This window comes from Lissotriton helveticus, chromosome 5_1 (genome assembly GCF_964261635.1).
Source record: "Lissotriton helveticus chromosome 5_1, aLisHel1.1, whole genome shotgun sequence".
In the NCBI taxonomy this organism is placed as follows: Eukaryota; Metazoa; Chordata; class Amphibia; order Caudata; family Salamandridae; genus Lissotriton; species Lissotriton helveticus.
In genome coordinates, this window is record NC_136065.1 from 148,480,108 (window position 1) to 148,624,286 (window position 144,179).

The window sequence follows — 144,179 nt, forward strand, 5'->3', positions numbered from 1 at the left end:
TACCGACTCGGTATATTTTCCGATTCGGTAAAATTTCCGATTTGGTACTTTTACCGATTCGGAAATATTTCCGAGCCGGTAATCTACCGATTCGGAATTTTTACCGATTCTGTACATTTTGGGCGACCTACATCTCAATGTCCAAATACCGGTCGGTAACGGCCGAAATTACCGAATTTCGGCCGTTACCGACCGGTATTAGGCTACCTACATCTGGCCCTTTATGCCTTACACTTGTCACACCCTCGGAGCAGTGGCGGAATGCCAAAGGGCGGGGCCACCCTGGGCAGAAGAGCACCTACACCGGTTAGGGTGGAGGCGATGGCCCCGTGGCTCTCGTGTTACCCGGATGAGGATGCGGCGTTGCAGCTTTTCTGGGGTTTCACGGAGGGCTTTAGGGTAGGTTATCAAGGTCCCAGGGTGCGTCGGTGGGTGGACAATTTGTGGTCAGCGAAGGAACTGCCAGGAGTGGTATACCACAAGTTGATGCAGGAGGTGGAAGAAGGAAGGGTAGCCGGCCCGTTTAGTGACTGGCCTTTGGAAGATCTGATCATTTCTCCTCTGGGAGTGGTGCCGAAGAAGGAGGAAGGGGAGTTTCGGATGATTCACCATCTCTCGTGGCCGGAGAGCCAGTCAGTGAACGACTTTATTGCAGAGGAGGATTCAAGGGTACTCTATGCTTCCGTGGATGACGCGATCCATTTGGTGAGGGTGTGCGGGGCGGGGGCTGAATTGGCGAAATGCGACATCAAGTCGGCTTTCCGTCTGATGCCTATACATCCGGCGGATTTCTCGCTCCTGGGAATGCAGTTTGAGGGGGCCATCTACGTGGACAAGGTTTTGCCTATGGGGTGCGCCATCTCTTGTGCCATGTTTGACCTCTTTAGCACTTTTCTGCAATGGGCAATGGTGAGAATTAGTGGGTGCCGCGAGGTCACTCACTATTTGGATGATTTCCTCTTCCCGGGGAGGCCGGATTCTGGTGATTGTGGCAGGGCCCTGTCGCGGTTCCAGGAGATGGGTTTACATTTCGGTGTTCGTTTGGCACCAGAAAAAACGGCTGGTCCCAGCTGTCGCCTGACGTTCCTGGGGATTGAGTTGGACTCTGTACTGTGGCTGGTGCGCCTTCCGGGAGCCAAGGTGGCTGTAATTCTGTCATGTCTACGGTGGGCAATCGAAGAGAAACAAATCCTTTAAGAGCGGTGCAGAAACTGTTGGGGGTTCCTGAACTTTGCGTGTAGAGTGGTGAGAGCAGGGCGGACATTCTGCAGGCGGCTCGGCATGGCCATGTCGGGGGCGGTGCTTCCACACCACAGAGTCAGGATTTCCATGGGGGTGCGGGCTGATTTGAGGACCTGGATAACATTTTTGACTGATTTCAACGGAGTGTCCCTGGATTTTGAGGAGGAAAGGGCTGTTTGGCAATGTCAAATTTTCTCTGATGCAGCTGGGTCAGCGGGGTTTGGCATTTTCTGGGACGGGAGGTGGTGCGCTGAGAATTGGCCTGCTCACTGGTTGAAACAAGGGAGGAGCATTGCTTTTCTGGAATTCTTTCCTTTGCTGGTGGTGCTGGAAATTTGGGGGAGTGAATTTCGGAACAGATCAGTGCTCTTCCACGTCGACAACATGACGGTGGTGGAACTGGTGAACCGCCAGAGAGCCAGGGACCTGAGAGTGCTGCGTTTGTTGTTGAGAGGTTCATGTTGGCTTGCCTGTGGCTGAATGTGGTGTTTCGGGCGAAGCATGTCCCTGGGGCGAATAATGACATTGCGGATGCTTTGTCTCGTTCGCAGTGGCAGCGGTTCCGGCACCTGGCACCGGGAGCGGATATGTGCAAGACCGAGCTGCCGGACGGCATCTGGGCCTTGGGGGAGTGAGGATGATTGGCCTAGTGGAACGTTCAGTTGCAGATACCACGAGGAAGACGTATCGCTGGAATGGTCAGAGTTTGGTGCATTCATGGGGTGGAGTCAGGAAGCAAGTATGGGTGACCGGTCCGAGGTGGAACAATGTGTTAAACGTTTTGTGCTGTGTTGCATTGATAAGGGATTGACTGCGGCTACAATTTCTGGAAAACTGTCAGGGATCTCTTTTTATTGTACTTTGTTTCTGGGGTTTGATACGACGAAAGATGTGATTGTGAGCAGGATGGTCCGAGGATGGGGTAGGGAATGTAGGGGGGTAGACTGTGTGAGGCAGTTACATTTGAGCTGTTGGTTCGGCTGGTTGGGGTGTTGCCGGAATGTTGCTATGATCTTTTTGAAGCGGGGATTTTCCGTTTGTGTATGGTGTGGATATTTTTTGGGGCGTTTCGGGTGTCTGAATTTTTGGGTACCAGGACGACGGCTGGTATGGTGTTTGAGGAGATTCGCATGGAAGGGGGGGCGCCTGGGGATTTGGTTGGGGTGCTTGAAGACTGATCAGATGGGTAGGGGTAAGTGGGTGTGGCTGAATAAGGCGGATGGTGGGGTAGTATGCACGGTGGCCGCGTGGCGGGCTTTCCTGGGGGCTGCGCGAGTGACGCAAGGTGAAATCTTCTGTCATGCATCGGGTGCACAGGTGACTTCTGGCCAGTTGTTGTCAGTGTTGCGCATGGCTTTGCGAAGGCTGGGTTTGGATGCTTCTGGTTTCGGGACCCACTCCTTTCGTATAGGGGCTGCGACAGCTGTGGCCCGCTTGGGGTGGTCCTGGGACAGGATTAGGAGGATTGGAAGATGGAAGTTGCGCTGTTGCGAGCGGTATGTGTGGAAGTAAGGCGGTCGTAGGTAGTCTGGGACGTGGGTTTGTGTTTTGGTGCTAACATATTTTTCTTTTGTAGGTTGCGTGGGTGGACCAGGGTCTAAGACGATGACCTGGATTGTGGGGCACTCCTTCGTGCACTGGGCATCTAAATACATGGAACAGCAGGTGTACGGCCGTAACCTGGGACTGAAAGCACAATTCCATGAGGTACACTGGTGGGGAAAAGGAGGCATGCGATGGGTGGCACTACTGCCCTGGCTCGCTTAAATGGTCCAGCAAAAAGGATGCCCGGACCTGTTGATTATTCATCTGGGAGAGAACGATCTGGTGCAGCTGATGCAGAGGGACCTGGAGGTATTGAAGTCAAGGCTTGCAGGGACTGGCATTGCCTGGACGGAGTTGGTGCCCAGGAAAGTATGGAGGGGGGCAAGGAAGCACGGGGCAATTGAGAAAGCACGGAGAAAACTCAACAGGGCAATGAGACTTTTTTGCAGTGACAAAGACATTAAGGTGATCTCGCACAGAGGCATTCGACTGGAGGAGCCTTTAGTTTTCAGGGACGACGGAGTGCACCTGTCTCGTTTCGGGAATGCGTATTACATGATGGAGATGAGAGATGTGGTGAGCAAGTTGTGGAATGAGGCGATATGGTGTTGCAGGGAGTGAGTGCGGATGGGGAGCTGGTTGCGTGGAACAGCAGACCCGTGAGGGGGGTGGGGCAGGGAACCGCCCTACAGGGGGTTCCCTGGCTGGCGGTACTTTGAAGGGAGAGGGGGGTCAAGAGCGGGCACACCCATCCCTTGGGGGGGGAGTTCGAATGGTAGCTAGAGGCATGACTGGAAGGTCACAAGGACCGGGCACGATGACAGGTGATTGGTGGATATGAATGAGGTACGGTATGGGGTATGGAGTGGTTCATGATGATGTAGAACGGGTGAAGCGTGTGAGGAGTGAAATGTTGATTTGGGGTTTTGAAGTTATTTACTTGTTGATGTTTACTGTTATGTAAGATTACGCAGCCTGGTCTAATAAAATGGCCTTTTACGCTTAGACAATGCGTGGTCTGTTTATTGCGCGAAGCAGTGAGTCGACGCTCCGACTCACTGCTCATTGGAGTGGCCGCCACTGCCAGTGTCCCTTTGTCATGTCTGTTGTTTTTCTGTTTGCTAGCTTTGCACTTCCCACATTTCCAAAGTTTAAACACAGAAGATCTGACGTTGCAAACAGCCCCCACCTCAGTTATGCAAGCAGGGCAATTAACAACCAGACAACACGGTAAACTTCCATCATCGAGATCCCATTATCCACCCAGAGGTGCTCGCCAAAGGCTCAAGCTGCAACAAGTCGCTTATATAATCCCATCAGTCTGCAGCCTGCCACCCTGCATACCCTTTTAAGAAACTTCTACAAGAAATGCTTTACTGCATTCCTTTTGCAATATTAATTCATTAAAGATCATCGGTGGAATTAAACGTTCAACCATCACTTGTATCATATAATAAGACATGACAAAGACATAAAAATTACAATAAATGCATATAATTTCTCTTGTTATGCATGTTTTATTGGTGGTCAATGCAGGGCAGCAGCCCAATAAAGATAAATTTGCGAAGTGTGCTTGATCAATTGCCATGAGTCAAATTCTAATGCATTATTAAAAGGTTTCGTGCAGAATAATAACTTTTGCTGCATTGGAAAATGATAAATTAAAATCATAATACGCAGGCACACGCGGACTCCTCACCATAAATATGAAAGACCAATGCTGTGTGCTTGAACCAGGTTAACCTAGGACGCCTGCTCTGGTATCACCCACCTTCACCAACTGCTTCAGTGATGCCCACCTCAGCCTCAAAATTATTTCAAACACACCTAAATAAACCACAGCCTCCCTATTCTCACCTGAACATCACCTCAGTCCTAAACCTCTTAACGTCAAACTCATTTTTAATTCAGCCTTACCTCTGCATTAATTCAGCCTTGCTTCATCCTCGCCCCATTTTAGCCCCCCTTATCCTAATACAAAGTCATCCCTCCACCCCTCCTCTCCCAGTCAGCCTCACCTTGAATCATCTCAGCCCTAAATCACCTCAAATTAAACACTCTCAAATCACAGTCACTTCACTTCCAATCTATCTCACTCTCAGCATCACCGTATCTCAATCTCATCCTTCCCTAAACTTAACCTCAGCTCACCTTCACTTCAGCCTCACCTCAAACTAAAAGAACAACAATCACCCAGTGCTAAATTTGAGCTGGTGGTTGCCTGTGGGGACCATATGCACTAATTTGTGTGGCCCAGCACTTACTTTTCTTCATTAGACATTAATTAAGAGAGGGAAAACAAACATTGGGGGGAAAAGTGGAAGAGAAAGACGGAAAAAACGTCACAAAGAGAGAAAACAGGAAATTGCAATAGAGAAAGGGGCAGTGAGTGTCTGGTAGTGGATTAAAGATTCATGAGGTGGATTTAAGACTACACAGTCGGTGCGTTGACGTTTAATAGCATTGGCCGCTGGCTTCTGACTAGAGCTTTGGGTACCAGAACTCATTCTTGTACGAATCAAGCACTAGACTTTCCCCCTTCTCACTTCCCCCTCATCCTTACCTCACCTGACCCTCAACCTCATATCTATCAAACCTCACCTTCATCTGAGCCTCACCACAACGTCATCTATTCTCAGCCTCACACCTCCTAAATGTCACCTCCTCCATAGCTCATCCAAAGCAAGCAGTGGCTGGTACGGGACAGCAGTGGTGGGACGTAGGGGGTTTACAAAAAGAAAAAGGGGGGATAAAAGAAAATTAAACATACCTTACCAGCAGCCACCTGTCCTCCATTCTTCTTACCACGATGCAGGAAACAGGAAGCACCCAGGTTCCAAAACTCCCTTAGCTAATTACGATGCTGCTGACAGCACCGTTGTGATTGGTCTGAGCGCCTTGGTTCAGAACTCAGACAGGGACTGGGAGCCTGGGCACGCTCTCCATCCAGGCTGTGCCAAAAATGCCGGCCAAACTGTCATGTGCACTTAGAGAGTGTCTGCCACTCCTCCCCCTGCTGTTTTGGCAGCCCCGCTCCACCCGCCCTTACAGAGCTGCTAGGGAAAGATAAAATGATAATAACATAGTGTTATTAACATTTTATTTTTCTTTTGTGGCAACGCTCCTCTGCATTAGAGGAGGAGCTGCTGCTGTCTAAAACACTTTCATTCTCACCAAGCAGTCGCCTCATCCTTGCCTCCACCTTGTCACTTGACCATCCGCCTCACCTCATGTGCAATCCCTCCTCACCTGATATCTTCCTCCTGACTTCCCATTACCCCACCTCAACCACTCATATTCATTCTTTCTCATCTTTAACAGTTCAGGAAGCTGCTTGATACGAGCATGCATGAAGTATTAATATTCTTGGGAAATTTGGGGGACATAACCATACCATATAAAAACAGCAACTTTAGTTATAGAGTGATTTCCTACTACTTGTAAAGTGTACTATCTGTTGCCTTTTGTTGTAAACCATTTTCTCATGAGTACCAAGACCAAGGCAGCTGGTAAAGCAGAGCCCGATCTACTCTTGCACACGCTGTTATAAACAATGCTTCTCGATACTCTTAATCTAAGTCTACATTTGAGTTGCAGTAACCCTTTTTCATGAGTTTGGAGAACTATCCTAACTCCCCATGAACATTTGATGTTCTTACATATGAATAATAGCTTTGTAACTGATGTCTCCGAAATGGATACAGTACTCCAGATGAGACCTCCTGAATGGGGCTTAGATCTGCAGAGGAAGCAAAAGACACACAAAATGCAGAGGTGGCACCCAGAAATAAACTTCCTGAGATGGTCTCCAGAACTGGACACAACAATCAAGTTAAAGTCTCCAGAACAGGACAAAATACTCTTGAGATGGTCTTTGGGACTGGACTCAACACTGCAGATGTAGTATCCGGAATTGGATGCAATGCTCAAGCGGTGGAAGCAGTGCCCCAGATGTGGGCTGATTTGTGAGACAATATGCACAATATGCCTCCATAGTAGTGGCATACTACAGATATAGCTTCTACACCTGGACTAGCCAGCCATGTGTGTCGCTGCAAGGTATTCCCTCATGAATGTCTCATCCTTTTTGCGGATACAATGATTGCTACCTGTAGCTTGCAAAGTTTTCTGCTGTGACTTTACATGTTCAAATTGTACACTTGAGCCGATTTTGAGGGGGGAAAAAGATCACTTGCATCCATCCAGTATCAAAGTTCAAAGTCACAAGGAACACAGTTTTAAAGTTAAATCAAAAGAAAATGGTACATTGAACTTCTGCGCCATCTTGCACTCACAAGCAAATGTAAGTTTGAGTAGAAAATCCACAACAGGGCACAGACATAAAGAAAAGTTGCAACGTGCACAAACTATGGGTATGTGAATAATCAGGATCAAGATGAGAACTGCTTGCTCAGTAAAATATTTGCACACCCCTACAGTTGGCACATAATGTGAGGTGATATTCTAGATGTGTCGTCCAACCCGAACTGCAGTGCATCGGGTGAGGCCTTAAGAATGAGACAGACAATTCCAGGTGTGGCATTACCTTTGGTTTATTTATTTATTTATTTCACATTTTCGGAATGCATATCACAAATGTGTGGGTCCCAACATACTGTATGTTAGAGCAACATGGGGGCACTTGGCAACCCCTTACCAAGAACATACATGAACATATGATAATAACATTATTAAATAACAGATAATGAAGAACCAGCAGCGTCTGCTGAAACTATAGAGTGGCAAGGCTCTAAGGTTAAAGTTTTGAAGAAAGAAAGCAGGGTATGAGACACTTAACGGGGGACAAGGAACCATAGATTTGAGTATAGTGAAAGAGAGAGGGGAAATACGATACAAAGTTGTGATTGGATTGAAAATAGAAAGAAAACTTATGGAAGGGGATGGGGACTGATACCTGGAGTAGTGAATATCTGGGAGTATTGCAGATGTGACAAGACTCTATAGCTGCTCTGCTTGTCTGAGGAAATGTGCACTATTGCTGCTGTGTGATGTACCTGCTACTATGCATTAGGAAAACATCCCTGCCTCTCTGCCTGAGCCTTTTGTGTTAGTGGCCGAAGTCAAAAATTATTTAACTATGGAAAAAACAAAATAATGTGCTTTATGAATGCCTACTATATGATTGGTGTTGTTTTACATGTATTATAGTACACACATGTATGGGAAAATGGCACACTCTGAAGGGTCACCTGAAACTTTTTTCCTTCATTCTCCTATTTTTCTGGCTTTCCTTTTGTTGGCTTTAGGATTCTGAGCACTTTACCTATACTAATCATCAGTGATAAAGTGCATGTGCTCTCTCCTCTAAACATAGTATAATTGGTTTACATCTTTAATTTACTTGTAAGTCCCTGAAGATGAACTCCTTGAAGATGAATGAAGACAAGCCTAAAGTGCTTTTGTTTGGTGCTCAAAACTCCATCTGGTCATGCACTTGGTGACAAGAGGTCTGTGGACCCATGTCCTCCCCCGTCAGGTCAGCTAAAAACCTTGGGGTCATATTTTGATAATGCTCTGAGCTTTGATGCTCAGGTCAGTCACACTGTCAGCGTGTGTCTCTCTAGCATGAGGATTTTGAAAAAGGTTATTCCTTATGTCCCATCAGAACCGCACCAGTCGGTCATAATTGCCCTAGGTACCTCATGGCTGGATTACTGTAACGCTCTGTAACTGAACATTAACTGTGCATCCCTTAACAAATGGCAGGTGGTACAGAATGTGCCGGCTCATCATCGGGAGTAAAGACTGCTGTGCTACAAGGATTGCCACTCTGCTTGAATGCTGCTCTGGGAGAACTGCTTTTCTGCTTTGCAGTGCTGTTCTGCTGTCTGCTGATCTATAGAGAAACAATTGAGGGGGTTTTTAGAGATTAAGATTATCGAGGCGCGCTACCTCAGTTAAACGTTACAGGGTTTAGATTGACACGTAGGTATGTAGTGCGTGAAGAGCAGGCGGAAAAACACCCTTAACCGTCTAAAAAGTCAAGGGACTAAGCAAGTATATACAGTTATGCTCTCGCTACTACAGTAATTTATCACACACACAGTACAATGACTGATATTTATTCATAGAGACAGAAGCAGATTCTTTGGTGTTTTCTTGGTTACAGCAAGAAGATGTTTATTTTCTCCAGACTCTTGAAATTTCATACAAAGCCAGCCGACACGTGTTTCGTCGTGTGCAGTTGAGTCAACACGACTCTTCAGGGCTTAAAGCTCAGTATAATCTTGGCGATTAGGTCTGGACTGGTATTCAAGTGTTAGATCATTATGTCATAGAGAGACGATGTTTAGAGTATCAGTGACTAAAAATAGCAACTGTGCGTTCTTTACGGGTAGTCACGAAGAAGGTACTAGTTTTTAGGCAGTCTGCCTAGTAGGTTGTCAGGAATCTTCCTTTCTGATTATTGTTGTGCGTTAGGTAGAAACCGGGAGGGGATCCTTCTGGTCGCGAGTGCACTGGAAACGGGTGCGTTTCTAGTTAGGCGGTGCGCCGTAATACGGTCTCCCTCCTCCTTAGGTTCCCGGTCGCCGTCTCTCGGTACGGACTGCTGTCTGCTGATCTATGCCCTACTGTGGACAAGGACTGGACTCATCTCACTTGAATACAGCGTAACTCCAAGGGCTTACTGGCTTGCCACCTGTTCTGCAGTCTCAGGGCCATCAAAGACTTCCTACAATCCTGCAACAGCACCTGGACTCTGCCACCTGTAAGTTCTGCCCTGCTAAGTGGTGCCAATCCAGTCCTGGGCCCTTGAAATTTGATTTCTGCTGTACAGAACCAGCAAACTTGAAGCAGTGACAACTTTCCACTGATAGGAACCGATTCATCGCCCTTCAACGCAGGAGTCGATCGACGACATCACCTCGATGGACTGCGCGTCTCAATGATGACGAAGAGCGCGGCTCGATGATGGCGCAGTGCCAGCAGCGTATAGGGGCTCGTCGACGACGCCTTCATCGACTGCATGGATTGGCACCGATGCTTTGTCTCTATCCCCGGGATGGACGATGACACAGCTCCTACTCGACTCATAACACCGAGTCTTTGACGTAGATGCTTGCTCCATCCAAGGTAGTTTGTCAGCAGGACCTGCATGAGTCCTGTAGCTGGCCTGCCCACCATCACGGTCGGCCTGAACTTTGGATTCATCCCGGTCTAGTGCGACATCAGGTGACCTCTTAGCGATATTGACTTTTAAGAACTATTTTTGTTTTCTTCTTTTAAATTTCATAACTATGTCTCTACTTATTGGATTCTTGTAGTTTGGTCTTGATGTACTCATAAAAAAATCATCTATTTTTCAAAACCTGTGTGGAGTATTTTTGTGGTGTTTTCAATCTGTTACTGCGTGTGTGTGTGCTGCACAAATACTTTACACATTGCCTCGTTAGATAAACCTGACTGCTCTGTGGCAAGCTAACAGAGGGGGAGCACAGGTTATCTTTCAGTGTGTATCTAACTTACCCTAAGTAGGATTGTGGTCCCTACTTGGACAGGGTGCATACCTCTGCCAATTTGATACCCAAGACACTGCATATTAGATTATGTCTGCGCTAAGTCATTTCCACCTTCTGGATTTTGATTGTGTCCCTTCCTTTTCCACTCCTTACCAGTACCTCTTCTTTCCAGCTTTTTAAGTTCAGTCACATATCAGCGTCAGTTTTGGATATATTTGTCAATGATCCTACACATCCTCTATTGATTTCTTTCTTTTCCTCATATCAAGGGTGATCATCGATGAAACCTACATCATGGATCATTTATTTCTTGTTGGTCATTTTCTTTTGGACACGGGGAACAGCGTTTACAACGCAACATTTACAACGCAGTACCTTTACCACGCAACTTTTACAACGCAAGTCGTTACAACGACTTGCGCTGGGGGGCGCTCTAGGATAGGGAATAGTTAATTTACTATCCAAAACCTTCCCTACTATCCACGGGGACTGGAGTTGGAATAGTAAATTAAACTATTCACTATCCAACACCCCCCAACGCAAGTTGTTGTAACGACTTGCGTTGTGAAAGTTGCGTGGTAAAGGCATGAGTTGTAAAAGCATGCGTGGTAATGACATACGTCCGTTGGACACTCCATAAAAATCTGTAAAACGAAAACACATGGCTCTCTTATTATGGCATAACAGCTCAGCTTTCATGATATTAGCCACATCTACGCGTTTTTTCACTTTCAGTTTTTGCATGGATCTGGTTACACGTACACACAAATCCACCGCACAACAAGTTATTGGACATGGGCTTCTATGTTGCAAATGTTGCACTCATACAAAAAATATGACACATCCGTTTGCAAATGGAACAAATAAATTTTGTCCCAGTCCATATCACAGAAAGATTGTGAAAAACCATCTGCAATGCATTTATTTTATATATCATCTTAACCGAATCAGAGATGTTATCAAATCATAATACATCACCATATATCCTATTATAAAAAAAGTAAAGCAAGTGATACTGGGGCACATGCATCAACATTGCAGTTTGCGATTCCTTAATTGTGAAAAATAAGGAATCGCAATTAAGGAATCGCAAACTGCAATGCAACAAGAAATCGCTAAATAAATTGCGATTTCTTAAAATTCCTTAATTGCGATTCTCAATTTGAGAATCGCAATTAGGGAACCCCTTCCCATTCATTCCTATGGGCCTAGAGGCCCAAAGGAATGAATGGGAAGACATTATCATTTTGCGATTCGCAATTAAGGAATCGCAAAATAAGAATGCAATTTCAAGGGTGCAGGGGGGGTCCAAAGGACACCCTGTTGCACCCCTGAAATTTGCCATTAAGTAAATTTTTCACACACACATGCCCCAAGGGCATGAGTGTGTGTAATATTGAACTTTGAAAAATGCACTTTTGTGCATTTTTCAAAGTTTTCGCAAATTACCATGAAGGTCAACTTCATGGTAATTTGCACCCCTTATTTGCGAATTCGCAAATTTTAAAAGTTTGTTGCATTGCATTTAAGGAATCTCAATTTGAGATTCCTTAAATGCAATCGCAATTTAAGAAATCGCAATTTTGTGATTTATTAAATTGCGAAAACATAAAAATGCATAATGCATCCCAAAAATGGTAAATTGCATTCGCAAACGGCCGAATTTTGCGATTCGCACCGTTTGCGAATGCAATTTCCTTTGATGCATGTGCCCGACTGATTCTATTAATTTGTCTTACTTGGTGAATAACACCAGACCAAACTGATTTTGTTTAAAAATATTCTGCATTAGGAATGTGGAGGAATTGTGTTTTATTCACTTCTTACTAAACAAGCAGTAAAAATAGAGCGCAGTTAGTTTACCATTGTATAGATGCCATTGTCTCTAATCTGCATTACAAAAACAACGAAATGTTGCAAAATAATTTGTGCTGTTTTAGATCTCAGCTATAAAGATTTAGGGGCATATTACCAACAACTAGCGATAATTATCGCTATGTTGGCTTAGCGGCAATATTTTTATCGCCGAGCTGCGGCGATTTTTATCGCTTAGAAACCTTGCTATTATCAAGGTTTATCTCCTAAGCGATAAAAATCGGCTGAAATGCATGAATATCGCTGAAAAGTCAGCGATATTCATGCATTACTGAGCTAATGCTCTTAGCCATGCTATCCACCTACCATTGGATAACATGGCTAAGAACTGCTCAGGGGCAGGTGTTAGCTTTTGGAGATATTCGCGCTTAGCGCGAATATCTCTAAAAGTTGATAATAGGAGATAGCGATGTTAGCGACTGTTTCCAGTCGCTAACATCTTGGCACGCCCACTTTGCATGTCATTAGTGATAAATTTCACTGACATGCAAAGCGGGGCCCAAGATGGTCGCTATCTCCTACTAGCTGTCGCTAACTGGTGTTAGCGACAGCTAGGTAATAGGGAGATCATTTTATCTCCGCTTTCTTGGCTTTTAAAGCCAAAAAAGTGGAGATAAACCCCCTTGATAATATGCCCCTTAGTTTTCTGTTGGCAAGAAAAATAAAGCCTGATTCACAAAAGTAAACTTACACTATAGTGTAAGTTTGCGTAGCTGAAGACACTGTGTACTTGTCTGTACTGTGCTAAAATCGCAAAGTAATTGCAAAAAGCTTCCTGTACATGACCAGATACGCGAAAATAAGCTTTTCTATCTTTATATGCTAAAGTGCATATAGTACTTTCACAATGGATGAACAGTAAAATTGTAAGCAGTGGGAGATGTGATGATTTTGGGATCCTCCTTAACCTAGGGAGAGTACCAAACAGATGCCTTGAAAACAAAAAAGCACATCTTATTGAACGATTTAGTTGTGGTCCCATCCTCTTAGGACAAACCCAAACACAGTTATTGGCAAAAAAACATTCCCAACCAAAGGCCCTGCAAAGCATTATGGAATGAAATTAGCAGTGGGCAGTGAATATTATATAGTATACAATATCAAAAGAATTCTACAAAGAGCTGCAGTTCCACTGGTCGTCCCTAGATGTCCCTCACAAGTCAAATGCAAATGCTTGATGAAAGGGTTTCAATGGTTTTGGAATTCACTCGTGAGGGACATCTAGGGACGACCAGTGGAACTGCAGCTTGATGTAAGAATAATTTCAATGCTTTGCATTTGACTTGTGACCCTTAGCCTTTATGTTAAGACTCCTGGGTTGGAGGAAGTGTACTGCATGCCTAACCCAGGGCACTCAGGTCATTTACTCACCTATTGTATTGGTGCTAGACTATGCCTCTCAAGTTTCTTGGTTGGCATGTTGTTGCAGACAACTGCTCAGCCTTGGATGGAATTCACCTTCTTCAGTGGGGCAGCGCTTTGTTTCGTTGTTGAGCATGAGGCCTTTCCCAACCAAAGGGTGCATGCTGGGGGGTCCTGCACCAGGTCCTCCTGCACCGGCGGTCAGCACTGGAGCAGGCCACAATTGGCAATACCTGGTTAATCTTTCTGTAAGGAAAAATGGACCAGAGCCATCAGTGTTTAGAACTCAAACAATGATGGCATACTATACTTACAGACATCAATGAGACAGGCCAGTTAAATGTGGTAGCATGTTTCCTCTGATGCAATTCCCCATCCAGGGGAACAGCGTTTACAACGCAACTTTTACAACACAGTACCTTTACCACGCAACTTTTACAACGCAAGTCGTTACAACGACTTGGGCTGGGGGGCGCTCTAGGATAGGGAATAGTTAATTTACTATCCAAAACCTTCCCTACTATCCACGGGGACTGGAGTTGGAATAGTAAATTAAACTATTCACTATCCAGCACCCCCCAACGCAAGTCGTTGTAACGACTTGCGTTGTGAAAGTTGCGTAGTAAAGGCATGCGTTGTAAAAGCATGTGTGGTAATGACATACATCCCCCCATCCAATTTAAGGTTTTTCCTTTAGAAGCCGTGCAGTGGAACATTGTATTTAAAAGGTTCATCTTCCCTTATCTTAATAATTTTATCTCATTTTGTCAGATTCTGCAAAGATACTGGATTCAGCTATTGATATCCTGTTGCCATGTCCTCTTTTAGCTGTGTATAATGTGTCCAGCATCTGATCTCCATACTGTCTTCACTCCGCTTCCAGCCCCTTCTATTTTTTTTGTCTTAACATCTTTGCTGGGAGGTTTTTGGTCGTCTGGCTTTTTGCTTCTTTGTGACCCTTTCACAGACACATACGCTTCCAGACACTACTGTTTAAAGGCAAACCGGGCTACCTTTACCAGGGAGACTTGCCTATTTCTCCCTTCGCATTAACCTGCCTGCTCCTGCCTTCACCCCAACTTGCCTCAAGACCAGCGGTGTGCAATGCAGATCTTCTCAGGCTACACTAGGCCCTCTCACCTACCCGACCATCTCCATATTCCCCCACTTCCATTCATACTCAACTACCAGCTGTCTCATTCCATTTCAGCCTCTAGTCCTGCCTTCTCCTCAAGTCAAGCTGACTCTCGCCTTACCCCTGCTCTGGGTTATCAACATTGCTTACTTCCAAAATCAATCCCACCTGTGCATCTGGTACCCTTAAAATTCGGCCCCACTTTTGTACGCTCTCCCACTGGAATCTCCTTGTTCGGCCACTCCCACCCTCTCTGCAGTCTCTCCTCAATCACTTTATTTCCCTGCACTTCAGCTTGTCCTCCATTTCTTTGGCACATCAAAGTCTCAGGTGTAGCGCTACCTACTGCCCCCATGGCAGCACAGTACCCTCTACCCATCTCAAACCCTTTCACCTGGACTGCTAATACCAGGCCACATTTGACCCCATGAACTGCTCTACCTCTCCCGGCCCAGCTATTACTCCACTTGATTACCCCCTCAATCCTACCTCGTCCCAGTACTTACTGACAGCAATTGGTCGCACCTCCATCTAGGCACCACTTAAAAAAATGAAACCATCCTCCACTCTCCCCTTTCTCCCATACTGCTCCTACCTCACTGTGGGTCAAAAGAGGAGGGAGAGCACTTGACGTCCTGTTTTGTTTGTCTGCTTCCTTCTGCACCAGGGACTTGGCCGGGCTAGATCTTCTGAGTTCCAATAACATCTGGTAAACATAAAATGCAGCTGGGTCCCGTTTCACAGTTACATTGCCATTTGCTCCTGTCTGCTGGAAGTTAAGCAGAGGGGCTTACAGCAAGTAGGATTCAGGAGTCTTGCTGCCAATCTACCAGGAAATCATATGACCATCATTGGAAATCGTCTTCCTCCTGGTGTTTGGGGAAATATTTGGACCCCTATCCATGTTATACCAAATAGGTTCTACAATTTCTTAAGGTTGGGTTCCATCTAGGATTTACGGTGTCCACCTTTAAAGTTCGGTGGGCGGCGACTAATGTGGTCTGAGATGCTTGAGGTGGTCTTTGTGAGGCGGAATAGCTGAGAATTCATCTGCTTTTAGTACCCCTTTAGCACCACCAGGTGTTCCCCTTTGGGATCTACCTTTAATCCTCAGAGCTTTGCAGCAGCAACTATTTGAGCTCCTTGAGGGAGCACCATAAATGCTTTTAACTATAAGCTTTTATTTTGGTAGCTATTACAAAAGTTCACAGATTAAATGAATTGAGATCCTCGTCTATAAGATATCACTATCTGAATATTGTCACCAACATTTTGTTTTTTAGTATAAGTCTGGATATTAGACCTAAAGTAGCATTTCTTTGCATATTGATCAGGAAGTGTTTTGCCTTACTTATGTTGTATTCCCGTCTCAGAGGAGAAAGGATCATTTTATCTTCTAGATGCAACTTATACAGTCAGAGTCTATCTTTCTCCATCTCCTGATTTCAGAATTTGTGGCAATCTTTTTTGTTAACATTAGCCCTTTAAAACCGGTTTGTAAGCCTTCAGCCTCATCCCTCAGTAGGTGGAGCAAATCAGCCATCTCTCTGTCCTATCAATCTCAGAGACAGTTCAGTGCCATTTTACTGGGAGAATGGCAGCCTCCTGTGCAGAAGCTGGAGGGGCTTCTATTCAAAATACTTGTCGATCAACAACTTGGGCAATTCCTTCGACTTTTGTAAAGTACTGTTGCTTGGACTTGATGAGTCAAAAGGTTTGGACTTTGGAAACAGTATATTGAATTTTGTGTTATAATATTTTCTTTTCACATACAACTATTTTTCTGACTAAATATAGATCGCTTAACATTACCAGAGGAGTTGGATTTTAATTAGGATTGCACTGTATTCTAGTTTTTTTACCCTCCTATCAGTAAGAACAGGCACCAGGTAGGATTGAGGAGGGAATGTGTTGATTACTTACCAGTAATCTTTATTATTTAATTTTTTTTTTCTTTGTCCCAGTACTTACAATGCCAATCAACCTCCTTGACCGCGATCTTGGTTCGTCTTTACTTTATAAGACAGGACATCATATGGCATCCCTTCTCTTTTGAACCAGGGTGAGTAGGAGGAGTCTATGGAGAATGGGGAGAGTTGAAATGAAATGAAATGAAAATGCATTTTATAAAGCGCGAAATAGTTGCCCAGGGGCGTCCAAGCGCTGACATTGCATAAATTGTGAGACAGTGAGACAAATTAGTACAGAGAAGGAAAGGAAGTTATTTATTAAACAGAAAGGTTTTCAGATGCTTTCTGAACGAGGTCAGGTCTGGGTTGGATCTTAGTTGGAGGGGTAAGGCGTTCCACAGCTTAGCTGCGTTCAGAGAAAAGGAACGGCCACCGGCCCTAGCACGGTTAACTTTGGGCACCGTGGCAAGGTACGCACTAGCCGAGCGTAGCTGTCTGCTGGGGAGGTATGGGGTTATTAAGGGGCGATTGATCAAAGGGCCATTTGACCAGAATGACTGGTGGGCGATACATAGGGATTTGAAGGCAATCCTGTCTCTGACAGGGAGCCAGTGTAGTCTTGCTAATCCAGGTTTAGCGGAAGACCTACGGGGGATTTGAAGTAGGGTCCGGGCTGCACAGTTCTGGATCACCTGTAGCTTCCGTAATGTGAACTCAGGAGCTCCCAGGTAAAGTGCATTTCCAAAGTCTAACCTGGAATGGATCAATCCCTGTACCACGATTCGCCTAGCTTGGAAAGGTAACAAGGGGAGAATCTTCCTCAACATTCTAATAATGCCAAAACACGTAGCAGACAACTTGACAGCCTGATGGTCTAGTGTTAAGGCCCTATCCAGCCAAATGCCCAAGCTTTTAATGACATCCTTTGGTACTGGAGGGGGACCCATACAGGCCGGCCAGATGGAACTCAATGAGGATGGGGCCGAACGACCCAGCATCATGACCTCTGTCTTGTCCCCATTGAGTTTGAGGCAAGACAGGGTCATCCAGCTGTTCACTTCGCACAGACATCCAGCCAGATCGACTATGGCCGCAGGGTCCTCAGTCTGCGTCAAGGAGACCACCAGCTGAGTGTCGTCCGCATAGGTAACGATCTTAATACCAAAAGGGCGGACGACACCTGCCAGCGGCCTCATATAAACGTTAAACAACGTCGGACTGAGCGAGGAACCCTGCGGGACTCCACATCCCAGAGGTCTGCTAGTAGAGATGGTACTGCCCTCAAAGACTTGAAATGTTCTATTGGACAGGAATGACCTGATCCATTTTAACGCACCTCCTTGGATCCTGATATCATGAAGACGCTGCAATAAGATCTCATGATTTACAGTATCAAAAGCAGCACTTAGATCGAGGAGGATGACTGCCACCGATCCTCCCCGATCCAAGATGCCTCTTGTTTCTTCCAAGACTGATAACAAAGCCGATTCCGTCCCATGTTTGGGGCGGAAACCGGTTTGTGAGGGATCAAGCAATTGATGGTTTTCGAGGAAGCTGGTTAAAAAGTTGTTAATGTGCTTTTCCAATATCTTACTAATCCAGGGGAGCAACGAAATAGGACGGTAGTTGTTAAAATTGTTCACGTCCATGTTGGGTTTCTTTGCGAGCGCCCTTACCCTTGCCTGTTTCCATACTGGTGGAACCATGTTGGTGGAAATTGATGCATTTAAGACCTTCAACATGACCGGACAGATAATATGATTAACTGCCTTTAAGGCGCTCGGAGGAGCAGGGTCCTCAGGGGAGCCCGATTTGATCTGTTCCATTAATGTAGCCAGAAGATCCAAATGTAACCTAGGAAACTCTTCCAACACAGGTAAAAAGTTATCTCCTGTCCCTTGCTTAGAATGCTCCAGAATTTCACTTAAGGCATTTGGGGGGGTAATTGAGAAAGATGAGTAGATGAGGTCTACTTTATTATAAAAGAAATCGGCTAGACCGTTACATCGGGCTTGTAAGTCGTCGCTATTAGTAAAAGACTGGGGAAGTTGCGTGAGGCCTTTTACTATCTGGTAGATCTCCTTAGAACTCGAGCTGGCTTCAGAGATCTTTTCTGAGTAATAGTGGATCTGTGCTTTCTTTATTTCCATTTTGTAGTCCCTAATAGCTTTCCTATACAAAATTTTGTCTGGGTTAGTGTAGCTCAGACGCCATTTCCTTTCTAACCTTTTGCATTTGCGTTTAATGACCCTTAGTTCCTCCGAATACCAAGGGGCCGAGATCCTAGATCTCTTTGCCTGAATGATCTTAGATGGGAGTACAATGTTCAATGAAGTTGTTATCCAATTATTGAATTCTTCATTGGCTAACAGGGGATCTGAGCTAATTGAAGGAGTAGTAGCTTGTAGCTCGTCGGACCATTTATCAACTGGAAGCTTGGACCAGTTACGAGCAATTCGTGCCCCTGGCTTCAGAGCAGGAGATTTGTACATGTGCCAGATTAGAGGGACTAGGTAATGGTCTGTCCAGGGAAGCACAACAGGATGTTTGACTTCTAAATCGGGGCAATTGCTAAATATTGGGTCCAACAAATGCCCTTTCATATGTGTAGAGGACCTGACAAGCTGCGCCAGCTGTAAAGCAGCCAAATCAGCGATAAACTCTTGAGCCATATGATCACCTGGGTCCTCGAAATGCATGTTTAAGTCGCCCAATAGTGTATAGTTGGCAGAGGCGGAGGCTAGCTCCGCAACAGCTGAGGGTAAGCAGAGTGCAAATTGTTTGGGTGGACCCGGGGGACGATAAATCAATACTCCGGTAAAATTAGTATTAGGAGAAAATTCCAAACTAAAAGCCATACTTTCACAGTCTGGAAAGGGGCTAGGAAGACAGCGACAAGAGTAGCTGTCTTTAAATATTATTGCTAGTCCGCCTCCTTTCCCCGAGGGGCGATCTAGTCTAGCTATTTGATACCCTTGAGGAAGAGCTTGTACTATGTCAGGCTCCGAAGACATAGCAAGCCAGGTCTCGGTCAGAAACACTACATCAGGGGCGAGCTCATCCAATAGCAAAGACAGTTCCGCGTGATGCTTAGGTAGGGATCTACAGTTTAGGAGATACATCTTAAAAGTTTGCTGGGTTCTTAAAAAAGGAGCAGCTTTGAGGTAAGAATGACAATGTGGACAGTGCACAGGCAGCTTCAAGGGGTGAGAAAAGTGGTAACATGTTTCCATAGTAGATGGTCTTAAGTCATGCAATTCAGCAGAGCTATATCTCCTAGTATTTCTCAGTGGAGGGGCAGCGGAGGGGAGTTAGATTATTATGCTTTGTAAATGGTGCGAGGGAGGTGTGACTACCTTTTATCAACATCAGGAAATACTGGGACGATGAAGGCTAATCAGAGTAATTATAATTACCTGTAAGTAACCTTACATAGCAGGTTTGCTGGTTTACCAGCCTCTCCCTCTGACCTCATACATCATCACTTCAGGGCCTTGGGACACATAGGTGGGACCCGACCCATCATCCGCCCTCTGCCTGGCCCATTGATAGGAACACACTCCTGTTTTAAATTCCACCTACCAACCTCCAGTAATGTGAATGCAGACAATTGTCTGACCGTCTTTTCCTGTGCGTCTGCTGTGCTGCCCCATCTCTCTTCCACCGGGGTTACTGCAACTTCCCGGCCTACTTTTCCATTCCTCCAGATCTGCTGCATACAAGGAAATACCGATCCTATCATTCTTCCAACAGCGGTACTCCTAATAGCCTTGCCAAACAGCAAGCCGGCTTCCATGACCCGAAAGCCCTGCCCAGCCTCTTGCAATACCCAGATGGCCTCCTGAACCTGCCGTAATTAATACCCACTCAAATATGGCGAATACTAAACTCAAACCTTTACGCTGTAGCATAATCTAAGGCCCACCTGGCCTACCTTCACTTCTACACATTGAGGATGATTGATGCACCAGGGTAGACAAGAAAAAGGATGCAGGCGCTTGCACACCCCATCCTAAATCACTTGAGATCCCGCCCACCATCCACCAGCCAATGGACATTGACGCCAGCCCTTTTGCCGCCCTGTACCATCTGCCCAAAGAGCCCAGGGGGAGAAAGGGAAAACCCTTACCTCCCCTCTCTCCCATTCAAGACTCCCTTTGCCTGAATGCTTAATGAAAGAAAAAAACACAATGGCAGAGTTAGGAAAATAGATATGTTCTGTTTTCTAGCAGTTTAGCTGCCGAAAGGCAGATCGTTTGTTATGCTCATATCAAATTATGCCCTGCCAAATGGTTCATAACATTTGTAGTAGAGTGCTTTATCATTATGCTCAGGTGGGAGCAGGCTACTGCTCTGTAATTCAGGCGGAAATATGCAGCACAGCTGCAGCACCTGCACCCGCACCGTGGATGTGTTTAACAAGCTTGTCACTCTAACAGTGGCGTGTTCGGAAGAGTGCACATTGCAGCCGCCCTTTGGAAGCAGCACAATCACATCACACTCCAGGGCTGTGACACAACAGGTGGAGATGGCTGCTCACACTGTGCTGTAGAGCAACTAACACTGCATTTAGGCGTGTGCTGTTAAAGGCCAGAGCTGATATTCATCACAGGAGTGCTGCAGGTACACTCCCACCCCCTCCAGCCTTCTGTCCAAATCTACTGCTAAATGCATGAAAACCTGCTCTAATGTTTCTCACATTTCTACAGGAAAACAGGATCTGCAGGGAAGCCTGAACACCTGTACAAACTACTGTGAGCATTTATTTTAACATTAACAAAGTTGAGCTTGAGGCCTTAAATAGCGAAGAAACGATTCGATTGTTTTGCTACAGAACTGAGAAAGAGGCAAACTATATGAAACATCTCTTCTTGGCCTCCTTGTGTTCCCATGACAGATTATTACCCCCCTGTTAGAACCGGGGTCTCGAGTTGGCAGGGGTATGCACCCTAGTCCAAGTAGGGACCACCGCTTCCGACCTGGTAGCTTGGCGCAGAGCAGCAAAGGCGTAACTTCAGAGGCAATGTGTAAAGTATTTGTGCAACACGCAGCAGCAGCGACGCAATAAGAAACACTCCCAAAAGGACACCACACCAGTTTTTATATAAAAATATAAATATCTTTATCTAAGAATTATGGAAGATCAATCATCAGGTAAATGCAGTTGCAGGCAAGATCAATAATTAGCCAAATCTAGCTTCCAGTCCAAATCAATGGTATAAATGAATCCAGTTGCCAGGCAAGATTTATAACAAATTAATTCAGTTCCCAAACAAGATCCATAATCAGGTAAATCCAGTGACATAAAAAGGGTATAAAGTTATCCTCATCTAGGAATTGCGCAATGTGCAAAATTAATAAGATTCCACTTGTAGACCCCAGGTGTCAGTCAGGAGTCTTGGGAGCGGCTGTCCCTCAGGTGTAACACATTAGGGCAAGAACAAGTCCACCAGCACTAATGAGACGTTGTCCCGTGAAAACCAGCCACCCGGGCTGTCACTACCAAAATGCCCCACAAGTCTATGGCAGCCCGCTCCTTCACAGACACTGTCCCGGCTCCTAGATGTGCCCCTAAACCCAATAAGCACAATCCGGAACCGGGCGAGTTCAAGTGAATCCGACCGCACGTCAGGTAAGTGAAGGCAGTCCCCGCCATTCCCAGGATGCAGCCGCGGGGGTTCTGGCTTAACTGTGGCGATCTCTGGCCCCCGGCTTCACTCGCGGCCCACACTCCGGCGAACCTGCAGCCCGCCCCCTTTATCTGAGGCTTTACCTGGGAAGGCGGTCGCGGTGCAGGGGTCTTTTTTGGGGCGATCCTCTGCCCAGCGTCTCCCCTTCGTGTTGGTGATACGCCGGGGGACTCAGAACAGCTTCCAGGGGTCTGGCGAGGCAGGCTCCTTCTCCCGGACTCTCCCCAGCCTCCAGCGCCGATCTTCCAGTCCTGGCCACAGTGTGGAGAAAGCCCTCATAGGCTCGGCCAATTACAGCGTGGTACGCCGGTGACGCGGCGGAACTTCCGGGTAGCTTCAGCCAATCCCAGCGCGGCCCTGCCCTGACATCAGCGGCGCAGGCAGCGGCTTCCCGAGGCTCCCGGGCCGCCGGCGGGGGTCTTAAAAAGTGATTGTGGCACCCTTTCACTCGCGTCCCGGGGCAGTGAAGTTGGTGGGCAATTCCTAGGGCACTTTCCCCCACAGATCAGCCCTGCTGCTGGCCGGAGGCAGGTCAACTCGTGGGTCCCTCGTGCCAGCAGTCGCGGGAGGGAGGTACTGAAGTCCACACAGCGCTTCCTTTGTAACAGCTCCTCAGTCACGGCACAGCGCTTCCCAGCACATTCCTGTTCTGGGCGGCGACGGTGATCTCACGCCCCCACAGCGCGATCGGGTCCCAAAGTAGTGGCAGGGATGGCAGGAGTATAGCGCTTCAGTTCCACCAGGCAGATGAGCACTTTTCCCCACTGACAGTGCTCAAAGTAAAGACCTCGCAGGGGCATCTTCATATAAAAACGTTGGGAGCTTTATTACTTCTGCAGAGGTAGTCTTTAAAAGGGTTGTAGTCCCCAGGCAGGACGATGTGTCCGAAGAAAGGTAGTTCTCTTTAAGTTAAAAAGGGGACAGTCCCAACAAGGCAGTTCTTGTGAATATGGTGAAGACACTCTGGTGGTGTTTTCTTCAGTCTCCTCTTGCAGGGCAGGATCAGCCGACAGTAGGGCAGCTCAGCAGGTTGTGGGGCAGCAGTTCCTTGGAGCTGACTGCCTCCTTCCCAATGGCAATCCTCCTGTGCAGCAGTCCTCACTCCAGCAGGGATTCTTCCAGGTCCAGCAGTGTAACAAGAATGTGAGGCCAGGACCCTCCCTTATATATCTTTTTAGTCTAGGGGCTAGAAAGTGGTGGAAGTCTCTGGAAGGGTCTGGGGGCAGGGGCTTCTGGAAGAGTCCAGGGAGTTCTGGTATGTTCCCTGCCTTCCCTGACCCAGCTGTCACAGTGACGAGAGACAGGCCGTTAAGGCTACAGTGGGCAGCCCATCACAGCTCATCCCAGGGAAGAAGGTGTGAATCACCACTCCCACCTCCCAACCCAGGCAGGCTATCAGTATGCAGAGGGGAGGGGGGAGTCTGCAGCCTAATCTAAGTGTAGGCAGGAAAAGGTCCCCTTTATAAAAGTGGGATCCCTAGCGTAGTAATGCCCAAACCCTACATATCATTGGAAAGGGTTCCCCGCCCCGAGTCCAACAAGACCCAACATAATAGACTTATTAGGTCCCTGTCAGAAGTTATTCCATAAGGGGAGGTTCCCAATGTTAGCCTATGGAGGATTAAACCTTACTGCGGTAGCAGTGGCTTGTGGCAGATATGCCAGCCTCACAAGGTTTTAGGGAAGAGCACCTGCACCTCAGCACTGTTTAGCAGCGGTGAGGCGCCCAGAGTCCTAAGTCCAACAAAAGGTAAGGTAAAAATGGGAGGCAAAAAGGGCAAAAATGTAGGGGAGACCACCCTAAGGCTGACAGGTCTAACACGTGTCCCCCCCAGCTGAAAGTGGGGAGAACTACCCAACCTCCAGGGAGTTCTCATCACTAAGGCTTAAAAACCGAGAGAGACCGTCAGCATTGGCGTGGTCTACTCCGGGTCTGTGTTCCACCCTGAAGTCCATCCCCTTTAGAGAAATGGACCACCTCAACAATGTGGGATTCTCGCCCCTCATTTGCATGAGCCACCTGAGGGGCTGGTGGTCAGTCTGAATCAGGAAGTGGGAGCCAAACAAGTATGGCCTCAGCTTCTTCACAGCCCAGACCACCGCAAAGGCTTCTCTCTCTATCGCACTCCACCGCTGTTCGCGGGGGAGCAGCCTCCTGGAGATGAAGGCTACTGGTTGGTCCCTTCCCTTCTCATTGAGTTGCGAAAGTACCGCCCGTATGCCATGCTCTGATGCGTCCGTTTGGACAATGAACTCTTTGGAGAAGTCAGGGGCCCTGAGCAGAGGAGCGGTGCACATGGCCTGCTTTAGAGAGTCAAAGGCTTTTTGGCAAGCCTCTGTCCAGATCACTTTCCTAGGGTATTTCTTAGAGGTTAGCTCAGTCAAGGGGGCCACGATGGTGCCATAGCCCTTGACAAATCTGCGGTAGTAACCTGTGAGGCCCAGGAATGCCCTGACGTCAGTCTGTGTTTTGGGAGGCTCCCAGGCCAGGATGGTTTCTATCTTGGCCTGTAGGGGCTGCACCTTGCCCCCGCCTACCAAGTGTCCTAGGTAGACTACCGACCCTGCCCTATCTGGCATTTGCTAGCTTTGATAGTCAGGCCTGCCTGCTGCAGAGCCTGAAGCACTTCCTGGAGGTGACCCAAATGGTCCTCCCAGCTGCTACTGAAGACAGCTATGTCGTCCAGGTAGGCAGCAGAGAAGGCCTCTAAACCGGAGAGGACCCGGTTCACCAGCCGCTGGAAGGTGGCAAGAGCATTTTTCAGTCCAAAGGGCATCACTCTAAACTGGTAGTGGCCCTCTGGGGTGGAAAAGGCGGACCTCTCTCTAGCTCCGTCTGTTAGGGCGATCTGCCAGTACCCTGACGTGAGGTCAAAAGTACTCAGGTATCGGGCAGCCCCTAGTCGGTCAATGAGCTCATCCGCCCTAGGGATAGGATGAGCATCAGTCTTGGTCACAGAGTTCAGTCCCCTGTAATCCACACAGAACCTAAGTTCTGGTGTGGTGCCCTGCGGAGCAGCTTTTGGTACCAGAACCACCGGACTGGACCAAGGGTTGTTGGAGGGCTCTATCACCCCCAACTCCAGCATCTTAGCGACTTCACTATGGATGCTGGCCTTCACCTTATCTGACAGCCTGTAAGATTTGGACTTGACAGGGGGGCTGTCTCCTGTGTCCACATCATGGGTACACAGGTGGGTAATCCCAGGGATAAGGGAGAACACTGAGGAGAACTGCCCCAGGACCTGGCAGCAGTCCCTCTGTTGCTCAGGAGTCAAGGATGGGGAGAGGACCACTCCCTCCACCGATCCATCCTTTTCTTTGGAAGCAAAGAGGTCCGGGAGAGGTTCACTTTCCTCTTCCTCGGCCCATCAGTCACCATCAGTAAGGTGAGCTCAGACCTCTCATGGTGGGGTTTGAGGCGGTTGGCGTGTAGCACCCTGTGGGGCTGCCTGGGGGTCTTAAGGTCCACTAGGTAAGTGGCCTTACCCTGCTTCTCCAATATCTCATAAGGGCCAGTCCAGCGATCCTGGAGGGCACTAAGCTCTCCCGGCTCCATGACCCACACCTTTTGTCCAGGTTCTAGCTCCACAGGGTGAGAATTCTGGTCGTACCATTCCTTCATCACCGCCTGGCTGGCCTCTAAGTTGTCAGAAGCTTGCTTCCACAACTTAGCCATTTGGCTGCGGAAGGCCAGCATGTAGCTCACTACATCTTGGGGAAGCCTCCTTGGAGTCTTCTCCCACCCATCCTTCACTAAACTGAGAGGTCCCCTAACAGGGTGACCGTACAAGAGCTCGAAGGGGCTGAAACCCACCCCCTTCTGCGGTACCTCCCTGTAGGAAAACAGCAAACAGGGCAAGAGGATGTCCCACTTTTTCCTCAGGCCCTCAGGCACACTCCTGATCATGCCCTTTAGGGTCTTGTTAAATCTCTCCATGAGACCATTGGTCTGTGGGTGGTAAGGGGTGGAGAACTTATAAGTAACCCCACACTCCTTCCACATGGCTTGCATGTAGGCAGACATAAAATTGGTACCCCTGTCGGACACCACCTCTTTGGGAAAACCCACTCTGGTAAAAATCCCCATCAGGGCCCGTGCCACTGCAGGTGCAGTGATGGTTCTCAGAGGAATAGCCTCTGGGTACCGGGTGGCGTGGCCCACCAGAACCAGGATAAACCTGTGACCAGAAGAAGTCGGTGGATCCATAGGCCCAACAATGTTGATGCCCACCCTCTCAAAGGGGGTGCTAACGACAGGCAGCGGGTCCAGGGGAGCCTTCAGCTTAGTCCCTGTTTTCCCACTAGCTTGGCAGGTCAGACAGGTCCTGCAGAATGTATCTGAGGAGATCCTCATCTGCGGCCAATAAAAATGTGGGACAAGCCTAGCAAAGGTCTTGTCTTGGCCCAAGTGTCCTGCCAAAGGGATCTCATGGGCCAGTTCCAAAAGAAAGGCCCTGTAGCACTGGGGGACCACTAAGGCCCTTGATAACCCATGCACAGGAGCCTTGGGCTCACTGTAAAGGAGCCCATCCTCTCAGTAAATATGATACTTTGCGGAGGCATTGCCTGCTGCTTGGGCTTCGGCCTGTCGCCTCATGCCCTCAAGGGTAGGACACTCCTTCTGTGCCCAGCAAAACGCCTCCCTGGTGGGCCCTCCTTCCACCTGCCACCCTGCAGGGGTAGGTAGGTCCCCCAAGGGAGCACCGTCCCCCTCCATGGACTCCGGTGCGACCTCCTCAGGTGCCCCATCCATCTCACGGGGTGACTGCCCCGGGGCGGGCTTCCCACGCCCTCAGGCTCCTCCCTTCTTAGCAGCTGGCTGGGCCATTTTTCCAGGCTCCAGCCCTGGCTGACTCCCTTTCCGGGCAGCCATAGACCGTGTGGTAGCACAAATCCACTCCGGCAACCCCAGCATCTCCACATGCGCTTTGAGCTCTACCTCCTTCCAGGCAGTATGCTCTAGGTCATTCCCTAACAGACAGTCCACTGGCATGGCAGGGCTCACAGCAACTCTTAAAAGGCCTGAAACCCCTCCCCACTCAAATGGAACCTGTGCTATGGGATAGTGACCCCCCGGTTGTCAGCCATCACAACCAGATGGAATGCATCGGGAATTATTTGCTCTGGGGACAACAGCTGACTCCTTACCATAGTCATGCTGGCACCTGTGTCCCTCAGGGCCTCCACCCCCTGACCATTGAGGGTGACCCACTGCCTATACTTAGTAGTATTGGAGGGCACATGAACCTTAGGAACCATCTCACTGTCTCCCAGAGACACTAGGACAAGCCCTGCCCCCTCACTCCCATCATCTAGGTGAAGTACCGAAAATTATATGATCCCCTCCCAACAATAATCATTACATTACCAAGTCCCCTTACCATTACCAATAAGCAGTCGGTCGGCAGTGTAGAAGGTTCAAGCGTTTATTAGACAAACACAAACTCTGCCAGAGGAGCTCCTTGCGACCTAACCCAAAAGGTCCGCCAAGAAGACTGCTGGCACATTGTCAGCACATCACATATATACAATTGCGTTGGCACCGGCATGGCCTAACATGGAAAAATACAAATTGGTACAAGCTAGTACAGTAATAGGAAAACCCATATAAGGCACACAAAGAGCTCCTGATTTCGCTCAGGCAGCAAGGTCAGACGGGTGACTCCCTTCTGTCTTCTCAGAGACAAACCACCCTGCACCCCTCCCGGAATGTGCTTATCGGCCCTTCCTCGGCTAACTACGACCTTGCCGAGCCTACCGAGCTGAAACAGCAGTTTCTGCAACAGTTGGTTTCTTTCCCAAGAGCAGGGCTTTAGAGCTAAGGGAGAATAAGGCCTGTGCATGTACGATATTAAAGAAGGCCATAATATGGTATTCATATAGCGTAACGTGGTGTGAAGCTAAGTGAAAGTAAATACCGTAAATACTAATTATGCATGTCTACAGTGTGAGTTTAGTGACACCATGCTAATCCTAACATATCGATTATCAATACTACGTGATCAGGAATCGATTCTGGTACCTCATAGGGACAGCTCCTCCCGAAGCTCTACACTAGCCACCCCGGGGTTTTTACCTCCAGTGGGCTGTGGTGCTCTCTTGCGACACTTGGGATCCCCTTGTAGTGTCCAAGTTCACCACACTCATAGCACCGGACAATTCTGGGCTGCTGACCTTTGTCAGGATAAGTGGGCTTCTGGTGGCCAGATTGGGGCTGGGACCCAGACCCTTTCCCTTGTGAATTATTTTGGGGGCCTTTGGAGAAATCTTTCTTTTTATCTCCCCCCTCTTTCCTCTGGTGGGAACCCTGACCTCCCCTTTGGGAGTCCCCCCCAGAACCCTTGTTGGACACCCTGGTACTGACCCAGGTGTCCGCCTCCTCCGCAAGCTTCCTAGGATTGGTCAACTTGCGGTCAACCAGGTGTTGGCGCAGCTCTGGAAAACACTTCTCTAGAAGGTGCTCTCTTAAAAACAAGTCATACAATCCTTCATAGTCATGCACATTGCTGCCCCGCACCCAGCCCTCTAAAGCTTTACTAGCGTAGTCCAGGAAGTCTACCCAGTTCTGTGTGGGAGGTTTGTGGCTATTCCTAAACCTCTCCCTATACCTCTCAGGGGTAAGACCGAACCTCTTAAGCAATGCAGCTTTCATGACAGAATAGTTAGTCTGGTCTTTCTTTTCTAGGTAAAGGAGGGTGTCCCTAACATCTGGAGGTAAGTACTTATACAAACCCCCCCCCCAATAACTCTCTGGGACCCCATGGGCTCTTAAAGACACCTCATAGGCGGCTAACCACTTATCAATATTATCCCCCACCTTAAAACTGGCCATCACATCTTTAGGCATAAAGACCCTGGACTTACGTGAAGCTTCCAAAGGTACGCTGCCACCATTCTTGTTGCTGTTGGCCCCTACTTCTAGGGCCCGGATTTCCAGTTCTTTCAGGCTGAGCTCATGGGCAAGTTCTTTTTCCCGCAGAGCCAGTCGCTTGTTCTCCCGATCCTGCTCCATGGCCCACCTTTCTCTTTCCCGCTCTCTCTCCAGCTTGGCAAGCTCCAACTTGAGCTGTCTCTCCTCCCTCCTGTCCTCCAGGTCCTCTGAGGACAGGCTCTTCACTGACACACTACTGCCTGCCCTGGAAGGTACCCTTGTACCTGGTAACAAATTACCATTTCCCGCCAGGTGCAGTAGGTCAAAGTTTCCTGTGGCGTCGTGCTCTGGTCCTTGCCCGTCCCCATCTCCTTCTGGGTGGGCTCTTACCCATGCTCTCAAGGCTTTCTGAAGCTCGGCCTTCTTGGCGCTTCGCTTGAAGGGCACCCCTTTCTCCTCGCAGAATTCCTTGAGTTGTGCCACTGTGTAAACTTCCAGATTGGCCATCTCGAATTCCATCTTGCTAGGTAGGGGCTCAGACGTTTGTAGAGAAAACCAAATGGGACTTAGGCAAAAGGACTTTTAAAAAGAGCAGCCAGTCAGGGAGAATTTAAAAAAAAATTCAAAATGCCAATTGGAGAGGGTAGACACAAATTCAGTAGAGTCAGGTGTAGGGTTGCAGTGTACACTGCGTCGCTGCGTGGTGTTACACAAGCACAAGTCCTATCCCACCGCTCGATCACCAATGTTAGAACCGGGGTCTCGAGTTGGCAGGGGTATGCACCCTAGTCCAAGTAGGGACCACCGCTTCCGACCTGGTAGCTTGGCGCAGAGCAGCAAAGGCGTAACTTCAGAGGCAATGTGTAAAGTATTTGTGCAACACGCAGCAGCAGCGACGCAATAAGAAACACTCACAAAAGGACACCACACCAGTTTTTATATAAAAATATAAATATCTTTATCTAAGAATTATGGAAGATCAATCATCAAGTAAATGCAGTTGCAGGCAAGATCAATAATTAGCCAAATCTAGCTTCCAGTCCAAATCAATGGTATAAATGAATCCAGTTGCCAGGCAAGATTTATAACAAAATAATTCAGTTCCCAAACAAGATCCATAATCAGGTAAATCCAGTGACATAAAAAGGGTATAAAGTTATCCTCATCTAGGAATTGCGCAATGTGCAAAATTAATAAGATTCCACTTGTAGACCCCAGGTGTCAGTTAGGAGTCTTGGGAGCGGCTGTCCCTCAGGTGTAACACATTAGGGCAAGAACAAGTCCACCAGCACTAATGAGAGGTTGTCCCGTGAAAACCAGCCACCCGGGCTGTCACTACCTAAATGCCCCACAAGTCTATGGCAGCCCGCTCCTTCACAGACACTGTCCCGGCTCCTAGAAGTGCCCCTAAACCCAATAAGCACAATCCGGAGCCGGGCGAGTTCAAGTGAATCCGACCGCACCTCAGGTAAGTGAAGGCAGTCCCCGCCAGTCCCAGGATGCAGCCGCGGGGGTTCTAGCTTAACTGTGGCGATCTCTGGCCCCCGGCTTCACTCGCGGCCCACACTCCGGCGAACCTGCAGCCCGCCCCCTTTATCTGAGGCTTTACCTGGGATGGCGGTCGCGGTGCAGGGGTCTTTTTCGGGGCGATCCTCTGCCCAGCGTCTCCCCTTCGTGCTGGTGACACGCCGGGGGAGTCAGAACAGCTTCCAGGGGTCTGGAGAGGCAGGCTCCTTCTCCCGGACTCTCCCCGGCCTCCAGTGCCGATCTTCCAGTCCTGGCCACAGTGTGGAGAAAGCCCTCATAGGCTGGGCCAATTACAGCGCGGTACGCTGGTGACGCGGCGGAACTTCCGGGTAGCTTCAGCCAATCCCAGCGCGGCCCTGCCCTGACGTCAGCGGCACAGGCAGCGGCTTCCCGAGGCTCCCGGGCCGCCGGCGGCGTCTTAAAAAGTGATTTCGGCGCCCTTTCACTCGCGTCCCGGGGCAGTGAAGTTGGTGGGCAATTCCTAGGGCACTTTCCCCCACAGATCAGTCCTGCTGCTGGCCGGAGGCAGTTCAACTCGTGGGTCCCTCGTGCCAGCAGTCGCGGGAGGGAGGTCCTGAAGTCCACACAGCGCTTCCTTTGTAACAGCTCCTCAGTCACGGCACAGCGCTTCCCAGCACATTCCTGTCCTGGGCGGCGACGGTAATCTCACGCCCCCACAGCGCGATCGGGTCCCAGAGTAGTGGCAGGGATGGCAGGAGTATAGCGCTTCAGTTCCACCAGGCAGATGAGCACTTTTCCCCACTGACAGTGCTCAAAGTAAAGACCTCACAGGGGCAACTTCATATAAAAATGTTGAGAGCTTTATTACTTCTGCAGAGGTAGTCTTTGAAAGGGTTGTAGTCCCCAGGCAGGACGATGTGTCCGAAGAAAGGTAGTTCTCTTTAAGTTAAAAAGGGGACAGTCCCAACAAGACAGTTCTTGTGAATATGGTGGAGACACTCTGGTGGTGTTTTCTTCAGTCTCCTCTTGCAGGGCAGGATCAGCCGACAGTAGGGCAGCTCAGCAGGTTGTGGGGCAGCAGTTCCTTGGAGCAGTCAGCCTCCTTCCCAATGCCAATCCTCCTGTGCAGCAGTCCTCACTCCAGCAGGGATTCTTCCAGGTCCAGCAGTGTAACAAGAATGTGAGGCAAGGACCCTCCCTTATATATCTTTTTAGTCTAGGGGCTAGAAAGTGGTGGAAGTCTCTGGAAGGGTCTGGGGGCAGGGGCTTCTGGAAGAGTCCAGGGAGTTCTGGTATGTTCCCTGCCTTCCCAGACCTAGCTGTCACAGTGACGAGAGACAGGCTGTTAAGGCTACAGTGGGCAGCCCATCACAGCTCATCCCAGGGAAGAAGGTGTGAATCACCACTCCCACCTCCCAACCCAGGCAGGCTATCAGTATGCAGAGGGGAGGGGGGAGTCTGCAGCCTAATCTAAGTGTAGGCAGGAAAAGGTCCCCTTTATAAAAGTGGAATCCCTAGCGTAGTAATGCCCAAACCCTACATATCATTGGAAAGGGTTCCCCACCCCGAGTCCAACAAGACCAAACATGATAGACTTATTAGGTCCCTGTCAGAAGTTATTCCATAAGGGGAGGTTCCCAATGTTAGCCTACGGAGGATTAAACCTTACTGCGGTAGCAGTGGCTTGTGGCAGATATGCCAGCCTCACAAGGTTTTAGGGAAGAGCACCTGCACCTCAGCACTGCTTAGCAGCGGTGAGGCGCCCAGAGTCCTAAGTCCAACAAAAGGTAAGGTAAAAATGGGAGGCAAAAAGGGCAAAAATGTAGGGGAGACCACCCTAAGGCTGACATGTCTAACACCCCCACTAGAAACTTTTCCTCAGCCACCTTTGTGTATTTTATTTGGGTCCCTGTGTCCATTACATGCACATTCCCAGCCAGCCCTTGTCCGTAGGCTTTGTCGTCTGATCAACCAAGGGCAGGTAGCAGTATACGAGACCAAACAGCACCTACAAATATATTCTTAAAACAAATATCATAAAGGGGGGCGTGGCTCGGACACCAGAGCTGATTGCTGCCTTATCAGAACGGAGTTGAAATGCTGGTCTTCCAGAGGTTAAAAGACCGCTGATACCACCACAAATATAATCCTTACTTCAGAAGGTACACTCCCCATGGGGATTCCCTCGCTGAGACTAGCGGTGCCTTAATAAGGAAGAAAATCGGAGCTTAGCTGACTGAGCTGGTGATTGTATTTATAAAATGGCGGCTGCCCAGCAAGTTGCTTAAGATGTGCACGTTCAGCTGTCAAGCACTACAACGCTGCCAAATTTGCTCACGAAAGTGAATTGCTGTGCTGTTCCTACCAGAGGACAAGGTATCCCAATCTTCTTTTTGTCAAGTTTGGCGAAGTTTGTACTATCGGCTTTACTGTGCCTGACTTACAAATGGCGGCTGAAATGCGACAAAACAGATCAGCTTTTTCTATTCATAGCCAAGTCTACACACGAAAGGGCGAGCGCTTTAATCAAGTCAGTTTGTCCCATGTGTCTGTTTTGCAACGCGCCTAACTGGAATATCTGCCTAAAATAATAGCGCTATCCACATTCGCCGATTTCAACCTGTATCGCAATGTCTGCATGCAAAATGGCATCTTACTTCAACCATGGAACTGTATCCCAGAAGTTACCAGAATGCTACCGCTCACTCTGCTCCACCGCTGTTGTGTTGTAGCCGATAACGCCGCTAGCTTGTTTCTGGAAGCGCTTGATCTGGCGGCGATCTGTACTTACCGAGTGAATCCCCCCCACGATCTGTGTCACTGAGGCTGCTAACACCAATGCAAGGTCCCTTGCACAGTGTAATTGCGACAACCAACATTGTAGCGCCTTATCTCTGAGCTTATCTAAGCTACATAACGTCTCCTCTGGGGAGGTTTGCAGTGGAACACGATACCAAATACCCAAAAGCTCTATACAATGGCGGACAGAGACTCCAAACTACAACACGAAAGAAACAAAGGTGAACCCACATCCTCTGATTGTCCCATCAAACTTAAGCCGGACATTAACAGCACATTGGACATGATTCTCAAAAAATTGGCCGATGTCCATGATTTAGCTAAATCCACCAAGCAATCTACGGATGCTATTTAACTTGAAATAACAGCCATTAGAGCGGACATGAACACAATCAATACTAGATTGGCACTGGCTGAACAAAGAATTAGTGATGTGGAGGATATCTCTATTAAGTCGTGCAGGGAGTTGAAATCACTAAGGAACATGACAACCACGCTGCAAAAACAGACAGCTGAGCTTGAAGATTGTAATCGCAGAGGCAAAGTTCGCATTCTTGGTGTTCCGGAGGATTCGGAGGATTCTGCAGGTTCATGTTTGGCCTTCCTTGAAGATTGGATCCCTAAATTTACTGGAATAACATTTGATCATCAGTTCGAACTAGATCGAGCGCACAGAATCCTACTATTTAAATCCTCCTCACGTCAAACAACCCGTCCTATTATATGTAAACCTCTGAGATACCAACACTCAGAAGCTATTCTTAGCCATGCACGCAAGAACCGCCAACTGAACTGGAACGGTCACAAGATCATCTTCACACAGGATTACTCTAAATCTACTGTCGACACTAGAAAGGGTTTTCTTGCTTTACAAGACAAATTAAAGGACAGAAACATTCAGTTCTCCTTTGTCGGCCCAACCAAATTCAGAATCATATACAATGGTAAACACCATTACTTTAATGACCCTGGAGACCTTTCGAATTATCTGGATGGCCCAACTCCTCAGGACATGGACTCTTCGCAATCTGCCACCATCAAAAGAAAATCTTCTCCATGTCCGGTCTAATAGTTGGAAGTTGATCTGTTATTCTGTGCTGCTTAGTACTAAATGCCTTTATTTACCTCCATTTACAAGGTCGTTTTTTCTATGATGATAAATATGTTTGTAATAGTTGCATTACCACCTCTGAGTTGATGCTGTCCCTTACCTTATTTTCTGGAATTTGCATTGCCTGAAAATGCTTTACTACTGATATGCACATGTCTTTATACCATACGACTAGAAGTGCCTGAAATGTTTCTTATAGTTTTGAGTTCTCTAAGGAGTGTACTTTATTTATTGAAACATATACTAGTCAGTTTATTTATGATTCTGGGGGAATTGCAAATTAAGCATATTTACTCTGTTAATACTCCGGGAGACGGTTTGATGCTCCTGCCGTCGCACCTCCTACATTTGAGGTATTCAGGGAAGGGTGGGGGGAGGGGGGTGTGGGGTGGGGAGCTGAGGGATTCCAAAGATGAATGGTTGTTTTTCTCATTGATTTAATTTGTGATTTGGGTTCTCTCTGACTTTTTTTCTTCTCTTTCCATTTTATTTTCTGCTTCCTCTTTTCCTTCCCTTCCTTATTTCCCATTCCAAACCCTTCTCTGTTAAGGCCCCTCTTTGGGTCTGATGCGCAAGAGTACCTGAAGCTTTTGATCCTCCTTGTTATAATGTACTTAGAATTTGCATCTGCAATGATCCTTAACAGAGACATGCATTGTGTAATAACGTCACACCATTTTTTCCAATGTTCAGCAACCACTATTCTGATTGTATGGCTGAGGTTCCAGATGTACGATTGTTTATATGATGGCTCATAATAGACTGCATGTCTTAGCAGAAGGACTTAACATAGTGTCCTTAAATGGTAAAGGACTTAACCATCCGATTAAGCGCCGGAAAAGTTTTGACTACTAGTCTAGAGGAGATATCATTTTGCTGCAGGAAACAAAGCTATCTAGGGATGATACGAATCTTATTAGATGTAACTGGATTTCGCAGGTGGCCTGCTCACCAGCTGACCACAAAAAACAGGGAGTGCTTACATTGATTTAAAAAAATCTCGCTAGACTTGCAGTCACATGATAATGAAGGGCGACTTTTGGTGACTCATTTGAGGAAAGGAGAGGATCTAATTAACCCTGAGGAAAGCACTACGCTACGCTCGCATAGTTTGCGCAACTTCGCACTACGCGAGCTGCATGTAGCACAGTGCAAAAATGCGTAGCGTAGTGCAGCGGTCATTTTTTGCTTGCTTGCGGTACTCAACGTCAAGTTGGCGACCGCGAGCAAGCAAAGTGATATCCTCTCAATAATTTTTCCTTGTTCGCGATCAGCAACAACAAGTTGCCGATGGCTAGCATGGAAAATAAATCTACCGGGGAGATTCTCAAAGCGGGGAGGTCAGGTTTCTCATTGCGAGAGGTCGCGCATGCTCGCGATGAGAAACTACCAGTCCGCTTTGAGAAAGCTACAGCCCGAGTAAAAATCTACTCGAGCGGCAGAAAAGTACAGCTCGCACTGTGCAAGATGCCGTTTTCAATGATTGCACGGTGCCGGATGCTTGTCTGCACTGTGCAATCATTGAAAACGACATCTTGCACAGTCGACATATCTATAAAGACTCAATTTGCCTCTACTTACTGAAGAAGACACAATTATGTTAGGGCAAGAAATTACCATCTTGGAAATCTTGGAAATCGAAAAGTCAATGAAATCATTGAAAGATAATAAAGTACCGGGACCTGATGGTTTCACAGCTTCGTTTTACAAGTCCTTTCTAAACCAACTAAAACCAACAATGAAACGCGTTTTTAATCGCTACTACAGGGATTACTTCAGACTCCATGTCGGAAGCTAATATTATAGTAATCTCAAAGGAAGGGAAAGACCCAACTCTACCTAAAAATTATAGACCTATATCCCTCATCAATGTTGAGGGAACTTTTAGCTGTTAGACTAAATTCAGTCCTCCCAAAACTAATAAGTAATTCACGAGTTGGCTTTCTTTGCACCCTATGTCTGATGATAATACCCTTTTATTATGCCATGTTTTAGTACATGCTGCAACTAAACTAGAGCCGTCCATTGCTATTACACTAGATGCTGAGAAGGCCTTTGATAGTGTCTCTTGGGCTTTTTTAAACCACTGTATGCACTTGTTTAATTTAGGGAAGGCTTACATAAACATGGATATGTCTCTTTATTTAAAACTATCAGCCAGTATTGCAGCTAATGGTTTGTTATCCAAACCCTTTACCCTTCAACAGGGCACCAGACAGGGATGCCCATTGTCCCCATCCTTATTTTTAATAGCACTGGAACCCCTCATCCAGGATTTTAAACTAAACTCGAGGATTCAGGGGGTGGACATTAATGGCGTTCAAACCAAACTAGCTGCTTATGCAGACGACATCCTAATAGTGACTGAACTCCCGTATACATCAATCGGTGCCCTGATGGACACAATCACAGAATATTCCGTTTATTCTGGATATAAACTTGATAGAGATAAATAAGAAGTTAAGCCATTACACGTGCATTGTACTAGAGAGATCCTGGGTGAATCTGGTCATACATGGCAATCAGGTTATATCAAATATTTGGGAATCGAATTTGGTAACACCGTATTTAATACTCTTCATCAGAACGAAAGAACAATACTAGAAAAACTAAAAAACGTTTGGATTCATGGTCCCCGAAATTTGTCACATGGTGGGGAAGGATTGAAACTATAAAAATTATGATTACCCCCCTAGTTAATTATCTTATCACCATGCTCCCACTTACCCTGACAGATGATTTCCATCATAAACTAGATATTCTTCTCACTAAATTCCTTTGGCGTGGTAAAAAAGCACAAATTAGCATTAAGAAACTGAGGCTCGACAAAACATTAGGCGGTGTGAATCTGGCTGATTTTAGATTATACCAGTTTGCATTTCTAGCAAAACAAAGATCATATTGGATCTCTCCCCCTGCTGGTTACATGCCTGTATAGTTAGAGGTAGAGAAGGCGATCCTCAACAATTTAAAATCCTCTCGCCCTTCTTACAACCAATCGGCTTTATCCATCTACTTATAAGTCTATTTTTAAGAACACTAAGTTGACACTTCTGAGGATTTATTTTTTATTTATTTATTTATTTATGCGATTTTCTATAGCGCGAACTTTACCCGAAGGTGTCAGAGCGCTTTACATGAGCACCAGTTGAAAAACATAAGGATTTAGGATTACATGCGTTACAAAAAGGATACACACGGAAAAAAATTGCAAATGTACAAGATGTAAAGTCACACAAGGAGGAGATACACGTGGATATACTCTAAGAGTCACATAGGAATGGTAGATAGTATAAAGGTCTACTGCATATACTAGTGATTAGAGTTATCTCTATATACATAGGGAAGGTATATGACTGGATATACTCTAAGAGTCACATAGGAACGGTAGATGGTACAAAGGTCTGCTGCATAAACTAGTGATTAGAGTTATCTCTATATACATAGGGAAGGGATACGAATGGATATACTCTAAGAGTCACATAGGAATGGTAGATAGTATAAAGGTCTGCTGCATATACTAGTGATTAGAGTTATCACCTATATACACAGGGAAGGGATACGAATGGATATACTCTAAGAGTCACATAGGAACGGTAGATGGTACAAAGGTCTACTGCATATACTAGTGATTAGAGTTATCCCTATATACAAATATATACACACATAGTAGATATCCTCAGGCAGAGTTCCCTTAAATGGGGTCGTAGGGGGGACGTGGTCACAACAACAAGGGAGGGTGGGAGGGAATCAAGGGTAAGGAGAGAGGGCAATGCAGAAAAGGGAAGAAACATTTGAGGAACATCAAGGGGGAAACAAGGGAAAAGGGTAAAAGACGAAGGAATGGACAAGAAGACAGGCCGGGGACCAGGGAAAAAACGGCCGAGAACAGCAGCAAAATGGCGGGCAGGACAGAAGGAAAAGTGAGGGAGTCCAAGAGTCTGTGGTCCACAAATGCAGTGCCTCAAGTGTTTCCCGTACCGGGGTCTGTAATTATGGTCATCCGACTCTCCGATGCATCTTATAGGGGTGCTCCTGGATTCAGAGGGGGGACACAGCATAGGACAGGATTCCCTGGCGATGGTCCGGAGTTATCACGAGGCCTTATGTCCTCCGCAGGCGCCATTTTAGAGTCAGGCGGCGCCGATTTCAGAGTTCAGGCTCAGTTAGTATAAAACATAGTCCTGCATGTCTCGCCCGTTTCTGTGCCCATGCTGCTGCGGGAGGCGGGATGTGCTGCAGTGTCCACGTCCCCAGCTGGGCACCTCGTCGTCCCGGCAGTGCCCATCCTGCAGATTTCGACACATCCCCGAACTCTTTTTCGAAGGCAAATGTCGGCAGATATTCACTGCCGTGGTAACATGTCGGAGGCATGGGGTTAACCCCAGGACAGGCCAGTGGTTTCTTCAGCTCAGCTGCAGCATAGGCAGAGGGGCAGCAGCTCGTGGTAACAGATGCAGTATATGTTGTGGGAGAGGCAGTAAGCGCTGGGCCCATGTCATCAATTAGAGGCGCCGATCGGCATTTACGGGTCACCTCCAGGCGCCATTTTAAAGTCAGGCAGGCACGGGAGAACTGATTGCGGCGGGGCCATCTCCGGTGTAAAGCCGTTACCGAGGCCCCCGAGGTAGTGTTCCACTAGTGGCAGTTGCTGTGTCCCTCGAAATGCGCACTTTAGACATACCTCCTGCAGAGGGATGCACCCATCGGCGCTCTCGGCAGGGCTCCGGTCGCCATTTTGGCCACCGCTGTCGTCTCTCCGCACCACAAATCTACGCCGCTCCAGTGGCACCAGCAGCGATCGGAGCAGCCCCGCAGGTGCCCCACATCTTCGGCTTCAGGTAGGGAGCGTGAGCATCGCGGACGGCTTCCTTCAGACGCTGGGATCCAGGCCGGAGCAGCGCGTGGACCGGGAGCCGAGACGGTCCACGTCCCGTCCGTCTCGGCTCCTCCTTTGACCTTACAGGATAGATGAGAAACTGGAGAACAGTATTAAAGGCTCTAAAATGAAATCATTATGGTACAATAGTAAAATTGTTTATAAAGGTAAAAGTCTAATTTTTGATGCCTAGATTAAGGAAGGTGTCTCTTTTCCTTGTCAGCTGGAGAATGCCTCTGAACCAGTTACGTTTGCAGACCTTTAAACTTGATACAATTAAGCTGATATTGAATTCTACAACTTTTTGAAAGTGAGATCTGCCCTGTAAAAAACCAAATTATCCCTTGAACAACCATCTTTTCAAATGTTCGTAGCAAAAATAAATTAACTGGGCCATCAGGTCTCTCAGATATATAAACTCCTTCATCCTAAAACCTCTAATCCCGTTAATAAATCTGTCGCCTTCTGGGATTGACACTCCTCTGCCACGATATCTGATTCTTCATGGCCTACACTGTGGAGCTCTACCGTACGCAATAAGATATCTCTTGTACTCTCTCAAACCAAGTATTGGCTGTTACATAACGCCTTCTGGACCCCTGCTCGATTGTTTTCTTTATAAATCCATATGAATGCTTTGTGTTGGAATTGTAACCAGGAAACGGGCAATTTAGCTAATCTTATTCTACACTGCAAATCAGTGAAGACTTTTTGGGATAAGATTGTTGATTTTTTGATGGCCATGCTTAAATGTACATTGAATAGGGAATTTTCTACTTTAACTATGGCCTTTCTGAGGGCAGACTTGAACTAACTCGGACTCTGATAAAGCTCTCCTTGATCTTCTGCAGACCTCTGCTGTGAAAATGGCTCTTACTAAGTGGAAAGACACAAGCAAGACAGCCTATAAAGGTTGGATTAATTGGATAATCCATTTTAGGGGCGCAGATAACATTGCCTTACAGAATTCTACTTGGAAACCCTCATCTGGATCGATGTAGTTTACATTGGATAATGATTACGACTCTCATAAACCGCCGTGAACTCAAAAAACAATTCTATTGTATTGCTTTGATCTACCTGCTTTAGTAACAACAGAATTTGCTATGTGTATTTATATTCATGTACAGTTTTACTTCGGATCCTGTAGATCATTACAATATTTGTTCTATAGGTACTGTACAAGGAACATAGTCCTACATTGATATTTGACTCTTGCTCTTTTCTCTCTTTAGCTCCTCTTCTCTTTCCCCTCATTCTCTCTACTCCTTCTCTTCTCTCTTCTTTATATTTATCGATAAGTGGTTAATTTTTGTGGTTCCAGGACCAAAACCTCAGACTTTGCTTTATTATATGAGAGAGGCTGTTCTATCTATAAGCTGTTCTAACCTTGCTATGAAGGTCTCTATCTTTTTGTTTTGTTTCTTTTTTTAAAATCAATAAAATGTTTGAATAAAAAAAAAAAAAATATATATATATATATATATATATATATATATATATATATATATATATATATATATTCACCCAAAGATGCCCTGCATCGAAGAACGCACTCTTCCAGTCGCTGAGTTACAAACTTTTTATTGCTGAGAAAACAGGATTCCAGCTCCGTTTTTAAATCCATTTGCCTAACGCGTTTCAGAGCATTCATGCTCTTTCATCAGAGGCAGGTTGAGAAAAGCACATCTCTTTAAGCACATACCCACAGTTCACAGCGTGCTAATTTCATTCGTTTGGCCTCCGGTGTGCCGTACTTATGCCGTACTTAATTACTTCAATTCACAAATGCATGCCGGAACTTGTAGTCTTTATTAAATGCCCAATGTTACCTCCAGTGGTTGTGTGCCTTTATTCAAACATTTCCTGGACCGATAACAGCCCTCCAGTGGGCCCCAGAGCTGAAAGGTTGCTTTGGATTTACAGCACCAGCTGCGCCGTCCATATCCTGACTCATTCAGGTTTGACGATTCCTTTGTCCTCTTCAAAGGCGGTGCGAACTCCTGCGGCTGGACCTGCCGCATTAAAATATTCACCCAAAGATGCCCTGCATCGAAGAACGCACTCCTCCAGTCGGTGAGTTACAAACTTTTTATTGCTGAGAAAACAGGATTCCAGCTCCGTTTTTAAATCCATTTGCCTAACGCGTTTCAGAGCATTCATGCTCTTTCATCAGAGGCAGGTTGAAAAAAGCACATCTCTTTAAGCACATACCCACAGTTCACAGCGTGCTAATTTCATTTGTTTGGCCTCCGGTGTGCCGTACTTATGTCGTACTTAATTACTTCAATTCACAAATGCATGCCGGAACTTGTAGTCTTTATTAAATGCCCAATGTTACCTCCAGTGGTTGTGTGCCTTTATTCAAACATTTCCTGGACCGATAACAGCCCTCCAGTGGGCCCCAGAGCTGAAAGGTTGCTTTGGATTTACAGCACCAGCTGCGCCGTCCATATCCTGACTCATTCAGGTTTGACGATTCCTTTGTCCTCTTCAAAGGCGGTGCGAACTCCTGCGGCTGGACCTGCCGCATTAAAATATTCACCCAAAGATGCCCTGCATCGAAGAACGCACTCCTCCAGTCGGTGAGTTACAAACTTTTTATTGCTGAGAAAACAGGATTCCAGCTCCGTTTTTAAATCCATTTGCCTAACGCGTTTCAGAGCATTCATGCTCTTTCATCAGAGGCAGGTTGAGAAAAGCACATCTCTTTAAGCACATACCCACAGTTCACAGCGTGCTAATTTCATTTGTTTGGCCTCCGGTGTGCCGTACTTATGCCGTACTTAATTACTTCAATTCACAAATGCATGCCGGAACTTGTAGTCTTTATTAAATGCCCAATGTTTCCTCCAGTGGTTGTGTGCCTTTATTCAAACATTTCCTGGACCGATAACAGCCCTCCAGTGGGCCCCAGAGCTGAAAGGTTGCTTTGAATTTACAGCACCAGCTGCGCCGTCCATATCCTGACTCATTCAGGTTTGACGATTCCTTTGTCCTCTTCAAAGGCGGTGCGAACTCCTGCGGCTGGACCTGCCGCATTAAAATATTCACCCAAAGATGCCCTGCATCGAAGAACGCACTCCTCCAGTCGGTGAGTTACAAACTTTTTATTGCTGAGAAAACAGGATTCCAGCTCCGTTTTTAAATCCATTTGCCTAACGCGTTTCAGAGCATTCATGCTCTTTCATCAGAGGCAGGTTGAGAAAAGCACATCTCTTTAAGCACATACCCACAGTTCACAGCGTGCTAATTTCATTTGTTTGGCCTCCGGTGTGCCGTACTTATGCCGTACTTAATTACTTCAATACACAAATGCATGCCGGAACTTGTAGTCTTTATTAAATGCCCAATGTTACCTCCAGTGGTTGTGTGCCTTTATTCAAACATTTCCTGGACCGATAACAGCCCTCCAGTGGGCCCCAGATCTGAAAGGTTGCTTTGGATTTACAGCACCAGCTGCGCCGTCCATATCCTGACTCATTCAGGTTTGACGATTCCTTTGTCCTCTTCAAAGGCGGTGCGAACTCCTGCGGCTGGACCTGCCGCATTAAAATATTCACCCAAAGATGCCCTGCATCGAAGAACGCACTCCTCCAGTCGGTGAGTTACAAACTTTTTATTGCTGAGAAAACAGGATTCCAGCTCCGTTTTTAAATCAATTTGCCTAACGCGTTTCAGAGCATTCATGCTCTTTCATTAGAGGCAGGTTGAGAAAAGCACATCTCTTTCAGCACATACCCACAGTTCACAGTGTGCTAATTTCATTTGTTTGGCCTCCGGTGTGCCGTACTTATGCCGTACTTAATTACTTCAATTCACAAATGCATGCCGGAACTTGTAGTCTTTATTAAATGCCCAATGTTACCTCCAGTGGTTGTGTGCCTTTATTCAAACATTTCCTGGACCGATAACAGCCCTCCAGTGGGCCCCAGAGCTGAAAGGTTGCTTTGGATTTACAGCACCAGCTGCGCCGTCCATATCCTGACTCATTCAGGTTTGACGATTCCTTTGTCCTCTTCAAAGGCGGTGCGAACTCCTGCGGCTGGACCTGCCGCATTAAAATATTCACCCAAAGATGCCCTGCATCGAAGAACGCACTCCTCCAGTCGGTGAGTTACAAACTTTTTATTGCTGAGAAAACAGGATTCCAGCTCCGTTTTTAAATCCATTTGCCTAACGCGTTTCAGAGCATTCATGCTCTTTCATCAGAGGCAGGTTGAGAAAAGCACATCTCTTTAAGCACATACCCACAGTTCACAGCGTGCTAATTTCATTTGTTTGGCCTCCGGTGTGCCGTACTTATGCCGTACTTAATTACTTCAATTCACAAATGCTGGAATCCTGGTTTCTCAGCAATAAAAAGTTTGTAACTCACCGACTGGAGGAGTGCGTTCTTCGATGCAGGGCATCTTTGGGTGAATATTTTAATGCGGCAGGTCCAGCCGCAGGAGTTCGCACCGCCTTTGAAGAGGACAAAGGAATCGTCAAACCTGAATGAGTCAGTATATGGACGGCGCAGCTGGTGCTGTAAATCCAAAGCAAGCTTTCAGCTCTGGGGCCCACTGGAGGGCTGTTATCGGTCCAGGAAATGTTTGAATAAAGGCACACAACCACTGGAGGTAACATTGGGCATTTAATAAAGACTACAAGTTCCGGCATGCATTTGTGAATTGAAGTAATTAAGTACGGCATAAGTACGGCACACCGGAGGCCAAACAAATGAAATTAGCACGCTGTGAACTGTGGGTATGTGCTTAAAGAGATGTGCTTTTCTCAACCTGCCTCTGATGAAAGAGCATGAATGCTCTTAAACGCGTTAGGCAAATGGATTTAAAAACGGAGCTGGAATCCTGTTTTCTCAGCAATAAAAAGTTTGTAACTCACCGACTGGAGGAGTGCGTTCTTCGATGCAGGGCATCTTTGGGTGAATATTTTAATGCGGCAGGTCCAGCCGCAGGAGTTTGCACCGCCTTTGAAGAGGACAAAGGAATCGTCAAACCTGAATGAGTCAGGATATGGACGGCGCAGCTGGTGCTGTAAATCCAAAGCAAGCTTTCAGCTCTGGGGCCCACTGGAGGGCTGTTATCGGTCCAGGAAATGTTTGAATAAAGGCACACAACCACTGGAGGTAACATTGGGCATTTAATAAAGACTACAAGTTCCGGCATGCATTTGTGAATTGAAGTAATTAAGTACGGCATAAGTACGGCACTCCGGAGGCCAAACAAATGAAATTAGCACGCTGTGAACTGTGGGTATGTGCTTAAAGAGATGTGCTTTTCTCAACATGCCTCTGATGAAAGAGCATGAATGCTCTGAAACGCGGTAGGCAAATGGATTTAAAAACGGAGCTGGAATCCTGTTTTCTCAGCAATAAAAAGTTTGTAACTCACCGACTGGAGGAGTGCGTTCTTCGATGCAGGGCATCTTTGGGTGAATATTTTAATGCGGCAGGTCCAGCCGCAGGAGTTCGCACCGCCTTTGAAGAGGACAAAGGAATCGTCAAACCTGAATGAGTCAGGATATGGACGGCGCAGCTGGTGCTGTAAATCCAAAGCAAGCTTTCAGCTCTGGGGCCCACTGGAGGGCTGTTATCGGTCCAGGAAATGTTTGAATAAAGGCACACAACCACTGGAGGTAACATTGGGCATTTAATAAAGACTACAAGTTCCGGCATGCATTTGTGAATTGAAGTAATTAAGTACGGCATAAGTATGGCACACCGGAGGCCAAACAAATGAAATTAGCACGCTGTGAACTGTGGGTATGTGCTTAAAGAGATGTGCTTTTCTCAACCTGCCTCTGATGAAAGAGCATGAATGCTCTGAAACGCGTTAGGCAAATGGATTTAAAAACGGAGCTGGAATCCTGTTTTCTCAGCAATAAAAAGTTTGTAACTCACCGACTGGAGGAGTGCGTTCTTCGATGCAGGGCATCTTTGGGTGAATATTTTAATGCGGCAGGTCCAGCCGCAGGAGTTCGCACCGCCTTTGAAGAGGACAAAGGAATCGTCAAACCTGAATGAGTCAGGATATGGACGGCGCAGCTGGTGCTGTAATTCCAAAGCAAGCTTTCAGCTCTGGGGCCCACTGGAGGGCTGTTATCGGTCCAGGAAATGTTTGAATAAAGGCACACAACCACTGGAGGTAACATTGGGCATTTAATAAAGACTACAAGTTCCGGCATGCATTTGTGAATTGAAGTAATTAAGTACGGCATAAGTACGGCACACCGGAGGCCAAACAAATGAAATTAGCACGCTGTGAACTGTGGGTATGTGCTTAAAGAGATGTGCTTTTCTCAACCTGCCTCTGATGAAAGAGCATGAATGCTCTGAAACGCGTTAGGCAAATGGATTTAAAAACGGAGCTGGAATCCTGTTTTCTCAGCAATAAAAAGTTTGTAACTCACCGACTGGAGGAGTGCGTTCTTCGATGCAGGGCATCTTTGGGTGAATATTTTAATGCGGCAGGTCCAGCCGCAGGAGTTCGCACCGCCTTTGAAGAGGACAAAGGAATCGTCAAACCTGAATGAGTCAGGATATGGACGGCGCAGCTGGTGCTGTAAATCCAAAGCAAGCTTTCAGCTCTGGGGCCCACTGGAGGGCTGTTATCGGTCCAGGAAATGTTTGAATAAAGGCACACAACCACTGGAGGTAACATTGGGCATTTAATAAAGACTACAAGTTCCGGCATGCATTTGTGAATTGAAGTAATTAAGTACGGCATAAGTACGGCACTCCGGAGGCCAAACAAATGAAATTAGCACGCTGTGAACTGTGGGTATGTGCTTAAAGAGATGTGCTTTTCTCAACATGCCTCTGATGAAAGAGCATGAATGCTCTGAAACGCGTTAGGCAAATGGATTTAAAAACGGAGCTGGAATCCTGTTTTCTCAGCAATAAAAAGTTTGTAACTCACCGACTGGAGGAGTGCGTTCTTCGATGCAGGGCATCTTTGGGTGAATATTTTAATGCGGCAGGTCCAGCCGCAGGAGTTCGCCCCGCCTTTGAAGAGGACAAAGGAATCGTCAAACCTGAATGAGTCAGGATATGGACGGCGCAGCTGGTGCTGTAATTCCAAAGCAAGCTTTCAGCTCTGGGGCCCACTGGAGGGCTGTTATCGGTCCAGGAAATGTTTGAATAAAGGCACACAACCACTGGAGGTAACATTGGGCATTTAATAAAGACTACAAGTTCCGGCATGCATTTGTGAATTGAAGTAATTAAGTACGGCATAAGTACGGCACACCGGAGGCCAAACAAATGAAATTAGCACGCTGTGAACTGTGGGTATGTGCTTAAAGAGATGTGCTTTTCTCAACCTGCCTCTGATGAAAGAGCATGAATGCTCTGAAACGCGTTAGGCAAATGGATTTAAAAACGGAGCTGGAATCCTGTTTTCTCAGCAATAAAAAGTTTGTAACTCACCGACTGGAGGAGTGCGTTCTTCGATGCAGGGCATCTTTGGGTGAATATTTTAATGCGGCAGGTCCAGCCGCAGGAGTTCGCACCGCCTTTGAAGAGGACAAAGGAATCGTCAAACCTGAATGAGTCAGGATATGGACGGCGCAGCTGGTGCTGTAAATCCAAAGCAAGCTTTCAGCTCTGGGGCCCACTGGAGGGCTGTTATCGGTCCAGGAAATGTTTGAATAAAGGCACACAACCACTGGAGGTAACATTGGGCATTTAATAAAGACTACAAGTTCCGGCATGCATTTGTGAATTGAAGTAATTAAGTACGGCATAAGTACGGCACACCGGAGGCCAAACAAATGAAATTAGCACGCTGTGAACTGTGGGTATGTGCTTAAAGAGATGTGCTTTTCTCAACATGCCTCTGATGAAAGAGCATGAATGCTCTGAAACGCGTTAGGCAAATGGATTTAAAAACGGAGCTGGAATCCTGTTTTCTCAGCAATAAAAAGTTTGTAACTCACCGACTGGAGGAGTGCGTTCTTCGATGCAGGGCATCTTTGGGTGAATATTTTAATGCGGCAGGTCCAGCCGCAGGAGTTCGCACCGCCTTTGAAGAGGACAAAGGAATCGTCAAACCTGAATGAGTCAGGATATGGACGGCGCAGCTGGTGCTGTAAATCCAAAGCAAGCTTTCAGCTCTGGGGCCCACTGGAGGGCTGTTATCGGTCCAGGAAATGTTTGAATAAAGGCACACAACCACTGGAGGTAACATTGGGCATTTAATAAAGACTACAAGTTCCGGCATGCATTTGTGAATTGAAGTAATTAAGTACGGCATAAGTACGGCACACCGGAGGCCAAACAAATGAAATTAGCACGCTGTGAACTGTGGGTATGTGCTTAAAGAGATGTGCTTTTCTCAACCTGCCTCTGATGAAAGAGCATGAATGCTCTGAAACGCGTTAGGCAAATGGATTTAAAAACGGAGCTGGAATCCTGTTTTCTCAGCAATAAAAAGTTTGTAACTCACCGACTGGAGGAGTGCGTTCTTCGATGCAGGGCATCTTTGGGTGAATATTTTAATGCGGCAGGTCCAGCCGCAGGAGTTCGCACCGCCTTTGAAGAGGACAAAGGAATCGTCAAACCTGAATGAGTCAGGATATGGACGGCGCAGCTGGTGCTGTAAATCCAAAGCAAGCTTTCAGCTCTGGGGCCCACTGGAGGGCTGTTATCGGTCCAGGAAATGTTTGAATAAAGGCACACAACCACTGGAGTTAACATTGGGCATTTATTAAAGACTACAAGTTCCGGCATGCATTTGTGAATTGAAGTAATTAAGTACGGCATAAGTACGGCACACCGGAGGCCAAACAAATGAAATTAGCACGCTGTGAACTGTGGGTATGTGCTTAAAGAGATGTGCTTTTCTCAACCTGCCTCTGATGAAAGAGCATGAATGCTCTGAAACGCGTTAGGCAAATGGATTTAAAAACGGAGCTGGAATCCTGTTTTCTCAGCAATAAAAACTTTGTAACTCACCGACTGGAGGAGTGCGTTCTTCGATGCAGGGCATCTTTGGGTGAATATATATATATATATATATATATATATATATATATATATATATATATATATATGTCCAACCATTGCTCCCCACGCAGCCCCGAGGAGCATTTAAGCGGCACACCCAAAACTGAAGAAATCTCCTTTAATCCGATTTGCAGCCAGGGTTTCACATATACAGCCCAACGCGTTTCAACTTTACGTCTTGATCACGGGTATTACATAATCACGACTGCTGAGAATCCCACAGGTAAGTTCAATTAACATTGTCTCAAATAGCACAATGCATCCTGGTCTCAGTAGTCACCTCCATTGGTCATTTCTTTTCGTGAATCCTGTTTGGATGCAAAAAACAAAAAACAATCACAGAGTTCAGTTTTGTCCCGCCCTGAGCATGAATTTTGAAGCTCAGCCGGGCCCTCTAATGTCTGTGTAGAGGTGATGCCGCTTCTGCCGGCACTGGGCTGTGCCGTTTAATATGTCCAACCATTGCTCCCCACGCAGCCCCGAGGAGCATTTAAGCGGCACACCCAAAACTGAAGAAATCTCCTTTAATCCGATTTGCAGCCAGGGTTTCACATATACAGCCCAACGCGTTTCAACTTTACGTCTTGATCACGGGCATTACATAATCACGACTGCTGAGAATCCCACAGGTAATATATATATATATCATAAGTTGCTGGTGCTCGCCAATGCTTGGTTCCTCAACTTTTTCCTGAGTTTTTGGACTTATTCGTGTTGTCATTTGGCCATGAAGCTGAGCCAAATGATGCAGTAAGATCAGCCACTGTATGCTGGTACTGTATTTTTCATTATTGTGTTCAGGTTTCCACATATTCTCACTCGGCTAGACATTACATTTGTCACTATTCTTTACCCGACTGGACTCCAGCATTCAGCTTTTGGTGAGAAGCCTTTTTTGAAGTTTTACTTGCTTAAGATCAATAATCGTCATCTTTAAGTAGATGTATTTGGTTTGGGTCACCAAATAGAGCATGTGCTGTCTGTTGTGAGACATTTTGTGAATTTGCCAAGAACATGCTGGGGCTTGGAGGTCACCAATTGCTTACCATTGGTTGGCTTTCCTGTTAATCTTATTTGCCTTCTTATTTGTGTCCCAGCTTCTCAATCTTGTGTTTGTTGTGTATACTTCCACTGCATGCTACTCAAGCATTACTTTTTCATTTTGTTTAAGCACTCCTTTAGAGAGCATGTTTTTTCCAGCTGTTTCTCTCATTTACTTATTCCCCCCTCCACTCTATGTTGCTGTCTGTCATCGTGAGCTTCTCCTCACACCCTCAATATTGTGCTTGCCTTTGTGTACTCTCCCTTTAGCCTCCTCGACCTCGTGCTTCTTCCTTGCCTTCTCCATGTTTCTCTCTTTCTTGTTGCTTCTTGTGATTTTGCTTCCATCCCTATTGCTTGTGCCCCCATTGTTGTTTCCTCTCACGTGTGCTTTTAAAAAAACCACACACAATTGCACTTTTTAGCTTTTTAGCTCTTCCCCTGGGTCTAGCTTTACACAGTCAAGAGTAATATAGGGTAGGCAGCCCCATGTGTAGGTTGCATTTGCCCATGAAAGGGAAAGCAACTTCAAAAGTCAGGAAGAGGGTTTGCGCACCCTCAGGCTACATCTTGAAGCCCAGGAAGGGTAACTGAACACCCTTGCCACACCTTCCCACACCCAGGGCCCTTTTATTCCCCTATCTGGAAGAAATACACATCACTCCACAGGAGAGAATTTAACAATCATGTGACCCTGGACACTGGCAGCAAGGCACATTTGGTTTAGGTACAAAAAATGCCTGCCTTCTAAAAGTTATAGGATTTTAAATTACAATTCAAATGAGTGGGAGAAGTATGTTTTCATCTGCTCCCAAACCAAAGTTATTACTTAAGTGTAATAAGGTACCCCTGTGTTAGTCTCGGGGGGGGGGGGGGGGGGTCTGATATCCTTGCTACTGTAAAAAAACATATTTTGGGAGTTTTTTACTGTCAAGCCATGTAAAATGTAACTACTAATGTCCTTTTTAAAAAGAAATTCTATGCACCCTGCCCTTTGAGACTTGAGGACCTACCTTAGGGGTGACATTTAAGTATCAAAAAAGGAAGGTTAAACCTGGCAAAATATTTTTTTTCCAGGTCTAAATGTGTTAGAAAGGGGGGTCTCTAGTTGGCAGAGGTAGGACCCTTGGTCCAAATAGAGACCTTTTCTTCTAGTCAGGGTAAAGGGGGATACACACTTTAGATAACCCCTGCTCACCCCCTGAGTAGCTTGGCACACGCATACAGACATCCCAAAGGCAATTTATAAAGTATTTGTACTCAAAACACACAGTAATACAGTGATAACACCACAAATGGACACCACACCAGATTAGAACAATTAAGTATCTTTATCTAAACTCAACAAGCCCAAAATGACAAAAATCAAACATACAGGTAATAAGATATGACTTTAAAACAGTTATTGCAAAAATAAAGGTTGTCGAAAACAAATAGCTACACCGGGGCTATTGCGACATCGTCACAGCAATAACTCCAAAGTAGAGCGCTGACCGTGAGGAGCGCGGTGTCGGGCATTGAGTCACATGGACCCCTAAACAAACAGCACCTTGGAAACAAAGTGTATAATGATGCACAGTGTAGTGGAGGTGGGGTGTCAGTGCCGAGGTCAAGGCCGGCTCCCTAACTGCCACAGAGAGGCGAGGCGTCGTGTCCGCAAGGAGGTGACGTGGTGTGTCCAGGACAGGGGAAGACGGTTGCGTCGTCAGTGGGACTTCGGTTCTGTTGACGATACAAAGTCGGCAACTTCGTGGAGTCACCCTTGGTGGTTATCAGCGCTGTGATAACAGGATGCAGGCACTGGCGTTGATGGAGTCAGTGCGAGCGCTGGCATCGGGCACGTCTGATAACTGCAGGCATAGGTGGGCATCGGCGTTGCGGTGCATCGTTCACTTCAGAAGCGGTATCCCTGGCCTCGGTGCAGGTCGCAGCATCACAACAGTGTCGCTGATGGCGTCGGAGGCTGGGTTTCTTACTCCTTTCAAGTTGCTTCCAGCTCCCAACAGCAGGAACAACAGCTCCTGTCTGGTCAGAACTCTCAGTAATAGAGTTCAGGGAGCTGGGGTGAAGTCTTTGTGGCCCTGAGACTTCATAACAGGAAGCCAGCACACACAGGTCCTTGGAGATCTCCTTCAAGCAGGTACAAAGCAAAGTTCCAGTCTTTGTCCTCTCCTTGGCAGAAGCAGCAACTGCAGGCCAACCCTACACATCACACAGCAAAGGTGCAGTACTCCTCCTCACAGCTCCTCAGCTTTTCTCCCTGGCAAAGGTTCCTCTTGAGTCCAGAAGTAATCTAAAGTTCTGGGGTTTTATGTCAAATACTTATACCCCCAAATGTCTTTGTTCTCTTTGTGTAAGGGTCTTTGAGCCCAGGCCAAACCGATTATGTCCTCAATGGTGCAATATGACCACAGGAGGTGGAGATAACATTGTGTAAGGGAGACAGGCCCTATTCAGGTGCAAGGAAATCTCCTTCCACTACTCCAAATTAAGCCAAGGTCTATTCAGCCCAGCTCTGAGTAATCCAGCAAGGGCCAGGCACACCTCAAAACATCCCCCACCCCCAGTGGCTGTCTATAGTAAATGCACATCCCCAGCCCCTGTCACTCCAAAACCAGACAGCCAATAACCAAACAGGAGGAGGCACACAGAATGGTTAAACAAGAAAATGCCTACTTTCTAAAAATGCCATTTTCAAACAGAATTTAAAAACCATCTTTACTAAAAGATGTGTTATTAAATTCTGAATTCAGAAAGTCTAACCTTTATTTCTCAATCTTGTCCCAATGGGAAGTTATACTTGTGAGATGTTACAAAGTAGTTCCCATTCTATCCTATGGGGCAAGATAGCCTTTCAATAGTGAAAAACGAAATTGGCAGTATTTCACTTTCATGACATGTCAATCACACCAGTACATGTCCTACCTTTCACACACACTGCACCATAGGGGTGTCTTACATGTTAGAAAATGGAAGGCTAAGGCCTGGCAAGTGGATGCACTTGCCAGGTCGACACTGCAGTGGCAGGTCTGAGAAACCTTCCCGGGGCTACTCATGTGGGTGGCACAATCAGTGCTACAAGCCCACTAGTAGCATTTGATTTACAGGCCCTGGCACACTCAATGCACTTTACTAGGGGCTTGCCAGTAAAGTAAATCAAATGTGCCAATCATGGAAACCACAATCATGATAACAATTTACACAGAGAGCATATGCACTTTAGCGCTGATTAGCAGTGGTAAAGTGCCCAGAGTCCTATAGCCAGCAATCACAGGTCAAGAAAAAATAGGAGGAAGAAGCAAAAACTTTGGGGATAACTCTGCAAAAAGGACCAAGTCCAACAAAATTTCAGGTTAAAACTACACTAGAAGCTGCGGTGGCAGTTACAGTGGTACTTTAGTGGGTGGCACAATGAGTGCTGCAGCCCACTTGTAGCATTTAATTAACAGGACCTAGGTATTTGTAGTGCTACTCATTAAGACTTGAAAGTAAATTAACTGTGTTAATTAGATGCATACCAAGTTTACCAAGCTTGAACGTGAGAGCAAAATGCTTTACCACTGGTTAGCAGAGGTAAGGTGCACAGAGTCCCAATGCCAATAAAAATGGGTTCAGAAAAACATAGGATAGTAAAGGCAAATATCGGAGAGAATATCACACAAAACATTTCAATTTCTAACATGTGCACCCCCCTGCCCCAAGCAGAATGCAGGAAGAACTACCTACTCTCATGGGAATTCTCATTGCTAAGACAGAAAACCCTGGAAGTATCATCAGCACCGGCAATGTTAGTTCCAGGATGATTGATATTGCCCCATAAAGTGTATTTCGTTTAGGTAGATGGACCACCTCAACAGTTTTGGATTCCTCCCCCTCTTCTGCATCAACCATCTGAAGGGCGTTTGTCTTTCTGAACCCAGACGTGAGTCCTAAACAAGTATGGCCTCAACTTTGCAAGTGCCCAGACCACTGCAAAGGCCTCCCTTTTTATTGCACTCCACCTCTGTTCCTATCAGCATCCTGCTGATTAAGGCTTAAGGTTGGTCTAAGCCCTCATTATTTAGCTGTGAGAGCACAGCCCCCGAGCCATGGTCTGAAGCATCTGTCTGCTTCTGTCTGTAGTAAGAATTGCTTGGAGAAGTTGGGTACCTTAAGTACTGGTGCTGCACACATGGCTTCCTTCAGGATATCAAATATTCTCTGGTACACCTCCGTCCAGATCACCTTCTTGGGCTGCTTTCAGCTGAGTTAAGGGGACAAAAAATAGTGCCTTTGCTTTGGGGATGGAGTGAGCATCAGTCTTGGTGACTGAATTTGGAACCCTGTTGATAACCCAGAATCGCAGTTCTGAAGTGATGCCCAATGCTGCAGACTTGGGTACAAGTACGACTGGACTGGACCAGGGACTACAGGAGGGCTCAATCATCCCCAAATCCAGCATATTAAGCATCTCATCCTTAATACTGGCTCTCACCTTGTCAGACAGCCTATACAGTTTGATTTTGACAGGCATGCTTGCTATCTCTCATGCCTATGTCATGGGTACCCCAATCAGAGTAACCACTGGATCAGTAGTGAAAGAGAGGCAAAAGGCCCCAACAAATAGTGGCAGTCCCACGGTTGCTCTGGAGTCAGGGTAGATGACCCATTGACCCATTTTATTCCTTGGAAGAGAAGGTGTCTGGGAGAGGCTCATTGCCCACCTCCTCACCATCATCTCTCACCAAGAGCATAGTGATTTAAGATCTCTCAAAATGGGACTTGGTGGTTAACATCTAGAACCCTGAAGGGGTTTCCAGATTTCACGAAGTCCACTGGGTAGGTGACCTCTCCTTTCCGCTCCTTCACCACATAGAACACCTTTTGGCTAGGTTGATACTACACCAGAGTGGCCTTCTGGTCATACCAGTGTTTAATAACTTTGTGGCTGGCCTCCAGGTTCTCACTGGTCTGCTTCCTTTGCAAGCTCTGTGGGTACAGTGAACACGGTATCTACAAGATCTTGGCGCAGCTCTGGAAAACACTGAACATGTGCTGTTTTAAGAAAAAAGAACAGCTCATAATACTTACTCACTTTACTGCCCTTTCCCCAACCATCCAGTGCCTTACGGAAGAACTCCATGTAATCCACCCAAGACTGGTGAGACAGCTTCTGACTGTCTCTATACTTTAGCCTGTAGTTTTCTGGGGTAAGAACATATTTCACAACTAGGGCTTCTTTCAATTATGCATAATTCATCCAGTACCCTTTCCCGGGGCCATTAGGGTATACCTCATTGAATAGGGCATATATTTCCACAGACTAGCCACCCCAATCCCCCTTAGAGTCTCTTTGCATTTCTAATGCTACCTCGTTGTCTTCAAACCACTTACTAAAGTCATCCTTTCCCATATAGTGAGACACCAGTTCTTTGGGTATTTGAGCTCTTTTACCTCCATGGGGCACTTCTGTATTGCTGCCACCCTCCTCCCTGGACTCTATGTACTTTCTGACCTTCCTGGTCTGTTCTTTGTGACTCACTTCATGAGCCAGAACACACCTTTTCTCCTCCAAGGCCAACCTTTTCGCTTCCAGGGCACTGGCGGCGTCCGCCTCCTCCTTGGCCACCTTCCCCATTTTCTCAGGAGCAGCCAGTTTCTTCTCTTCTGCAGCCAGTTGCACTGTGGTCAGCTGCAGTTTAGGCTCCATCTTAGCTCTTCAGTCCTCCATTTAATCAGGGATCAGGTTATGGAAGGACACACTGCTTCCGGCTCTGGATTCAGTGGACAGGGGACCTCATTCCAGTGGGTGATTTCTCTCCTCTGGGGCCATGTCCAGGACATCTTCACCTTCCTCCTTCACTTCCTCCTCCCCTTCTATATCCTCATGCATCTGTGATGTAGACTGCAGCTAGTCTACCCTTCCTTTCTCTAATGGCAGTCTGGTATTCCAGTTTCTTGGAGCCTTTTGCTAGCTTCAGCCCCCTCTCCTTGCACAACATTTTCAGCTCTACCACTGTGTAGCCTTTAAGGTTGCTAAGGTCTCCTTCCATTCTTGCAAAAAATATCACAGATGCAAAGATATTAGGCAGAAATTACATTTGGCAAAAAAGGAAATAGAATTTCCCAATTAAAAATTAGGAGAATAAAAAAAAAATCAATTTTGATGTCAGATTAAAACACTGGATTTTTGGTTTTACACAAATCAATGATTACTGGAAACTACTACTAAAATCAAATGTAAGAAATTAGGTTATTTGTTGAGAGGAGTGAGAGCCCCATGCAAATAATAAAGACAGACCTTGTCAGGGTGGACCACAAAAATCACTGTACCCATCTGGTAGCTTGGCACAAAACAGTCAGGCACACAACATTTTAAAACTTAATTGCAACCAAATTCGAAGTACTGGTTTTTGGTATAGCACCCCCTGCTGGTCATCCTGCCGTTTGCCAGACCCTCTAAAACCCCCACCTGTTCCAACAACCTTAGATAAAACCTTGGTTGTTTGTTTTATAAGGATTTTTCCTTCAACATCCATGTGCAAAAGATATGGGCCACCGATGTTCTTCAGCTCAGGCTGCTACATAGGGTGTTGATTCTTTGCCCCCTGTGTTGCACTGTACTGTTTTGGGCCTTCGTTATTAGTAAATCTAGACTATTGCAATGTGATGTACTTGCAAATTCCTGCCAGTGCGGGAAATGAGCCTTAAATGTTACATAACCTGGTGCTTAGGTTGGAATGTGGGCTAAGCTGCTTTGACCATGTCACTGAGTCTCAGCAGTCCTAGTACTTGCTGCCAGTAAAGCAACGTTGGCGTTTTAGGGCACATTGGATGAAGCATTGCGCCTTTCACAGGTCTATACATGTCTTTTTGGCTAATATTTTGGTGCTTAATTTTAAACGGTACCATGTGGAAAAAGATCTTTCAGAATTTTGGGACCCAAATCCTGGAATTCACTAAATCGCATCTCTATATTTGGGCAGTTCTGGAGACCATGGAAAGGCAATCTTTTTGGCTAGCCCTCTCTTGGCTGATGGCTTTTAGTGGTTCTTTCAAAGTACTCCTAGAGCCAGTGCCCCAATGCTATGGAAGTCATCACCCAAAGTCATGTTCTTGCATCTGGCTTTAGTCAACACTAACCTGAAGAGAATTGTTTTCTTTTTTTGTGCAGTTTTATATAGTGCAAATTTAGCATTAAGATTTTACAAGTGCTTCACATGAGCACCAGATTACATTACAGAAGGTCAGATTGCCCTTGCTCCACTAAGACCCATTCCCCAAACAAGACTCATCTACAGGATTTAGTTTGATTACATCTATTCATCACTTAGGCAGCTACCATTAGCTCCCCATTGAGGTGATGATCACATTAAAAATGATTGAATTACCTTCAGTATTCTATGTAACAAACACATCATTCCTCATAGCTCTTTTATTTATATACACTGGCAAACCAGCTTGGCCACATGAGTAAGAACTCTCTCCTTCAGGAAACAATCACATTCAAAACTGCACCAGAGTGAAATCGGTCATTTTTGGTGTAGTAAGTAATCCTTAGGACTCACTTCTGTCAACATGAGATTCCTTCCTGGCCTTCTATCTTTCAAGAAGCCTCTCTTCTGGGTCATGCTGAAATCTATCTAATGTAATAGCTCCTATGCTATTTTTTGTTTGATGCACTTGGCTATCACTCAAGTTTAGCCTGTTCTTATTCCATGTAAAGCGTTTAGATGTCTCGCTGGTGTGGGTGCCCCATCGAAAACTGATAAACAAATAAATAAAGATGCCTTTAGGGCTGAAACTGGTTCTCACCGAGGATGCACAAAAGGCAGGAACCGATCTGCATATGTTCCTGTCTTGGGGACTTGCCTGGTCTGTTCTCATTGGACCAGACCAATAGGTTTTGGATACAGCTGGTCTCTGTCTATAGTTGCACGATGGGCAAAACATTACGACAGGACGGTGTCCCAAGTAATTATGAGTGCCTGATACTAATTCAAATATTTCACCCATAGCTTTTTGGTTTTTCTAAGTAAGACGCCCTAAGGGTGTTGGGCATGCTCAGACGTGGGTCCCGAGCTCACTATGTTATTGGACTCAAACTGCATATCAGCAACTAAGCCCAAAGGACTAAGGGGCATATTATCAAGGGGGTTTATCTCCGCTTTTTTGGCTTAAAAAGCCAAGAAAGCGGAGATAAAATTATCTCCCTATTACCTAGCTGTCGCCAACACCAGTTAGCGACAGCTAGTAGGAGATAGCGACCATCTTGGGCCCCGCTTTGCATGTCAGTGATATTTATCACTAATGACATGGAAAGTGGGCGTGCCAAGATGTTAGCGACTGGAAACAGTCGCTAACATCGCTATCTCCTATTACCAACTTTTGGAGATATTCGCGCTAAGCACGAATATCTCCAAAAGCTAACACCTGCCCCTGAGCAGTTCTTAGCCATGTTATCCAATGGTAGGTGGATAACATGGCTAAGAGCATTAGCTCGGTAATGCATGAATATCGCTGACTTTTCAGCGATATTCATGCATTTCGGCCGATTTTTATCGCTTAGGAGATATACCTTGATAATAGCAAGGTTCCTAAGCGATAAAAATCGCCTCAGCGCAGCGATCAAAATATCGCCGCTAAACCAACATAGCGATAATTATCGCTAGTTGTTGGTAATATGCCCCTGAATTTGGCCCGGATTGCTTTAATTCAGGTACAAGTGGTATCGAGCATTGTATGTCAGGCTGGACGGCTCCTTATTGCAGAGCAAAAGAAAAATAGCTCTGAGCGTAAGTAAATAACTAAATCAGTGAGACTGACTATAGACTATAAAATGAGCTGCTTCAGATCCCGATATCAGCGAAAACTGATGTTTATAAAGACCTGAGTTGTAGTTACAACAGAGAATGGCAGTGCTGCTGAATTGCCACTTGGAATATGGTTGCTCTAAAAGTGGCATTTAGATCTGATCTTGTGATGGAATTTAATTTACATTACAAAAAATCCTCTTGGCAGCATCAGTGCCTGGGATCAGATAGGTACAGGTGTGAATCGATATTAATGTATTGAAAGTCTTGGCACGATTTGCATAAACTAAGCGTGTCAGGTTTCTGAATATATTTTTAGAATATGCAACTCCGGTTGAATTACAATGTATCCTAAAACGCTGAATACCTTTGCAACAATATGTGTGGCGATACTTTTATCTGTCGTGTGAAAGGATACAATGTTGCATTGTGCCTGGCTGCTGCGCATCGCTCGTTGTGGAGTCTGTTAAGATGACACTAGAGCGGCTTCATTACGGTTCAAGATTCCTTCAAAAAAGTAGAGTATATTTGGCTCTGAGCTCTCCTGGGAGCCTCAGCAAGACAGGAAGCAATTCATATTAAGATATCCCTTTAACCAAACGCTCTCCCTGTCCTGCATGCACAGCTAGCTTGCAACTAGCTGGAGAAGCTATAAAAGTGAGAAACACTTCTGGCTCAAGTGAGGTTCACAAATGGCAATAATAGCAGCATTCGGGGATGAGTACAGAGAATAAGAAACACATTTTCTAAATCGTCATAATTTATCTTCCTCGCCCCCACTTTGGTTTAGCAGAGAGGCCTGTAATAGGAGAGAGGCAGCAGAAATAAGTTACCTTAAAAGCATCTAGGATGTAGAGGTGGATACTGATTCTAAACTATTGCAGGTCATTGAAAGTGTCAATATGGGTATAGCCAATAAAACATGATATCAAATCCTCTTGATGAAGAACGCAAATATACATTGAAAATCAGAGGTGTAACATAGGCCCCTGCAGCTCCTGCAGGGGTGAGGGTGAAACATTCAGAGGCCCCCAATCCGTCAGGGGCCCTAATCCGGCCCAAGGCCAATGAACATGTAGGATAATTGGGAAACTCAGGGTCCCGCCCTCCTCATTCTGAAGAGAGGTCCCATCGTCATGTTGCACCACTGTTGGAAATTGATTCTTATGGTGCTGGATTATATTGAATCCCCTAAATCAAAAAAATATTATTTGGTGAGATCTAAAAAATATTTTTGGGTGAGACGCATGAGTTGAGCAAATGGCAGGGACACCAAAGACATAGAAAATAGTGTTTTGGCATATATGCAATCCATCGTTCACATATATTTGTTTGCTTGATTTAGTGAACTTGGTAAAGCATCCAGTGCAGCTGGTTCTGAGAGTCTATAAAGAATGGCTCTTGTAGCCTTGAGGGAACGGTCGTTTGTACTGCCGCCAGCGTCCTCCGCAGTATTGGAAATAAGTAAGACCCTTGAAGGATGGAAATGTTATATTTTGGCCCTATTCCATACAAAAAATAATGTAATGGTATTTTCTTAGTAATTCTACCCAGGCACTGTTTCCTCTAGTGCAGTGTGCTTCACAGCTTAAAGGCAAAGACCTTTACCTGGACGAGAAGCACCTTCACACCGCTTTAGAGGCATGCCTGAAATTTCCAAGGATTAAGGAAGAAAGGTGGGGCCTTGACAATGGAAGGATTTTTCCCCAGACGCCACAGAAATCTGCCGCCAAAGAAATATAGGCCAAGATACTGAGGAAATTTACCATAGAAGTGGACATTGGCAGTGGTACCTGTGACCCTCTATCTTTCGTATTGTTACGTAGGTGGGGGGTCAACTGCAGATTTGTTGGCTCTTGTTAGCAGCAGATGTCCACGGTCAAGCCGGCCAGCATGATGGCAGATTATCATCAAAGATGGTCATGTGTATCAGAGGCATGGAGCAGGTCTGTGCACCCGCCCATGTCCTTTTCAGTATTTATGTAAGTGACTTAGTGACAGACATCAAGAAATCTAGATAATTTACAACCAGCAGGAAAATATTTATGCTTTCGGGATAATGCTGTAGTGTTTGAGCGAGATTTTTCTGGTTTGTTGACACTTACATGTCTCCCAGCACCTAGAAGCAATTTAATTTAGCTTGGGTTGTGCTCTCCTAGAAATCAGATCAAATCAGTCATGCATGTGTTGAGTACCCTACCAACCTAATAAATCACTCCGCTCGTCAAACGCCTTTCTGGCTAAAGTCCCTAGGATTTATAGAGCTGGATCAGGAGGCCGTTCCTTCGCCTTTAATGCTTCCAATCTATGGAATACTCTTCCCTGTCATTTGAGAAGCAATCCCAATCTGGTGAGTTTTCGTAAACAGCTCAAGACCTTTCTGTTTAATTAAACTCTGACCTTCCCTGGACTGTCCCCCCTGGAAGACACTGTTCTAGTCCTAGCGCCTGGACGCCTCAGGGCAGCAGTAGCGCTCAATAAAAATTCTTTTAATTTAATTTAATTTCATTTCATTTCATTCATTTAATTTCATTTCAGATCACTCAGTTTATAGTCTAATTCTCTGAAACCCAAATAATGTCCTTTAGAAGACAACTGGAAAAAGTTGGCATTTAGGGTCATCCAAATTAGAGGGTTTAAATCAACATTGATATTTGGTAATTCTATTGAATATCCATCTTTTGTTGGAGCTAAGGAAAGCAATATAATCACTTCCATGAATAGTTATCAATTATTCTTCGGGCACTGTTTTAGTCTTTTGACTTATGGGACTAGTGGAGCGTCTGCAGGGGAGAAAGACTAACATGTAGAAATGTTTTGGGTATGAGGACGTCAAGGCATTTTCAGACTGGGATTGAAATTAGTTTTTTGTTGCAGTTTATAATGCGCTGTGAAGATCAAATGCCTGCATGATGTCTTCTGAATGCAGAGCAATGCCCTTTTTGCTCGAATAGGAGACAATCAAAGTAAATATAAATATACATGTTTGTTAGAAATGGGGGTCTCTAGTTGGCAATGGTTTGCACCTCTGTCTAAGTAGGGACCCTTGCTCCTTGTTATGATAAATGAGTTACTCCCTTAGACAAGCCCTGCTCACCCCCTTGGTAGCTTGACATGAGCAGACAGGCTTATCTCAGAGGCAGTGTGGAAAGTATTTGTGAACACATACAGTAGCACAGTGAAAGCACTACAAATGGACACCACTCCAGTTTGGAAAATAGATCATCTTTATCTAAACCAAACTAGACCAAAACAACAAAAATCACCAAAACATGGTTATTCATACAAATGAAGCTTGTAGCAACAAATAACTCCACCTGAAGCTATTATGATGTTGTGACAGATAAAAATCCAAAGTATGGCGCCGACAGCGAGGTGTGCAGCGTCGGGCACAGAGTCACACAGACCCCCAAAGAACAGTACCTTTGCAAACAATGTAAGCAAAGACGATGCACAGTGTTGGGGAGGTGATGCTTCATAGGCGCCAGGCGGCGTCAGTTCTTTACGACCACAGGGGAGGTGATGTGTAGGTTCCTTATGACATCAGGGGAGGTGAGGCCTCATTTACCTACTGCAATGCAGGGGAGATGAGGCACAGGTTCCTTACTGTTGTCAGGGATGTGATGTTGCTGAGGTGGCAAGAGATTGGTTCCTTATGACGTGGTGTTGCTGATGGATTCAGGAAGTTACCCATGTCAGATATTGGCCCTGCGATGATGAAGCACCAGCGTCGGTGAAGTCTGGGCTGCTGTGCGGGTCAGGGCAGTGCATCGTGAGCATCACAAGCAGTGCCCTTAGCTCTGGAGCATCCCTATATCATGGAGGAGACTGACAGATTATGATTATTACAAAATGACTACACGTTCCTTGTACTTAGTGGAGGGTTGATGTATCCCTCGAGTGTGTAATGGGCTACCTCTTTCTTTTTTAAATTGCTTTTCTTGAATTACTTTGCCTGTTTATTTTTAGCATCCGTATGTAATACAACGGGTAGGAAGGATTGGTTATTTGTATTTGTATGTGTTTATGTATATTTTGTTTTTTTGTGTGTCTTGTGGTATAGAACAGATTAAATATGCACGTTGATAACCATTTTTGGAGTCGGTATTGAATTAGTATAAAAAGAAAAAAAAAGTGTGGAGATTATTGACTCAGTGATAGGGATTAATTTGTTTTTTCCCTGTAGAAATATGTGTATTTGTTCCTTTGCATCACTGTTCGTTTCCAGAGTTTATTTCTTGCCCGGTTGCAGTAGGAATACCAGGGCCAACCCCCATATTTTACAAGAGCAGTTCTGGTGCAGGCAGTGGCCTCGGTGGGCTACAGAGTCGATACGGGCAGCGTCATTAGGCGTCAGGGCTGCAGTGTAAGTCAGGACGGTACGTCATGCTCTTCACGATCCGTGCCCAAAGCTTCCTTGCAGGTCGCTGCGTCGCTCGCCAGCGTTGGTGTTGCAATTTTCCTCTGTGGCAACTGAAACAGCAGTTCCAGATGCAGGTGGACAGAGGAAATTAAGTCTTTGTGTCCCTGAGACTTTAAAGCAGGAGGCAATCTCTACACCAAGCCCTTGGAGATCTTCTTCAAGCAGGATACACAGCACACAGAAAAGTCTTGGGCCTCTCCTTGGCAGGAACAGCCACTGCGGGCCAACCCCAGACAGCACACAGTAAAGGGGTAGTACTTCTTCAGTTTTTCCAGCTCTTCTCCTTAGCAGAGGTTCCTCTTGAGTCCAGAAGTAATCTAGAGATCTGGGGTCTGGGCCCCACTATTTATGATCAATTTCTCTGTGTTCTCTTGTGGCAGAGAGGCTCTGTGGTCAGTCAAACTAGTTCTGTCCTCTCTGGTCCAGCTTTCGGGCAGGAGGTGGAGACAGCGTTGTGTAAGGCAGACCAGGCCTATTCAGGTATGAAAGGTAACCTCCTCCCCCTACTCTAAATACAGCTGCAGTCTTTTCAGCCCAGCTCTGACTCATTCAGGAAAGGCAGGACACACCTCAGCCCCCCAGTAGCTGTCTTCAGTGAATGCACATCCTCAACTCCTTTCACTCCAAAGCCAGACCGTCAATCCACAAACCAGCAGACGTAGCATTTTGGGCACACATAGTGCACAGTACTAGGGACTTAGTAGTAAATCAAATAAGCCAATCATGAAAACACCAATCCATAACAACAATTTACACAGAGAGCATATGCACTTTAGCACTGATCAGCAGTGGTAAAGTTCCCAGAGTCATAAAACGAAAAAACAGGTCCGTAACAGGAGGCCAAAAAACACAAAGTCTGGGGGTAGACCCGCTGAAAAAGCCAGGTCTAACAGTGCAATGTTGGTGTAGGGATTTGGAGTTTTCACCTAAGGAAAAGGGCGCACAAGCTGCCACAAGGCAAAAACAAGCAGACTCACATAAGTTAATGGGTTTCTATGAGGATTCCCTCCCTTCAACATTGAAGCTTTTTTCAAGCATAATGAGAATATGCATTTTGTATATATTTAAGAACTAGCCAAAACAACAATACAAGAAATACCTAAAGATCTTTAAAGGATAAAACCAAGTTTATTAAAGAAAAAAAATGAGTAATAAAAAAATCATAAAAATTAAGCTGTGCCAAAAGCAAGGCTGTCTGCCCCAGTCGTGATTGCTCCAGGTGCCAGAATCCTTGCTTCTCTGGCTATCGACTTACTCGGTTGGTATCTCTACTCTGCTTATTAGCTTATTGACCATGCACCTGATCAAATGTGCATTAATTGTCTTCTTTTCTCTTCATTTTTAAATGGCCCATTTTCGTGCACAACTTATAGATGTTCAACAATTGTAGTTGGCACACTCCCATCTAAAAGTTTGTATGACCACAACCCCTCCTTGTACACACTACAGTGTCCTCTTATCAATGCAGATTGTTCCCAAAATACCAACTAGATATCTATGATTTTATAACATCCTACCAACCAGATGTTGTGTTTGTAAGTAAAACCTGGTGGTAGACTTGCCTTCTCCTGGTGTACCCACTGCCACCTCTGAAGACAACTCCATTCTGAGGCAATGCCTACTCCCTGTGAGCTAGGAGGAGGTTAATCAATTATTTTCAGGTCACAACAAGATTGTTTTCTCCTTGGGGACAATACTTTGAGCAGTGGGGAATGTCTCTTATTCCACATTAAGCCTTTGCTCATCTTTTCCTCTTCAAGGAGAGCTCATTGATTGCTCTCAGTGCACTAGGGCTAAATTGTGTTGAAAATTATTGGAATTCCGTCCACTATACATAGCAAAGGTGCCATTTTTCACCATTTTAGGGGATTTAGACATTCATCTTGAACTTCCACTTTACTTGACTCTCAGAGTATTAGGCATTTTACAATTAGTTACATCTCCTACACACAGCAGGACACTTATTAGACCCTAGTTTTCTAACACAAGGGCATCCCAGCAGATAGGCCTCTCCCACTTTTATGGCACTGCAATACTATCCTATACACTCAGATATCTCAGTCCATGGCATACAGCTGTTCTAAGGTATCATTACATTTTATTTCTGCTTTCATTGCATTCCTTTTTCTCCTCTTGCCCTAGTTCACAGAGACAGAACAACCACTCCTGATATAGGAAAGGTGGTTGAAGACTTTATTAATTGGTTAACAACTACACTGAACAAAGTTGCACGCTTAAAAATCTGCAGACTAGTTAGATAGTCTCCTAAAGCCCTCTAGTTCTCAACTTACCTGCGTGAAGCAAAAACACATTGTAAAGTGCTATAGAGAATCTGGAGGAACAAGTAGAACCCACAAAATAAGGGCAAATATTCGATCACTATTACAAACTACCAAAGATTGAGTAGGAAATCAAAGGCTGCTTTGAATACATCTAAATACATCTATTGCAATAACTTATATTACTCCACCACAGCAACTTTGTAATACAGTGTCAAACTTTTGCAATGAAAGGATTGCTATAATCAAACTGAAACTAACCTTATCTCAGCTCAAATGTATTCTTACCGCACTCTCATCATCTCATTCAGACTCAACACTCTTGGATTTTGAGAGCCTTTCAGTCTTGTTATATAGCCAATCGATTAAATCAGATTCTCCCTTTGACTCATGCCAGCCCCATGCATCAGAACCAATCTAGCCAGTTCTAAATCATTTTTGTAACCTCTTGCTTAACACCGTTGAAGTTGATACCTTTTGGAAAAATGCTAAATTCTTACCTTCTTTGAAAAAAACCCAACAGAAATAAGTCTTATCCAATGCCAACATCTTGAGCAACTTTTACCCATCTCTTTGCTGCCATTTCCTTCCAAACCTTTAGTAAACACATTAATAAACAACTCTCCTACTACCTTGAAACTAATCATCTTTTCGATGAATACCAACGTGATTTTAGTCCACTTAACAGGATTGACCAATCTCACTGTATAAAATGACCTGAGATTTACTCTAAACCAACGTGGTTCTGCAGCCTTAGTATTATTAGACCTCTTCGCCTCATTTGATACAGTTTCCTATCATATGTTCATCAACCACCTCATTCAAAACAGCATCTGCCTCAAAGTCCTGGCTTGGCTAAACTCCTTCCTATTTGATCTGACCCAATCGGTCATTCTTGGCCCCTACTGCTTGATGTGACACAGAATAATCGTAGGGTCCTCCCGGGTCTTCACTAAGCCTCACATTATTTAATAAATACATCTCCCAGCTCTTTGCTTTGATTCGAACCTTAGGTTTCAAAGTGATGTCATTTGTAAACGGCACCCAAAATGTGGTGTGCATCTCATACAAACAGGCTACAGATTGCCTGTTTGTATGCGTTACTAAAATAAATGTTGCGATCAAACGGTATAAAGAAAACAAAAGTCTTGAATTCAAGCATTGAATAAATATGAAGCATTGATGTTTGTCCCAGGAATAGCATCAGTCTCCAACCAAGGGCGGACACTCCACAGAGGTAAGCCTTCTCTCCTGTTCATAAGAGGCAAAGTCAATAGTAGTAAAACATCCAGACTTACAATATTACTAAATTGTCAACTTAAGAAGATATGAGGAAGTAAAGATGTATTATTCTTAACTGCACAACTACTTACCATGATAATATAGTAGTGGTTGATACTGTGGATGAGATATTTTTGCAGCTAAATCTTTTGACTTTAAAATTGTGTCTTTCCACCTGAACTAGAAGTTCATTGGAATTAGACACAGCGGACCAGAAGTAAATAAGAGAGAGAGAAATAAAGTAACTTGGGCCCAGATATATTAACACTCTGAGCCATGTTTGTGTTACTTTTATAAAGGAAACATGATGCAAAGTGTTATACTGGGAATTACTATGCAAAGCAAATCAGGATTTGCATCGGATAGTTCATCAAGGTAATGCAAAGTTGTGCTATGCGCTCGTTTGCATTACTTCGCCTCAAGGGGAGGCACATGGATGTTCCCATGCAACCACCTATGGGTTTTGACATGAATCCCTATATACAAACATTTGTAGACAGGGATTTGCGGCAAAATCTAACACCTCTTCGAGGCAGGTGTAACAGGGAGAAATGCTTTAGTTTCTTCTAGTTTTTCCTGCATTGCACAGCACACATACAGCACAGGAAACGTGCCAAAGGATGGATTTTGTACTGGAACGGTCCTCTTCCAGTACGATTATTATTCCTTACAAAATGCAGACACCCTTGCACTATGGGTCAAGGACGTGTGTATTGGTGCATAGCAGCCTAAAATGCACCAGGGCATGGAGAGAGGAAAACAGCATCATATCTGAGGAGAAAGGGCGCTGTTCTGCTCGCTCCCTTCCACACAATGTTGCATGAATATTTCATAAATCCAGACCTGGGTATTCTCCCTCTCCCCAGTCACACAGCTGGTCACACAGCTGGGCACAGTTTTCACTGCAGCAGCTTTCCTATCTAAAGAAAAAAAGGAAGCTTTAAATGATTTGATCATTCTGGCTCCAGCACATCGATCCTAATATTCTATATGACATACCTATTTGCAATCTCTGTATTCATAGCTTTTTAAGGTGTGGAGAAACTCTGTCAATCTAAAGTCAAAACACAGTTATAATTTATGTAATATATGCAAAGAGTATTCTGAGCCAGCCATTATGTGTTTCTTACCACAGACAATTATTACTTCTATTGTCATACAAATACATTCTTGATTTGAATTATATTCAAGGTGCCAGGTTTGTAAACTGCAACATCATGAATGCACATTAGTTATTATCGATTTCACTTAACAAGAAGCAGTCACTTCCACATCAAAGTACATACTTTAATATCGTAAGTAAAATGAGGACCCTTTTCACTCCTTTCCTGTAACAAGGAAATGAAAAGGAGAGTTCATAATCCACAACAGATAACTCCTAAAAAAGTGTTTAACTGCAAAGTCTAAACCATTGAATCCTTAAACACATTTTTTTTTTTAGAATGTTTTTCTGTATCCACTTTATTCATTTGTTGACTTCCAATGATAACAAAAATATGCAACGTTTTAAAACCCAAGCACGAAGGTCCCTGGTCTAGCATCTACAGGCTGCAGTATCCATTGCTTCGCTCTGGACGATGGGAAATCTATACTCTTGGGCTGTCATTATGAGTGACCCAGTGAATGGGCCAGAATTTCCCCACCGCCGGAGTTACCTGTACCGGGGGCACCATTACCTTGAGGGGTTGAGAAAATCCGGCCCATTATAAGTTGGACCCTGAGGGTCCACTAAGAAATGAGGAATTACCAGGGAAATTGGTAACTCTTGGTCCAATTTCCCCAGTAATTCTAAAGGCACAATCCTGCTTTGTGTAATTACTTTATAGTAATGGAAAATTAAACAAAATTACTTGTAATTAAGTGAAATGCAAATCCATTGTTTAGCACTATATTCATCCTTATGTCTATTTTTGACTTGAGTACACTTTTGGTGGTAAACAATAGAGCAAAAAACACAGGTGCGGGTAGTAACAGTCACATGCATTCTGGCGATAGATATTCCTGCACAGTGCAAAATTACACAATGTGACATAATGGCTTAATTTGGGGAATTTCACACAACAAGTATATTGTGAAATTCCTGAAATGATGCAAATGACATCATTGTAACATTTTGGCAAGGTCTAGGTAAAACCTCATTTCGGGTAAGGAGATTTGTAATGCTTTTATCTCCCAAAATCTGCAGTATTTCCGCAGATCTAATAATTCCCATGGGGCGGGTAACTGCTGTTACCAGCCCTATCACATTTAAGAGACCACTTGCAATAAGAGACTAAGGGCATCATTAGGATGGCGGGCGGACTTCCGTCCGCCCACCACCCTAACGGTGCTGGGACCGACCGCCAGTGGTGCGGCGGTCCCGTAGCCGGCGATTAGGATGCCACCGCCACCGTGGCGATGGCATCCTCCATTCCCAGCATTGTGGTGGGCTGTGCTCACAGCGCCGCCCACCACAATGCTGGGAATGCACTGCGTGCATCGTCATGCACAAGGTGACAGGCACAGCGAGGTGCCTGCCACCATGTCCATGACAATGCAGGGGGGTGCCATAGGTAGCCCCCATGTGCACCCCCCAACCCGCCAATACCTTGGGGGCCCGCAACGGGCCCCTGAAAGCAAAATCCGCATGCCTTTGCCGCCACGGAAAGGCATGTTTCTGCCCCATGCTAATATGGATGGCGGTGTCTAGCAGACACCGCCACCATATTAAACCCTTTTAAAAAGCAGCGGACGGTCTTCCCATCCGCCGCTGTACCCCCGCCATACTAATGTGGCAGGGGATAAATGGGTGGCGGGGGGAAGGATGTAGGGTGGATCGTCACCACCATGCGGGCGGTGGCGATCCGGCCTACATCCTAATGGACCCCATAGAGTTTAAAACAGCCTCCCCCATTTACAAATCTTGTGCAAGTCCTATGGGACAAGAAGTCTTTTTTTTATTCAATCGTGTGTCTTGCATAGCATGCCCATTGCCTCTTTCCAAGTGTCTTTCTCAATCTGTGCATATGCAAGCCTCTCCTGCTTCTGAAACCATGTACATTCAGGTAGTTTGGAGTGCAGCACCTCCATGCAAGAGCAACACTTGGAGGTATCCTGGCATAAATTATGTTAAGCCTTCCAGCTTGAGGTCCACTTGAAAGTATCTAAAAAAAAGACCTAAAAGACTTTTTTGAGTTAGTCAGGCACATCTCCAAATCCAGCACCATTTGGCATGAATCTTCCACTTGAACGAAAATTATCAATAATTTAAAAGTTTCTTCAGAGACAAAATCTAAAAGAGAAGAAGTGATATCTTACACCCATCTTAACTGAGGCTTATACGTGTCCACAAACACGCGGCAACAGCAAATAATGAAGGCTTCTTGCCACTCTCCTTAGGAGATCTCCAAAACAGTTCTCTCTCGAACCATCCAGTTTATGTGGAATGAATGTATCTCTAGTCACATCATTTATCCAATGCCTAGGCTTGCATTTGCTCAGGATCTGTTAATTGCTGGTAAGGCCAAGAGGTTTTCCCTAACAACATCAAATCTGAACATTCAACATACCTAAAACAAATTGACCCTGCCTACCTTTTTTTCATCACAAGTCTCTCATTCTTAAGAAAATAGGTTAATCTAATAAAACATAGCGCTCACTGATCAACAGTCCGTTTTAGTAACACTGAAACAGCCACCCTTCAGAATTGAGATTGAACTGTGCATCTTGGACAATAGGTAGGTTGGCCTTTTGATCGTACTAGACCACTCAATGGTGTTTGCTACTGTAGATAATGCAGCACTGTTAAACATCATGTAAATTTGCATGGGCATTTGGAGGATAAGTCCTACAGGATACCACGCAGCACTCCTGAGTTTTATGGAGATTTGCACAGGTATTGGGAGATTATTCAATTCTACTGAGCATCTTGGAGATTCACATTGCATTGGTGGACAGTCCTAAACTGTTCCAGCTGTTTTCTTTGGAACCACTCTCAAGTGTTTGAAATGAAAGAATCCATCTTGCAGCCATTTCCTAGAACCTCTTGGGTATCCCAAGAAGCAATCTGTTAGACACAGCAGTCCTCCCTATATATAGATACCATTAAAGACATGTTGATTCAGAAAGGTACATTTATACAAAAGTGAAGCTACATGTGTGAATTTACTCTTAAACTTTGCAGTAAATTTCCTACCTTTGGCTACTCACTATTTCTGAGTGCAAATGTACTATAACGTATAAACTTACATTACCACCTTCTGAAACATGGTTGAGACAAAGTCATGAATGTAAAGTAACTGCTAGTTACTTTTCACATGGAGGCAATGGGCTCCACCACTGGTATGGAGATCTTCCTATGGTAACGTATAGGAAAATTGTAAAAGGTTTAAAAACATATTTTTATTTTAAATATTCATGTACATTTTTTGTATATATTTATTTTATAAAAATATCGTGCTGTTGCATTTTTTTGTTTTACATATTTTAAATGTACACCAAAAAAAGCAACAGCACAATGAACTTAATTTTGTATTAAATATTTAATTAATTATAATATAATAAATGTAATTACTATTATTTTCTTCAAATTTATGTTAAAAATCCCACCGAAAGTAAAATGTTTATATTTATATATTATGTAGTACAAATTGCTAAAAGATATGTATAGAATGATTTCAAAATGATTTCAAAATTAACATTAATCCCCTCAGACTGACTTGCATTTTTAATTTTTCGGTAAGTTATATGTCGAGGAAAGGAAGAGATTCATCCTACCGCTTATGCGTAAACTTAAATTTAAACAGTGTCGTCCGGCTTTGTATTATCTTCAGTTATTAGCTAACCCCTTTGCCTGTTACTGTGTTGGTTCATTCTCTTTGTCTGCTATAAGAAGGAGACGATTAATTTTGTAGCTTGCAATATATGTATTAAGGGGAAAGACGCCAACATTGTTTAAATCTTCATGAATTGCCCGCTATTTTAACATGACCTATTTCATTTTTTAGATTTTACCTGTATTTTTTTAAACATTATATTGGAATGAGCTTATTGTATTTATAATGTTTTATTATTAATGATTGATTGTTGTAGAATACTTTTTATGCTGAGTTTTGCGGCTAAATAAAGTTATTATGACTGACTGAATTAATATTAAATCCATAAATATGTTTAAAATAAAGTAATTTATTCTAACTTCCTTATATTCCTTATTGCATTCTATTTTACATTCCTGTCTCCATTATGTTCTACGGGAGGTATTGCTGTAGGTGAGTGATCATGTGTAGTACTAGACTTCCTCCAAAGCGGGGCTGGAGTACATTTAGAACACTTTTGTCTTCCTTTGTAATGCAGTCCATCAACACCCCCTTTTGTACCGCTTTGTTCGCCATAAGTTGGCAGGGTATGCTCAGACGTGAGTCCCTTGCTCACTTTGCCACTGGATTCAAGCAACCCTGGCTGAAGATGGCTGAAATGCCAGAAACCGGTGCAAGGAAGCTTGTTTCTGGTCCAGGGAAGGCATGGCTTGGCAGTTCGGGCTGGGCTGTTCCCATGAGGCACAGGCTCAGACTGATTTGCATATGGCCATGTCTGAACTTGGGTGGCAGAGTGGGCTAAAGAACAGTGATGAATTAAACCCAGATCTTTTGACTGGGTGTGAGTGTTTGATTGGTTCAGATGCTCCATCCATCACCACCCCCTTTTGTACCGCAGTTACTTTATAAACATAGTTTTTCGAATAGTAATGGACCTACTCTTTTGTGGCTGGGTGTTTGTTTTTGAATGCCCTTCCTTACCTCGTCCCTAAACGACTCCCATTTTGTAGTTGCTTTGTGAACAGTCTCTCAGCAGCGCAGGCTATTTATTCCCATCTTTGTCACTTAATGTAAATCAAAGGCTTTATCCAAGACAAAATGTCCTTACAGACTACATATCAACAACATACTAAAGAAGCTCAACTTCTACTGCAAACTATTAGCAACATTAAAAAGTAATTCTCAAGCATGACTTATCCTCAGTAGGTCATGCCATGGTTCTGTCAAGTCCAGTATATTGTGAGGTCCTGATAATGGCCTCCTTAATAGTGTTGCAGGGTAACTGATCTCTAGCAAAAGCAATTTAGACCACATCTCCCCATTTGTGAGCACTTTGTACTTTTCCTCCATGAATCTACACCAGTATTTTAAGTTACCTTGTGGAATGTCAAAGTGAATCACATACACAAATCTGGGTATCTGATTGACAAATGGGGTGGTGTGTGTGCGCAGGTGTGTGTGTGTGTGTGTGTGTGTGTGTGTGCTTGTGTTGGTATCCTTACCATGTCCTAGGTAACTTGCAGACTGATTATTAGAAAGTGGTACTTTCAGTGAGTTTTATATCAACCCGACTACTATCAAAACGATCTTTAGTCATCTTGCATGTGAACATGAATTGCCGTATCTCCACTACTTTCCCTTTATCGAGACATAGGAAATCCTGCCATAGCCTGTCTGTGGAATCTTGCGTTCTATGAGTTCTCAGTAGTGTTCTAGAATGTGGAATGTGAGGGCAATTAGATATGGATGTTGACATCTGGGACAGACCTATGTGCTAGAAGCAGATAGATGGGCGTGCTGTGTTGGATTATAATAAATGAACCTCTTTTTCCATTTGAACATGCAGATCCATTCTCTTTGGATCAAGCAAAATTAAATGGGGCTGCCCTGTATTCTTGGGAACCTGGAGAAATTGATAATCACAAATACACAGCGGTTCCCTCGTAGGAATTGCAAGTCCAGACTTCCTTGGCCAAACATTTACAGATATCAAAGACTTTACATTGAATGACAAGATGTGTTCGCTGTCCAGTTTCATAAATGATATGAAAACCACATTGTATTGTCAACATGTGCTCCAAAGAAAAAGAAAATGCACAGTGAATGGTAAAAGGTGACCAATGTGAATACATGTGTGCTGGTGCTATATACAGGTATATAGAGACATAGAACATGGGCTGATAAAAATATATAATTTTAACAACAAGACTCCAAATAAGAGTACACTAGGTGCATACAGTTTATTAGTATCTGTCTACTAGTACAATTTGTCGACGTGTCACCTCTAACAGAAACCATTTGTTGAAAGGGCCATAATGTGGACAAAAAAGAGGAAGCAAATATTAGTACTGTGATGAATTACTGTAGATGAATAAGGCAATGCTGATCCCCTGGTGTCTAGGTACTCAGGGAACAAAATCCAAAAAATATGTGAAATACTGCCAATAGGTTGGTAACATTATCAAATGGCATGAACTGTTCTAGTTTTTGAGAAGCTTGAGTGTAAGGATTCGCAATTGTTAACAGACCCTCTGCCATTTGTGTCAAGAATGTATTCATCATAAAGTAATGTCTGTGATAATAAAGATTAAATGGCAATGAAATATGGTTAAAAAAAATCACTGTCAAATGTCATTTTAGAGCAACCCACACTCTGGTGCATGCAGAAGACCCTGGATCGCATGTTTGAACATGTCATACCATTTATGAAACTGGACAGTGATTAAACATTATCATCCATTAGAAAGTCTTTGATATCTGTAAATGGTTGGCCAAGGAAGTCTAGGGTTACACTTCCTTCGAGGGTCTAGGCTTCTATTTCCTACAAGGAAACCACTGTGTATTTGCTACCATTCTCTTTAGATGGCTTTCTATCTTTCCACATTGATAGCAAGTTATTTGAGTCTTCGCAGCACCTCTATTCACTGTTTTATCGATTGTTCATTCATTGCTGAACCGGCATCCTGGGAGAGTGCCTGTACTGATTGCTTTTTGCATATTAATACATTAGCACAGACTTACTTAAAATGTTGTTGTTAAAACTATCCTTGGCAATTGTCCATTTTGTTCTCCTCTCATCATGATCAAGCAGTGCCTGAATGGTGCATCCGTCACATCATCACTCATGGATGACAGTATGATGCATGAGGTCAGTGCCCACACAGTATGACTAATTCTATCAACCTACGCCAACGATGACGCACCAATAATGATGCATCCTGCACAGCGCTGCGACAACACCACTGAGGCTTTGCGTGCAACTATCCAATGTTGATTTTCGGCAACAGGAACATTTTACTTAATTGAAAGCACACACTTGTTTCACTGGCATGTCGTACCTCATGTACTGAGGCTGGTGATCCCTGTCCTTCAACTGCCAGTGATACTGCCTGTCTTACAAATTAACTAATCTTCACCAGATTCAATAAACATACTTTTTGGGATATTATTCTGCTGTAAGTGACACATCTGGAAGCTTGGCTTCCTCAGACTTTTAAACTGCAGAGTCTTCTCAGGTAAGTATTGTTTCATTGCACAGCTAATCTTGGTATAGTCTATCCTGTGGAACATTTTGTCTAACCAAAAGGATTCATAGTGGATTATTTTAGTTTTAATCTGTGGACTCATTTCTATGATCTAAAGTGTCAGATAGGCTATCAGTAGTTTGTGTGTTTGTATGCGTTTTGCCTGTCTGTATCGATATTAGTTTGCAAAATTTGACACCGTTCCCATTGTTTTCGGGAAAATCTTCAATTAAGTGGGCAAAATAGAAGGAAGTGTTTACTAACTACACCAAAGATTGCAGTACTAAATTCAATGCTGAGAAAAAAACATCTATCTGGTGGCAATGTTTAGGGGCAAAAGGACAAGGGGGCTTTGACAACCTACCAGATTTAGATGGTGATGAATATGGATGGAGGATTGAATGAATAGTGTGCTTCTTTCATCAACACTGTCTACTTAATATCAGCACACTACTTTTTTGCCATGAGGAAGCAGCAGGACGTAGAGAGTGATAAGGATTTTGTGACTGTGCTGAGGAAATTGTCAGAACTTATGTAAATTTGGTGTGACTGCAGAAGACCAGTTTAAGAATCAATTCATGCTCCAAACAAGTTTGACAAGGTATGCAAGGAACTTTTTTGACAAATGATACCGACTTAAATGTGTTGATAACGGTGACAAACAGAATCGAACATTTACAAGCATATGTGATGAATTAAATAGAGGTAGTAACAGTATCATGTGTGAAGGTTGTTGATGGTTATGGGAATAATGAAGTGCTGAACCTTAAAGACATCTAGTATTGATTTGGGTTGCTTTGACACACGGTTAACAATAAAGAGTGAACACATTATGTGTCATATGCAGATCTTGTAACAATAAAGATTATTTCTCCATGTGTAGCATGAGAGGAAAAGAAGCAATTAAGAATTATGAAGTCAATGATCTTACAGATGTGAAGGAGGAAGTGATCTTGTAAGGGTGCAGCACTGGGTCTGGTACGATGAATGGTCTACTGAGGAAAGGGTGTGTTTGTGTGGAACATGGGTAATCATAATAAGGGTTTTTGGGGCTGCTCTGGTGTTAACTTCTCATAGAAATCTTGAGCAATTTCAAGGATAATATAGTTCTGAAAGAGCCTGGTGTAAAACCTTATGCATACAGGGGCACGCTTATTTAGTTAGGCGGGTATTTATAGTCAAATATTGAATTCAGGGGAAGGGGAAGCGGAACAGCAAGAAAAGTGTATTCACCCATTGTGGCAGGCAGTGTTCTTCGTTGAACCAAAAGGAGTGTTCTACTAAATTCCAGTTCTGATCCTCTTGTTTAAGAGAATAGCTTGTAACTGGATTCAAACAAGTTTCCAAAGGAGTTCCGGTTTATTTTCAGACAGGAAATTGGATGTCTCTAGGGGTGCTTTTTCATAATTAAATTAGTGGCACTGAAAACGACAATCGTCAATAAAGTACCTTACATACCCATCACTGTAATGTGGTGCAGAAAATGTTACAAAGGCTGCATAGGGAATGAATAAGTGTGCCTTTTGATACCTCGAAGTGGTAAGCTCTAGTGTACATGGCTCACATGCACATTGGTGAAGTAAGGCTCTGCAAGAATTTGAAAGAATTCAATAGATGTGTGGTAATGGATACATATTTAGTGTCCAATATCACAGAGGTCTCCATGTTAGCAAATGCCACTGTGTTTTCTTCACTCAGTGTAACATCAGCATACCAACAGATTTGTCTCCATGAAGAATCTACAAATGTCACAGAGTTTGTAACCCTACGTAGTTGCACTTGCCTTTCGGACTGGAGTTAGCAGTATCCAATTTCCAGATACTCATTATCAGAGAATAATTTATTTAGTACGGTTCAATGCTATTAGGGTGGTGTTTGGGAGGACTGAGTTTGAACATGATGAGAGAGTAAGAAAGGTCCTATTGATTTTGACAGCTTGATCACCATGCCACCACAGTATAGATACAGCCTTATGCAAATCAGTATTGACCTTGTGCCTCATGGGAACAGTCCAGCCCGAACTGCCGAGCCAGGTCCTCCCTGGACCGGAAACAAGCTTCCTGTGACCGGTTTCAGGGCATCACCGATTCATCAGCCAGGCTATCTTGAATCCAGTGGCACAGTGAGCCCGGGACCAACGTCAGGGCATACCCAGTGCACTTTGGGCAAGAAAGCAAAAGACACACAGATGGACAGAATGCACAGCAAATCAAACATTCAACCCAGCCCAGCTTGTGAAAGCCATTCACCCATTAGTCATTGAGAGCTTGCAGTGCTGGATAGATTTCAGAATTTGCTTGCTAGTGTCTATCAAGCAGCAATAGAAGGGCTGAACATGGCATGCATTGGTTGCAGGTAGCGGGGATTAATGCCCCGTACATTCTTCAGGAGAGACAGTGGAGCAGTCCACTGCATGCATTGATTACAGGTAGCTGGGATTAATGCCGTGTGCAGTCCCCAGGAGTGACAGAGGAGCAGCAGACTGCATGCATTGGTTGCAGGCAGTCTGGGTAAAAGCTCTATAAAAGCAGCAAATGAGCAGCCTGTGGGTTGGCATGCACTGGTTTACAAGCAGCCAGGACGACTGACCTATAGGGTCCACTCAGGTGCGAATGAAGAGGCCATCGCGTGGACTGGTTATAGACAGTCAAGGCAAGTATCCTCTAGAGTCAATCTGAAGTGACCTTTTGGCAACAACATAGTGGGTTTCTGGCAGATAAATGTTCTTGGTCTGCCTTGCGAAGGGAGTGCAGAGCATGAACATATAACAGACAGCCCCATGTATGTTTAGATATATAGTCTTGGTTTACTTGAACTCTCCAATTGGGCAAGAATGTCTGATAGAATAAAGTCTCAGCACAGTACACATGGCACCCTGCTGACAATGGTGAACGGGCAACCCTAGAGGCCATCTCATAGATCCTGTAGAACTCTTACAACTGTCTCAATCCTGCAGGCATGCCCCTATCAGTTCATAACAGTGACTCTCTCTGTCTCTCTCTCTCTGTCTCTACCTCTCCCTGCCTCCCGCTCTTCCTCCCTTCAGCTTCTCTCCTTGATAATAGAGACCTAAATATACTCCTCATCCCGCACCAGGACTTCATGTCATTGGTACCGGTAGTGTCCTGCTCGACAAGTTCTAGTGTTCAGCCTTGTGCTGTACCCACACAGTACATCCACCCATCACAGGCGTGAAGGACTGGACTTTTAACAGTACCAGCGGTGCCAGGGAACAACACCTATAACCTTCATGGGATACCTGTTTCGGCGCACAAATTACAGAGACACGGGATACTTCCTTCGGCGTCAAAGATCAGCGTTTATTACTGCAGGGAGGCAAAAGTCACAAGAAGTACAACAGTGTGTAGGTTCTGAGAGTCTGCTTCAAATTGTATACGTTGGTCGCTCTCTTTTATACAGAAAGTTGCCATTGCATAACATGTGGACAAAAGATTACAATCCAGTTCCCACAGTAGACTTCAAAAGGGTCGCTTTCATGTGTTCAGAATCCCGGAACATAATTACAATAGCCATGCCGGTTCCCAACTGTAAAAGTACATCTTCCCACCATTAAGCACACCCATTAGAGTTGTAAATGACAAAGAAGAAGAGACAAGAGCAACTGCAAGGAAGTCAGACACGTGTAGAGAAAAGAGTGTGGGGGTAATATAGGAAGCATGATCGTAGGATCAAAGAGTTGGATCCCATCGCCTGCACGGCTGTCACAATAGGCCGGCACGGCCAGATTACCCTCAAGCTGAGCCATCTGCCTTTGCTGTGTCATTCCTCCGGCCATAAAGACGCATGAAAGGAATATGCGTCTTCCGCAAGGCTTGGGAACTAGAGGGTCAAGGGGCGAACAGTTACCTGCTCGCTGACTACGTGAGGGCAAGAAACAAGATGGATGCCGTATCTAAAATGGAACCTAAGGGTTCAGACGAAGAACACGTAATATTAGACGAACCCTGGCAGGTAGTGTAGCGAAAATACACACACTTGCCGAACTCGTCATTTGCGGTTCATAGATACCAAACTCGTCTATATTCGGCAATGCCCAGAACATCGTAATAATTTTTACGGAACCTCAGGCGTCACTGGTAAGGTGACCCTGCCAATAAAAGGGGCCGGGCACACATGCACTGCGCGAGTTAGTACCACAACTCGGTTTCTGTGTCACTTATTGGTGTAGCATGTGGGCCCAGGGCTCACAACACTACAATGGTGATGAGTGGGTCTGCCCCCATGCGTAAACGCTGGCAGTAGTGTTGCAGTTCATCAGGAGGGGAAGTGTAGCTCTGGTCTAAGACACCTCCGCCCATCCTGGCAGCACAATAGCGACCACCAGCAGCGCCTTGCAGTTCCTGCTGGCCAACTGGCCCTGGGGAGAACGATCCATGAAAAGGTGGGAAAGTGCTGCATAGGATGAGCAAGTCCTGCAAGAATCGTAGCCTGACTGGTGAGGAGGTGCCACATCTCAAAGCACCAGACAGTGGAGGGACCCGCTTGGCATGTGCTAGAGCAAGCAGAACCGCCCCGCTAACTACCTGTGGGGCACTGAGTTGCACAGTCATCCGATGAGGCGCTGCGGCCCGGTGAGTGGCGTTATACTGCGTTATTAGTGGCACCCCAACAGCACAGGGATGCCTGAGATGGTCCCCCCATTACCTGGCTAAGAATTGTCCATGTGCATCTGCACCAAAGCATCTGAGGTACCCAAGGGGCTGGCTTCCCTCTGCCATGTTCCCTGATGAATGACACAACCTGCAGCATTTGGAAGGCAGCCATGGCCCTTGCAGTTAAAGGGGCAGTAACACTTTGGCAAACCATGTGCAGCAGCCTCCACCGGGCTAGAATGAAAAGGAGATGAGCCGCCCTGCACTGCGAGCTTCACACCCCTGTCTGCAGCTCCAACCCCGGCACGGGCCACGATTGTATCTGCATGGGAACTACCACCACGGGTCACGGGAAGAGGAGTCACCCGAAGCAGCCAGGCTGATCGAGAGCTGAGGCCCATCTGCAAAATATGAGGCTGATCACAGCACCTACTACCAGTCGCTTTGCTTGCACCGCATCCAGCCGGCAGTAATTTGATAATGCAACCCCTACCAAAGGTATAGCAATAACACCGCCCAACACAGATGAGCCTCTAATGGCCTCATACAGAACAGTAAAGCACATTGATGGCCGCTGTGCAAGTGTGCCACTCCGCTAACAACAGGACTGAGCCCGCGCCAACTCTAGACGTCCTGAAGCTGTTCGAGAGTTGAATGACCCCAGGGTTTGTGAAGCAACCGCCAGAAAACAGACTGCCTAGGAAGACTTAAACAGGTACTTGTAAAGGCAAAGCGCGGGAAGGCTGGACATGCCCCGATGAGCCCCCCACCTGCAATACATAGCTTGCACCCCAGCAGAGAGCCCACAAGGCCTTCCTCCACAGAGCACCCATGAGAAGCACAGCCCCAGCAATCACTAATGAGACTGGCCAAGTGAGTGGCACATACGCTAAGGACCCAGTAAGGATTACTAGACACAGCGGCCAGAACAGAAAGAAAATAAATAAATGCTGGACAGTTCTCCACAAAACAAAACTGCCCTGCCACTCCAATATTGTGCAATCCCCTCACCTTCATTTGGAGCCAACCCAGCGTCCACAGCTGTGGAAAGACTGCCTGACATCAGTAGAGGTGGCCACAGATACACCTAGCGGCAGCCCCTGGAACTGCAACAAAACGAAGGGCCAGAGGTGAAATAAGCAACGCAAAGCATCAGTCGCCAGCAATCACTAAAGAGACTGGCCAAGTGATCTCCACACGCCGACTGTGGGCTGTTCATTCTTTGAAAGGGTAGATACGGCTAACCCCCACAGAGAGAGACCCGTCAACCAAAAGCTGCTCCAGCTAAAAAAGCTGCCACAGGTATAATGGATTGTAAAAACAGATAACTGCCCACATTAAAATGAGCCTGATGCCCCCTGCACTATTCAGCAAGATATACAGACACTGTGACAGCCATGCAAAATTCAGTGGGAAAGACTCAGCACCGCCCCAAAAAGACGGAAAGCCCCATTCAGCCCAGCCAACAAGCAACAAGCCTCATGAAAAATGTGCAGTGTGCGCACCACCAGTGGCTGCCTGAGGCCACCGCAAGAGAGGAAACTGCAACACATAACCAGGTGGGCTTCCCAATGCTCTGAAGGGGAGAGATAGTGAGTCCCAGCAGCGGATGAGAACCCCTATATAGCCCAAAGCTGCCCCACCAAGTAAGCTGCCAGGATGACAGTAAAGGCAACAGTGTGAAATCAAAGGCAGCGCCCAAGAAGAAGAAAGAAAGCAGAACAGGAGAAGTGGGTGTTCATCCCTGCAAGGCCCTGCTCATCAGCTTGCAATCACTGCCCGTGCTGTGTGTGGTCTGAAAAGGCTGAATGCGCACTGGCCTGAGAGAAGAGGCCCACGATGAGGAGAAGAAGTTCCTGAAAAGAGAGGTATGGGCATGCAAGGTGCCAGGAGAGGGCGTCAATGAAGAAGGACCAAAAGAGCAAAGTCTGAGGTGCGCTAAAGCATGCACCCCAAAACTTGACAGCACAGGCAGGAGCCTGAGAGAAACCTCTCTGAAGTGAAGAAGCAATGCTGAACAGGAAGAGGGAGCTGGCTGACCTCGGCACATAATGGCCACGGTTGGCCCAGCTTTTAGCATGGCATGCAAAGTGACTGACCCTGCCAAGCATATCTGAACTGAGGCATGGGCAAGCACCACAATGGCGCAGGCTCAAGGCGCAAACACTACACCATCAAGCGAGGAAGATGGAAGAAGATGACACTCTATCCAGGTAGTAGAGCACCAAGAAGATCCCTGAGGAGGGGATGGGGCCTGCGAGAGGTCCAGGAGGAGTATAAGTATGTCCTACAGACAGGACAGACATGTGACGGGTCCGCAGCAAAGAAAAGACACAGTCCCATTAACCGGACGTGACCAGTGTCGCGAACATGAGACATGTGATATGATGCCACATCCCGAAGGAGAAGATGGCACAGGGGGAACCACCACCACAGGTGCGCAAGTGAAAAGGGAGACTAGCGACAAGACCGAGGACTCACACAACTAACAGAAAGGACATCCATCAACACAAGCCAGCTACAGGGGTGCAGAAACATCACTGGAGACAGCTTCGTGGGAGGACCAACTAAGTGGACAGCAAGCGCAATCTGCGTCCATACCCCACGCTTCACAGTGCGACCGTCCAGTAACCTGACAACAGCTGCTTGACATGGATGGCATCCAGACAAGAAACTGCACATGCCGAAGAAAGAAACTACAAGTGTCCACGAAGTCGCTCCAGTCCTCCTCACTCCAAGCAAGACACCTGTAGCCCATGTGTAAATAGGTAATCATAATCATTACCAGGTGCATCACCCGAACGACCGAGGGAACATCGCACCATCAGAGCGGATACAAATGCCTGAAAACATCTGGAGACCAACAAGACATTCATGGTGTCGTGGGAGGATAGCCATCCAGAGACCTTCTGTGAGGCCCCGTGAACCTGAGGGCTGCCGAAGAAAGCATACTCGACCATTGGACCATACACCCTTGGGGTTGCACGAGGCTTGGCCATGGCCCTGTTGGGAGTCCTTCAGCGCGGCCTACCAGAGGCCCCACACAGCACACACAGTCACATGGCAATCCAGGGGCAAGGGCCTCAAGAGAATTCCGGTGAGAGGGGAATCCCAACATGAGAGATGCGTTTCATAGAGGACTCAGACGGAGACTGAATATAAAAAACAGGGACCCCCTGAAGCTAGTTAGAGTTACTAGGACAGGGTAACAAAATTTTCAAAAGTAATAATTCCTAGGCAACTCGGTACCTGTCTAAAATCTGGTATGGCACAAAACACAAGATAAAACAAAATGTAGCCTCAATGTATAAACAGACAAGGAAATAGTTTTAAAAGAAGCTGTATATTGTCATTTATTAATATATATAAAATACTGGAAGATAATCATGTGCAAATCATATACATAAAAACAATAAACAGTACATATCAATTAAAAACAATAGAAATACAATCATATTTGTTCATATAAAATGTTACAAGGGTATACAGGCTGAGCGTGCCTGGAGAAAGCAATACCTGGAATCAGATAGAGTCCTCTTTAAACAGGCATTGGCGTCCTATAAAGTCCAGATTAAGCTGGCCAAAGCCAGCTCTCTAGAAGAATCGCTGAAGGCAGCTGTAAACAAATCTCAGGCCTTATTTAAAATCGTTAAAGACCTGGCTCACCCAGCCTGCACTAGGAAAGACATCCCGGCCTCTCAAGCTCTCTGTGACTCATTGGCACAGGCCTTTGAGGACAAGATTGCTACCATCTTAAACAATCTTGCCCCGTCATCGAGCCTTGTCTCTCAATTTGTGCAATATTCCACTCTGTCGGAGACCACGAAGGGGGGTGCCAAGCTGGCCGGGTTGAACAATTTCCCCTTGCCGTCCTATGAGGACTTTTGCGGGTTGGCTGACGGTGTGACCTCGGGCTCGCCTCTTGATCCTCTTCCACCAAAATTCTGGAAACTGTTCCGGGAAGAACTTTTCCCCCCGCTTTTTACTATTTGTTGTCAGTCCTTTAGGTCAGCACGGGTCCCGGACTGCTGGAAACTGGCGGTGGTTTCTCCATTGCTAAAGAAGGAAAGCCTGGATCCCGTCTGCCCAGCCAACTATAGGCCGATCTCCCTGTTGCCATTTCCAATTAAGATTCTCGAGAAACTGGCTACAAAACATCTTTCCAACTTTTTTGAGACCACGGGTTGTTTGGATGTTGCCCAGTTTGGCTTTAGACCAGCCCATGGGACAGAATCGGCATTGGTGACTGTTTTGGACGACCTTCGGATGCGTACCGACCAGGGTCGAGCGGCCTTTCTAGAGTTGCTCGACATGTCGGCCGCGTTCGATACGGTCAGCCATGCGATCTTGATCAGGAGACTGGCGGAGGTTGGGGTATCTGGCCGGGCCCTTGACTGGCTGGTGTCTTATCTTGATAACAGACACCAGGTAGTTGCACTCCCACCCTTTAAATCAAACATCAGGAGGGTGGGACAGGGCGTACCTCAAGGGTCGGCCATTAGCCCCATCCTATTCAATCTTTACCTCCGCCCCCTGATCGGGTTGGTAACATTTTTCGGCATAACAGTCACCAACTATGCCGACGATACCCAACTTATCTTTTCGTTTGAGGGTAAGGAGGCGGTATCACAGCAGGTCTTCCATCGTTGCATGAGCACCACGGCAGAATGGCTGGGTAACAACTCCCTTCAATTCAACAGTGCCAAAACCGAGGTGCTACATTGCTCCTCGGACCGTACTCCTAGGCCTCTCCCACAGGAGTTCTGTCCGCCTGACTTTCTAGGTACCAGTGTGCCTGCTGAATCTGTTCGAAACCTGGGGGTGATGTTTAGCTCCAGCCTGCAGCTGGATGCATCAGTGAACAAAACGGTGGCCACTTGTATGGCATTACTCTGCTCGCTTCGGAAGATCTTACCCATGCTCCCTGCACAGGCTAGACCAGAGATAGTGCGGAGCATAATTTTAAGTAGGCTCGACTACTGTAACGCGCTACTTCTGGGGGCGCCGGCTACTTTGGTGAGAAAGCTGCAGCGTGTACAGAATTTCGCTGCCAAACTAGCCCTTTCGCGCCGACGCATGGACTCCTTTGCCACAGCACTTAGGGACCTCCATTGGCTGCCAGTTCCTCAGCGTATTGACTTCAAAGCGTTGTGTCTGGTATTCAGGGCTCTTCACGGACAAGGTCCGTCCCCTTTGCAGGATCTTTTTTCTTGGTATAACCCGTCTAGACCACTCCGCTCGGCCTCGGCCTACCTGGTAGTAGTGCCCAAGATTCTGAGATCCCGGATGGGTGGTCGATCTTTTAGGTTTACGGCTGCAAGACTATGGAATTCACTTCCACTAGGTTTGAGGGGCCTGGGAGACTTTTCTTCCTTTAAAAAGGCCTTAAAGACACATTTGTTTCCTAGGATACGGTAACTGCCTCTGCTGCTGCAAACTTTCATGTATGTGTCATAACAGTCTAAGCGCCAGGATGCCCATTGGGTGACAGTTAAGCGCTATAAAAGAAAGTCTATACATACATACATACATACAGACAGAAGAATCCGTTCAATAATGATTACAACATTAGAGGTAAATATGATGAACGTCAGACGGAGACTGGTCACTCAAAGACCATCTGAGGAAGGCATCTGAACCTGACTCCTGTTAGCCAGAGCACACAGACCCTGAAAAAGCACCCCCTGCGGCTGCTTGAACGACTTGGCTGTTGTCCTGTTGGCACCTCCTCAGTGAAGCCTTCGTGCAGCCTACGAGAGGCGCCACACAGGCCACACAGTCCTATGGCAGTCCGGTAAAAAGGGCATCAAGGGGACTCCTGTGAGAGGGGACTCCAGACAGGAGAGGCAAGTATGAAGCTGGTCTACCAGCAGGCCCTGGGAAGTATCATCACCTTCAAGTAAGGCCCTCATCCACTGAGGTCATCCTCAGTCTTTGCAGGTTTGCTGTCCCCCGGAGCCTGAGCGTCTTCGAGAAGCTCTCCGAAGTGGACTCCACCACCGCTCCAGATGCACCCCTATTGAACTGTGTAAATATTCCCCAACACCATGAGATCAGGCCGGTCCAAACTACATCGACAAGGTGGACGAAAACCTCCTGGCCATATGGTCCAGAGATCCAGCACCTCTCAGCAGGTGGCCCGAAGAGACTCACTGGTGCTGTGTATTGTTGTTTGTTTTTCCCATCTGTTGGATTTTGTCTGTTTCTTTTCCAATAAAGTTTAGGAGGTATGTTCTAGTGTTCAGCCTTGTGCTGTACCCACACTATACACCCACCCATCACAATCGTGACTGGTCAGGTGACCCAGCTAATAAAAGGGGCTGGACACACGTGCCCTGGGTGAGTTATCAGTACCACATCAAGTTGTCTGTGTCGCTTATTTGTGTAGCATGTGGGCCCGGACCCACAACACTACTACACAGTTCCCTCCGTCCTCATGGACACACCCGAGGCCTGGCTCCGCATTCAAACCTTGCGCATACTCAGACACTTTTCACTCACATCACCTGGAGGAGCCTTACATAGGTAAAACATGGCCATCGTGTTAGCACTTTTCACAGAGCGCTTCAGCGTCTTCAACATCATCCCATCAAAATGGTTAAGAGCTGCAATTCTGCAACAATTTTGAAGATAAGATTATGCTTTAGCATTAAATTACTTCACTCTCCTACCTTCTTCACAAGAAAAATCGTTTCGACTCTGCATTAATTAGCGCTAATTTACATCCACTTCCAACACTTTATTCATCACTTTAACATGCGTGGAACATGGTATCCCAGTTTGAACTTCCTCTGCACTTCCACTGATTTCCTGTAGGTGGCAGTCCTACCACGCCTCCAGCTAACCATCTTCCTCCTGCTGTAACTGCAATAAAGGACCAGGCAGGGTAAAGCAGAAAGCCGGGAAGGGCTGCAGCTCCAGAGAGCACATTTCATTTCTGGCATCCCACTGCCTAATTTGTAAAAACGGTAAGTTCTCATTAGGTGGTTTTGACATTTAGCTCAGGAAACAAGTGTTGCAGATCTCACCGTTCCTGTGGTAGAGAGAGGATTTCGCTTTTTTTTATTGGCACGCAGGATACTTTCACCTAATTAATCATCCTCACTTTCGCTGCTGCGGGCTTGGAGGCGGAATAATGCAAACACTTAAATTAGAAGCTCCTTTTCGCAGGTAGAATATTTACCTTGCTTGCAAAATGTGGCAAATCTGGGACAGTATTATAAGAAGATCTGCATTTGAGAAGGTTAACTGGGAAATAGATTGCTTAAAGGGAAACGCAATGAGTGGAAAACATGGTGCCAGGCAATTCTAGGATTTTGGTGGGCCCTGGGTAGACGGGGAACGAGCGAGGCCCTCCAAAGTACATATGATGAGTTCGGGCTGTCCAAATTGGGGACCAGGGATTTCATTCCAGATACTTGGTGCTTAGAGGGAGAATGTCTTTTGCCTAGTTTTGTTTTCTTTTTTTGCACTTCTTTGTATCCTCCTTACTGAAGATTGCAGGAATGTGGAGAGCCACTGGGGATGGTGGGCTTTTCATCAAAATAAGGAGGGGGCTGGTCATGCTGGATTTGTAGATAAAGCAGCTGGTTTTGAAGGTGGTGCTGGCTGGCAAGGGGGGTCTGTAAAGTTCCATCAGTATGGGGTGGTGTGGTCATATTTCTTCAGGACCTAATGAGTCGTGCTCCAGCATCTAGGATGCACTTAATGGGGGTGGGGGAGTTGGGGTCTGTGATAAATTCCAGGATGGGTCCCCAGATAACAGAGCAAGACAAGGTGTGTAGCACAGAAGATTTTTGAGCAAGAATTGAAATGTAAAGACATCAGTTGAAAATTGCTTGACTTCTGAAGGCATTACACAAGTCACTTTAAAAGTAAGCAATGCAGTCTAGTGAGATTAATCTGGGTTCTGATACATTTACCTTATTGTTTGAAAGATTACAAAACATGTTTGTGTGCTGTACAATTGAAGCATTATTTATCTGATAGTAAATAGAAGTCTGGGATTTATCATCCCAAGCTTGCATTGTTCAATGTGAAACTACCAGAATGCAATGGTAGAGAGGTTAAACAAGCTCAACGGGGTTTGCCTTGGCTACAAGGTCCCTATCAATCAAGCATGCAGTCTTTAAAAGTTCTAAAAACGAATTATTGGCTTACATTGCGGTAGCTCATGTACATTTCCTTTTCTAAATTAGCATGATTTTATTAACAGTTTTGAGATATATATCCTTTCAACTGCATTCATTGATTTTTCTCAGTTTTGCAGCACATCTGGAAAGCTTGCCATTAAGTGACTGGCCAACCCCTTTTTACTAACTTGCCGCATTCTTTGGGCTTTGTGCTAGAATACAGCTGCAAGCCCCAGGGGAGGGAGGCCAGCCCTCTAGGATTGAACTTGGCTAGCAATTTACTGGAATTGCCATTATTTTCATGTCTCAACTAAAAGTTGCATTTTCTACAATAAGACTAAGGCTGATTTGCATATGGCTGGTCTTCCTCTGTAGCAAACTGAGCAAAACAAAACTGGCATGAAATGTTTTCTCTAATAATTACCAGGGGCTAAAATGAATTCAAGCATTTCACCCCGCACACTTTTCTTCTTGTCAGAATGCAACCCATTGCTCCCTGGCCCTTAAGGTGCCATCTGCACCTCACTGGGGACGCCTAACAAGATTGAGACCAGTCTGAGGTTGTATGTTTCTCTGTTAAGGACATGGTATGTCAAAGCAGGATTGTTCCTATCTGAGCAGGATAAAGACTTATTTGCATAAGGTTGGTGTTGGACAGTTGTAACATAGGGGCCATTAGGATGGCGGTCGGAAAATCACTCCGACCGCCATGGTAGTGGGAAAACACAGCCCACTAGGACCAAGGCATAACCACCAGTTCCATTAGTATGCTCCGCAGTCGAAATCCGACTGCTGCAGTCAGATCACGGCATTTAACCAGCAGCACCTCCGCAATGTCCAAAAAAGCATGTGTTGCTTATCCCTGCACTGCGTGGCAGGTACTGCACAGTGCCTACCGCCTGGTACAGGGACATGTAGGGGGGTACCCTGGGTACCGCCCCAGTGCACCCACACCCCCCCCAAACACATTGGGGGCCCACAACGAACCCCCAGAGACATTCTCCGCATGACTTTCCGTAGAAAGGCTGGCTACTGCCGGCATCATAATCATGCCGCCAAAGCCTGGCCCTGCACCGGCCCCATTTTAGCGGTTTAGCTCCGCCAACTAGGCAAGCGTGCGGTCTGCTACCGGCAGAATAGTGGCGCCACCATGCTCATGGGACCAGCTGTTTTCTGTTTTCTGTTTTCTGTTGGATGACCGCCGCCCGCCCGCCCGGTGGTTGCCACCGCCGGACTGGCAGCGGTCAATCGACCACCATTCTAAAAGACCCCATAGTGAATAAAAAATCATGGACTTGCATTCCACCAAAGGAACGACCAGTTTCTCAGATTAATTCAAGGATTCTTTCTATCATTTTTTCTTTTTTTCTCAGAAGAACAAAAGAGCAAAACACTCAATATAAGTCTTGGGATATAATTAAATAGAACAAAAAATCCTTGGTTCTCTGACAAATTAAATTCTCACACTTTGGATGTGTGCATAGTATAAATATAATGGCATAGAGAATATGAGATAAATGAAAGAACAGAATATTTCAATATACATGCCATCTATAAACTTAAAATCAGGAAACCAAGAAAAGCTACTTCTCTGAATGTACCTTCCAAGTTTCTATCATTCTAAAAAAGTATACCCTACTGTATTGGAACTAAAATCTCCTTTAGCTTCCTAAGCTACCTTACAACTATTTGATAATATCCTCTTCAGCAATATTAAACTAATACATGACACCATCAAGGCAGTGGCGGCTCCTCTGCTAAGGCGGAGGAGCGTCGCCCCACTGCCTTGAAGCAGCAAAAGAAAGGAAAAAATAAAATGATGATAACTAATGACATTATCTGTTTGCTTTGTTCTCCTGCTGCAACAGCTTGCATGAGGGGGTGGGCCAGGACTGAAGAGCAAGGGAGGAGTGATACAATCCTCCTAAATGCGCAATGACTGTTTGGTCGTCCCTCTCGGGCCGAGTCGGCGATGCGGCGAGCGCAAGTTGAATGGTTTTATTTTATTTATTTAATTTTACATATCCCGTTGTCTGTTGACTTATCCCCCACCCTGCCGTGCCCCGCCTCACCACTAAAACCTGTGCCGGCCGCGCCTGCTTAGAAGCCAGCCACCTCCATTACCATCTTGGTTCATATGTAATCTGGGCATCTATCTCAACACTAACCTATCACTTGAAACGCAAGTGGCAACGTGACAGGAATGTGCTTTGGCCAACCCAACATCTTGAAGAAATCTATACCTTACATCGACAGTTGTCAACGTTTTAATGCAAGCTAGAATGGATAAAACTGAGGCCATTTATTTAGCTGTACCTGAAAAACTCTATCAGCTTCAACACACTCCAAATTCCAAATGACTCTGCCTGCCTCATGTTCGGCATCTCAAGAAATGACAAGATATCCACATTCCCAAGAATGCTGTACTGGATAACATTCAACCTAGAGTGGCCTTCAAAGCCCATATAATTGTACTTAAACTCTTACATCACCACTGTCCTACCTTTCTAACCTCTAGATTTCTACTATCGCAGCCAAACAAAATGTTATGCTCCACCAGTCAGTTTCCATTATCTCTTCACAGGACACGTAACACCCTTTAGTTTCATGAATACGATATGTACATGGGGTTAGCCAAACTCACTGAGTTCATTCTTAGGTTTTCATCCTATAGCACCCTATAGTAAATCAGACCACTAATCTCTTTAAGAGATAAAACGTGTTACAGTGGGAATGTGATGGGACTTGAAATAATCAGCCCAGTGTTGCAATCTTGGTTTTTCTACTTGACCAAATATTTTAAAGTTTATAAAGCTTTATTTAATCATAACAAAGCAATAACATACATTAAAGGCCTAAACAATAACAATGGTAGAATATCATGTAAGCAAAATAGAGTAGGCGGTAAATCAGAGAAGAAAGCTATTGACCAAATATTTTGATCTTGAACAAATCCTGTTCTCCATGGGCCTTTGGCTCCTTATCTTCCATTAGGTCCTGGGCATACTGGCCATTATTAGAATGTAAATATTTCAGGGCTGTTGCAGTTTCTACACTCCTGTTTTTTTAAAAACCCCTAGAGGTTTTATCAATTGGCCCATGTCGGCCATATGTGCTGCACATCCCTCCCAGTTACCATGTTAACAAATGCTGGCCCATTACACCTCTGCTCTGTGATTGTTCTGAGTGCCACTGCTGGGACATCTAGCTGCACGGCTGGTTCAGGCTTCCAGGCTGGCCTATTTGCTTTACATCCCTCTTTTAGACTAGTTTGCTTGTCTGCATCTGTCTTACGGTGAACAGAAAATGTTGGACATTTGTTATCTTTCTTGGAGCTCACTGCATGATGCAGGGCAAACATCTAAAATGTGGGACAATACTTTACTCTGCAACCCTACTTTGCTGGGCCTCACTGCGCTGGACCATGGCTGCAAGGTCCATGGGTGAGGGTCCCTCATGAGCCTCACAACACTGGATCATCTCTATGGGGCCCATGAGAGAGGGGCCAGTGGGGCAGCAATGGTATCTTGGGGCTTGGTGGAAGCAAGGTAAATGTTCTCCACCCTCCTCCCATTCACTGGCTGGACAGTAAAATGCAGCTATAATCTGGGGCCATTGTGTAAACACCCCAGTACTCTGGTGTGACTGCAACAGTGACACTGTTGATAACTATGCCCCTGAAAAGGGCCTCATTACCTAAGTCTTGTTGCCAAGGTCATGTTTTGTGAGGCCCAGGGGAGGACCCAGTTCTAGTAGCCCCCATATGACCACTAATGAAAGGCCTATGTGATGGGGACAGAGGCGTAGCAAATAGCAATCCTGACATTGGCCCTGGTGCAAGCAAGGTAAGTTTCCCTCATACCCACCGTCCACTGGCTGGACCATAACATATTTTTAATTTGGGTGCATTGGGTTCTTATCCCCAGAGAGCCACCATGCCACTGCACTTGCTACACTATTGATTGCGAACTTGACCCGTGAGGGTATTAGAGCGCTTTACATAGTCAAACGGTAGTATAGAGCGTAGTATATCATATGACCTGTACATCATAGAGCTTACAGAAATTGAGGGGTCATAAGGTAGGCAGGGGATTCCAGCAATACTATACATTTGGGGAAGGAGAGACTGTACATCGGGTCATTTTACAGAGAACAAGAGACATACAATAGGCAGGAAGTCACATGAGTACTGTACAAAGTCGCAGGATGAGGCAATAGTAGTGTTGAATCATGGATGATGGGTCACTGGTGCAGCAATGACAACATAAGTCCTACTGCAAGCAACATTAATTGACACCAGCCCACCTGGTGGTCAGAAAAACACCAGAACCCCTATTGCTGCTGCATCTGATGCTCTTTTGATAGCTACACTTCTCTGAGGGGCCCAGCCCATGGGCCTCACAGCAACTGTCCAGCACACATGATGGGGGCACCTTCCCTCCTGAACTTTTCAGTCCATAACTATGGTTGTGAGGATAAAGGGAAGGAGGGCCACTCCTGGGAGAGAGGCAAGTAGCATATCAGTAGTGCAATGTGCTCTGGCACAAGGCAAAAGCACTTCCACTCTTTCCACTATCTGCACAGTGAAATACAGCCATAGTGTGGGTGCACTGGGGAAACAACACCCCTGCTGCCGCTACACCTATGGATAGCTATGTTTCTGACATGACCCCAGGTACTTAGCCATGATACCTTTCTGTAAGACACAGAGCAAGGTTCCCCGTCATGAGACCCAGGGAATCAGTCAAGTACCATTCCCCCGCGTAGGCAACTGTGGTCCAGTGCTCAGAGGCTGTGGGAAGAATTTTTTTTTCGCTGGCCCATAAACCAGTTGTCTTGTGCTGCGAGGATCTGAGGATTTAGCCCTAGGCCTCGCCACCATCATCTAGAGATGCAAGGCCCCAGGGAGGGAGCCCTTCCACTGGGTCTCACCAGGAGAGGTGCCTCACTGTCCTGTGTCTTGCAGCTATGGTCAAGTGCTGCCAACCCTGGAGAGGGAAGCTCCATTTCCTGAGCTTTGCAGCTATGACCCTGCACTATGAGGTACAGATAAGGGGGCCTCAGACATCTTCTATTGCTGCAAGGCCAATGGGAGGGTGGACCATGCAGCACTTTATGGATTTCTAAACCATTGTCTAGTGCTGTGAGGCCACAATGTAGAAAACGTACTGCCCCTTTAACAACAAAGCCCTATAAATCAGTCAAGAGCCATGGGAGCGACGCTTTACGTTCTTGCGTCTGGCTCCGTGTTCCTGTTCCGTCCTGTCTTCTGTGCCTGACTTCCGGTCCCTGTTCTTGGTTGTTTGGAGTGCTTCCGAAGGATTGCTGTCCTTCATATTGCTTTAGAGACTTGGGGCTTCCACCATTGTTCCCACTTGAAGCTCGTTGTCTCTATTAGCCTTTTTCCGTTGCTCCGCCCGACGGCCGGGCTTGGACTCCGCCGTCCGGCCGGGCACTTGGTTGCTTTAATTTACTCCCTTTCGTTGGTGGCTCCGCCCGACGGCCGGGCTTGCTTTCCGCCGTCCGGCCGGGCACTTGAGTTCTCTGCTCCTAACACCCAATTGTAGCTCCGCCCGACGGCCGGGCTTGGTCTCCGCCGTTCGGCCGGGTGGTCAGTGGGTCCCCTCTATTAAGTATTTAGGTTGTTGTTATACCTCGTCCCTCTTCTGGCTGGGGTCTCATTCGGCCATTTGTCTAGCCCATTTTCATTTATCCCCCTTTTTCTGTTACTTGACTGTATTCCTGTTGACCCTTCCTCCTCCTTCCCCTGGGTCATCATTCCATTGTGCTTGGGGATACTTGCGTGGAATCAATTGGAGGAGCAATACAGACCAGACACGTCTCAGAATCACGGTAACAGCGCTGTGCGCTGCCTTGTTGTTTATTTCAGACAGTTGATGTGCTTTAGTTTTTATACCTACATTTTGTTCTTTAGAGATTCATCGCCCAGTACTGGTTTTGGCGTTTATCTCCTGACAAGTGTACTATTGAACACCGATTACATTGGACAGCCTTGTGCTTCAGATCCAGTGAGCGAGCCTTGTGTTTTCAACAGTGTACAGTGTGTGTTCTGGGAGAACATAGAGTCATTGCTTAATTCTGTTTTCATTTCTCTAATTGTAGCTTAAAACAAACACCTTTCCCTCCTGTACATCCATCTTGGACATCAGACAAAACAATGTGGTATGTTAGCTTGCTATAGAGAGTATAGAGGTTTATACAAGGTAGATATTGTTGTTAGAAATACATATTTGTCTTTCAGCCTGACGTCCTCCTTCAATTTAGCAGAACAAGGTGTCCAATCATCACAGAAGATTACAGTCAAGTCTTCTTTTGTCCTTCCCCGCCTTTCCTTGTTTTGTCTCCCTGTTTTCCCCTGGCGAGCCTCTCGATACTCTAGTGTTTGATAGAGTCGGAAGGCCGTAGGGGAAGGCTGTGGGTTTATCATCGGATTCCTGACGCTCCTGCGGAACCTGCCTGGATCACCATTACAGCCACTGCCTGGAACTAGCAGCCAAGGCCTAATGCTGCAAGACCCAGTTGAGAAGACCTACCTTCCAAGAGCCTGGTAGCCATGGGCTACCATTTTTAGGCCTAGGGCAGGGGCACCCCCTCACCTGTGTCTCAAAGCGGTGACCCAGCAGTGTGAGGTCCAGGGACAGCCCATGGCCGCAGAGTCATTATCCAGCTTTACAAGGTAATGGGGAAGAGACCCCATTACCCTGGGCTTTGCAGCCATGATCCAGCCTTGTGAGACCCAGAGCCAACTGTGCGAAGACTATTGAAGGGGAGCTTCCTCACCTGGGCCTCAGAGCCCTGATCCAGTGCTGAGAGACAGGGGGAGTGGGCCCCACTCTTCTGGGCCTCAGAGCCATGGTCCAGTGCTGTGAGACCAGAGGCAAGTCTGCATGGACCTCCTCTACTGCGCCTCGAAGTCATGGGCTAACACTATGACAAGAGAGTCTTTTTCGCTGGCCCTCGCAGCTATGACCCAATGTTGTCAGGTCTTTTTTTCTCCCTCTTCTGGACCTCACGTCGCAGGGTCATAGCTGCAAGGCCGCTGGGAGAGGGATCCGCTCACTTCTGAACCTCACAGCTGTGGTTTAGTAATGCAAAACCCACAGGACCCATGGTCCAGAGCTCCCAGGCCCAGGGTTGAGAGCTCTTTCTTCTGGGTCCAACAGACATGGTCCAGCGCTGCAAGGAGCCACTCCCCTGTGCATTGCAGCTATTGTCTAGTTCTCTAGTGCTGCACGGCTCAATGATGGAAGCCCTTTCGCTAGGACTGACAGCTATGGCTCAGAGTTGCGAGATCCATGGAAGGGGACCCTAAGACACAGTCAGAATGCAGGAACCAGAGGAGAGGGAATCAATCACTAGGCCTCACAGACATGGTCTAGCACTATGAGACCAAGGAGAGGAGGCTCTTTGTTTCTCTTCCTATTGTTGGTCCCACAGCACTGCAGCCTAGCTGCAAGTCCAGGGGTGGGGGTCCCTCTCCCCTAGGCCTCACAGCACTATGCCATGGCAAGGGGGCTCTGCCCATCGGCGTGGCAGTAATGGACCAGTAGTGTGAGGCCCAGGAGAGGGGATCCTTTCTCTCTCTCCCATCTCTTTTCTAGATCTCACAGGTATGACCAAGTGAGGTGCAGCTGAGGGAGTGAAAAAATGAGATGCCGTCTATGGCATACTGGCGTGGAGGCCACCCGTGATGAGCTTGCCCATACATAGCACTGCTCCCTTACACAGTCTTCTTGTATGCACGCATGCATCGTCTTGTTATTCAATGAAGGATTTTTTTTTTAAGGCTAGGTAAGGCCCACTCTGGAAGAAGCAGTTACTACTCTGTGTCACTGTCTTTGTTTATGCCGCCACCACTTCTGTACTTGCAATGGCCAGATTCCTCACTCCACACTTTGTCAATGTTCACATCATAGGGAGCAACGTTGTAACCCTTGAAAGGGTTCAAGAGGGCTGCACTATGGTAAAGTGGTAGAGCTGTGTGCATGAGTACCTCTTTGTGGATCAGTGACATTGATATTGCTTCATCAAACTACCAGGGATAGCGGAAGTGACATCATGTGTGCCTTTGACCTTGGAGGAGATCACAAAGTGTGTTGCTCGACTTTCTACCCGATTTCATCACTAGAAGCGATACGGGGTGACCTTTCATAGTGAAGGGATGACAGCAAGGGACATCATGGGGAAAAGGAAAAGAATTACCAGAACGAATTATACACCAAGTGTAAATGAAACCTTCAGGTTCTGGGGAGCACAGGCATTGAATTTGCTTCCTATGTCTCTGAGGAAAGTGACTGAGCTAGGCACTTTAAAGAAACTGCTCAAAACTTGGTTATTCTGTCATTGATGTGCCATCTTCATGAAGCACTTGTAAACATGATTCCCTGCTGTGAGGGGTGTCAGTGTTTAGGGTGGTTGGGGAGGCCTTTTTACCGCCGGGACACTCTAGTTGAGTTGCTGTGAGCTATATATCTTCATTCATTCATTCATTCAAACACCTCCTTAACAGTGTGAAGAGGATATCCCCAGATAAATGGCTGTGGGAAAAGAATGACTCCTGTTTCTTGTTCTGTGGCATACATGCTGTGATGAGTTTGATCAATTGTTTTCAATGATGCGTATAGCTCTAGTAATAAACTGCACTGTCATGTATTATTACAAAATGCATATTCTGTTAAACAGTTCATTATTTGAGGCAAGGTAGCAATCTTTAAGCATGCGCAGGGTCACTTCTCGTAAAGGCGTCCATTTATCATGAGCATGAAGTAGCGATAAAAAAAGAAGCTTGCCATGCATGGCAAGAGACAGGTGTCTCATTACAAGTGTGACTACAGAGATTTAATTCAAGCTGGTATATAGTAAGATTGAGCTGTGTAACAATTTATAGAAACTAGGGGCCCGATTCACAGAACAAACTTAAGACAAAATCCTAAACTTACTACCGTTTTGGTATTCACAGAAGGTACTTACTCATTTTGGTATTCACAGAAGGCACTTACTCATTTTGGTATCAATGAGTAAGTGCCTTATGTGAATACCAAAATGAGAAAGTTACTCAAAATGAGTAAGGTACTCAAAATGAGTAAGTTACTCATTTTGGTATTCACAGAAGGCACTTACTCATCACTGAGTAAGTGCCTTCTGTGAATACCAAAATAAGTAAGTGCCTTCTGTGAATCTGTGAATCTGTTCTGTGAATCGGGTCCAATAAGTATCTGCATTAATTATCCAGGACACAGAGCTTTGCATGAATGTCTGACTGGGGACTGGCCAGCGGTTTAGCAAAGGAACTATTGGCCTAAGTGCAAACAAGGACGATGGATCCTCAGCACTGCAGTTAGGCAGTAAAATGAAGCCATAAGTGGGGTACAGTACTAGGGTAGAGTAGCTCCCTCACACTTCTAGGATCTAGTGTCACTACACCTGCTGGACTCCTGACCACTTGGGACTGGCGCCCTTCTTTAGAAGCTAGCAGCAGAGTGTCGTGCGCCATGCAATTATTTAATTAGTACAGATGTCTTTTGCATTCAATTTCAATAAAAGGCATCATGGCTGATTGCTACTTAAGACACGTTCAATAAAAAAACAACACTAAAATCCCTCAGTTATAGTTTGCTAAGCTAATTATAACTTCCTCCCCGCCTTCCACTGCTCATAACCTCACATATCACTTATGACATGTTAAATAGCGCCATTGATGGCATCACTGATGACATCTCAAGTTATTTCAATGATGACATCACTGATACCTCCATAGTCATTTACAAAAATAAGTTACTGTATGTACACAAGTGGGTCCATAGAATTTAACTAGCGTAAGCCTTGTAGACAAGGGTAATTAGGCAGTTTGAAAGTTATATGCAGCACTGTTTACAAATCATTAACGTTTGGATTGCAAGTGTTACTCCATGGCAAACAAGGTAAATGCTGAATGCACCTGGGTGGGTTTTAGATGCACATTTGAAAATAGGTTGAGCCTTAAAGGCAAGGCATGTTCCAAAAAATCTGTGAGAAATCCCAAAGATTCTGTTGATGACAGAATATCCAATAGTGGTTTTCTGGGCATGTGTCCATGTTACATAGTTGTAATACAGTGCTACAGACAAATTATATGTAGCAAGGACTTTTTTAAGGTGTGCATGTTTATTTCCAGAACTTCATTAAAGATTTTGAGGCAATGCAGTTCATTGAACTATGTAGAATGTAGGGGTGTTCCACCTGGAGGTGGCTTATTTCACACTAGTTTTGTAAGCACAGCTTCAAGATTGTATCATATCGTGCTCATCTACGGAATGTGTGTAGTGTACTTTGCTAAACTACAGCAGGTTGTCCACAGGGCCTAACATTAGGTGTCTTTTCATTGGCAAATGTATACCGGTCATCCTCTTGACTTAAAATTGCAGGTCATGTGATCTCTTTAAGAGTTTAATCACATTCATGTGGAAGTCCGTAAACCCTATAGGACAGTTGCACAATGGTTGTATAATGTCAACAGTGATGTCATCAATGTTGTCATTGGAGATGTCAAGAGTGATGTTATCAATGATGTAATTTAGCATGGCATGAGTGATGCAATATGTGAGGTCATAAACAGTGCATTAGTTTACATCTTATTTCAACACCTAACTATAACGTCAATTTAACCTTTGGTTTTCGTGATAAAAGTCCTCTGCATGGCTTTTTGAAGCTGTTCTGTCATGCTCTTGCATGTTTTCTGTCTGTCCCTGTGTGTTTTTCCTGCAGTGTGTTTTGACAGTAATGCAAACCCACTGATGATTCCCCCTTTTTCTCAGCTAAGAGACATCAGAGCATAGCCTTGTTGATTTAATTGTATATGACGGTGCTTCTTGTGATCAACAAAGGGGCACTAGATGCAGCAACTGCATGGGAAACATTAGTGCAGGCACTACTGGATTACCAGATGGAGGAAGAGTAGGCGGAAGGAAAATGGGGTAGCAGGGGGTACCCAAGCGATAACAGGTACATTGAGAGATAATGTCAGTTGTGAATGCTTTGCGACATGAGACGGAAGGAAGCAGTTGAAGTTACACACACCGGTGAGGAGGGGGGGGAGGTGGGTTTACTGATGGTTGGGGTATTCCTTTCAGCATGAAACCAATAAAATATGTTTTTTTTAAAAATGACGCACATGCTTTTTTCGCTGCGACACAACACTATTTTTGCACATGTGCTAGTTCGCGACGCCTCGCATTATAAATATGAAGCAGTGCTATATATTACTTTCACTGACACAGCGCAGCTCTAAGGATTTTTGGCACAGTGCAAATTCTACTCGTCCTTTGAAAATCTGCCCCTGAATATTTAGGGAGTCCAATGGACTTTACAAATCGGATAGTGTGAGCAGAGATAAGAACAAAAAATTGGTCTGATGTAATTTAATACATGAATGATTTTTTTTTACCTCAGTGGTATGTCATCCTATGATAAAGGTCCAAATGGCTCAGATAAATAGGTATGGTGGATTGATGCTGTTTGCTGGTGAGAAGCCATCATTGCGTCCTTAAACTCAGAGAATTCTGTGCTCAATACCTGGTTTACCAAGTTGTTTACAAGAGCAGCAAACAAGTTCAGCCAGTGGGAGAGCCAGCAAGTCATCCTAAGATGGCAACTGGTAGTTTCCATTGTTCTAAGTGATAGCAGCCTTGACCTTGCCTCCTGTCGCCTTCTTAAAGGCTTTGCACTTTCTGTGGGGATCTGCTAGCAGGGCCTTCGCGATCAGTCATCCGTCCTCTTTTTAGTAATGAAGTTAAAGTTTAATTGTTTATCATAGTTCCTCAATTGAGAACCAACTGAAGGACCTTTGGTTTGAATTAACTTTATGACACCTCCAAAACCCTGTTTAATTCAAGTAGTATGGAATCAGAAAATGAATGAAATTTTTGTGGGTGCTAACTCGGTCTGTTTTAAGTATTTATTATTATATATTTCACTCACCTACTAATGTCCCCCAAATGTGAAGCAATTATGTTACTAAGAGTTGTATTAACGATACCCACAAGAAAACAAGAAGTATAGTTGTAGAAGCCAATGAAATTTTAGAGGGTGGTCATATTTTAACTATCTATTGTTATATATCTCTGTCTTTTATTATTTTGTGAAAATTAATGTACGGATGATTGTCATTGTAATGATTTTTATTATTCAAACAATAAAGTATTATATCAGCTATGATGTTTCATCTCTTTGTAATCATGATAATAAAAGGTTAATGTTGGAAACTTGACCTATCAGTAGTGTCATCCAAGATTTGTGCCTTATTTTACTGAAACCTGTGTTTGTTGGCCATAAGTCTCTGCACACTTTACTTCTGCTAACCAGTGATAAAGTGATTGTGCTCCCCCTTTAAACATGGTAAGAGTTACATCTTTCTAATAGGCACATTTATTTACTTACAAGTCCCTACAGTATGGTACAATTTGGTGCTATGTGTACGCATGGCCTGTACTTTAAATGCTACCAGTCGGTTACAGCACTCATTGTGCCACCCACTAAACCAGCACTATGAAACATGTCTCCAATGCTGCCCCAGCAGCCCGGGTATGCAGTTTTAAACTGCCTTTTTGACAAACTAAACCTTTTGCCAGGCCTAAAGCTTTCTTTTTTTAATACTTATAAGTCACTCTTAAGGTAGGACTTAAATGTTCAGAGGGCAGGGTGCATGGTAGTTAAAAAGTACAATATGCATATTTAATGTTCTACATATCCTGGCAGTGAAAAAAACCCGGTCATTTTTCACTGTAGCAAGGCTGGCTAACCCATGGGAAAATGATGGATTACTTTAATACCCCTTATAATGCTTAATTTCATTTTGGGGGAGCTAGAAACATGATTCAAGAACTCATTTTAATAATAACTTAAAATCCAATTTAATGGTGAAGTTGGATTGTAAGAAATGGGGTTATTGCTTGAGGCAAATAGAAGCGCCACTCAGGCAACAAACACAATCCTTGCCGGAGTGAACCACAAAAGTCACTAAATTAACCTGTGCTTCACCCTCTCATAGCTTGGCACAAAAGCACATCAGGCGTAACTTAGAGGAAATGTGTAAAGTATTTACTCAGCACACAAACAGTAATACAATGAAAATACAACACGAGAGACATCTCAAATACTTAGAAACATAAAGATTAAATACTGTGATACCAGAGCAGCAAAAATCCAATCAGTAGAACTGGAGAGATGTGCAGTTCTAAAGTTTTAAGGCAAAATAGCACTTAAAAGCACAACATGCTACTTGCAGTCATCAGGTGGCGCTAGACCGGGGTATAGTCACAAGTTCAGGCCGACTGCGATGGAGTAGGGGTTGGATACAGGGACTAGGTGAGTCCAGCTGAAGAAGTTATCTTCTAAGTCTGGCGCGAAGAGTTCCATTCGCGCTGCTGAGGCTGTGAGGAAGAGGTTGAGCACCGCAGAAGGACGTCGCTGTAGTACGAACATCTGACAGGGCAGTCCAGAGAGTTGTTGCTGTAGTTCAAAGTGTAGGTCTTGAATTTTTGGTCACCCTAGGTAGTCATTGGTGGCACAAAGAGCAGGTTTTAATGGAATTTCGTGTAGGCTGTCGTTGCAGGCAGCAGAGTCTTGGTGCAAAGGGGCCTGTTTTTCAGTCGAGAGTAGCCCAAATTACAGGATTTTCAACTTTTCTTTATGAGGAGTGCACTCTGACGGAAGGCAAGGGCCCAGGACCTGGGGGAGGCAACTCTTGGTGATGAGGGACTCACTCCAGCAGAGGCGGGAAGGGCTCAGGCAGGTCCAGTTGTAGGTCCAGACAGTTTCAGTTGCAGCAGGGCAGCAGGGCAGTTGCAGGGAGGCCTCAGAAGCTTTTTCTATCTATCCCTGTAGCTCACACAGGAGGTCGGTCAACTGATAATTAGAATCCCTCTGGCTAGACTGGGGTGAAGGCAAGCAGGTCCAGTGCCTTCTCAGACAGCAGTGTAGTCCTTCTTCTGTAACTTCCACAGTTCTGGGGAGTGGCTCTCAATGTCTAATATTTATACTTGGTACCAGCCTTTGTGTCCTACCCCAACATCTGGTTCTGGAACATTCTTCTCCTTCCCCAGTCATGGCTCCAAACTGTCTGGGTGTGACAAAAGGAAGGGCATGCATGGTCTCTGGTTCCTTTATATGTGTTTCAGGCAAAGCTCTGTGAAGTGTAATTGGGGCTAGGTACAGCCCCTTCTCAGCCATCCTACAAGGGAGTGTGTCTACAAAAAATAAAGAAATACTGGCATACAGGGAATTGTTAGTGGAAATATATCAATGGTTAGATCCCTATTCTAGCCCTTATATTAAATTAAAGGTTGAGCTGACGCCCCTAGGTTGTAAGCCATAAAAAGACAGGGCATTGGTAATTTGAATTAGTACCCCTTGGTTGCTGTAAAATTCAGAGCTGGGATATGCACTGTTACATGTTTTGATTGTGTGTTTTGATATCTGTTAGACCTGGTACCATTGACGTGGGTTTCCCCAGCATTTTTTTGCATTTGCCTCTTATGTTTTTACTGTGTGTTGGACTTTGTTTTGCTGGTCTAGATGCTTTGGGCACTTTGCCACTGCTGTTCAGTGCCAACATGCAAGTGCTCCCTTTGTACATTGTTGTCCTGGATTGGTGTTTCCATAATTGGCTTATTTGAATTACTAGTTAGTCCCTAGTACAGTGTGTGTGCCCAGGACCTGTAAAATCAAATGCTGCTAGTGGGCCTGCATCACTAGCTGTGCCACCCACAAAAGCAGCCTGTAAATGTAACTCAGGCCTGCCATTGCAGTGCCTGTGTGCAGTCAAGTACTGCCATGTCGACTTGGGAAGTGTACCCACTTGCCAGGACTTACCCTTCCCTTTTCTTATATGTTAGTCACCCCTAATGTAGGCCCAAGGTACCCCTGTGGGCCGGGTGCAGTGTATGTGAAATGTAGGACCTGCCCTGGTGTGTGTGTGTGTGTGTTCCTGATAGTTAACTACTGGCAATTTTGTTTTTCACTTTTGCAAGGCTACTGTTCCCATAGGATAGAATAGGGAGTTTGCTTATAACATCTTATAAGCATACCTACGCCTGGGAACAAGGTAGGAAAATAATGTTTAGTATGCCTGAACTCAGAATTTTAAAATGCATCTTTTAGTGAGGGTGATTTTTACATTCTGAATTTGAAAATACCACTTTTAGAAAGTAGGTATTTTCTTGCCTAGCCATCCAGTGTGCCTCTGGTAGGATGTGTATTGGCTGTTTAGCTTTGGAGTGACAGGGGCTGGGGCTGTACAGTGGATCCAGAGAGTCTGGATGAGTCAGGGTTGGGCTGAATAGACCTGGGCTAAAGTTAGAGTAGAGGGAGGAGATTTCCTTTCACCTGAATGGGCCTGGTCTACCTTCCACAATGCTGTCTCCACCTCCTGCCATGAAGCTGCACCAGAGAGGACAGAACTGGTTTTGATGGAGCACAGGGCTTCTCTGCCACCAGAGAACAAAGGAATTTGTAATATGAATATTGGGGCCCAGACCCCAGACTTTTAGATCACTTCTGGGAATCAAGAGGAACCTTTGCCAAGGAGAGGAGCAGGAGAAGCTGTGGAGGAATACTACACCTGTGCTGTTTGCTGTCTGGGGTTGGCCTGCAGTGGCTACTTGCTGCCAAGGAAAGGAGAAAGGAATTTGCTGTTTGCTGTGTCTCCTGCTTAAGAAAGAAGTTGAATTTATCTTGCCTCCTGTTCTGAAGTCTCAGGGACACAAAGACTTCAACCAGAGTCCTCCCTTAACTCCTCTGCTGGGTGTTCTGACCTGCTTAGAGGTGCCTGCCAGTGTTCTGGGCCTCTGGAGGTTGTTTTGGGACTGGAAACTCCAAGAACTGTGAAAATCAGTGCATCGCCTGTTTCTGATGCATCGCAGCGATGCGAGGGAACATTTCCGCTGCATTGCTACCGCCGAAGAATTGACATAGCACCTGCTTGTGGCATAATTGTCTGCAGTGAGATTAATCCTGTGCACCGATCTCTGACGTTGGAGATCACCGTACCGTTTCTGACGCAGGCCTGGTTGGATAAGAACCGACGCACCGCACTGGATCGTCACACAGTGCATCGAAGCGTCAAGTCTGTCTCATCATTGGGGGACGCAGCAGTAAGAAAATGACGCATAACCTCCCCACGCAGTAGGGAACCGATGCATCACCTCCTCTCCGGTAAGGAACCGATGCATCACCTCCCCTGCGCAGCAGTAAGTAACTGACGCGTCACCTCCCTCAGAACAAGGAACAGACGCATCACCTTGTAGTGTAGTTCCTATTATCCCAATAGGCTCTGCGCATTGGAATAATACCTTCAATAGTATAGGCCTAGACCAGACGTTAACTAGGTCTACTACTGTCGATATTAGACTTAAAGTTTTGGGTTTTGCCAGCTAGCTCAGAGTTCACTAGAAACTTTCTCGAATAGGCAAGGAGGAGTTGAACCTCCCTGGATAGACAAGAAGGGATTTAGTTTCTGACAACCATAGAACATGACAACTTTGCTCTCCCCTAATCAAGAGTGTATCTCTAGAGTCGTGTGAAAACAAAAGACGACTTATTTTACTCAGTCAGTACGTGCATTCTTAGTCTCACCAGATTGTAGAGAAAAGGAAGAGACGGGCGTGTTCAATAAAAGATGTTATTTATTGATCAGTCTCTTTTCTCATACAAGAGAAATGGATCGATATTATTGCAATACTTATGGTTAAGTAAAGTGCATACAATAAAAGCAGAAGTACAAAATAATACTGTAAAAACATTGATATGGTTTCTAAGCCATATGAAGGTTTAAAATGAATAAAATGAATAAAATGAATACATACACATTTACATTTGACTAATCGTACTCAACTGGTGTTTCTAACTACGCCTACCCCGTGTACCTGACCTAAGCCTAACACGTGGGCGGGAATAGAAAGTTACAGTTTAAGTTAAGTTTGTTTTGCCAAGTGACTGACTAAAGAATTCTCTGCAAGGGGTTATTCAGTTCTGTACCTGGAATCTAGGATGAATGAGGGATGGTATCTCTCGTCTCTGGTCTCGATATTCCAGGCTGCCTGCGAGGGCTACCCGGAAGCACCGGAGCTGGATTTCTCAGCAGGAGAAAGCAGCGTCTCGTTCTCAGCGCGTCAGGAAGGCGGGGCTGCGCCAGCGGGGTCTGCTCTGCTCTGGGCTTCGGCAAGTCTGGCTGCTCCGATCTCGTCACCACCGCGTGTGTTTGCATAGGGCAATATCGGTAATATTTATACCTTTAAGGTGCCGAGATTGACGTAAGGATGGACATAGATACGTCAATAAGGATGTCATACGACCTGGTCGTTAGCACATTCTATTGCTGAAGTTCTCGGTGAAATCAAAACAATGGCCGCAGGGTTTTTCCCAGGTTGTCATAGGTTTGATTTGTTTTAAGAACTCCGTATGCCTTATCAGGGGCTGGAGCAATATCGCTTGTCTAATTAGATGGCAAGCGTTATGACTTAATCAGATAACACGTTCCTGTGCCGTAGTGTGGCTTTATCAGATAACGGTTCCTGCATCATGGGGGTTTTCTGCCTCATGGGATGGCTGCTAGTTAACTTGTTAACCAGAATAGGGTCAGGAATAGGGGGATCGATACAGAACCTATAGGAATACATCACACCCACTCCACGCTAACTATGGACATATTTACGAATCTATGCATAGTAAAACATACTGTAGAGTATCGTGTATACCTTACCACCCCAAAATACATAAATGCATTTTGAAATTATCAAATATACGGAAAAAACAGTCACATGTAATATATGCACTCAAGCTGTACAATAATGCTAAAGTAATCACGCATATCTATACATTATCACTAATTTGTATATGAGAATTTACACATGAAATGGCTCTTAATACAGAAAAAAGTTTCGAGACCATTCCATCACAGAATAAAATAATTATGAACATACCAGCGGGCAGCTAATGTCTATAAAGTATCTAAATATAGAAATCTTAGTTCTCTAAGAATAGTTCTTACTTTAAGCAGAAAATAAGTGTCCCGAAAAAGTCGTAAAAATACTTTGGGGCTGCTGAAAAAAAATTGCTGTCCGTGAACTGGAGGGAAAATTGTTCATGGTATTTTGCTATTCTAGTTGAAGGCCAAATTCAGGGAACGCCGTGTGCGAGCTTGCTCAAAAGTCTCTATTTCTGCTCTGGTGAGAACATCATATCATTTAGACTCTCGAAAAAGTTGTCAACAGCTTCCTGGGAGAGTTCCACTAACTCGGAAAAAGGTGTAACCATGCATTCGTGCGCATGATTGTCTCCATTGACGTTTTGATTAGTATTGCTGACAGAAGGTCGTACCTGATCAATGCTGCTTTCATCATGAACTTCACTACCCCTTAATCGTAGTGGTGAAGCTTCCACGAATGCCGTCATCAGGATTGGTAGCCGTTGAGGGCAGCACAAAGCATGAGCCTTTATTGGACTCAACAATGTTTCTGCATCCATTGGCGCATCTGATTGTAGAGTCAGACAGGTGTCTAACACGCATTCTTCTCCGCATAGCAAGCACCGCAATACAGGTAAAACACATCGATACCACATTGGTCGAAATGAAAGAAACCAAGTCATGTTCAGGTCTCTAAGCCGGGATAGTCCCAGGATTTTTGATATCCGGTCCCGGTATCCAATGGCTAGGATTGTTTCTTCCCTTGTCGCAGGTGTTTTGTCTGTGACATGGTTTGCCATAACGAAATATGAGGACTAAGAATAGGATTCCTGCAATTAGTCCTAAAATGAGGGGAAGTCCGCCAAAAATCGAATGGACGAAATCTGGAAAAATACCCAGTATGGCTTTGAATGGTGTTAATGCCATCGAAAATACTGTCTTAAATACTTTTGAGACTCCACCGGTATCAGAAATATTTAAGATTTCATTCAGGATTTCTGCGAAATGTATGGGGGAATTAGTTGATAATAAGGAGTGAATCTCTGCAGTCGTCCTTGCGACTAGGAGATCATACGTTTCTTTTGATGACGTGAGTCTGGTCGGCGTCTGAAGAAGCACTGTTTTCATTCTGCTTAAAGCATCTATTCGAATAGAAGTAATTTTCAAGTTGGGCCATGCCCTTGCCTCCCTGTCTGGAAGGGAGCTGGGGAACAATAAGCGTCCACAGCACTTGACCTTCGCAGTCGTAGTTACGAGATAAGGAGTCCCGGGCATAAAATTACACCATCTGCGATCTACAATTAGAATGTAACTCCCATTATAGAGTCTTTGAAAGAATGGTTCTATCCCTGTTGCAGGTGCGCCTAGCTGGTGACATGAAAGGTTATTTGAGTTCCCTTCACAGGCTCCATGCAAACTAATTCCATTACACAGAAGTGTACCGCTCAGTGACATTGCACAATTATTGCCACTAAGAAACACTTTCTGTCCTTTATTACTGACACATGCATGTGAATAGGGCAAGTTCCATGTTGTTTTAATGTACCCCTTTCCCAATTTTTCCTACATGCCAGCCTGTATATATTTTTGGCAGTATTGAAACCTGAAGGTTGATATTGGAATATTAATTATCCCATGTATTATCCATTCACTGACAGGTCGTTCTGACATTGTCACTGGTAATCTCTCGAGTTTCTCAATGCTCAGGATTGTATAATCAGCACCCTTCTGGGCCATACTGATTTGTTTATCAGTAAGGTTAAAGATATTGAATAGTGACGTTGTGTTGATTAAACGCCAAGGCACATAGCCTGAACGCAGATTTTGTAACGTCCAGCCAAGCTGTACAATAGAACGCAATTGAGACTGACCGTGTTGTAACAACAGTAAGTCTTGCGATATTATGTCGATTGCTGAAGACACAATGCTGTCCAGAGAAAAAATTCTGGAGGACAGAGTCATTAACCCATTGTCCACTACAGAAAGTGATTTTTCCAAATTAATACAGTCAATTTCCCGTATTCTTTCTGCTGTCTCAATTTGAGTCACCTTCCAGGCCTCGTTGTATGCTGCATATACAGAGGCTGCTATGAAACGTTTCTGACGCTGTTTGCGCGGTCCCATAATGAAATCACGCAAGTCAGCATCATCAGTAAGTAAAGTTAGGTGTTGCTTAATTTCTGCCAGTGTGGAAGTTTGTAGCCATTGAAGGCATAATTTGCCCACACTGTAGGTGGTTATTATTCCTGGGTGTTGTCTTTGGGAATATCTAGGGTCTGGCCTGGTCATTTTGAACCCCTGTGTTTTGTTCAGGAATCTGTTTTGACAGTTATTAGTATCTGTGGGCCAGATCAACCACTGTTTCCAATCAGGATGTGTTCTGTTTTGGTTTAATACATAATTTACGTCTATCTCTTCATCTGTGGAGCTATTGCTGTTCATTGTTGGTTTTGGAATAGACGGTTTATTTAAGTCTTTGATTTTGGCTAAGCCAAGACAGGTAGTTTGTTGAACAGTGTCATTTAAAAATATAATTTGTTCTGGGATCATGCAGGCTCTAAACAAAGATTCTATACCCTGTACTTGCCATTCTTTTGTACCCCAAACACTTTTTACTTCAACATTTTTGTCCCAATAATCAAAACCAAAAGTATTCATTTGTTCAAAGAATGAGTCTGAATATATCAATTTTGTGTTTGTTATCATGGTCTTTGTCCCTGTCTTATTTGACAATTTGAAATAAAATGTTTCGGCATTACTTGTATTAAAACCTGAAAAGTATGAATATTTGTCATAAACGGTTCTTGAGCTTCCTTTTGGAGGGGTTGCACAATGTTCCCATTGATTATAATTTAAAACATTTCTAGGTTGTGCAGATCTATGTAGAAAATGGTTACCATAGTGGTTATAACAGTACATACTATCATAATTTGTCGAACCCTGCAAATAATCATGTTTGGTAAATTTAGCAGACATCACTAAGTCAGACATCATATTATTTATATTTTCAAAGTCCCAATCATCAGCAAATGAGCTTGGTTTTACAAAGTCACTCAACGAGATCTTAATTTGGTGTGGATATTTCAGGATTTCAACCGGACCATAAATTTCGTAGTCAGTTTTGTCCCATGCTACCCCACCCGGTATAGGATTGGCTGTGAAGTTGACTGAAGAAAGTTCTCTTTTCTCGACGTGTGAAGATGTGTGTGGTTTGAGGATCAAGTTGATTTTCTGACTTGCTGTGTCCATTTTAGCATATTTTCCCTCAATGAAGCGTCCCAAAGTTAGTACCATGATGAGCCAAAGTATGAGGATAAATGCACCAAAACCCACCCAAAATTCAATCCATGGAGAAATTAGATATGTTTCTTTCAGTTGTTTCAAAAGTACTTTAACTTTATCTTTAAAGGTTTTTGTTGATGGCTGTGTTTTTGATTCAGTGAAGCCTTCAGAGGAATCATCGAAGTTTATGAAGTAGCCGGATGCAGTTCTGTCAATTGTTCCAATTGCTTCAGGATTACTGTTTCTTGCATAGTCGTTTGTTACTTCATTATAGATTGGTGTGTCTCTGCTAAATGTTTTTATTTGGGTTTTCAGAGGTCTAAGTTCCATTGCATTGTTGCATAGTCCTAGTTGTAGTTCTGTAGGCGTTTCGAATGTGATTAGCCTCTTAGATTGAACCTCTGTGTTAGTAGCAAATCTTGGTGTTCTACTACTTCTCGGGAGTCCACTTGGCCTACTATTTGTTATCGGCCACATGTTGTGGTTTTACCAGGTCGATGGATACAACTCGGTTCTCCTTTTTACCAGCAAGCGGCGGTAGTACAACTGATCTTGTCCCGTTGACAGACAAGACAGGAACTGCTTTTCTGTAAGAAGGCCCAAATTCCTTCTTTACCGCAATCTTTTCTCTGACTAGATCCCCGACTTTTGGAATCCAGACAGGTCTTGCTGGGACAGGTGGTGGTTCTTCAGTGGTTGTTGGCTGCTGTTTCAACTTTATGTTGCTCAGGTCTTTTCTTGTTTCGTTTAAGTCCTGCAAAATAGCCAAACGATCTTTGATATCAAAGCATTTTTCCTTCACCACTGAAGTCTGACTGTCGAGATCTAAGACTAACATCCTAGTTCCAAATAATAATTCGTACGGACTGAATCCCTTCAGAGAATTTCTTGGCAAGTTATTTAGACTACGTTGGACACTTATTAGATGTTTGACCCACCCAGCTCCCGAACCTAATACCTTTGCCGTTATAGATTGCTTTATGTCACGGTTTTTTCTTTCAACAATTCCGTTCCCCTCAGGGTGAAATGGACAAGAGTACCGCAATGTAACGCCCATGCTGACCATGGCCTCCTTATAAGCCCTAGAGCTAAAAGCAGGACCATGGTCCAAATGCAGCATGCCAATTGCGTATGTGCCGATAAAGACTCGCAAATCTTTTATAACAGTTCTGGCGTCAGCCGTTCGCTGGGGCCACATCCATATGAATCTCGTGCATGAGTCCACTGCAACCAAGATGTATTTATAGTTACCATCCCTTTGTAAGGGACCACAGTGGTCTAGGTAAACACAGGCTAATGGTTTATCCGAGATTAGAAGGGGCGTCTGCGCTGGACGTCTCACCGTTGATACTTTCATTCTTTGACATATTTCACATTCTAAAACATAGTTCCTTGTTTGTCTTCTCATTTGTGGCCACCAGTATCTCTGTTTTAATAATGATAATGTGGCTGAGACGCCAGCATGTATAGAAGCAAGCCCTTCGTGTGCCGCTATTATCAGTCCTAACCTATGTTCCATGTTTGGAATTGCCCTATCCCCCACTCCAGGGATTCGAGCAAAAGGAACATTGTTTGCATCAGTTATGTATGAGTATTTTACTGGAAAGCCTTTCGGGAGTGTTTCTATCGAATCCTTTTCTGTAGCGCTGACAGCCTGTAATATTTCGCTGTCTATTTTTGTTTTTGACCGTGTGATGGCAGCTACGGAAGCCGTTTGCACAGCTGCCTTCGCGGCCTCATCAGCCAATGAATTCCCTGCAACGTGAACGCCATCACGTTGATGACTCAGCGTATGTATCACGTGAGTCTTTGGTAGTTCTTTTTGTAATAGAACTACTTGTTCCCAGAGCATCTTATGCTTGATTGTGCCTCCTTTCGCATCCTTAAAGCCATTCTGAAGCCAGATCTGCAAGTATTCATTGTAAGACTGAACGCAGTAATACGAATCGCACACTATGAGTGTGGGGAATTCTCGATCGGTATTTTCAAGCGCCATCTTAAATGCCAGTAGTTCAGCTCGCTGAGCTGTACAATCTCCTAGAGATTGTGTCTTAGTGATAGCCGGTTTGAATTTTCCTTCGTGCCAGCGACCTTTAACAATCGCGCACGCAGCACTGTAAGCTTGTTTACCCCCTACTGCGGGTTGTGCTGATCCGTCTGTATATATTATACAGCCGTAATGTTCTAGAGGCAGAATTTCGGTCGGCGGAGGGCATTCAAATTCATATTGGGGAAATTCTTGTGTTTTTAAGTTAGGATCAAATTCGTATGCCACGTCTGTTGCAGCAAGAGAATTAGCCCATTGTATCCATCTCGGATGGAGCGCTTTAGCATTTGGAATGCTTGCTTTTGTTACAGCCTCTAGGGCTGGTATTGGTGTCACGATTATTATTCGTTTACCTTGTGCCAGGGCTCGTTCTTTTGCTATAGCTGTCTGTGTTGCAGTAAGAATTTTTTCCGTTGGGCTAAATTTCATTTCAGCCTTAGTGTACAAGTGTGATTTGAATGCAATTGGTACCTTTTCTCCCTCATTAGAGGTCAGGTATGTGAATCCGCATCTTCCTGGGATGACTCGAATCACAAGATTGCGTGTGTTATCACGTGTTTCTAATTTTGTTTTAATTAACATGTCTGTTTGTAAGGATCTCAAAATTTCTGTGTGTATTTGAGTCCAATTGGTTCTTTTAAAATCTGGTTTTATTAGATCATAAAGGGGTTTGACCCTTTCTGCGTAATTTGCGATGTATGTTCTTCCGAAATTTAGGAAGCCTAGAATTGACTGTAGGTTTTTTAGTGTTCTAGGTGCTTGGAGTACGGCACATTTCTCTAGGAAATTGTCAGCCAGGCTTTTGCCTTCACTTGATAATTCGTATCCTAAGAACAGGACTGTTAGATGGGCAATTCTGGATTTTTTAAAGTTGAATTTGTAACCCTCTGCTGCGAACCCAAGTATTATGGTGTTCACTCTCTTCAAGTGAGTATCCAAGTCATCATCTGTTAAGTATATGTCGTCGACATAAGATAATGCTTCGTCATCATATGTTTGTAGTAATTCTGTTACTCACGCTGAGAATTCCCCTGGGCTATTCTTGTACCCCTGGGCTAACCGACAGAATTGTTTTTGAGTGCCATTTATTGAGAATGCAGACAAATATCTGCTCTCTGGTGCTATGTTTTGACAAAAGAATCCATTAGAGATGTCTAATGTTGTTTTGTATTTTTTGCGCACTATGTTATTCATTAGTGCAGCACTATGCGAGTTTTGCACTGCAAAAGTTTTGCAACATGAGTTAAGGTGTCGGTAATCCAAAACTAGACGATATGAATTGTCTGGTTTGGAGACCGGAAACAAAGGGTTGTTCATTTGTGAGGTGCAAGTTTCAATCACCCCCTGGTATTCTAGTTGATCTAGGATTTCTTTTACCTGTTTTTTAGCTTCTTGCTTAATTGGGTACTGTCTTTGTGCAGTAGGTTGTGATTTTAACTGGATTTTGTGAGGAGGAGAGTCCTCATCCCATCCTACATGATTTTTATATAAGGCAGGAGCTTGAGCTACTGCCCACTTTCTGGCAAGTGTGTATTTTTTATGAATTGGGATATGATTTGAGAAGGCAGGCATAATTATTTCTTCGCCATGAGGGCACTCCCTGACAAACTCTGGTGGCCAGTCTTTTTCAGCTAGAAGGATGTCATAGCCCTTGGAGAGATTATCCCAAAATAGTCCCCTTATTTTTCTAGTCTTATCCCCTTCTATACGTAAAGTTATTTCATATATTTTGTGAGGTTTGCTAACTCTGGTGTCTGCAGTTTCCACTTGAAGATATTCATTCGTGTCCACTGTCTCCAGATGATTCATAAGGACTTTGCAAGCTATGCTCACTTCTGCTGCGCTGTCTAGCATTGTCTGAGCCCATTCTCCGTTTTTCAGTTGTATCCTCAGTATTCTCGGCATTGTTAACTACCTTGATACTGGCTACCTTCTTTTTTGGAAATTGTAATTTCTTTTTTAGATGAGCAGGTTCCTTGTCTTTGGACTTGGCGTGCTCTTCTCTTTGTTCTGATCGTCCTCTTCTTTCCGATTTCTGCGAGGAAGTCTGAAAAGATTGAGAGGGACGTGTATCAATGTCTTGATATCTATCAGGCTTCTTTATATTATCCCTATTTCTAAGGTTATATCTTTTCCCAGAGGGGTCACTTTGGGGTGACCTGTGTCTTTGGTTTGGATATTTTTCTCTCCGCCTAGGAGACCTTCCTCTGGACTGGAATTTCTTTTCTTTAGGATTGGATTGTTTGTTTCCATCCCAGCTCTTTTTTTGTGATGTTGAATTATTATTAAAAAATATTTTTTCGGGACTTTCAATCAGTTGTGGTTTTACTGGTATTCCACCTAAACTATCTCTACCTAGTTCCTCATAGGATTTTTCTATAATTCTGGCAATTTCAGCTGGTTGGTCTGCTATATCTGTCTCCTTTAACCTCTGGCGGATCGCCACGTTTGCTGCTTCTCCCTTTATGTTGGCTAATAATATAGCCGAGACCTGCTTGAAGTCTTTTAGTAATTTCATACCAAGAGTTAAAGCGGGTTCTGGACCGTATTCGTCTTGAATTTGTTTTAGCACATCTGATATTACTGAAATGGATGGAACACCGTGCGTTTTTGTGTAGATGGAAGCAAAGACTGTACCCCAAGTGTCACAGTCCTCCACGTGTGGTGCGATTCCCATTGGAAGACAGATAGTCAGAATCCTGTGTTTTTCTAACGGGGTGGTGTCTGGAAACACCGCCTCTATTTGGGTGATTTTTTGTGCTAACCAGAATGGTATTTGTTCCCGTTTAGCTGGTACCTTACCTAGGCAGGATTGTATGTTTTGTGGTGTAATTTTATTTGTGTTCCCCTGATGAGGGGTCAGCTGTGGAATTTTAATTGCTGGTTGAATTGTTGAAGTCCGCATCACATATTGGACTAATTGTCTATGTAATTTTATTAATTGTTTTAGCTGTGTTAAAAGCTCTGCTTGAGACATCCCATTGATGTCTGGATGTGGTGTGTATCCGGCTAGGACCGGCCACGTTGCTCCTGGTCTACCTAATGGACCGAGCCTGGTGATGTGATTATTATGTTTTAGGGCGCCATTAAATAAGAGCAGATGCTCTTGAAATTTAAGTGGTACTTCCACCTCCTCGAAAGGAGTGTACTCATTAGGAGGGTCCTCTGTTTTGTATTAGTGGAAGTACTTTGTTACAGCATTTGCTGCTGGAAAATGTATCCATGAATAATATACCTCTGTCTGCCGATATTCGTGTGCCTCAATCACGAATATGACTGTGCCACCTCTAGGTGTCAGTCCATTTTCTATAAGTTTTAAAGTTATAGATTTCCTCTTGATGACCGGGATGAGTATTATATCCGGGTCAGCATCTTGCAGTGCATTATCAGCGGCTGCGAGTTCAGTTGCTATCCTAACTGTCTCTCTTTCTTCATCACTGTCTACCATTTTACCGACAGGAAGGTTATTTAGTTTGTTTGCAGATCAGGTTTCTTATGGAAACAAAGATTAGATGCACAATATTTTGGAACAGTGTATCCTTCAACGTTGACTAAACCAAGGACCATACATAGGAGTTTCCTCCTGCGAGGTCTGGCGGATATTACCTTTTACCCACTCCAGACGTCTTTGGAGTATTATGGGAAAAGGGGTCTGAGTGAAAAAGCACGACTGAGTTACTCTAAATGTCTTACGTAAGTTTTATCGCCCTTCCAAACGCGTTGGGCGCCATGTAGTGTAGTTCCTATTATCCCAATAAGCTCTGCGCATTGGAATAATACCTTCAATAGTATAGGTCTAGACCAGACGTTAACTAGGTCTACTACTGTCGATATTAGACTTAAAGTTTTGGGTTTTGCCAGCTAGCTCAGAGTTCACTAGAAACTTTCTCGAATAGGCAAGGAGGAGTTGAACCTCCCTGGATAGACAAGAAGGGATTTAGTTTCTGACAACCATAGAACATGACAACTTTGCTCTCCCCTAATCAAGAGTGTATCTCTAGAGTCGTGTGAAAACAAAAGACGACTTATTTTACTCAGTCAGTACGTGCATTCTTAGTCTCACCAGATTGTAGAGAAAAGGAAGAGACGGGCGTGTTCAATAAAAGATGTTATTTATTGATCAGTCTCTTTTCTCATACAAGAGAAATGGATCGATATTATTGCAATACTTATGGTTAAATAAAGTGCATACAATAAAAGCAGAAGTATAAAATAATACTGTAAAAACATTGATATGGTTTCTAAGCCATATGAAGGTTTAAAATGAATAAAATGAATAAAATGAATACATACACATTTACATTTGACTAATCGTACTCAACTGGTGTTTCTAACTACGCCTACCCCGTGTACCTGACCTAAGCCTAATACGTGGGCGGGAATAGAAAGTTACAGTTTAAGTTAAGTTTGTTTTGCCAAGTGACTGACTAAAGAATTCTCTGCAAGGGGTTATTCAGTTCTGTACCTGGAATCTAGGATGAATGAGGGATGGTATCTCTCGTCTCTGGTCTCGATATTCCAGGCTGCCTGCGAGGGCTACCCGAAAGCGCCGGAGCTGGATTTCTCGGCAGGAGAAAGCAGCGTCTCGTTCTCAGCGCGTCAGGAAGGCGGGGCTGCGCCAGCGGGGTCTGCTCTGCTCTGGGCTTCGGCAAGTCTGGCTGCTCCGATCTCGTCACCACCGCGTGTGTTTGCATAAGGCAATATCGGTAATATTTATACCTTTAAGGTGCCGAGATTGACGTAAGGATGGACATAGATACGTCAATAAGGATGTCATACGACCTGGTCGTTAGCACATTCTTTTGCTGAAGTTCTCGGTGAAATCAAAACAGGTTGTCATAGGTTTGATTTGTTTTGAGAACTCCGTATGCCTTATCAGGGGCTGGAGGAATATCGCTTGTCTAATTAGATGGCAAGCGTTATGACTTAATCAGATAACACGTTCCTGTGCCGTAGTGTGGCTTTATCAGATAACGGTTCCTGCATCATGGGCGTTTTCTGCCTCATGGGATGGCTGCTAGTTAACTTGTTAACCAGAATAGGGTCAGGAATAGGGGGATCGATACAGAACCTATAGGAATACATCACAACCTTTTCTGAGTGAACGGAACCGAATGCATCACCTTCCCTGCAATCCTTTTTGCCTGCATTTTTCAAAGCATTCAAGGTACTTTGTGTAAAAGTGTTGCATCTCCCATTATCTTGAAACTGAACTGTTTCTACCTTTTGAAAGTCATATTTTTAATACTATATTGTGAATTTTTGTCATTTGGTCTTGTTTTGGTTTAGATAAAGATTACTTATATTTCTAAACTGGTGTGGTGTCTATTTGTAGTGTTTTCACTGTATTACTGTCTGTGTTCACAAATGCTTTACACACTGCCTCTGCTCATGCCAAGCTACCAAAGGGGTGAGCAGGGGTTATTTTAGAAGTGTATCCCCTTTACCCTGACTAGAAGCAAGGGTCCCTTCTTGGACAAAGGTACCTACCTCTGCCAAATTGCGACCCCCATTTCTAAAAATATTGTTTATAATGATACACTGATATGATAATGTATTGATGTTTATTTGATGAGGACACGCAATGAATGTAAATTGATTTTTTTCATGATGATGTTGTTCATCGGTCAATGACAGTGTTATGCAAATTGGAACGTTTTTCATGAATAACAGTGACATTAAATGGTGATTGTTAGATCTGGGGGTCTCTAGTTGGCAGAGGTAGGTACCACTGTCCAAATAGGGACCCTTGCTTCTAGTCAGGACAAGGAGATAACTCTCTGAGATAACCCCTGCTCGCCCTCTAGGTAGCTTGGCCTGAGCAGTCTAGGCTAATCAGAGGCAATGCGTAAAGTATTTGTACCAACACTCACAGTAACACAGTGAAAACACCACAAACTGATTCCACAACAGTTTAGAAAAATAAAGGTATTTATTCTAAAACTACACAAGACCAAAACGATAAAAATCCAACATACACGGTTCAAGAATATGGTTTCAAAGAGTTCTTAAGGTTGCGTTAAAGTTCTTCAAGTTGCGGTAAAAATAAACCACAGTTGCGTGAAAAGTTCACAGTTGCGTCACGTTTACTCACAGTACCTTTAGTTGCAACAAAGTTCCAAAAGCAGAAGCTGGTGCGGTGGAAAACAAGCGATGCGTTGCTCCTGAGACCCTGGGGAGGCGTTTGCGACAGCCCCGCTGCAGCAGCGGGCGTGTTGCGACGAATCCGGTCTGTATGGGGAGGAAGGCCACTTGTATGGATTCCGGTGCGTAGGTTCCGTAGGAAGTCTGTTCTCGCAAAGGCACGATGCGACGATCTCGTAGGTGCTGCGACGATCTCCGGGGCGACGATGCGCGGTCCAGCGGTGATCCTTTCTCTCGCAGCTCCTCGATGCGATGATTCTGAGACGACACTCGCAGCGACGTGATGCGGTCCGCAAGCAAGCGGTGCGGCGTTCTCACCCAGCGACGACAGGCTCTGCGACGATACTCGCAGCGATGTTCGATTCTCCCGCACCGGTCTGGTGCGTCCCGCAAACGGAGGATGCGACGTCTCTGGCAGCGGCGTCAGGCGCTGCGACGATCTCGACCTCCGTAGCGGCGGGAAACTTCTCGCACTGTCGGGGATGCGCTCCGCAAGCGAGCGATGCGACACTTTTCAATTTCAAAAGTCTCTCAAGCTTCAGTCTCAAGCTTCCCAGCACAGGTCCAACCTCCAGAGGCCCCACAACTGGATCAAGCACTCTAGGAGGGACAGAACTCACTCAGCAGAGTTCAGGGAAGCTGGGGGTGAAGTCCTTTTGTTCCTGGGACTTCAAAACAGGGAGCCAGCTCTTCTCAGGCCCTTGGAGATTCCTTTCAAGACAGGGGACACAGCTCACAGCAAAGTCCTTCCCCTCTCCTTGGCAGCAAAGCAACAGCAGGTCAGTCCAGCAGAGCAACAGCAAGACAATCTTCCTTCTTCAGAGTCAGCTTTCTCCTTGGCAGAGGTTCCTTCTTGATTTCCAGGATGATCTAATTTTCTGTTGTCAGGGGTCCTGTACTTATACCCCTAAAGTCTTTGTTCTCTTGGTGCATGTGGGCCCTGTGCCCGGTCTGAACCAGTTCTGGGTGGATCCTGAGCACTTTGTTTTGGTGGCTGCATCTTTCCTTTCAGAGTGAGGGGCAGGGTCCTCAGCCGCCCAGCAGGGGGGTGGAGCCAGCATTGTGGAAGGCAGGCACAGCCCTATTCAGCCCAGGTGCTAACTCCTCCCACCACTCAAGTCATTCAGCCTAGTGCTGACTCATCCATCCTGCCGGGGAGTTCCCCAGCCCCTGTCACTCACAAACCAGACAGTCAATACACAAACAGGCCCAGGCACACAGAAGGTTCAGACAAGAGAACAGCAACTTTCTAAAAGTGCTGTTCTCAAACACAGGATTTAAAAACAACCTTTCCTAAAAGATGTGTTATTAAATTCTGAGTTCAGGGATACTAGATACTTATGTCCTATCTTGTTCCTATGGGAAGAAATGCTGTTAACCACTGTAGCCAGCGTCCCCCATGTTAATCTATGGAGCAAGATAGCCTTACAATAGTGAAAAACGAAAATGGCTGTAATTCACTACCAGAACATGTTACCTGCACCAGTACATGCTCTACCTTTTACATACACTGCACCCTGCCCAGGGGGGTACCTTGGGCCTTCCATAGGGGTGACTGATGTGCACAAAAAGGGAAGGGTTAGGCCTGGTCAGTGGGGACACTGACCAGGAGGACATGGCAGTTCTAAACTGCCCATAGGCACTGCAGTGGCAGGCCTGAGACACCATTTTAGAGCTACTCATGTAGGTGGCACAATCAGTGCTGCAGGCCCACTAGTAGCATTTGTCATCACCAGCCCTGGCACACCCAGTGCACTTTACTAGGGACTTCATGGTGATACAAATATGCCAAACATGTATATTCAATCAGAATAACAATTTACACAGGGAGCACTTACACTCTGGCACTGGTCAGCAGTGGCAGAGTGTCCAAAGCATCTAAACCAGCAAAAACGAAATCCAGCACAGCATCAAAAATACAGGAGGTAGAGGCAAAAAGATAGGGGAAACCACGCCAAAGATGCCAGGTCTAACACGTGTCCCCTCCAGCTGAAAATGGGGAGAACTACCCACCCTCTTGGGAGTTCTCTTCACTAAGGCGGAAAAACCTGGACAGACCATCAGCGTTGGCGTGTTCCGTACCAGGGCGGTGTTCCACCGTAAAGTCCATTCCCTGTAGGGAGATGGACCACCTCAACAGCTTTGGGTTCTCACCCCTCATATGCATTAACCATCTGAGGGGCCTGTGGTCGGTCTGAACACGGAAGTGAGTCCCAAACAGGTAGGGCCTCAACTTTTTCAGAGCCCAGACCACAGCAAATGCTTCTCTCTCAATCGCACTCCACCTCTGTTCCCTGGGGAGTAGTCTCCTGCTAATGAAGGCTACCGGCTGGTCTCCTCCCTCCTCAGTGATCTGTGAGAGTACTGCTCCCACACCATGCTCTGAAGCGTCTGTCTGAACTATGAACTCACGAGAAAAGTCAGGTGCCTTGAGCACCGGCGCTGTGCACATAGCAGTTTTCAGGGTTTCAAAAGCAGTTTGGCAGGCGTCAGTCCAGTCAACTCTTTTGGGCAACTTCTTGGAAGTGAGTTCTGTCAAAGGGGCGACAATGGTGCCGTAGCCCTTGACAAAACGCCTGTAATACCCGGTGAGTCCTAAAAAGGCTCTCACCTCTGTCTGGGTCTTGGGGGGCTCCCAAGCCAGGATGGTATCAATCTTGACCTGTAGGGGCGCCACCTGGCCGCTCCCCACCTGGTGTCCCAAATACACCACAGATCCCTGCCCTATCTGGCACTTGCTGGCCTTGATAGTGAGGCCTGCCCTTTGCAGAGCCTTCAACACTTCGCAGAGGTGTTGCAGATGTTCCTCCCACGTGGAGCTGAACACAGCAATGTCATCCAGGTATGCGGCGCTGAATTCCTCCAGCCCGGTCAGTACCTGGTTAACCAGCCTCTGGAATGTGGCAGGGGCATTCTTCAACCCAAAGGGCATGACACGGAACTGGAAGTGCCCCTCTGGCGTTGAAAATGCAGACCTCTCTTTGGCCCCATCAGTTAAGGCAATCTGCCAGTACCCCGAAGTCAAATCAAATGTACTGAGGTAGCGGGCAGCTCCTAACCGATCCACGAGCTCATCAGCTCTGGGGATGGGGTGTGCGTCAGTCTTCGTGACCGCATTGAGCCCACGGTAGTCCACGCAAAACCGGAGTTCTGTGGGGCCACCGGGGGTAGCAGCTTTCTTGGGGACCAAGACCACTGGGCTAGCCCAGGGGCTGCTGGAGGGCTCAATCACCCCTAGCGCCAACATCTTGGAAACCTCTTCCTTGATGCTGGCCCTGACCTTGTCAGCTACCCTGTAAAATTTCTGTTTCACAGGCAGACTATCTCCAGTGTCCACATCATGGACGCACCAGTTGGTGACTCCTGGGGTCAGGGAGAACAGGGAGGAGAACTGACCCAACACTTGGCGACAGTCACTCTGCTGTTCTGGGGTCAGGGTGGGCGAGAGGACCACACCATCCACTGACCCATCTTGCTCCTTAACTGCCAGGAGGTCAGGGAGAGGATCACTATCCTCTTCCATTCCTGCATCGGTAGCCAGGAGCATGGTTACTTCAGACCTCTTAAAGTGGGGTTTGAGGCGGTTCACGTGCAAGACTCTCAGGGGCTGCCTGGGAGTCTTCATGTCAACCAGGTAGGTTACCTCGCTCTTCCTTTCCACCACCTCATATGGCCCAGTCCACTTGTCTTGGAGCGCACAAGGCTCCACTGGTGCCATCACCCACACTTCCTGCCCAGGTTGAAATTCGACCAGAGTGGTATTCTGGTCATACCATCTCTTCATTTCTTCCTGGCTTGCTTCCAGGTTCGCCTGAGCAAGCTTCCTGAAGCGTTGTGTCTGGTTGCGGATGGCCAGCACATAGCTGAACACATCCTGGGGGGTTTTCCCACGGGACTTTTCCCAACCCTCCTTCACCAGTGAGAGAGGTCCTCTAACAGGGTGGCCATACAGGAGTTCGAAGGGACTGAACCCTAAGGACTTCTGAGGCACCTCCCTGTAGGCAAACAACAGGCATGGTAACAAGACGTCCCACTTACGTCTCATGGGCTCCGCTAGGCCCATAATCATACCTTTCAGGGTCCGGTTGAACCTTTCAACCAACCCATTTCCTTGCGGGTGGTAAGGAGTGGTGAACTTATAAGTTACCCCACACTCCTCCCACAGAGACTTCATATACCTAGAGATGAAGTTGGTACCCCGGTCGGAGACCACCTCTCTGGGGAACCCCACACGGGAAAAGATCCCCATCAATGCACGGCCCACCACGGGTGCTGTGATTGTCCGGAGAGGGACTGCTTCCGGGTACCGAGTGGCATGGTCCACCAAGACCAGGATGAACCTGTTGCCTAAGGCTGTCTTGGGATCCAGGGGCCCTACGATGTCTATGCCCACCCGCTCGAAAGGGGTGCTCACCACTGGGAAGGGCTGAAGGGGGGCCTTCAGCTTCATTCCAGTCTTGCCACTGGCTTGACAGGTTTGGCAAGATCTGCAAAAGGAACCAACGTGCTTTCTCATCTGGGGCCAGTGAAAGTGGGTGACAAGCCGGTTTAGGGTCTTGTCTTGCCCCAGATGTCCTGCAAGAGGCACGTCATGAGCCAGACCCATTAGGAAGTTTCTGAAGCGCTCGGGTACCACCAGCACACGGGCTGCACCGGGCTCAGCAAACTTAGGCTCACTATACAACAAGTCATCTTCCCAGTAGATAAAGTGATCTCTGGCTGCTCCACCTGCTGCCTGGTCTACAGCCTGTTGCCGCAGACCCTCGAGGGAAGGGCATTCTTTCTGCGCCTGGCAGAATTCCTCCCTGGAGGGACCACCTTCTTGCTGCCAATGGGTCAGCTCAGGCAATTCTCCCAGTTCGGCTACCTGTTCCCCTGTAGGTTCCAGGGCATCCCCCTCAGGTTCTGCTCCTTCCTGGACCGTGGGAACGGCTGGGGCTGGTTTCCCGCGCCCTCGGCCTCTTCCTCTCCTGGCAGGTCTCTGGGCCACTGTTTCAGGCTCCAGTTCTGCTGAATCACCCTTACTGGCTGCCATAGCACGCGTGGTCACACAGATCCACGCAGGCAGACCCAACATCTCCAAGTGAGTTCTGTGTTCTACATCCTTCCATGGAGAACTCTCCAGGTCGTTGCCTAACAGACAGTCTACAGGCAAGGCATCACTGACAACTACCTCCAAAAGACCAGAGACTCCTCCCCATGCAAAGGGAACTTTCGCCAGCTTGCAGAGGCGCACTGAACTGTCAGCTGCCACTACAGGGCGGAGTACACCAGGGATGATTTGCTCTTCAGACACCCACTGACACCTCACGGATGTCACGCTGGCTCCTGTGTCTCTCAAAGCCTCAACCTCCCTCCCATTGATGGTCACCTTCTGCCCATATTTCTTAGTGTTAGAGGGCAGTAAGGTTTCCTGGACCATCTCTTGGTCTCCTAGAGAGACAAGGGTCATAACCGCTAACTCCCCCCAATCACTAGAAACCAAATCCCCTCCCAAAGCTACACTAGCTAACGCTGGGGTGGGGGCACCAGTGGGTGCTTGCTTCTTCTTGGGACATTTTGGAGCTATGTGGCCCACCTCATTGCAGTGATAGCAGGTAGGTGGGCCCCTGTTGTCTTTATTGTCCCGCCTGCCCTTAGAGGGCCATGGCTGCTTAGGTTTGGGGGTTTGGGATTCCCTCCCCTGGGAACTATTTTGGGGCCCTTCTGAGAACTCCTTTTGGTTACCCTTGTCCCCCCCACTCTTCTGCTGGGGACCCTGCCCACCTTTGGCTGTGGTACCCACAATTCCTCTGTGGACCCTGGTACTGGTCCAGCGGTCCGCCTCCTTAGCAAGCTCAATGGGGTCTGTCAGCTTGCTGTCTAAAAGATGCTGGCGCAGCTCTGGAACACAAAGACTACTCAAGTGCTCCCAACTGATTAAATGCAACAACCCCTTAAAATCAGTTACTTTACTGCCCTTCATCCAACCTTCCAGTGCACGCGAGTACAAATTCACACACTCCATCCAAGTCTCAGACTCTTTCTTCTTGGAGTTCCTAAACTGCAGTCTGTACTGCTCTGGGGTAAGGCCATACCTGAGACATAAGGCCTCTTTCATATTGGGGTAGGTCATGGCACCTGCTAATTCTAAGGGCTCTAGAGCACTCCTCCCAGATGCCTCAAAATGTTTCCACAGGCCCGCCCCCCAATGCTGATCAGGCACACCATTCATCTTCAATGCAATTTCATACGAAGTGAACCAGGCATAAATATCCTCACCCCTATGGTAATTCTGTACCAGGTCCTTGGGAATATATACTTTACCCCCATGCACTGGCTGCGCGCTGCCACCATTAGAACTGGCATCCACCTCCTTGGCTTTAAGATCCAGTTCTCTCATGCTCAACTCATGAGCCAAAAGCAATTTCTTCTCTTCTAAGGCGCGGGCACTTTTGCTCTCCTCCGCCGCCTTTTCTCTCTCTTTATCCATTTCAAATTGCTTCATTTGCATTCTCATTTTCATGACTTCCAATTCATATTCTCTTACTCTCTGGTTTTCTTGTAACTCTTCTGGGGTGAGGCCCCTACCGGAGTGGTTGCTGCCAGCTCCTGAGCCTACTCTGCCCACTGGCAGATCTTTGATTTGAAAACCATTTTCTACATCCACATCATCTTCTCCCTCTTGTGCCTCCCAATGGGCCATCAAGATTTTCTGCAGCTCCTCCTTTCTGTAGGCGCTTTTTATGGGGCACTCAAACTCAAGGCAGAATTTCCTAAGTTGCTCAACTTTGTATGAATACAAATCTCCAATGGCAAACTCCATCTCTACTTCTGCCTCTTTACTGGGTGCCTTCCCATGTACAGACATGATGTGTTGAAGAGTTACTCAAAAATAGAAAAATCAAAACCAAAAACCAGTAGTATGCGGTGGCGTAGTGGTCTGCACTCACTAGTGATGTACACCAATTACTGTGGGTCAAGTACAAATACAAGTTCAAATCCCACCGCCTGACCACCAACGTTAGATCTGGGGGTCTCTAGTTGGCAGAGGTAGGTACCACTGTCCAAATAGGGACCCTTGCTTCTAGTCAGGACAAGGAGATAACTCTCTGAGATAACCCCTGCTCGCCCTCTAGGTAGCTTGGCCTGAGCAGTCTAGGCTAATCAGAGGCAATGCGTAAAGTATTTGTACCAACACTCACAGTAACACAGTGAAAACACCACAAACTGATTCCACAACAGTTTAGAAAAATAAAGGTATTTATTCTAAAACTACACAAGACCAAAACGATAAAAATCCAACATACACGGTTCAAGAATATGGTTTCAAAGAGTTCTTAAGGTTGCGTTAAAGTTCTTCAAGTTGCGGTAAAAATAAACCACAGTTGCGTGAAAAGTTCACAGTTGCGTCACGTTTACTCACAGTACCTTTAGTTGCAACAAAGTTCCAAAAGCAGAAGCTGGTGCGGTGGAAAACAAGCGATGCGTTGCTCCTGAGACCCTGGGGAGGCGTTTGCGACAGCCCCGCTGCAGCAGCGGGCGTGTTGCGACGAATCCGGTCTGTATGGGGAGGAAGGCCACTTGTATGGATTCCGGTGCGTAGGTTCCGTAGGAAGTCTGTTCTCGCAAAGGCACGATGCGACGATCTCGTAGGTGCTGCGACGATCTCCGGGGCGACGATGCGCCGTCCAGCGGTGATCCTTTCTCTCGCAGCTCCTCGATGCGATGATTCTGAGACGACACTCGCAGCGACGTGATGCGGTCCGCAAGCAAGCGGTGCGGCGTTCTCACCCAGCGACGACAGGCTCTGCGACGATACTCGCAGCGATGTTCGATTCTCCCGCACCGGTCTGGTGCGTCCCGCAAACGGAGGATGCGACGTCTCTGGCAGCGGCGTCAGGCGCTGCGACGATCTCGACCTCCGTAGCGGCGGGAAACTTCTCGCACTGTCGGGGATGCGCTCCGCAAGCGAGCGATGCGACACTTTTCAATTTCAAAAGTCTCTCAAGCTTCAGTCTCAAGCTTCCCAGCACAGGTCCAACCTCCAGAGGCCCCACAACTGGATCAAGCACTCTAGGAGGGACAGAACTCACTCAGCAGAGTTCAGGGAAGCTGGGGGTGAAGTCCTTTTGTTCCTGGGACTTCAAAACAGGGAGCCAGCTCTTCTCAGGCCCTTGGAGATTCCTTTCAAGACAGGGGACACAGCTCACAGCAAAGTCCTTCCCCTCTCCTTGGCAGCAAAGCAACAGCAGGTCAGTCCAGCAGAGCAACAGCAAGACAATCTTCCTTCTTCAGAGTCAGCTTTCTCCTTGGCAGAGGTTCCTTCTTGATTTCCAGGATGATCTAATTTTCTGTTGTCAGGGGTCCTGTACTTATACCCCTAAAGTCTTTGTTCTCTTGGTGCATGTGGGCCCTGTGCCCGGTCTGAACCAGTTCTGGGTGGATCCTGAGCACTTTGTTTTGGTGGCTGCATCTTTCCTTTCAGAGTGAGGGGCAGGGTCCTCAGCCGCCCAGCAGGGGGGTGGAGCCAGCATTGTGGAAGGCAGGCACAGCCCTATTCAGCCCAGGTGCTAACTCCTCCCACCACTCAAGTCATTCAGCCTAGTGCTGACTCATCCATCCTGCCGGGGAGTTCCCCAGCCCCTGTCACTCACAAACCAGACAGTCAATACACAAACAGGCCCAGGCACACAGAAGGTTCAGACAAGAGAACAGCAACTTTCTAAAAGTGCTGTTCTCAAACACAGGATTTAAAAACAACCTTTCCTAAAAGATGTGTTATTAAATTCTGAGTTCAGGGATACTAGATACTTATGTCCTATCTTGTTCCTATGGGAAGAAATGCTGTTAACCACTGTAGCCAGCGTCCCCCATGTTAATCTATGGAGCAAGATAGCCTTACAATAGTGAAAAACGAAAATGGCTGTAATTCACTACCAGAACATGTTACCTGCACCAGTACATGCTCTACCTTTTACATACACTGCACCCTGCCCAGGGGGGTACCTTGGGCCTTCCATAGGGGTGACTGATGTGCACAAAAAGGGAAGGGTTAGGCCTGGTCAGTGGGGACACTGACCAGGAGGACATGGCAGTTCTAAACTGCCCATAGGCACTGCAGTGGCAGGCCTGAGACACCATTTTAGAGCTACTCATGTAGGTGGCACAATCAGTGCTGCAGGCCCACTAGTAGCATTTGTCATCACCAGCCCTGGCACACCCAGTGCACTTTACTAGGGACTTCATGGTGATACAAATATGCCAAACATGTATATTCAATCAGAATAACAATTTACACAGGGAGCACTTACACTCTGGCACTGGTCAGCAGTGGCAGAGTGTCCAAAGCATCTAAACCAGCAAAAACGAAATCCAGCACAGCATCAAAAATACAGGAGGTAGAGGCAAAAAGATAGGGGAAACCACGCCAAAGATGCCAGGTCTAACAGTGATCACTGTAATTAAGGGTATACACCTGTTACAACGCATTTTTTACTCCGCACTACCATTACAACGCGACCATTACTCCGCATACCATTACAACGCATTGCGCTGGGGGGCGCTCTAGGATAGGTAATAAGTATAATTTACTATCCAACACCTTCCCTAGGGTCCACGGGGACTGGAGTTAGAATAGTAAATTATACTTACCACTATCCAGCGCCCCAAGGCGCTATGCGTTGTAACGGTATGCGGAGTAAAAGTCGCGTTGTAATGGTCTGCGGAGTAAAAGTATGCGTTGTAACGTCATACATCCGTAATTAAGTTGTGTGACTACAAAACTGAAACTATTGTGTTGGTTAGATAGAGCCAGCATTGGCATTTGTTTGTTCTTATAATTTGGTAGAGGTCTAGCCTTGCTGACGTTAAATTGGCCCAACCCCTTGTTGTTATTTAATTTAACTTTCTAAAAGTGGTATTTTCAGACTTCTAACTGATCAGCTGATTTACCATTAAAGAGGATTTTAAATTACAATTCATGTCAATTTAAATAGCATATCTATAGCTGCTTCCAATCTAAATTTAGCACTTGTAATACGGTAACCCAGTGTTAGTCAATTGGAGAGATAGGCCATAAAACAGTAAAAAACGACTGCCAGGACATGTTAAATTTAAATACACATGTCCTGCTTATTAAATACAATTCAAACTGTTCTATGATCTTTTAGGGTCAACTTTAGGGGTGACTTATAAGTATTAAAAAGGTAGGTTTATGCCTAGCTAAAGGTTTATTTTTCCACGTCGAAATGGGAGTGTAAAACTGCACTACAGGCTCCAGTGGCATTCTTGAAACATGTTATAAAAGGCTACTTTACTGGGTGGCACAATGGGTGCTACAGGCCCGCTATTGCATTTAATTCACTGGTCATGGGTTTATGTAGTACCATCTACTAGGGACTTACAAGCAAAGTAAATATACCAATTAGGTGCAAACCAATTTTAAGGAGAGAGCATAAGCACTTTAGCAAAGGTTAGCAGAGATAAAGCGCATAGAGTCCTAAAGCCAACAAAAATAAATTCAGCAAAATCGAAGGCAGACATTTTGGGGGAATACCACACCAAGGATGTCAGCTCAAGCACAAATTCGTTATTACTGTTTTAGAAATGACACTTTTAGAAAGTTGTAATTTCTCTGCCTGAGCCAAAAGTGTTTTCTGCCAGTGTCACCTGACTGTTGAATTTCTCCCCTGTGGATTGCTACCAAACAGTGGACAAAAGGCTTCATTGCGGAGGGTTGTTTTCTTCCTTGAAGAGGATGGCCTGAGGAGCTGTGCCCAGCCCCTTCCTAAGCTTGAAAGGGGCCTCTCCTGTCACAGAGAGATGTAGCTGACACCTGTGCCTGCCCTTTCTATTGCCTGCTGGCCAGCTTGGCTCTGAAACCGAGGGGGAGTTTGGCTCCCCCAGAACTGGTTTAGAATGATCAAAAGGGATGGTTTGCCCATTTCCTTAGCCACGCTTCTGGGTGGGCACAGGAAGACTGGACCAGGGGAAGAAGGTGTCTGCCATATTGAGTTTAGGGTAAGAGGGGTACTGTGGAATAGCTTACAATAAAACACACAGGAGGTGCTGTAAAAGTGTGTAGGATCACACCTGGAAACTTTCACCTCATTGGTTAGCGAGGACCAGAAGTTTCCACATCAACATGCTGGGACTGTGATTTAATGTGGCAACCCCAATACTCTCTGCCTTTGGAGAATCAGAAGAAGGACAACCCTGATGTCTGAAGAGTCTGAAGTAAGACTGGACCTGGAGAAGTGACTCCAAGGGTCAGTTGACTGAGCTCCTGGTTTAAGCTACTGGAACACAACAAGCTTCCAAAATCCTTTTCCTGTTATTGCCAAGCTGACCAGTACCAACAAAACCAGTCCTGGAACCTACAGCTGGTCTCTGTTGAAGTGAGTCCTAACCCCCCGAGTGGTGTGCCCAGGTCTTGGACCCTTGGCTGGAGTTTACTTCTTCTGACCAATCTGTTAAAGTTGGGACCTAGAAATTATTTCCCCTAGAGAACTGGTGGGAGAAAGAGACCACCAGCCAACCGAAGCCCTTGATATTGAAGCCCCTGTTGGATTCAAGTTGCCGGTTTGCTCCGTTGAAGGAGATATGACTTCCAGAAAGATTTCAACATCCAAACATAGAGGGTGTCACCAGGACCGATGTTGAACAGCAACCTGTTGACGTCAAGCCCTTCTAGGCCCCAAACTTCAGACTTCACCTGCTCGGTCAGAGTTTTCTTGTCGTCATCAAGGACTTCACTGGGACCCTTCTCTTTAACAACCTGCCATCGAGCACTGCTTCGGATCCAGCTTTTGTTTTGCCCCTCTGACTACTCATCGATGGCCACTTTATTTCATAAACATTTCTAAGCCTCAAGGTACATTATCCACTGGGATGAACCTGTCCCCTGTATACAACCAGCGATTTACTGCAGTCGGCCTTAACTTTTGACTTTGGCATGGTCTAGCATGACCAGATACCCGCAGTTAGCGATTTGTGCATTTTGCTGGTATTTTTAATTCAAACTTTTAAAATTCAGATCTATAGTTCTACTGATTGCATTTATGTCAAACTAGTGTCATTTTATTTATTAATATTTACTGTCTTTTTCTAAATTGGCTTGGGATTTTTCATATGTAGAGTATTCACTTTAGTACTGTCCACGTATTTCATAAATACTTTACACATTGCCTCTAAAGTTAAGCTTGACTGCTTTAATGAAGCTACCAGAGGGTCAACAAAGCAAGCACAAGGAGATGGTTGACGGAGGGATGAAACTTTTCAGACTCTCACTCCCAGTCACAGATCTGGGTTGAATCCATCATTGTTCTTTAGCTCCCTTCGCCACCCCAGTTCAGACCCAGCCATATGCAAATCAGTTTTGACCCTGTTCCTCATGGGAACAGTCCGGCCCAATCTGCCAAGCCAGGTCTTCCCTTGACTGGAAATAACCATCCTGGGACCGGTTAAGCACACGTTTTTTTATTGACATTGTGGTTCACTGTGGCAAGGATTGTGATTATTATTTGAGATGAGTACTCACCTCCCTCATTAATACTCCAATTTCTTACTGTCATCAACTTAAAATATTGATAACTGGGGGTGACTAGATGATTTCATTTATCGTCCACTATTTCTCAGTGTGCGGCTAGATGATACATATATTATTTCCTTTTTTATTATATACAATGACATCCATCTATGCATCTTTTCTGATTATTTAAAATAAGGTTCAGTTTTTTGAATGAGTGATCCTGCTACAATAGGAACAGTCCAGCTCAATCTTCCAAGCCATGTCCTCTCTAAATCAGAACACAAAATGGCCCAAGACTGGTTTCACCCTGATTGGGGCTCTGTGGTTGGGTGCATCTTGGTTCCATTGGCAAAGTGATCTCGGGGACCACATCTGGGCAAGCACATCAACAAAAAGATGTCCTGCTGAAGTAAACATGAAAGTGATGGGTGGGAGGCTTGAATTAATCTCAGCCACTGTAATTACTCTGGCTGCATCACAGTCCATTGTTTATATCTGCAATACCATCTTATATTAGACACAGCCACATGCTAATCAGCCTTGCTTCTGCTCCAAAAGAAAGAGTCCAGCCCTAACTGCCAATCCAGGTCCTCTCTTAACCTGATCACAAATAACCCAAGTCCGGTTTTCCCTGGTTGAGTTCCTCAGCCCGGTGCAGCTTAGTTCCAATGACAAAGTGATCATGGCACCCACGTCCGGGAATACCCATCATACTTAGGGTGTTGCACTGAAGTGACATCACAAAATAAAATGATGGACAGTGTTGAAACTTGTCAAACCCTCACCCCCAGTCACAGATCTGGGTTTACTCCATCGTTGTTTTGCTCGCCACATGACCCCTGTTGCACTGAAGTAAACAGCTGAATCTTAGGGAGGCCGGCTAACCTGCACACTGTGAAGTTTTGGAAGGGGGTATTTTATAGATACTGCACCCTAAGATCAGATTGAACATCTTTTTACTAGTGCTGGAAGGCAAATATGATGTAGGAGTTAAATCTTATTACTGTAATTTTAATTGTATACTGACAATTTATTGTATGTATAAAGGAGACATGAGTAGATGTTGTAATAATGTATTTGTTTATTCATGATAGTGTTCAAATTTAATAATTGAAATGAAACATCATTTGCAGTGTTAGTGTGCCGTAAGCTTGTTGAACATAAGGCTGCATTTAGGTTTGTAAGACAATATTTACACAGGGATGCCATACTTAGATGGAAAGTGGTTAAAATAAAGACAGAACACATAAAGTAATTGAACATTATCTGCTTTCTAGGAGTATAAATTGCGAGGCTGTCTATTTAGGAATGTTGCACCAGTAACTTTGGGCCATCGAGTGCAGCTAGTGCCTTCTTGAAAAATGTATTAATAGCAGAAATTGAATGGATTACTGGCATTATTTTAATTGAATTAAAATAAGCCCATAGGGATTATTTTGTATTTTCATAACATAACTATGCTAGTTTACAAGTATTTTCAAAATGATGATTGAAATATGATATGCACACATAAAGTTAGAATTAAGAATTGACTGCGTGACTTGATGTGTTGCATATTGTTAGACAATTTGATTGGTCATGTTATAACCTGAAATTGTTGTTGAGTACTACAATGTCTGCATTTTGTAATACTGATTGTATTAAAGCAGGTAAAGCAAAGCGATATTTCAAGTTGTCACATTTTTAAAACGTTTTGCATTGTTTTTGCACCAAGTGTTTATTAGAGCACATATTTGTTACTTGTATTGCCCTGAAAAATTGATTTTCTTGTTCTGATGAAGGAAATTGAAAATTATGTAACAATCCCAAAACGTTGACGCATTTGTCTGGAAGGGCAAGTATGAATGTTTTGAAGAACTCTGGCTATATAGATTGTTATCCAAGATACCTAGCTTTCCTTAGATGATATAATATTGTGACTATATAAGAAATTAAGTATAAATTGATGTTCATGAATAATATTTGCGCACTACTTTAGTGTGTTTTTACTATGTAATATGTCTCATATGAAGAAAAGTATTAATAAAGGAGGTATTATTTTGATGACAACATGACTTTTTTTATAGACGCTTATGAATGATTATTATCTATTAAGTACAATTTCCCTACTTTCCTGGAATTTGTGTAGATGGTATACCCCAACCACAATATTTACAAGTTTGTTTATATTATATATAACAGCTATTCAACATTGCATGGACATAGGATGCCTAGTGATCGTGCCAGGTCTGTGCCACTCCAGGTTGGGGGAGGGGGCTTAGAAATTGAAAGGTGAAGACATTATACCTGGCCAGTCTGGTTCATCAAAGAAAGATGTTTAATGATCTGTTGACTACTTTGCTCCTCAAAGTTTCTACCTGTTACCAAGAAGGATCCATGCACATGCACAAGTGAGAAGACTACAGAGGATCCAGAGAGGGACTACTGTTGAGTTGTCTCGCTCTCCCCTATATCTGTAAAGTTTGTGGAGTCTTCTTGCTGCTGTACCCATTGACCGAAGAAAGAATTTACTTGTCTGGCACTAGAGTTTAAGAAGTGATGTGATCCATGTTAGCTGCCAAAGCTCACCTGAAGTCTGGAGGACATCAAGACAGCCTGAGGCTGCCAATAAAGCGTGAGGTTGCACCAATTCACAGGAACCTGCAACAACATCTGGGTCATGAAGCTGCTCCATTGCTTTCTCAATCGTGATGGGGTGAGACTGCATCATTCCTGACCAACCCCATATCTGCTGAGATACCTGTACGTATTACTCCAGAAGTCCCCTCAGAACCATGAGGAGTACTACCCTCAAACCCCGGGTGGGGTTCTGTTGTCTTCAGCTGGAAGAGGTCGACCTGATTCCAGAATATTTAGAATTATCTTCCTAGAAGTAGCGATTTTGGCGAAACCACTGATCAAAGCCGCGGTCAAGACCTTTTGCCCTGAGCAGCAGTCCACTGGCCACTGGACATCCAGGTGCTTGTTGAGGGTGCTTCCTTGGCCTCAATGCTAAACTATTTACTAGCGCCTATTGCCGAGGAGCTAGATTAGGGTTTGGGGGTTGGTTCTCTCTCTCTAATATTGTGAAGCCCTTCTGTTTTTTTTTAATATAATTTGTGTTTGGATAACAGCATATTTATTTTCATTTCTAGAAAGTCCCTTTCTTTTATAAAGTACAGAATTGTCTGGACCCTGACATTACTACCTGTTACTTATTGAGTCACACTGTGTTTCTAATCCCACATCATCTCCTGGTGTACACTCTGACTGCTCAACCCTGCTCCCCTGTGCCAATTGCTAAATGCGAGTACTTGTTCATCCAATTTGAGTGCATCCGCATGGAGGCTTCAACACACTAGTGATAAACAATAATAAATGTTATTGGTATTGCCTAAAAGCCTCTCATTTCTATTGGATCCAAAGAAAAGGCCTCGCAATCATTTACCACTGGAATTTGGGTGCAAAATACTTTACATTAATACAACAAAAGTAATCTAATGTCAAAAAACTCTGAAAATGGACTGGGTTGTGCCAGAAATTTTTGGTCAAGTGTGTATGGACCATAAAAATAGACAGCCGCCCCAAGTAGTTTGAGAAGAAATAGAATTTATCCTAGTGTTGTTATGTTATGTGGATTTGTAGGGTGCACACAGCACCACGGGGATATCCTGGCGCCGTGAAGAAGGTGGGTGCTACGCCCATCAGGCTGAGCCTCTTGGAAAAGTCATGTCTTGCGCTTTTTCCAGACCTTCAGCAGGCAGTCGGTGGCTCTGATATAGAGGGGAAGCTAGTTCCATGCTTTGGGGGCGATGAAGGAGAAGGCGCGTATGCTGGCTTTGGCCCACTAGACACAGAGTTATTAGGTGAGGAGATGTCCAGTAGAGTAAAGTTAGGGAACTGGGTGCAGTTATTGAGTTAGCAATGGCTCTACTTGCGAGCTAGGCAAGGCCTTAGTCTCTCTGTAGTAGTCCGGACTGACTGGAGAAGGCTGGAATCAGAGGTCGAATTAATTTTCAATTGGCCCACCTCAAACACTGAAGGCAAAAATATAAAGCAGCAAGGCTGCTTCTGGATCCTACATTAACAAAGCATAACCCTGCAAGACTCCTTTGGTGTCTCAAGCTGACGGTCCATTATAAGATGACCTACAAAGGCATTGTGGTAGCGGCTTTTGAAGATATTCTTAGAAACTGTCCTATTAGTGACACTCAAGCTATGCAGGAAATGTCAGACTGCTCCTTTTCGCACAGTAAAATGGCAGCCTCAGAGTTGAATATATATATGTGGTTGTTGCAGCATTTCTGGTAAAATGATCAGACGTTGAAACTACTTCCACTAACACTAACAGAAGTCATTCCAATCTATTAATTAGTTATAGAGGTGGGTGAGCCCTTAAAAGCTTGAGCCGCGGTCGAGCCAGATGCCACCACTGGCTCAGCTCTGGGTTCTCAAAATCCTAACTTAGGACAAAATTCTATTTTAGGACAAAATCCTAACTTAAGACAAAAACCTACCTTAAGACAAAATCCTAATTTAAGACAAAATCCTACCTTAAAACAAAATCCTAATTTAGATAAAATCCTAATTTAAGACTACTAAATGCCTTCTGTGACTACCAAAAGTAGTAAATTTAGGATTTTGTCATAAATTAGTTCTGTGAATCGGGCCCTGGGATTTCAAAGATAGCTGTAAAAAGCAGAAAGATGGCATGTATTCAGCAGCAATGGTCTTTCCATGCAGGTTGAATAAAAGCATCACAAAGCCCGACTCTCTTTTCTATGATATTTCCTGGATGTACTTGCCACGTATATTCTGTAATGTCTCTATGGTAAAGTTGGAGACCATGTCAAAGCATGTGCCATGAGCAGGCAAGAAAGGGGATTATGAAATGCAGTTGGTTTTAGCGGTCTTATGTATTGTCAATAGAATAAATATTTATAAAGCTGACAATGCAATGTCCACCAGGTATTGCTATATTCATCTCAATCACACTTAGGGGCCAACTCCGATCTCGGTTGGAAAGCACTCCGACCGAGCCGGATCCGGGGTGTTTTCCGACCGATTCAGGCTCCTGCAGTCCGACCGAGCGACTACGATGCGGCCGTATGCTGTCGGACTCGGTTCGGTTGGACTCCCATAGAAGTCAATGTGAGCCGATCGTACGACGCATACATGGGCTCCCATTGACTGGGTACGTTGCGAACAAGTGCACCCCCTACAGTGGGTACGCATTGGTGCCATCTGCATCGGACATGCCTGTGTTGGGGACACCCATGCGTCTCCCCCTGTGTCCAAGTCATAAGGCTGGGGGTAACAGGGGGTCCGATGCAAATCCCCAAAGCCCAACTCCGGGAGCTATAGCAAGCAGAAGCTCTGACTCGATATGGCTGTCCGAATCGGGCATTGTACTGGCTCAGTCGGAATTCGCCTCCATTGCGTGCCACGGTTAGCTTACGGCCGAGACATACGGAGCAGTTCGGACTAGGAACGATTCGGACAGAGATTTCGCGTTTGTTCGCATCATACTTCGATGTCCGGACCCGTGTTTGAACCGGACGGAAATTCAGCCTCCGAATCCGATCCGCTAATGCCGAACCCGATTCGGTGCCCTTCCGACCAAAATCGGAATCGGCCCCTAAATGTGTTGATCTTAGAAGCATATAAGGCTATATATGTTGTATACAGGCTATTAAAAGTTCTCTGAAGCTGTTGCTCTCAATTAACTGAGCTAATTTGGGGATATTTTTCACCAACTGTATTTGAGCCATGTCACAAGAGAGAAAGACAGAAAAGGGAGAAAGAAAAAGAGAGGAAGAAAAGCATACCAAAGTAGCAACAAAGGCAGAAAGCAAAGATGAGCTAGCTAGAGACAAGAAGTGTAGGGTTGTAGAAGAGGCATGAGGTGGAATCAAGACAAAACAGGCTTGGTTTTTGACAACCTGGCATTTGGCAATGCTAGTAGGCTCCTAAGAAAAATACAGGGCCCCTGCACTTACTATTATTTGAAAATTATGGTCCCAGTCCTGGACTTTCCTCTCTCGGCATAATGCATTTTGAGACTTGTAGTCTTGATTTATTTCAATTGAACCAATTGGAGCTCTACACCTGTAAAACTAATTTGTAAAAGGAAAGTCCCGGACTGAATTCTGTGCCCCTAATAACATGGAGCCACCAGGCAACCTAATTCATAGCAAGGTTCAGGCCCTGTGTGCGTTCAGGAGAACGAGTACACTGTAGCAGACTGCTGCACGTGCCCTGTGGCAATATGGAGTACATTTTTCAGTGCTTGCTTTCTGCACAAATCTATTTTTGGAAAACCCCAAAACCTAATTATATACAAAAAAATGAATTCTCACCACCTGCTGATTTTCAGCAGCACAATTCCATCTCATCAATCTCACTTTACAAGCCATCCTCATCATTATGACAGATCAGGGACTCGTTTTAGTGTTAATTAGGCAAATCTGCCCTGACAGGAATCTCCTGCGCGTTATTTTCCAATGGCTGGCACCAATCTGCATTTAAAAAAGAAAGAAAAAAAACACGCCTACGGGCACTCTTGGTTGGTTGGCTCTGGAATTGAGGGGCAGATGGTGGGGCGCCCTGGGAGGCCTGCACGAGTCAGGGACCCGCCTCAGCCTATGCCAGCCGCTCTAAGTGGAGTATGTCATGGGCGCGCGGCGCGCCTTTCATGCCCCGCTTTATAAATAACGCACAAGTCAGCCGCACGGATCCCGCGCCTGGAAGAGCGCCGCGTGCCAGCAGAGACAGATGTAACCATCACTCATTTACACCTCCTCTGCCGTAACCCGGGGACCCGGGGACCTTGAGAGGGTTCACTGCGCGTGTATTCACTGCGCGAGCCTCCCGAAGGCGCAGAGTGAATATTTACAGTCGATTATTCCGTACCGTTCAATTCGGGACGCTTGCTGTTCCATAGAGCCACAGACGGCCGAGTAGTAGCCAGGAAAATTAAAACACCGTCGCCCACACTATTCCAAATGGCGCTGAGTGAGCCAGGGAGGCTGGCCAGCCACGCGCGTTCAGAGGGGTTGCCACCCGCAATGCAATTTATATACACACTGTAGCTTGAATGGTCGATTATGCAACTCCATTCTCGTAGACTTTGGCCCGAGAGGGAGAGGATTTCTCGGATGCACTCATGAAATAATCACACTCATCACGGACTCTGGCTGAACTTCCTCAGAAATGTTGCCGCGGTCACTCACATCAAAGATCAGAATGCTGAAAAAATCAATGCCTCATTGTGCGTTTTACAGAACAATTTTCAAATAAATTAGCTTCAATAGCTGTAGTGTTTTTTCCCAGGGAGTTGCGAAGGGGCGCTCATTAAATGTTCAGATACACAAGGCTTGCAGAGGTATATTGGATTGGGGATCCCCCAATCTATCTTTCCTTCTTGACACCAGTCTTTCTATGTGGCTTTCTTTCTTTCTTTCTTTCGTTCTATTCTACCATTAATTTCTTGTTTCTAACTTAGGGGCGGATTAGGATGGCGGACGGACTTGCGTCCGTCCGCCATCCCAGAGGTGGAGGGACCGTCCGCATGGACTGCGGAGGTCCCTCCATGCAAATCAGGATGTGACCGCCACCCTGGCGGTCACATCCTGGATATTTAACATTGCGGCGGGTGCTGCTTCAAGCAGCACCCGCCGCAATGTTAAAAGTGCATGTGTAACATTTACATGCACAAACCGGCAGGCACCATGCGGTGCCTGCCGCTTTGTGCATGTAAATGCTGGGGGGTACCATAGGTACCCCCCATGTGCACCCCCCACCCGCCTACGCCCTGGGGGCCCGCAACGGGCCCCCAAAAGCAAAAGTACACATGCTTTTCCACGGCGGAAAAACCGCCACGGAAAAGCATGTTTACTAATGCTTCCTAATTTGGCTGGCGGTGTCTGATAGACACTGCCAGCCAAAGGAGAGCTTTTCCGCCGCGGTTGTAATCCGACCGCAGCGGAAAAGCAGCGGACAGAATCCAAGACCCACGAGCCATCGTAATGCGGCGGTGGGTCTTTGGTGACTCCGCAGAGGATTTTCCGCCTCCTCCGGGCCGGCGGTGGCTTCCGCCGGCCCGGAGGAGGCGGAAAATCCTCTATCATAATCGGCCCCTTAGTGTTTTTCTTTGCATACTTATGTCGTTTACATTCAGCTCCAGACCTTTTTTTTTGGGTACAACATATTTTATATTGATTTTAACCATACAATTCCTACTGTTGGTTCGGAGCATATACTAGGGCAACGTAAAGGCACTTCAGAGTGACAATAACAACGTCCATGATAGTGTATACCTAAGCACAACTCTTAAAATGACAGCAAGACAAACGCTGGGCGTCTCATCCTTTCTATATGCAATCCAACAGCGATGGCTCCTCCATTTGAGCGGAGGAGCGTCGCCCCACTAGCTCCAGAGCTGAAAAATAAAATGTTAATAAAGTTTATTTATGACACCATTTTATTTTTCAGCAACCCGACCTGAACTGAGTGACAGGATGGAGTGGGCCGGTTGCAGCAGAAGGGAGCTGTGCGCTTTAAAATGCGCATGTCTCAGGCCGGCCGTCTTGGGACGGCCAGCCAGATATGCACATTTTAAAGTCCTAGATGTGAAAGACACCTGGGTTAAAGAAAGCGCATACCTCCAGTGCTCTTAGGAGTGCTGAGAGAGCCTGCGCTATCCAATCGTAGCGCTTCTCTAACCTCTTCCATGCTCATGACGAGCTCAGCTCGTCATGAGGCACGGTTGAGCTGCACTCATGATGAGCTGAGCTCGTCATGACCGTTGGAACATTCACATCTGGGGATAATTTCCCCGCTGTGCTGAACGTTCCAAAACGGGTGTGGCTGTGACGAGCTCGTCATGAGTGCAGCTGCACTGTGCCTCATGATGAGCCGAGCTCGTCACAAGCACAGCGGTGCCGCGCGTGGCACCCCTCCCCCCGCACAGTGCGGGGGAACACACCCCGCAGCGAAGGGGTTAATGCTGTGAGAGCAGTGCCAGGATTTGGTAGCGAAGTTTCCTCCCTCCGGAGCTTCCTGAAGGCACCTGAGGGAGGAGGACGTCGTGCTGCAAAGGCATGTCAATTTGTATTATGTGCCCTCCCCACTCCACTACCCTCGGTACAAGCCAGCCGCTGTTGCAATCCAAATCAACCCTGCATAGGAAAGTGCCTCCGTTCATGGACCAAGGCTTGGCTGGGCAGGGTTCCAGCTGTATCCCCTTGTTTCCGGCCCATTCATTCAATATCTAGTGATGTTTCTGGGGGCACCCTCTCACTAGGTAGACCAGGCATTCCAAACTCATGCAATGATCCATAACCGTGGCCCATCTGTCAACAGATGGAGTAGCTCCAAACCTCCTCAATTCCCTTCGGGCTCCACATATTATAATAAATAGGCCTGTGGGTTGAACATCGCTCTACTCGCGGAGTTTGCAGAGTTTTCTGCACTCCGCTCTTTGCGGAGCTCATGGAGAGCAAGAAAACCCTGCTTCGCGTAGTGCAGCCGAGTTTTTTCCCCACTCGCGTTCATGAACGGTAAGTTCACGAGTGCGAGCTGCAGCTTGGGTAGAATTTCTACCTGAGCTGCAGAAAGTCCAATGCGAACAGCAGTTCACACAACACTTCGCCACTTGCGGAACTTCGCAGAGTTTTTTGTAACTTCATGAAGTTCCGCGTAGCAAAACTCCAGAAACTACGCCCAGGCTTAATAATAAACCTGCTGCCACCTGTAGAGCTGCCTGTAACGTATGAGCTACTTGCTGGAGACCTTTAGTCCAATATTTTCTCTTGCACCCAAAGTAAACACTATTACCAAAATCTATCCTAGACTGAACTATTGTGTTGATTGCTGGGACAATGTAGTGAGGGACACGATAAGGAAAGACGTGAAAGAGGAGTTTAAGTTAAAAAACAGAGGTGGACACTGCCGCTACCATAGGTCCAAGAGAGAACTTCTCATCCACCAAGAATATTAAGTAATTTTGATGTCTAAGGATGTGCACCCATGGACTTGTTCCAGTTAGGGAGCTTGTTAATAGAACAACTGATTTAGTTGGATTAAGATTAAAAAAGTTGATAGACATCCACCACCCGACTGCTCACTGCTGACAAGTTGGCTTCACAGGGCCCAATTCTATTAGTAGTAATTTTACAGTCATACTTTCTGAATACCAAACCAGTAGTACATTTGCTACAGCAAGTGTAAACTTACACACAAGTGTAAATTTAACTTTGTGAATCAGGTCTTAAAATTGCTGATTGCTCATCTGAGTGAGTTGAGCTGCCACGTTTCACCAGACCAAACATGAGCTGCTTGAATCTCACACATAGACTTGAGCACTGAGCGCAGACAGAAGATATTCCAGCAGTTGTGAACATAAGGGGTCTGATATACAAAGCAATTTTTATGGTCACAAAGGTCAGGTTGCCTTTGCAACCAAAAATGAAATTTTTAAATGTACAAAACCTGAATTGCAATTCGGTAAGACGTTACCGAATCACAATTTGGGGTTGTGAGTAAATTCAAAATCAGTATTTGGAAGGGATGTGTAAAGGCCGGGCCTTCCAAAAACTGATTACTTTAGTTATGTATTATTGTTTTGCAACCAAAATCCAGTTGCAGAACTCTAATATTTTACCACAAGTCAAGGGAAGTGGTAATCATTCACAAATGGGAAAGGGTGTCAAAGAGATTCCTTCCCCTTTGTTAATGTGTACAAAATCAGTTTTTAGAAGCTGCAGTGGTCACCTTGCATCACTGCCTGCTCCAAAAAAATGGTTGTTAAGTATTTCATTTATTTTTTTAGGAAAATAGTTTTCCTAGTTTTCCTGTTAGGAAAATGGGCTGCGTTAAAAAAAATTGCTTGCTTTAAAGTATTTAAAAGCAATCATAGACATGGTAAACTGCTGCTCCCAGCAGGCCACCTTGCCTGTGAGTCTAGTGAATTGTAGTGGGTCACAATTGGCGACCTACCTCATGCATATTAATGAGGTAAGTCGAATTCTGACCCACTACAATTCAGTATTTAGTAACCCAAACTAATAACACATAGGTTGCTAAATACCCAGGCATTCGGTGGAAATCGGTGCACAAACTGTAACTACTCCTACAGAGTCCTTTACAATATATTCCCAATAAGAAATCACAAACTGGAAATCTGTATTGTTTGTAATTTAAGATTTGATATTTGGAGTACATCAGGCCCAGAAAGTGTAGTTTTATATCTGATATACTGTCAATGTATCCAGTGACTGCTCCTCCACTATGGCAGAGGAGCGTCGCCTTACTACTTTTAAGCAGTGCGAAGCAGAAACATAAACTGATAATAACTTTGCGTTATTATCATTTTATGCTGCTTCCTGCTGCTTTGCGGACGGGCGGGTGGGCGTGGCTGCTCTGCTCTCAGAAAAAGAACAATTGATGGACAGAATGCAGAACAATGTCAAACATTCACCCCCGTACAGAGATCTGGGCCTAAATCCATCGTTTTTTTGCTCACCATGCCATTCCAGTTTGGACCCAGCCATGTGCAAATCATTCTTGACCCTGCGCCCAATGGGTACAGTCCAGCCTGAACTGCCTGGCCAGGTCCTCCCTGGACTGGAAACATGTATCCTAGGACCGGTTTTGGTCTTTCAGCCCTCATCAGCCAGGATAGCTTGACTCCAGTGGCATGGAAAGCACAGGACCCATGTCTGGGCATACCCGTCCCACTCAGGGTGACAAATGAAAAAAGAACAATTGATGGACAGAATGCAGAACAATATCATACATTCACTCCAGTACAGAGATCTGGGCCTAAATCCATCGTTTTTTTGCTCACCATGCCATTCCAGTGGATTCAAGCTAGCCTGGCTGATGAAGGGTGATGCCCCGAAACCTGTCCCAGGATGCTTGTTTCCGGTCCAGGGAGGACCTGGCTTGGCAGTTCGGGCTGGACTGTTCCCACAAGGAACAGAGTCAAGACTGATTTGCTTATGGCTGCGCAATGTCATTAGTTTTATTTATTTATATACTTACCTCCATTCGGCTGTATGACAGAGTTTACTACCCCCCACCCTAACCCCTCCCCTGCCCCCCTGCCCCACAGCCCTCCCTCCAGGAGTCGCTACTGTTGAAAAGGGAAACACACTTGATACAACCTGGGGAACTGAGCATGGACCTCGGCGGCTTATACTGGCCAGTTCTCAAAGCCATATAGCTAGGGACTAGTTAATGGATGCCTTCAAAAGTGCTTTTTGTGTTGGGGAGCGGCTCCTTGGGTAAGGGTTGCTTCCCTTCAGGGTGAACATTTTGTGGATGGGTCTGCCCCCCCTTGTGGAGGGGGGGAGATCTATAAATAAGTTAAAAAAAAGGCATTATGTGAACACTAGGACACCAGGGAATTTTTATTTTATTTAGAAAGTGCCTTTGTGTCGGGGAGCGGCCCCTTGGGCAAGAGTCACTCCCTCTGGGGGATAATTTTTTTAGTAGTGGTCTGCCCCCCTTGTGGGGCCAGATTGAATTAATAAAAAAGTGGCTGTAAGCCCACTAGGCCACCAGGGATTTTTATTTTTTTATAAATATGTTTTTGGGGAGCGGCCCCTAAGTCAAGGGCTACTCGCCTTTGGGAATCATTTATTGTGGCTGTTTCTGCCCCCCCTTGTGGGCAGATCAGCCTTGTTATTCTAGGCCTATCTGCCCCCAAGGGAGCGGCCCCTTGGGTAAGGGTCGCTCCCCTTTATGGGGTATTTATTGTGGTCATTTCTGTCCCCTTTGGGGGCAGATTGGCTATATGTTTTTAGTCCCATTTGTCCCCTAGGGGGGCAGAAGCTACTAGACACTAGGGCTTTTAAAATGTTGGTGTTGGGTAGTGACCCCTTGGGCAAGGGTCGCTCCCCCTTTATGAGGTTGAATTTTTTGTCTGTTTCTGCTCCCTCTGGGGCCCCTCTGGGGCAGATCAGCCTCATGCTTTTAGGCCCACCTACCACCTTTGCTTGGCTAGTGGATAGTGCATTATTTGCTTATGGGATTGTAATGTGTTTTTTCTCCTTTTCATTCTAGTGGAAAACTTTTGATTCTTGTTTGCGGTTTCGGCAGTGGTTGATCTGCAGTTTTGCGTAGTTGCATTTTTTGGTAAGAAAATGTTTTTCGTTGTGTTTACTCAAATTGAATATTAATGTAATGTAAATGTAATTGTAAATTGATACTTGTATAGCGCACTACTCATCCACAAGGGTCTCAAGGCACTTGTACAAATACCGCTGTGGAACCCATCCTGGCTTTCCCTGTGAGCTGTCCACTCCTGGGCACCCCCAAGGTGGAGGCCAGGCATCCTTGGCGTTGTGGGGGCTGTTGTGGAGATTAAGCAAGCTATTGCCCAGAGTTGCAGAGTGGGACTCCATGATTGGAATAGGCACCGAGGCGAGAATTATCAGGTCCGTGGAATTTTGAGCCCAAGACCCGGATTTGAACCCTGGTCCCGGGCTAGATCTCTGCATCAGGGTCTGCCGCTCTAACCATTGAGCCACACTTCTCCACAATGTCATCTCCACACTTCTCCACAATGTCATGCATGAATGAATGAATAAAAGTGGTTTCATATTAGCAGCATATTTAGTTAATGTTTTGTGCATGACATTCTTTGTGATGTGTTTTGCAATGTCTTATGTGTAATTTTCTTTTTTTTAAAACTTTTTTAGTGGGATACTGTTGGTCCTTACTGTGTCTGTGCAGAGTAGGTGATGGTGAGTCTAGTTGCTTCTGGCAAGTGAATGGTATAGTGTTGGAGTATATAGGTCTTTGTGCTACAGCTACTTTTTGTTTATTTCTGTTTTTTACAAAGGGTTGGTTGTTGTTGACTTGTTTGACACATTACCTTTATTAGTCAGCATTATGGCTAGCCATAGAATGACTGCTCAGCAAGTGGTTGGTATACTTCTTGAATCTTCCTCTGAGCAGGATTATGAGACTGACAGTGCATCCCAGGGAGAGGAGGGAGGGGAAGATTCAGGCAGTGAGTTTTCTCTCCACATGGAATCATCGGATGATGAAGCTACTCTCAGTGCTGATGAAGCTACTCTCAGTGTGGATGAATCTACTCTCAGTGCGGATGAAGTGCCTGTTTTAGAGGAGGACCCTGTTGTGCCAATGGTACAAGAGGCATCTGGATTGTAGCCTGGGACTTTAAGGCTTCCCATTGGAAGTGCTGGACTCTGGGTTGATCCAAACATGGTGCAGCCAGTGTTGCCAGCCTTTAGTGGTGATGCAGGGTGTAGAGTAGATTGCGATTTTTTTTTGCCTATACAGTTTTTTCAATTTTTTATGGATGTATTTTTGGGTGAGATTGTTGAGCAGACTAATTTGTATGATGAACAGTTTGTGAGAGACAAAAGTGCCAGATGTAGGCCCCACTCTAGAGCTACCCGGTGGACTCCCACAAATCTGGAAGAGATGAAGAAGTTTTTGGGTTTGGCTTTATTGATTGGCTTGATAAGGAAGACGTCCATGGCTTTATATTGTCTACCAGTCCCTTGATGGCAATGGCCATATTTCCTGCAATTATGACTCGTGATCGATATTTACTTTTGCTTTGGATGCTGCATTTTGTTGATAATGCCTTGGCGTTGCCAAGAGATCACCGTGAATGTGATCGTCTTCTTAAGATTCGGCCTGTTTTTGATCACTTTGTAGATCGATTTTCAGAGATCTATACTCCAGGGAAAGAAATATCTATTGATGAGTCTTTGGTCCTGTTCAAGGGCCGTTTGGTTTTTAGGCAGTACATTCCTAGCAAGAGGGCACATTATGGAATTAAGCTGTATATGTTGTCTGAGAGTAGGACAGGACATGTTTTTAATTTCCGTGTGTACACTGGTAGAGATTCCACTATTGACCCCCCTGGTTGTCCGTCCACTTTTGGAGTTTCAGAGAAAAATGTGTGGGATCTTGCTAGAGCACTGTTTAACAGAGGC